Genomic DNA, 133,014 nt, shown 5'->3' with positions numbered 1-133,014 from the left:
CCGGTCTTCTGTGTCGCTCGCGCTGGGAGATGGAGACTGAAGCTGTTCCTATTCGGCCATCTTGCTCCGCCCCCCTTTTGATCTGATTTGAATCCGCAGATGCAGAACCCTACAGAGGGCTATGTAGTGAAATGCCACACCTCTCCCCTAACTTCGGCAATTACCAACCCATGGCCAATCTTGTCATCTGCACTCTCCATCCCCAAATATATTAATGTATGACTTTAAAGCAAAAGTTTGATATTATTTCATCCATAACTGCTTCAATGTGTATCTCTACAAGAAAGGGACTCTTTAAAAACGTAACTACGATACCATTATCACACATTTTAAAATTAGCAGTTCTGGAGGCAGAAGGTGTGTCTATAAATGGGGAGAATGAAGCAAAGAATATAAGTGGACATAGAACAGGAGAAACAAACAAACAAAAAAGACTGAGTCTCTGAAGTCCTGAAAGGGGTTCCAGTCCACAGGTCTCCCTTTGATGTTGAGAGTCACCTCATCTCTTTGTATCATTCTAATAAATCCCCTCTTTTTTGATTACACTGAGTTGAACTTCAGTAATTTTAATTTGGAAGCATCATGACTAATATTACTGCTATCTGGACAGCTTAGTGTTACTCTTCTCTCCATATTTGGTTATTTGTTTATCACACCATTCAATTTAGTTAATGCCAGTGGCTACTGTATACTGAACACCGATCATGTATTGGCACTCTACCAAGTGTAGAGATTAAACTACACTAATTTCACAGTAACCCAATAAAAAAGTATTTCCATATCTTGTAGATAAAGAAATGGAGGTCTACCTGGATTAGGTATTATTCCCAGGTTAAACAGTTAACAAGTGTGGAACCAAAATCTCACCCAGATCTTTCTGGCCCTCAGCCTGTTCCGACTATGCCATGCTGCATCTAACAAACGTGGTTTTTATTTTCTAAAAAAGCCAGTACAATTCTGTAGTACCTGCTGTTCATCATATTGTTTCCTCATCTTCCTAGGCACGCAACTACTCCTTCATGGCACTTAGGCTTGGTCACGTGATTGGGTTCTGGCCTATGGAGTGTGAGTAGAAGACATGGCATATTTCTTGGCTGGGCCCAATAAAACTTCCCATTGGCTGTCCTCTTTGCTCTCTCTGCTTTTGCTGTCTGGCTGATCATTCCCAAGGTAACCTTGGGAACCACTCATTGGTGATGGGAAAGACTGACATCCTGAGTCTCTGAGTGACTGTATGGGACAGAGCGCCCCTGCCACCAATCTGAAACCTCTTTGGATTGTTCACATGAGCAAGAGAAGAACTTCTATTGTGTTTAAGCCATTGTATATTTAGCATTCTATTTATTATTACAGCAGTTAGCCTTCCTTAACTTTTGTGTACTGTTTCAATTATCTTTTACTGGGTAACAAACTACCCCCAACATTTAGCGACTTAAAACCACAGTCTTAAATTAACTCATGATTCTGTGGGTCAGAAATTTGGGCTTTTGCCCCTGCTTGTTCATGTGGCTGCAGTGAGCAGGTGGGGAGCTGGGGGCTAGTTGGTCCAGCATTGCCTCACTCACATGTCTGGAAATAGGTGCCAGCTGGACCGTGAGTCTCCAGCAGACCTGCCTGAGATTTTTCACATGTTGGTGGAAGTGTTCCCAGCAGCAAGAGAGGGCAAACCCCAATCTGCCAGTACATCTCGAGCTCCTACTTGCATCGTGTTTGCTGACGTGCCATTATCCAGTGTGAGTCACCTGTGTAGAGGGGAGTATGATTTTGGGGGGACTATTTACTGCAGCAAACTGCCATATGTACAAGAGTTAGGCAAATCATTTACATATATATGACATCTTAGTCATATATTTAATACCAGAGTCCCACTCTGAGACTGTTTTCATAACCCCTGAATCAAGTTCTATTTAATAATATCTGATAATCATTTATTTTTTACTTTTCAGGTCTATCTATGAGAATAAAATATTTTACCAATACATCATACATTTAGGTTAGTAGAATTGGGATTTAAAGAAATGAACCCAGTTTCATCTTTGCCATTAACATTGAGCTCCCTTTGTTTTAAGTCAGATGCAGTAACCCTTCCTAGACTCCATATCCCCTCTGAGATACTGTCATATCCTGTCCCCTTCACATCATATTTCTTTCTTTCCTTTTTTTTTTTTTTTTTTTTTTTTTTTACAGGGTCTTGCTCTGTCACCCCGCAGGCTGGAGTGCAATGGCACGATCTTGGTCACTGCAACCTCTGCCTCCCAGGTTCAAGAGATTCTCCTTCCTCAGCCTCCTGAGTAGCTGGGATTACAGGCACCCACAACCATGCCCGGCCAATTTTTATATTTTTAGTAGAGATGGGATTTCACCATGTTGGTCTTGCTGGGGTTGAACTCCTGACCTCAGGTTATCCACCCACCTCAGCCCCCAAAGTGCCGGGATTACAGACATGAGCCACTACGCCCCAGCCCACATTGTATTTCTTAAAGGATATCCTCATCTTCCAGTTATTTCTCAATCCTTTTCAGTCTGGCTTCCTTGCATTAATTCATGAAAACAGCTCTTATGAGGGTGACCGATGACCTTCCTGTCACTAAATCCATAGGCACGAAACTTTCTTACTGGTGGTTGACTTCTTCTCAATACCACACCATCATCCCTCTGCTTTTCCTTCAACCTTTCTGGCCTTGTCTTAGTTTCCTTTGAAGAGTTATCCTCCTTTACCTTGTCTTTAAGTGACAGAACTCCTCAAGACTCCGGGCTTGGTCTTTTCTCACTCTGCTCTTGCCCTAGGTTGGCCTCATCTTTGACCATGTCTTCAATACCATCTATATCCTGTTGAGTCCCAAACTTGTTTCTCTACCTTGGGCCTCTCTGTTTAGCCTCAGCCCTGTGTATCTCCAGCTGTTTATCTCACGGGCACCTCAAACTCGATTTATGTCCACACCGACCCTGTGCTTCCTCCTCGCTCACCCTTCCCTCCAAACAAAATCCAGTTCTTTTCTAGTAGTTTCAGAATGACCCCACAATCCAAAAGCCTGTGGATCATCCTTGATTCCCTGTACCATCACTGCCCCCTGTGCCATCCTTCACCCATTCCCATTGGGCCCCTTTCTATTCTGGGAAAATCTCCCACCATGGTTCATCTGGGTGGCTGACAGTGCCCCAGCTCCCACTGTGAAAGACAAAGGGGCTAACGTCCTCCCTCTCTCTGTCTCCTAGCAGCTGAAGCATTGCCTGTGACCTGACCTTGGTTGATTGGCTGTGTCTGCCAAGAACTTTGCATAGTGAGAGTAAAACCAAGAAGGTACTATTAGAAGTCATTCATGAATGTGTCAGTGGAGTTCTGGCTGTGTTGATCCTGCTTCGTGTATTTCTTAGCCTTCCAGAACTATCTTGGTTCCTGCCCCACCACATTTTCCATGCTGGTGTGCTAGCCCCCAGTAGCTTTATCCTATAAATGCCCCCATTTGTTTAAGATACCCAGAGAAGGGTTTTATTATTTGCCACCAGAAAAGCTGTGACCCATACAGGCACTGATGTTCCAGGTGGATTCAGATGGCAAAATTTTCTCCACTAATCGAAGACTCAGCCACAGAATGCACAAAACAGCTCTCAAGATCACTGCATGCAATATCAGTGCCCATGAGTCCTTGTGGCTGTTTCTCAGACCTGCCCATAAGCCACCATCATCTCTGCCTCAACTTCTGCGAGAGCCTTCCACCTGGTTGTCTCATGAGGTCCTCAACCCATTCTTCATACTACAGCCAAAGCCATCTTTTCAGAATGTAAACCTGATGGTGCCTCTCCTCTCTGATGAAATCATTCAGGGGCTTCGCATTTCTGTGAAAGACCAAAATCCTTAAACTTTTCTGACCTTTACTCACAATAAGAAATACAGTTTATATTGAAACTCAATACACTTGATGTGTATTTTATAAAAGTGTCATAAGACAATACGCTTTATTTGATTAACAAATACTTGCATGGCAGTTACTGATTGGCAGACACTGTTCTTGGTATGCTACGAGTAGTAATTCGTCTCTAGTCCCCGTAAGAACCCATGCAATGCACATGTTCTTATGACTACTTTAAAGCTAAGGCCACTCGGGCACAGAGAAGTTCAGTTGCTTGTCTGAGGTTGTACAGTTAATGAGTGGCAGTCTGGGTCCAGACCTGTGCTTGTCACTGCTTCTTGGTGCTACTCTGTGGTGGACTCTGATATTCTATTCTGTTTCATTTTTTAAAAACAGAGATTGGGTGTATACCACATTGCTTTCACAACCTCCTAGCAGGTCACAGTATACAGTTTAAGAAACACTGGCCTCTCTTGGGGTGGGTCCCTACCTTGTATTTCCCAGCTCTACCTATCCCATGCTCCTCCTTGAGTTCTGTGCTCCAGTTTTCATGGCCAGGCTCCTCAGAGCCATGGGGCCTTGGCCCATGCTGTTCATTTACTGAATCTCACTGTCCTCCCTGCAGATCGTGTCCTTGATTCCAAGGGAGATCAGTACACCTATGATAGGCCCTGAAAGCCCTTGCACCTCTCCTCGGGCACTCATCATGGTTGCAGTTTGGCAATTATCCACTTGGTGGTTTGAATAAATATATCCATCTTCCCCGCCAGACTGTACATGCTGTGAGGGTAAGGTCTCTGCATGTTTTTAGTTCACTGTTGAGAGAGGTGATCTGCCCTGAGTCCTGAGCATCCAGCACATTCTTGCTGGGTATGCACACAAGGCGAGGTCCTGACCACTCTACTCAGGCTGCTTCTCAGCAGACATTATGTTTGCAGCAGACAACCTTGAGGATAAAGTAGTAGCTCCCTCCAGTTCAGAGAGCAGACTTGCTGCTGCTTGCTATAAAATGGCAGGTTCCTCAAGCTCAGTGTTTTTCAGCTGCCATGCAAAGCCACTGTATGCGTAGCATCCACCTGTGGCCCAGCACACTGTCTTCGTGGGCTACAGGGCACAGGGGCTGATGCAGACATGCTCATGCTCATGTTGTCTACCGTTCTGTGGATCATAAAGTCTTGCGCTTCTGACCCAGGAGGCTTGCGCCCTGTGCCAGCATCCACAAAACAGTAACAGTCTAACTAACTTGCAAGTAGGGTGAAAAGACATGACACTAACCATTTCCTGTCAGCCAGCACAGTACCTGACCTAAAGCAGATGTTCAGTATTTATTTGTGAAACAAATGGATGGTTGGATAGATAGAAAGTGGATGGTCTCTGAGCTCTGCTTAAGGTGTTACAGGGATCAAACCCTTTCAGAAATGCCAACCATACTCTGGAATGATTCTGGAACTCTGGGGAAGACAATTGAGGAGAACTGAAGATTATCTTGACCTGAAATTTCTCATCCTTTGTGTTTCTAAGTAAAGTTTTTGAATCAGCCAGCTCCTCTTCTGATATTAAGCTATCTGACATGGATAGTCCTGTGAAACAGTTGCATTTTATTCTGAATTACCTCAATGAGTCTGATGTCCCCAGCACCTAGTGAAGCTCAGCAATGAGGCATGGGGTGGGCTGATGTGGGAAGTAGGCAACCCGGAGTGGCAGAGGCCTGGGTGCTATTTTAAAAGGGAATTCTGGGTAGTCCTGGGTCTCTTAGAGGGGGAGTTCTGGAGGGGGAACTGGAAAGTGAGAAAGGGAAGTTGGCACAGCAGCAATGCCAAAGTTAGCCTCAAGTTCTCCCCAAAGGCCACCTGTGGCAGTAATTCGGGACATGTTGCAGAAATTCATCTCTGAAGCAGCTGGGACCAGAAAACTTCAGACAACAACTGTCCCCACTAGGAGGGCCTGTTCCCCTTTCACAAACAGCACTGCTTTTCCTAACATAAGCACTGTTCTTGCACATAGATAAAACTGTCTTTAGGATAGAGTGAAAAGAGAATAAGAATGTTAAATTCGTAACTATTAAGGTGTATTGAAACTTGAATAATGTGCAGAAAGCAAATCGCTCTTCACAGAAAAAGAGGGTGATAGAAAGGTTCTTGAAGACAGCAAGTGTGAGAAGACTTATCTAGGGTTTGATGAGATTTTCAGCAAGAGCTTTATCATCCCCACAGGAGCAAAATTGATTCTTGGGAGACAAAAAGGAACCTAGATATTCGATGGTTTGTGGCCTTCAGAGGGCTGCAATTGTACATAAACAGAAACACAGTATATCAGTGGTATTAAAATTTCAGGATGGGAGAGAGATTGGGGAAAATATATCTAAAATATCTCCTTACAGGGGTGATAATGAGAAGCAATGGACTAGAGGATTCAAGTGAAAGAATTTTGACCACCAGTGAGTCCTCCTGGGAAAGTGAATTGGAAACAAGCTGAGCGCATTTTCTCAGCAGAAGGAAGAAGATCTTACACATCACCTAATGAATATCCAGTTGGGAATCTGAAAGCAGCAGTGGGCAGCTGAGCTGTCCCCACAGCTGTTCGGCAGGCGATGAGCTTACTGGCTCCAGGAAACGTCAGTGTGCTCAGGATGCAGCTGATGGCCTCAGGCACCAGGCCAGTCCCCAGACACACCAGTAGGATAGTGGCAATAGAGGGTGGAAGCTAAGATTCCAGGAATTAGCCCACCCACTTCCTTCTTCTCTTTCTGTTCTGTTCTCATCTCCCTCCTTCCTACTCTTCTCTCCAGCTTGCTCATTCATTTTTACTACAGGCAGGGAAATCAGGAGCAATGTTCATCAGTGAATGAAAGGAGTGCTGGAAAGAGAACCACATTCTGACATCAAAGAAAGAACCTTCAATCATATGATTTTAGTGTGGAAAGCCAGATGATATACTCTAACATCTATGAAATCAAATCAAAATTCAAATCGGTTTATGACTTTCCCAATCTATGTTTCTGGATATGTGTTCACTGGGACATGTGGCTCCTTAACAGAATAAGACTGAAGACAATTTCAAATATAGACAATAGTTAGTTCCAGTCCCACAGGTATTCAGCCTTGGAAGTGACCTCTGGTCTCTGGGCTTAAAAGACCGGACTTTGCTATCAGTTTGAAAATGGCAGTGTCGTGGAGGGGCTCTTAAAGTTAGGAAGGATGGCCTGGCAGAGTCTCTTTTTTTTTCTTGCCCTATCCCTGATGCTCATTAAGGCAGTGCTGGAGGAAAAAGGTCTCATTAGGTAATAGGAATTGCTACCGAGTGCTGTTTAAAGTGCTTTATACCTATTAATTCATTTACTCACAACCAGACAATTCTGCAAGGAGAGCACTGTTTTATAAACTCTTATGGATGGGGAGCTCAGATACAGAAAAGCTAAGTCATTCGTCCAAGGTCACACGGCTTCTGGTATCACCAGGATGTGAACCCAGATCCTCAGTCTCCAGAGAACTTGCCACAATAGTGTTCTTTTAATGTGCCCTCAGCCGACTCTTGCACTTATTGATATCTTTGAACTCATGAATGAATGGGCTTAAAATTGTTTTTAACACAATGTACTTTGGTTTGAGTCTTATTTAAATAGAACAATGTGCCAGTCACCAGACCCCATGCACAGTTGAATCCTTTGGCCACTTACATAATGGATTAATTACTGGACACATGCTGCCCTCTTGTGATGAAAGTCACTCAATTGCAACCTTCTCTACTTCTCTGGAATGCACCCACTTACTTCCTTTGTTCCAGTCTCATGGTTGGGGGATGGAGGATCTGTAGCAGTGATGAAGCTGTTGGCTCTGTAGAGCTAAGATGTCACCTGCCATTCTGCAGGGTGCTCCCGGGCTGTGACTCCAGCCATGAGACATGACCCCAGAGTCCTGCAACTTTTAGCACCTGGATATAGGAGAAAAGATCAGGCTTCTTGAAGGAACATTAAAGAGACCTCATCTGTGTCCTTGGGGAAAGAGCTCCATCTTGCTTAACTTGCCCTAGCAGATTGGAACCAGTGATAGTGACAGGAGGCAGCCAAATGCCTAGGCAAATGGGGCAGGTCCCAGGTGAAACCCCACCTCAAAGCCAAAAAACAGCCTGAGGGGTGAAAGACTGGATTGCTGGTCCCTGATGAAACCCACAACCCAGAGTGAGAACTTCTGTTCCTGTTTGCCCACCCTTTCCTGATTGATTCTTTCTGAATAATGCCTTTTAACCAATCGCATGTTGCCTTTTCCAATATTACCTATGACCTGCCCCTTTCCCATTCTGAGTCTATAAAAGCCCCAGACTCAGTCACAGTGGGGGGGCTTTCCCACCTTCAGGTAGGGGGACCACCCCTGTATCCCCTCTCCACTGAAAGCTGTTTCATCACTCAAACTCTTTGCCTTGCTCACTCTCCGATTGTCAGCATATCCTCATTCTTCTTGGGCATGGGACAAGCACTCAGGAACCAGTGCACAAGCAAGACTTGTCCTGGGCAGGCCATCTCCTGCAGCAGGTACCATGACTGAAGAAGGCCCAGGTGGGGCATCTCCAGCTAGAGGTCCCTGGCTTGCAAAGTGGCCAAGAAAAAAATCCTGTGTCACCAGGTAATAGATTTGGCAGAAAGGTGGTCAGTTGCAGAGTGAACTGAAGGTCACAAACCCTATCAGAACAGAGGGAAAATAAAATCAGACAGAAGACCTGTGTTCTAGTTTTTGTTCTACCAGTAGTTAAAGTGACCTTGAGTGAGTATCTTTTGCTCTCTGACACCAATTTCCTCACTGGGAGAATGAGGAGATTGAAAACTTAGATATTGCCAGGCAAAACATTCTGCATTTGCCTAGATCCCTTCCCTGAAGAGTTGTTTTTTTTTTTTTTTTTTTTTGCTTTTTTTTTTTTTATATGAATCCTGATTAATAAGATACATATTCATATTATTAGTCCTCAGTTTCTTCATTCAGGAAATAATTCTACTTCACAGGGTCGTTGGGAGGAAGAAGTTTTTATTTGGCCTGATGTTCATGGGTTTAGCCAGGCTGGGTTTGTTTAGGCAAAGCAAGGACACATACATGGAAATTATAACATGAAGTTAAAGGTTCTTCAGAGGTCAAGTGAGCTGCCATCACATATTTATAAATAAAAAGGTTTTAAATCAAGGAAAACTGATTTTTAAGATTCTGACACTTGCCCACTAGTAAGTGGTTATCTTCAACAGTGCCACTTTAAAACAGATGTTGATGTGTTCATTTATTCTTCCCTGCAGTCAGTCATTGGCATAGCACATTTATGTGTGTGGGCAGTGCCTGAACACTGGTCTGGTATGAGTGTGAGGGTTAGGGCAGGGATTTTTATTCTATTCAAAGGAGACACTGCTGGCTTCACATTACATTGGTCTCTAATTTTCACTTGCTTCCAAACTTATTACACCCTTGATGTAGGTTAAAAAAATAATATTTCATAGCAAGGATCTGGGTTTTTTTGTTTCTGGTTTTATTTTTATTTTGAGATAGGGTCTCGGTCACCCAGGCTCACTTACAGACTTGACCTCCTGGGTTCAAGCGGTCCTCCCATCTCAGCCTCTGGAGTAGCTGGGACCACAGTTATACATCACCATACCTGGCTAATTAATAGCAGGAATCTTTGCCTTGATAATCTTATTCCAAAGAAATCACTATAAAGAATGTTTTAATTCCATAGAAATATTGTCTATAGTGACCACCACCACAGTCAGCCTGGAAACTTGAAGATCTAACCTGAATATCTGAAATGTTATTAAGCAAATTCTGAAACTGGTAGAATATATTAATAATTATAAAGACTAACAATGTGGGAAAATGACAAAAATAACTGCTAATGTACTCTGTGATTATAGCTATGTAAAAAGATGTCTCAAAGTAGGCAAAGCATGGAAGATTACATACAAAAATTAAAATAGCTGTGTTAGTGTTGTGTTATTATAAACATTAAATTTTTCCCTTTATGACATTATTGACAAGGCCAATCCCCCCTACAATGGAGTATTTTCCTATTTGGTGCCACAAAGCCAATACACAAAATCGAAAGCGTGCGTCTAGCAGTGCAGGCTTTATTTGATGCCCATAGAATTGAGATGTGGGAACCTGACTCACAAATCAACTTTTCAGCCCGTGAGGGATAGGGCATCCCCCTATGACAGCCAAGAAATCACAAATATAGGACATCCCTGATGTGAGCCAGGAAGTCACAGATATGGAGCATCTTTAATGAAGGGGTTGGGGAATTAAAAGCAAGGGGGAAAATATTCATGTCTTTTCTGGGAATTAGGTAGATAACTTTTTAGAACCAGAATTTTTGTCCCCCTTTTTTGTCCTTTTATGGTTTCTTCTGGCCATTGTCATGGTGATTGTCTGCTGTCTTGGCACTGGGGGGAGTGTCATTTAGCATGGAAATTAGATTATAATGAAGTTAGAGGTTCTTCAGAGGTCAAGTGAGCTGCCATCTTGGATCCCACCATTCTTAACTGGTTTGATCATGATGAGGACCTTTTAGCCGCAGACATCCTATTTCGTAAAGATAACCAGAGTTAAAGTGGGGAAGAAATTTACTTAGGTCACACAGGCATTACACTGGGTAACAACATTACTTTGACAACAAAAATAAATGCACTTTATAACAGAAAAAAGTTCAGGAAAAAATTGAGACACTTTAATATTTGTTATTGGCCTGAAAAAGCACCCGAGTAGTCATGGGAAAAATTAGAAACTTGTTTAACATCTTTGCACTTACTTTATAATATACTAAATATTTTTATTATAGGTCAGAGGGGCCTATAACCTTTTCAGTACTTAAATGTCTCTAAGAGTCTTAAGCTGGTCTTGGGTGCAGTTCATTCCATTTTAAGGTTGAGTGGGTAGTGCTGGGATGTCCCTTGGTAACATGAGTCTCAGCCTCCTCACAATGCCATTCTACTTTCATAAAATTCTTCACGGACTTGGGTTAATGGTTATGGCTTTGCCTTTCAGCTCTAGTGCAAGGGTTTTTTCTTGTAAGTAAGCAATTGGTTATTGGAAACAGACCTGTGGTCCACCTGGAAGTGAATCAAAATATGGATGAGCAGAAAGCTCCTTCCCACTTGGCAAAAGCTCATGGGCCTGGCTCCATGGGGTGGTGCCAGCTCCTGCTCTGCTCTTTTGTGCAGCAAAGACACAGGTGCCCCCTGTGTTCAGTGAGTTGACACTTAAATGGCAGTATGCTCTTTGGTAATAATAATGAAAACTAACAGTTACGCTTTTCACTGACAAAGGTAGGATATTGCAGGAAGCTTGATGTTGAATATTTTGGGGTTTTACTTTGAGAACTCCTAGTCCTGTATTTGACCTAACTGGAAAGTTCCCTGAGCCCACAAGTGAGAAGGGGATGGTGAGCAGAAATGAGACCCGCTGGCTTGATAGTAACTGCCAAACGTTGAAGAGGACCCTGTGCCAGGCTCTGTGCCAGCTACTTTCCATGACTCATTTAATCCTCTCAACAACCTTTTGAGTCAGATTCTGTCAGTTTTTTCAAGGAGGAAATCAAGATTCTGGCCATCTTAGACTGCTCCAAAGCCACACAGCTAGGGCACTCCGGAGAGCTAATACCACATGGCCACAGTGACTCCACATGGCTTTTTAAAGAAGTTCCATATCAGCATGGACCTGACACAAGTGCAGGTATGAAATATGGGAGCTGAAGCTTCTTTCCCAAAATCAACCAAGATGTCCTGTAGAAAGAAAGAGTCATAGCCCTCATTTACAGAATTTTTTTTTCAATTGTCTTTTTCTTGATTAGGAAGAGTCTCCATGTGTCTGCTCAGAAGCTCAGCTGTTTCTAATAAGAGAACCTTTCCATCGAATTAGGAGCCTGATCTCAGTTTTACAGGAGGAATAGAAAACCTACCACTTGCCGGTTGGGCGCAGTGGCTCACGCCTGTAATCCCAGCACTTTGGGAGGCCGAGGCGGGTGGATCACGAGGTCAGGAGATCAAGACCATCCTGGCTAACATGGTGAAACCCCATCTCTACTAAAAAATACAGAAATTAGCCTGGTGTGGTGGCGGGTGCCTGTAGTCCCAGCTACTCGGAGGCTGAGGCAGGAGAATGGCGTGAACCCAGGAGGCAGAGCTTGCAGTGAACCAAGATCGTGTCACTGCACTCCAGCCTGGGTGACAGAGCGAGACTTCGTCTCAAAAAACAAAAAAAGAAAATCTACCATTTGCCATCTGGACGATCAGAGTATTTCCAAATAGAATTTAAGTCAATACCACACAAATTCTAATTCCCTAGAGGCAGCAGTTTTAATTTTGATAGTCTCTAGAAGCAATAACATTTGGTAGTTTCTGAGTAAATTTTAGACCCTCAAGGGTTTAGTTTTAGCAGTTTAATAAAATGTGAATTTCGTCTGCTAAGAAGTGAACTTCGTGGTAAGACTTGGCGAGTCTGAGGTCTGTGGCATTCCCCCTTTGACCTTCAGTGGGCCATACTCATTCCCTCGTTCTTTCTGGGCATATTTGCTGCCCCGATTCTGCAGTAAGAAGAGAGTTGCTGCCTTGGGGTGATTATTAGGTGAATACTCAGATCTGGGGTTGGGAGGGACATGGTAGGAACCACCAAAATTGAGCCTTTAAGGGAACTGCCACCATGTAGTTGTTAACTGTACAGGATTTCCCCCCGCAACGGTCCCCTTCCTGAGAGGCTGCTCTACAAAGCCAGGCCGGGACTCTAAGAACTCAGAGGTGGACCACTGGAGGCCCTGCACGCCTTCCCCTGTCACGTGCTGCCCCTGGCAGCTTGGTGCTTCTTGCCACAGGCCTACCTGGGTCCTCCACTCAGCAGTGAACAGCCGAGGAAGGTAGTGGACGTCGAACCTGGCCTGCCGGCCCTACCATGGCATGGTGATGAAGGCATGAACTTTGGCTCACTTAGCCTGTCCTGGCACCAGCCACCCCCTACTCACAAGTTATTTCCTCTGAGAAGCCACCTGAAGAGATTTAGAGGCCAGATGGGGAGACTTCAGAGGCTGCCGCAGCCTCTTCCTGTCTCTTGGTAGGCAGAGAGGCCTGTGAAGGATCAAACTGGTAACGCCTCTGGCCTTTGTCAGGCTCTCCTCACAGCACATTGCCCCAGAGCCCCTTCCCCGCTGCGGAGTGAGTCAGCATGGTGTTCAGGAGTCAAAGAGTGCTTACCAGGCCTAGTCCCTTCAAAAACTCCAGACTCAACCGTAAGAGTGTTTTCAGTATTTTATTAACAGATGAGCTGGCAAGAGGACAAGTGATCTAGTAATATCACCCCACCCTCATGAGCAGCCACCACAAGCCCACCATGGTGGGGGGTGTCCAACATGCTCTGCTGGCCCCGTTCCCAGCTGATCCCCCAAGTCTTGGCGCCAGTTTAGTCACCCTTCAACTGCTCGGGAGGCAGGAAGAGACTTCCCCTCTTCACGAGGTAAGGGAGACAAAAGCAGCCATTTGGATGCCAGGGCCACAAAGGCAAGCCATGCCCTGTTTCTTTGCGGGGACAGAATCAATTCTTCCCGAGGCCGGACGCTGTAGCCCACGGTACTCAGCCTTCCAGAGGAGGGTAGCCTAGCAGAGAAGCCCTGAGTGGAAGCAGCAGTTTGAAGGCATCGTCATTCTTCTTACACCAGCTAAGAGCTAAGAGGGCATTCTCTGATCTTCGCCAGCAGACAGTGAGACTCCAGGATTAAAATTAAAAGCTTGTGGTGCGCCCTTTCCTTGACACTAACTTTCCACAAAATCTTGGAGGAGTCAAATCCCACACTGCATATACCCCAGTGTCTCCAGCTGTGAAATGGGACCAGTAATCAATACATGGGAAAGTGCTGAGAAGGAAGAAAATATTTCAGGTATAATACTTATCCATCAAACACCTTTTATTCAAGAAGCTTGGCACCAACTTTATGCCACATCCTCAACTCTTCAATGAAAACAGCAGTGACCGACTTGCTCCCGTTGGTCCCTATGGCAGGCATTGGAATGAGCTGAGGCTGGCCTCCTCTGTTCGGGTCACAGCTTTATTCCTCCAGCTTCAGATAAAAATAATTATAATAGGCAATAAAGTCTCTTCACAGTGTATTTACTGTAACTACAACAGCTCACAAGACACATTCTTTTTCTGCAGAATTGTAGCGGGTACTTAGGGAGTTTGCCAACCAGACCTTCTGCACAGGAAGCTGGCTTGCATCATGGAGGCAGTGGACTCCTGATAGTCTCACCTCCGCAGGCCCCTTTAAGACACTGACACAAGAGACTGCCCGGAGTCGCATTCGCTGCTGAGGTTCTGGGGCATAAACCCCATGCACAGGAAAGCATCCTCTCAGAAACAGATAATCCGCTTCTCATCTTCATAGACTTTGGCTTCCTCTGGTTTTATCAGGTTCCCATTTAGGCTGTTGAAAAGGAGGAAGACAAAAGTACACAGATAAAATGTTAAGGACTCTGGCACACTCCTTCCCAAGGATGCATAGCACACACTCGTGCATCACACAACCCTGAAATTAAGGAACATACCCTTTTCAGATAGTTCCTTCATATGGGCATGGATCCTCTCCAGCTGCCATCCCTTTGTTCACTGAGTCTCACTAAGGTCACCTGTAGCCTCCATAAGCCTGAAATTAATGACATTTTCCAGGTCTTGGCTTTCTTGGCCCTCACAGGATTTTGGCTGTCCTAACCTCTCCTCTCCCTCCTTCTTGAAGCACTCCCTCCCCTTGGCTTGGTTATATGCCCTGATTTTTCTCCTGCATCTGAGCACTCTACCTCCGTTTCCTTTCCTATATTCTCCTCCATGTGACCTCGAGATCTGAGATTTCCTCCAGGCTTGGGGCTAAGCCCTTTTCCCCAGCTGATCTCATCAACGCCACAGCCTTGTTCATCTGTCAGTGGAGGCAGTTACCTGCGTGGCATCCTCACTTGGATCTCTCCCCCGCACCTCAAAGTAGCCACACGTCCTAGGGTCTCCTGGCTTAGTGAATGGACCACTCTCATCCCACTGTGCAGGTTAGTAACCTGGGGGTCAACCTGGACACCTTCCTTCTCATCCCCATGTTCCTTATATCACAAAGTTCTGTCCTAATTCCTAAGCATCTAGAATGCCTCCCTGGAACCTCTCTGTATCTTCAGCCGACCGTCTTGGTCTGAGCACCCATCATCTCTTCCCTGGATCAGTACAATGTCCTACTGACAGGCCATTTCCACGTATTCTGGCCTTTTCCAGTCCAGTTTCCTAGAAGAGCCAAGAATTAGTCTTTTTGCAATGCAGATCTGATCACATTCCTCTCCTGCTTCAAACTGTTCACCAACTTTCCATCACTTTTAGGATAAAGACCAAAACGCGCATCATGACCCATAGATCTTTTATGGTCCAGTCCCTGTCTATCTCCTCAGCCTCCTGTAGTCCCCCTCCACACTGTCTGAACCCCAGGGCACAGCAGCTTCTGGCAGTTCTTCATACTCCCTCCTGCCCTAGACCCTTTGCACATGCTGTTCCCTACTCACCTCAGCTGTCTAGCTCCTATTCATCCTTCATGGCTTACTGTAAGTGCTGCTTCCTCAGAGAGGCCTTCCCTGCAACCTCATCTAAATCAGGTTCCCTCTTGGCCTTCCCTTTGTGATAGTACCCATCACAGTTGTAATTAAATGATTACGCAAATGATTTTCTTTTTCTTTAATGTGCATCTCGCTTTCTAGACAGTGAACCCATGAAGCCATGTTGTTCACCACTGGATTTTTGGTGCTAGCACAGTCCCTGATGCTCAAGTATTTCGTTATTCAAGAAATAAATGAAGACACGGTGCTAGTCCCTAGGACGGGAGCAATGACCTTGACTCAGGCCCCACCCTCCCAGAGCCACAGTCTGGAGGTAGCCTCACAGAAAGCTGTTATACTGGAGTGGGATACATTTCTACAATTTATAGTGTTCATTGTACACCTCTAATTTCTGTTCTTAAAGGCAGAACTCACCAAGGGACTTCAGACTTCCAAGTTATTTTCAGAAAGGAATGAGGTAGAAATAAGTGTCAGTACAGATAACAAGTCCAAGGAGAAGACTCACTCTGTAAGTGCTGGCTCCAGGCAGAGCTGCTCCCTGAACCTGGCTCCCCGGCCAGCTTGACCAAAGCCCTGTGGCCTGGCGTGGCAGTCCCTGGCAGGGCCAACAAAGCCACGGCCTTCTCAGAGCCCAGTTCCATGAAGTCACACACACAGGAGCACGCTCTGGAGGCTCCCAGAACAAGCCAGGGACCTAAGTGAAGACACTCCCAAGACCAGCATCCAGGCCACCTGCCCTGCCCTCTCTGAATTGATGGCCAGTTCCCCTTTCCACCCTGACACAAGTGTCGGCCTTGAAGCTGAAGGCTCCTGGCCCTACTCAAATGGTTCCTTGTGTAGGAATGGTGGCCCTCAAAGAGGGACGCAATGCAGATTTTGAAACTTGACAGAATTTAAAGCAACTGTAGGTCTTTACGACCCACCTGACCAGCTGCAGAGAAAAATGGAAGCCAACTGCTCTGCAAACTGTTCTGTAGTCCGGCAGTCTCCTTTCTCTCCCGCTCTGCCTGCTGTCCTCAAAACATAAGAATCAGCAAAAATGGAGTGACCTGAGGGCAAAGACCCATGCAAACAGTTCCAGTGCCCTCCAGTGCTTCCCAAGCTGCTGGGCAGGCTGGGCCTCGCAGGCACACAGGCCATGGTGTCTGGTTGGATCTGGGCTCTATTCTCTATGATGGTGTTTTTCTTTTTTTCTTTCTTGTTTTGTTTTTTTGAGACAAAAAACACCCAGGCTGGACTGCAGTGGTATGATCCCGGCTCACTGCAGCCTTGACCTCCCAAGCATCCATCCTCCCACACCAGCTTCCTCAGTAGCTGGAACTACAGGCGCAGAGCACCATGTCGGGCTAATTTTTGCAGTGACAGGGTTTTGCATGTTGCCCAGGCTGGTCTCAAACTCCTGTGCTCAAGAGATCTGCCCATTTTGGCCTCTCAAAGTGCTGGTATCACAGGCATGAGCCACCACGCCTAGCCAACAGTGTTTTTCAAAAAAAAAAAAAAGACAAAAAACCTTTTGTCTACAACCCCAAATAAGAATTACATTTTACATTGTGAACCAACGCTTATGCAAACACACACCCACTCACATGCAAGCATGAACTAAGATGAATGAAATACTTCCGCACCATGCACATTGCATCCTGATATTCTGTTCTCTTCTGCTTTCTTTTTAAATATTGTTGGTTGCAACTCACCAAACTGATCTGATTTTATGACAAGTTCCAAACAAGTTCTAAAGCAAAGTTTAAAAAACATTGTATGAGGAGCCTATGTTGGCCAAGGAGCCGTTTTTTGTTTTTAATTGGCTATGAAATTCTCCGCAGTCATGAAAGGAGGACTTAGTTAATGAGGAATGGGCACCTGAGCTGAGGGTTTGGGTCCATGGTGAGACTGCCCCTTGGAGCTTAGAGAAGCCACAGTGGGCTCAGGAGCTCCTGTGTTCTTACCAGAAACTGGCTCTGCCTTCTGCCAGTCTCCACGTGGGTTGAGGCTTCACATTGGGAAGGGCTGTCTCAGGCTCTGAGGTTCAAAACAAGTTTCCAGAGCATTTACGAGTCTGGATTGAGGTATCCTGGGCCCTCCATGCTCAGGTTGGGTCAGCCAGCACTTTGGTCACATTAATTGCCGCATCTCCAGCCCCTAACATAGTGCCTGGCATGAAGCAGGTGCACAAGCATGGAGACCGTTGTTTCTATTGGACACAGCATGCATGCGCTACAGGATTGACTTGGTTTGGCTGTGTCCCCAACCAAATCTCACCTTGAATTATAATAATCCCCACGTGTCAAGGACAGGCCAGGTGGAGATAACTGAATCATGGGGGCAGTTTCCCACATACTGTTCTCATGGTAGTGAATAAGTTTCATGAGATCTGATGGTTTTATAAAGTAGAGTTCCCCTGCACAAGCTCTCTTGCCCACTGCCATGTAAGATGTGACTTTGCTCTTCATTCGCTTTTTGCCATGGGATGGTAAGGCCTCTCCAGCTATGTAGAACTGTGAGTCAATTAATCCTCTCACTTTTATAAATGACCCAGTCTCGGGTATGTCTTTATTAGCAGCATGAGAACAGACTAATACAAGGCCCCTCTCCCAGCATCCACCCAGTCCCACCTCACCCAGGCAATTAAGTTGCTAAGGAAGCTGCTGAGTGGGAAGTGTCTGTGCCTTATGGGAGGCAAGAAAGAAGTGGCATGGCACTCAATGTCACACTAAAGCAAACTTTTTTTCTTCTTTTAGCATAAGGAAGTTCTCAAAGCAGAAAAAAGAAGTAGACAAAGAGCATGAGTTAGTTCAAGTCAGCCTGGAAATGTCTCACGGAGCTCAGAAAAGGGGAAGAACGAGCTCCAAACTCCTGGCCAACACATCCATCTCTCAATCGCTGAGTCCCAGGGGGATTTACTTCCACTAGGAAATCATTTCATTGGCCACTTCCCCCCTCCCACCCAATGAAGGTAGATGGGGGCAGGGGCCCAGGGCAGGAGAGCACAGACTATGGAATCAGGCATTCTGGGCTGAATTCTAGCTCTTGTGGTGACCTTGGGCAACTTTATTTCACTGGTCTGGGCCTCTGTCTACATCTGTAAAACAGAGGTAATACCACTACTGTGCAGGGTTGCTGGAGGAATAAACAGAAACCACGCTGCATCGTGCCTTGCACATAGTCAGTGGTGGTGAGTAAACAGTCACTGGTGTTATTACTGTGACAAACGCTGGGATCTTACCAAATCTCTGTTATGCCAGTGTTGTTCTGTAACGCATCTGCCAGCTGGGCAGTCCCCTTAGCTGTGATCTGATTCTGGATAAGCCTGAAAGAAGAACATACCTTGTATAAAATCCATAATACTGGATCAAATTTGACCCCTTCATGAGGGAGTTGTAAGGGTGTGTTGGGATAAGAGACAAGTTGGTCAGGGGAAGAACTGAGTCCATGTGACTTTGTAGCTGGCTAAAAGTGTCTAGATGAGATCCACTAGAGTAAAGGATAGCTTGACATTTTTTAAATTTTCTGTTTGTTTTTATAGTGAACATAATGTAATACATGAACAGATGTGTGTGTTTGCAGTTTTCATTGCAGAGGTGCATAATCAAAATATATGGGGCCGGGTGCGGTGGCTCACGCCTGTAATCCCAGCACTTTGGGTGGCCAACGTGGGTGGATGACAAGGTCAGGAGATCGATACCATCCTGGCCCACCTGTCTCTATTAAAAATACAAAAAAATTAGCTGGGCATGGTGGCACGTGCCTGTAGTCCCAGCTACTCGGGAGGCTGAGGCAGGAGAATTGCTTGAACCGGGAGGTGGAGGTTGCGGTGAGCCAAGATCGCGCCAATGCACTCCAGGTGACAGAGTGAGACTCCGTTTCAATATGTATATATATTTTGGAGACCACCAATCTGAACAACAAATTCTAAGAAACACATCATGGGAACAGGAAGTCTGACGTCTCCTTCCAGGTAGCAAGGGAAAGCAAGGCAGGTTTTAAAGTTAAGAGGCTACCAACATGCAAGAGGGAGCGGGGAGAAACAGTTATGCTGCCATGAAATAGTTCTCATGAACAGTTCTCATGGGGCTCAATGGGAAAGCTTTAATAATGGGGCCTCTGAGAATGCACCCCATTGTTCTGGGTAGCAGTGATTCAAATGAAACAAAGGTTTCAGCAATCGCTAGGAAGCTGGGCCTCTCCTGAAATGCTCCCCTGGGCAGCTATACTTCCAACCCAACCAGGAAATAAATGCATCAAGAGGCTGTGGTGTCTCCACTTCATCACAGAGTCATTCCCCGCTCCTGGCTGTTTGTAGAATAGGCTCCTGCTAAACCTGACCCCTAGAAATCCTGGCACTAACCCAAGAAGGAAGCCCTTACCAGGAAGACGAGGGCCCTATGCTATCGTGAGTGAAGAGGACTCCCTCGAGAGAGGCAGTATCGCAGAGCAGTTGCAGCTACTCTTACACCCTCCCTCCTCACTTTTCAGCTACAGAACCTTGAAAAAATAAACGTATCTGTCTGTGCCTCAGTTGTGTCATCTGCAAAATGAGAATAACTGTAAGAGTGCCCCCCATCTACTGGGTGTGTGAGATTTCAAGAGGAGGGTGTGTATTAGGCACAGTGTCCAGGGGAAGGGAGCTCTTGTCACTCTTACTGCCCAAGCACACGGGACCACTGGTGGCTGGGCTGTAGCCAGGACCTGGTGCTCCCAGCCATACCCCACAAGGGCTAGGACCCCTGGGTTCAGTGGCAGAGGTGATGACCTTCCCTTTCAAAAGGGACAAAAATAGAACCAGGAAGTGGGCACCGAGTTCTGTATTCAGTAACACTCTACTGTTTTCCACTCACCACTTAGGTTTTGTTGAAGGCAGGAAAAGCAGCCTCCAACCAAGACTTGGCAGGAGGCCAGGAAGGAGAGCACCTAATGCCCCTAAAAAGCCTGCAGTGTCCAGGCACATCCACCCACTCAGGCTGCCTTCACTAGGGCCAGTGCAGTTTGGGAATGCACAAAGCAGCCGAGACCATCTTTTTGGCCCTGTCATAGCTCTGCTCTCCCTAGAGAGGCTGGCCTGCACTTAGGGAATGGGATCAAATAATTTTGCAAGCTAAAAAGCAAAGAAAAACCAATATGTAGCAGAGTCTAGTCTTTTTGCACAAATTGACAAGGTGAGTCTGAATTCATAAGAAATGCAAAGAACCTGGAATGGTCTAAACAATCTTGAGAAAGAAGAACAAAGTAGAACTCATACCTCCTGATTTCAAAATGTACTAAAAAGCTACAGCAATGGTCCTGGCATAGGAGAGACATATAAATCAATGGACCAGAACAGAGAATTCAGAAATAAACCCATACATCTATGGTCAATTGATTTTTGACAAGGGTGTCAGGGCCATTCAATAGGAAAAGATAATCTGTTCAACACGTGGTGCTGCCGGGACAGCTGGATATCCACGTGCAAGAGAATGAGGCTAACCCTCACTTTACACTATACACAAAAATCAACTCAAAATGGATTGCAGACCTATATGTGAGGGGAAACAATTATAACACTGAACAGAAAACTTGTGTGGAGATCTTTGCGATCTTGGATTAGGTGATCACTTCTTAGATAAGACACTGAAAGCACAAGCAACCAAAGAAAAAAAATAGATAAATTGGACTTCATCAAAATTAAAAACTATTGGCAGGGTGCAGTGGCTTCTCGCCTATAATCCCAGCACTTTGGGAGGCTGAGGCAGGCGGATCACCTGAGGTCAGGAGTTCGAGACCAGCCTGGGCCTAAATGGTGAAACCCCATCTCTACTAAAAATACAAAATGAGACAGGCGTGGTGGCTCATGCCTCTAATCCCAACTACTCAGGAGGCTGAGGCAGAAGAATCGCTTGAACCCAGGAGATGGAGGTTGCAGAGAGCTGAGATTGTGCCACTGCACTCCAGCCTGGGTGACAAGAGCAAGACTCCATCTCAAAAAAAAAAAAAAACAAAAAACAAAAGTGAAAAACTTTTGTCCTTCAAAGGTCACTATCAAGAAAGAGGAAAAACTCCACAGAAAGAAAGAAAATACTTGCAAAACCTGTATCTAGTAAAGGTCTAGCACCCAGAATATATAGAGAAACCCTATAACTCAGCAATAAAAAGACAAACCCAATTTTAAAATAGGCAAAGGATATGCAGACATTTCTCCAAAGAAGCAATACAGATGCCCAGTAGGCACATAAAAAGACATTCAACATTGTTGTCATCAGGGAAATGCAAATCAAAACCACAATATTACTTCACACCCACGAGTGTAACTAGATTTTAAAAGATGGACAATAACAAGTGTTGGTGAGGATGTGGGGAAATTGGAACCCACATACATTGCTGGTGAGAATGTAAAATAGTATATCCACTTTAGAAAACAGTTTGATGGTTCCTCAAAAAGTTACGGAATTGCCATATGACCCAGAAATTCTGTTTCCAGGTATATTCCCAAAAGAGATGAAAACATATGTTCACCCAAAAGCATGAACAGGAGTGTTCACAGTAGCATTATGCATAATAGTCAAAAAGTAGAAACAACCCAAATGTCCCATCAACTGATTAATAAACTGCAAAATTTCCTTAGAGTGAATTATCATTTAGCCATAAAAAGGAATGAACCATGCTAGAACACAGAGACAAAAGGTCACATATTGCTTGATTCCATTTATGTGAAACCCCGAGTAGGCAAATCCATAGAGACAGAAAGCGGATTAGTGGTTGCCAGGGTCTGGGAAGGAGAAAGATAGGGAGTGACTGCTTAATGGATACAGGGGCTTTTTGGAGTGGGGAGGGGAAGTAAAAATGTTCTAGAATTAGGTGGTGATGGTTGCACTAAAAACCTCTGAATTGTATACTTTAAGAGAGTGAATTTTACAGTATGTAAATTTTATCTCAAAAAATACTTTTGAAAAGCAACACAGTCTGAAATTCTAAGGCTCTCTGAGTTACCATAAATGCTTTAACGTCTGGTTGACTTTCAACATTTCTGCCAAACTCTCTGCCACTTCATCGTCGAGTTCATTTTGGGTCAGCCTAGGGAAAAAAAAAAGGAAGTATTTACTCAAGAGAGCCTACTTGGCAGACATTGTTCTAGAGTTCACAGGAGCAGGAACCCAGCCCAAGGCTCTCCAGCTACACAGACGATCACCCTGAGAACCCAGAAAATAGCCAGGCTCCAAGCCCAGCCTGTCAGCTGCATGGAAGGTCAATGGGACTCATTTCTAATGCAAATCCTGTACCCAGGCTCCTATTTCTTAGCCCGGCTACCTGTAGAAGAGCCCACCTTCCCTCCCCACTTTTGCTGAGCCCTCAGATTTCATGGAAGATGGGGGCCCACAGAAAATAAAGATGGGGGCCCACTGCCTGCTTCTCAGGTCTCCTCTAGTCCCAAGGTCCCTTGAACACCACTGACAGTGTGTTATTCCAAGTCAGTTTGAAGACCTGAAACAGCCTACACATTAAAATGCGTTCAGTGCTTTGCTCTTAGTTAACTTGTGAGGGACCCAAGTTAAGTGACTAACAGTTCAGGAAGCCTCTCAATGGCCCTTAGAACCAGAAGTGGTCTGGATAAAGCACCAAAGCTCCTCAGTGTAAATAGGGTAGGACCCACTTGTGCCAGTGGACGAAAGAATCATTAGGAAGAATAGAACAGAAAGAACATTTTTAAAAAATAATTCCTTGAAGGGCAGTTTGGATGTGCCTGTGCAAATTTTAAATGTGTTTCATTTTAAGACAATTAGACTTCCAGAAATTTACCCTACAGTGTGCAAGGATATACACACAAAGCTTTACACATTGCAGCATGCATTGTAGTATTATCCTAATGTAAAATCTGAACAAATTTAAATCAGAAACAACTGATGAAATACATTGTGACATCTATTCAATGGATGATGTGCAGCTAGTAGGGAGAATGAGGTAGAATGAAGAGGGAGAAGAACACAGCATTGACACCTGCTCCGGACTCAGCCTGGGCAGGTTTGTATCACCCACGAGCAGGGTGACCTTGGGCAAGGGGCTTAAGTTCTTTGGGTCTGAGTTTTCTCCCTGGTGAATGTTAATAGTATAGATCATATAGAGTGACTGTGAGGCTGAGTTAACACAGGGAAAAAGTGTAGAATAACACATGGCATGTAGTCAGCACTTGAGGGCTTCTAGGTGTTGACATTACTGCTATCCATGTGATTTCGCTCTCTACGGGGCACCTGGCCGTGTCTGGAGGCATTTTTGATCCTCACCACTGGGAGGTACAGGGCAGAGACACTGCTAAACCTCCTACACAGGACAGCCCTACTGTAACAAAGAATCACTTGGACCAAAATGTCAACAGCATCAAGATTGAGAAACCCTAAAGGAGACATGTAAAATATGTGTAATCCATGATTATGATATTTTTAGAGCCACTGGTTGAATGCTATTCTATTTTGCATATCTTTGAACATACATACAACAAAAGGCTAGAAAGGAAAGGTTATTTTGGAAAACACGAAGGGAGGTACTTTCACTTCCTCCTTTTAGGAGGAACTTTAGGAGGTACTTTCACGTCCTCCTTTAGTGTCTTACATTTTTTCCAAAAACCATATATTACTTTTCAAAATGTTAAATGATTTTTTGAGGGGAAAGAATTTAAAATGCACTTACTGGCCAGCAGGCCTAGTGTCAAAACTCTCTCCTAAAGATGACATTGTCATTATTCTCAGTAATTTAGCAAGATCAGATGAGCACTGGGCTCTGAGTAGATGATAGGGAGGGGTGTAATACAGCTCCCCCACCTAACCTGTAAGGAATTTTTTGCTTTCCTTTTTTTTTTTTTTTTTTTGTAGATAGAGGGTCTTGCTATATTGCCCAGGCTGGTCTCGAACTCTTGGCCTCAAGCAATCCTCCCACCTCAGCCTCCCAAAGTGCTGAGATTATAGGCGTGAGTCACTGCACCCAGCCACCTGCATGGAATTTATGATACAGGGATGTAAATAAAATTCAAATAAAGCAAAATAAAACATTAAGTGACCATAAAAAAGGGAACACCAACAAAAACCACCCTCAGGAGGCCACATCCACTTAGTAAGTGCCCTGGAGTGCAGAGAGGGAGCGAGGACTGTGGGCTTCAGGTGACAGGTGAAAGCCTTCAGAGGACTGTGGGCTTCAGGTAAAGGTGAAAGCCTTCAGAGGATGGTGGGCTTCAGGTGACAGGTGAAAGCCTTCAGAGGACTGTGGGCTTCAGGTGAGCTAGATGGAGCACAAAGGCCAAACCCCAGTGTGAAGACCTGGGGAAGGAGGAGGCTGCCTGCGGGGAGGCAGGTGAAGAGGAAGAAGGGAGAAAATTTTGAGCCAAGTGCATGGAAGTTGGCCTCTGCCAAGCACATCTGAAGGTATCTGAGGTTACCTGGATAGCTTGCGTGGCCAGCCTTCTGGTTCTCCTGGGGCCTAGAAGGCCAAGGCCTCAGACCCAGGCTCCTGGAGCCCACTTCCCCCTCCTGTACCTGTTTATGCTTGTGGAAGTGGCTATTTTCTTCTCTAGGAGGAAATTAAGTTATCAACTTAACTGAAAGGCCTAGAGCCTTTCCAATTGGGAGACATCTTTTCTGTTAAGATTCCAGGCCATCTGCAGCCCCTGGGATAATTCCTAAGACCCAAACCCTCCAAAATGACTCTGTGCCAGGTGCAGTGGCTCACACCTGCAATTCCAGGGCTTTGAGAGGCCAGGGCGGGAGAACTGCTTGAGCCCAGGAGTTCAAGACCAGTCTGGGTTACAGGAAAATCCCATCTCTACAAAAAATTTTAAAATTAACTGGGCGTGGTGGTGCGTGCCTATAGTCTCAGCTACTCAGGAGGCCAAAGCGGGAGGTTTGAATGAGCCTGGGAGGTCGAGGCTGCAGTGAGCCGAGATTGCGCCACTGCACTCAAGCCTGGATGACAAAGTGAGACCCTATCTCAGAAAAACAAACAAACAAATGAAAGGACTTGAGGTATTACCACAGTATTTCTAGAGACGTGTTCTGCTGCAGGGCCCTCGCAAGGCTCTTTCCTCCTTCTGTGGAGACGCCATTGGATGCAAGACTAGGAAGGAACATGCTTGGGGTGAATTATTAGAGACACATCTACATTCAATCTTAGCTTCAACATCGGAACAGCTGGGAAGCCTCTGCCTGGCCGTGGCCCCAGCCCAGACTCACTCGGGGCAGGATGCAGAAGTACTCAGCTGAAGCAGCAGTGCCCAGGCGTTGCTGCCCCACAGCCCACACAGAGAGCACAAGGGGAGGCCGGACGAAAAACGGGCCATCAGCACAGCCTGCTCACACAACAGTGGGCTGGGATCGGTGCCTCAGGTTTCTGCACATGGGCAGGAGGCTGGAGAGGCCTGGCAAGCTGTGCTTCTAAAGGCTGGCCCCATCAGGGGACCCCATCTGCGAGACCTGGTGAAGTCTCTTCTGCTACTGACCCCACCTTCTTGGACTCTTTTTCAGTAGTAGGAAGGACAGCAGCAGAGCCTTGGACATACCAAGGCCTCAAGATTTGGCCAGCAGCCTAAGTGGGGGCTGGGTAGAAGCATCCCTGTTTATACAGAGGAAGAGTCCCTCTTTTCTAGCATCATCCTGAGGACAAGGAAGGGGCAGGAATCTGCTGGCCAGCATCTTATTAAGTTTTATCTGCACTTAGGAAACCCTCCCTCTACTAGCAAGGGGCATGCAGGGATGGCTGAGGGACTGGAAATGTCCTCTGTCTTGATGGGGGTGATGGTTGGCTGGTGTGGGACACATGCAGAATTCACTGAGCTGAATAAATACTTAAGGTGATTCCTAAAGGATCTAGAACCAGAAATACCATTTGACCCAGCAATCCCATTACTGGGTATATACCCAAAGGATTATACATCATTCTTCTCTAAAGACACATGCACACGTATGTTTATTGCAGCACTATTTACATAGGAAAGACTTGGAATCAACCCAAATGCCCTTCAATGATAGACTGGATAAAGAAAATGTGGCACATATACATCATGGAAGTATTCCATTGCAGTCATAAGAAAAAAAAAAGAATGAGATCATGTCCTTTGCTGGGACATGGATGAAGCTGGAAGCCATCATTCTCAGCAAACTAACACAGGAACAGAAAACCAAACACGCATGTTCTCACTCATAAGTGGGAGTTGAACAATGAGAACACATGGACACAGGGAGGGGAACAACACACACCCGGGCCTGTCGGGGGGTGGGAGGCTAGGGGAGGGGGAGCATTAGGACAAATACCTAATGCACACAGAGCTTAAAACCTAGATGACAGGTTGATAGGTGCAACAAATCACCATGGCACACGTTTGCCTATGTAACAAACCTGTACATCCTCTACCTGTATCCCGGAACTTAAAGTTACAAAAAAAAAAAGAATGTGCTTTACTAGATGGCCTCTTATGCGTCAAAAAAAGGTTTGACAAGAGTAAGGTTGTCAGATTTGCACACATGCAAATCCCTCTTCTATTAGGAGCGCCAATCACCCTCCCCCAGCAAACCTAGAGCAGCTAGGAGGGACCAGGTTGGCCCCTGGAGACAGCAGGGCTGCAGTTACCTCAGGGTGGTCAAGCTGGGGTGGTTCCGCAGAGCCTCTGCGAAGGCTTTTGCTCCTTCATCCCCAACTTGATTGCCCCACATCCTGAGGGAGAAGACAAGATAGTGAATGTTAGCTCCCCCCAAAACAGCCACACTCACCCCTCCTTTTATGCCAATGGCCACAGCTCAATTCCTCCTCAACAGACAGATGTTTGTGCCCAGTCCCTAGATCTGTGGCCTGGACACTAATTCCTCACGCTGGCCTCTGAGTGGGCTGCTCTGGATTTCAAATTCAAGGAGTGATGCAAGACTGAAGAGCAGGGGAAGCCTTGTGAACAGAGGCCATCGGCAAGTGGCACAGTTAGAGACCGAGCCTCACCACGAGCTTCGGAGAGCTGTCAGCCTGGGAGCCTGAACTCATGAGACGAAGCACCTGCATGTCTCCTGTGGAGCACAGAGGTCCGCAGAGTCCTGGAGGGAAGGCCGTGTGCAGGTGCTGGGTTCCCAGCAACTGCTCAACTCTGGGCAGGGTCAGAGACATTCCTGAAGACATGGTCTTCCAGGAGACAAAGAGCAGGAAGTACCTTCAGAAACCCTATCAGTAATGTTCCTGTCACATAAAGAGGACGTTACCCAACTAAGCTCTGTGGCTGTGGCCATCTTGGTGGAGAGCTGCGGCAATAAAGCTATATTCTCTCCCCTACAGCAGATCCGGAGAGGCCCTGGCTAAAACAGTCTGCATGGTAAGATGGTGGTCTCCTGATCTGGCTCTGCCATCTGCTACCTGTGCGAACTTCAGGAAATTATGTAGTTTCTTGGACCTCAGTCTCTCGTCTATAAAATGGAGATAATTAGAGCATTCCCTCGTGGAGTTGTTATGAGGATTCATTGAGTTAACAGATGCAAAGCACTTAGAACAGTGTGTGCTTCGCACAAAGTGTTGGTTGTTCCCAATAGGATCAGCATGCACTGTCGACACACAACAAAGCAAGTTCGTGTGGCCCACTCACAACACAATGGCGGCTGCCTCAACAACACGTTCGCACCAAGCAAACTACCTGCTTACACCATTCCAGGAATGGCTTGCTGGAACCCAGAATACACGTTTTCAGTGTTTTGCTTTAATATATGTATTTACTATACAACTGAATGGCATCACATTTTTAATAAAGTAGAAAGCTACTCAAGGCATGAGATGAAGTGAAAAAGGAAGGATAAAACTCTGTACATACAGTCTGACCCCTACTATATTTTTTTAAAGTGGTACAAAGAGAGACAGGAAGAAAGAGAAAGTGAGAGAGCTTAACTGAGCTTAAATGTTAACAAGAATTATTTTCTGAGAAGATCATTTGTATTATTTTTCATAGTTTCCAAATAAAATTACCTGTGTTCCTTTTATAATCCAATAAAAATTATAATGATACAAAAAGCTTTAAAAAGCCTCAAGAATCAAAACCACAATGAGACACTACCTCACACTCATTAGGATGGGTACTGTCAAAAAGAGAAAATAGCAAGTGTTGTCAAGGATGTGGAGAAACTGGGATGCACTGTTGGTGGGAACGTAAAATGGTGCTGCTGCTGTGGAAAACAGTATGATGATTCTTCAAAAAATTAAAAATTACCATGGGATCCAGCAATCCCACTGCTGGATATGTACCCAAAAGAATTGAAAGCAGTCCCTTGAAGAGATACTTGTATGCCTATGTGCACAGCAGCATTAGGCACAATAGCCAAAGCATAGAAGCAAGCCAGTGTCTGTTCTTGGATGAATGAGTAAACAAAATGTGGCATAGCCACGCAATGGAGTATTACTCAGCCTTAAAAAAGAAGGAAATCCTGGCCGGGCATGGTGGCTCACGCCTATAATCCCGACACTTCAGGAGACCGAGGTGGGTGGATCATTTGAGGTCAGGAGTTTGAGACCAGCCTGGCCAATGTGGTGAAACCCTGTCTCTACTAAAAATATAAAAATTAGCTGGGATCGGTGGTGGGTGCTTGTAATCCCAGCTACTCATGTGGCTGAGGCGGGAGAATTGCTTGAACCCAGAAGGTAGAGGTTGCAGTGAGCCGAGATCATGCCACTGCACTCCAGCCCGGGCAACAGAGTGAGTGAGACTCTATCAAAAAAAAAAAGGAAATCCCGTCCCATGCTTCAACGTGGATGAACCTTGAGGACATGATGCTAGTGAAATCAGCCATCCCCAAAAGGCAAATACTGTATGATTCCACTTACATGAGGAAAAGTAGTCAAAACCATAGAGAAAGTAAGTAGAAGGGTGGCTGCAAGGGGCAGGGGAGACGGGACCAGGGAGTTATTGCTTAATGGGCACGGTTTCAGTTTTGCAGCATGGTGAAAGCTCTCCACTGTCTCTCCCCGACAGCGAGCCCCAACGGTCCTTCTGGTATACTGATGTATGAAAAGAACAGCAGGGGCCCACACACACAGCAGGTTATACCACATACTTTCGCCCCCTTGTACTCACCCAACGTCAGAGATTGATTTGCTGTTCTTCACAGCCAGGGCGAGACACTTCCCTCCTTCACTCGTTATTTTGTTTTTTCCCAGTCTGCAGAGAGAGTCACGCACAGTCAGCCTCCAGCTATGCAGGGGCTCCAACGTGGGCCACTCTCCTCCCCAGCACAGAGCCCCTTCCAGCCCCATCTTGGGAACTGTCCACTTTCTTCTGGGATCCACAAGAGCCATGCCCTGGGCCTCCTGTCAGGGAGGGACCTGAAGCCCTGAGGACAGTCAGTTAGGGTTCCTCTCCAGGACACGGCCCACAGTCTCTGCAAAAGCTCAGGGACCTGAGCCCTCCCTGGGGTCCTCTTAAGTGACCTCAGCAGCATCACTGACTTCCATTGGGAGACCTGAGAGGTCCCACTTTGACTGCCAAGGGTTAAGGTATGTGGCCACTGTCAGGGCAGGACCAGAGGCTCCAAGCCTGGCACACTGTCACCCCCTGGGCAGGGCACATCTACAGCAGGGCAAGGGCCCAAGCTCTTGTCACCAGACAGGAAACTCCCTTGGGGCAGAAAGACCACCAGAAAGGGTGAGAGTTAGTCCTTTCTTCGGGCTAGTAGTTACTGAAATCAAAATGCCAACCTTTCCCCTACCAACGACAGGTGGCTCTTCCAGAATCCAAGCCTCACGGATCACACAGAGGTATCCTTATTTGACCAACATGGCCCTGGGACTAGTGGGAGGCTTTAGGATGAAAGCTCTTTATCATGACATGTAATCTTTGAACAACAGAAGGGGGTGACCAAGAGAAGATACTAAGGAACCTGGTCCCTACCCCACTTACTTAAGGTGTGTGAGGCCTTTGCATTCATCCAGGATTTTGGTGACGTACCTGGCTCCGACATCGGTGATCTGGTTGTTGTATAAACTTCAAGAGAAAGCACAGCCCATGAGACTTTCTGGCTCCTGATGTCATTTTAATAGCCCCTATTTTTTGAAGCACGTGCTGTCTACTGATTTCCAGTCTGGGTTGAAAGGGGAACACACAGGCACCAGAGTTCAGGGCTCTGAGGTCTCACAGCCCAGGTTCAATCCAGCTCCACTACTTTCCCCAGCTTTATGGCCTGAGACAAGTCACCTCACCTCTCTGTGCCTCAGTTTCTCCATCTGTAATACAGGGGTAATGACGATAGCCCCCTTGCAGGGTGGTTCTGAGGATCTTAGGACATAACGCAAAGCCCTAGTGCATGAGTGCTCAGTGACTGGCAGGTGGTGGGTATTTACAACTAAGATTACATTGAGCATCTTGAGAAGAAAAGATTCTGAATATTGAAACTTCTCGATGTCTACCTTTCAGCCATCTCACCACTCAATGCCAATTCAATAATAGAGCAGATGGAAGTTGAAAGGCAGCTAAGTTCAGGCTTCCAGGGTTCCACAGCCACACAGAGCCCTGGAGCCAAATGTGGCCTGGGGTCGTTTGCATCCATGTCCTCATTCACATTGAAGGCCACTGAGGCCCCAAGAAACTGAACAACTGCTCCAGCTTGCAGAGCCACCAGTGGTGTGGGGCTGGCCTACAATCCCTTGTCTCAGGCTCCAAAACCTCAAAGGCTCTGAACGCCCAGAGTTTCTCACAATTCTTTTGGCAACTGATGTGGAGCTATTTATAGTCTTTCTTACCACACTTGGTTTGACTGTCTCATCCGTTCTGCGAGAGAAATATGAGTGTTTGAAAATGGGGCACTGCCGTAGACCCCTGTGGCCACATCATGCCGTAGCATGCACTCAGAATCCTCTTTCGGATCTTGCCCCAAAGGCTCTGGATGAGGGATTCTGGACCCAAAATAGTCCAGACTAATATGTAAACAGGATCCTAACATTTATTAAACATATCCCCTTATATTCTCTTTGCATCCCCCAATAACCAGTTGTAAACCTTCTTGCCTATACTGGGATCCCAATTTTATAGGTTAGGAGGCTGAGGCTCAGCAAGACTTCATGACTGGCCAAGCCACAAAGAGAACCCAGGACTCTCAACTCCTGGGCCAGTGCTCTCCCCAGCCCTGGCCCATCCATGTGGATCATCCAGAGACCCATAGGAACGTGAATTCCCTGCAGCTCTGTATTATTACTAGGTAGTTGGCCCAGTGTTCTGGAGAAAGACATACCCCAAATATGTCACAATTTTGTATTTGGTCAGCTCTTCGCTTAGCACCTTTACCCCACCGTCAGTGATCTGGTTTACGCTGAGTCTGAAACAAAAGCAAAAAAATTATGAGTCAGGGCAGGCACTCGTTATGAAGGATCATTAATCTTACAAAGATCCAGAAACCTTCAGGCCCTGGAGTTTTCCCCAGTAGAGACGGCCCTGGAGAATGGCTGCAGCAATCAGCCAAATAGCCCCTTATAAAGCCTGGCCAATGTAGGGCCGCCAGACCCGTCCTGCACCAGCCCATGGGTGAGGCTGCAGTACAGCCCCTGTCTCCTCACATGACCATGAGGGACACAGGGAGGACACGTGAGGCCAGCCACCTCTGACATCCACCCTTTGTGTGTGGCCTATGTGTCAGCCAGACCCTGTACCTGGTTCTCGTATGGTGGAGGGCATGGGTTTGGAAACATCAGGGGCTGCTTTTAGTGGTTGTGACTGGAGGAGGGAGTGCCCTGTCATCTTGCGGGCAGGGCCAGTGATGTTAGGTGTCCTGCAAAATGCTGGACAGGTCTCACAAGAACTGTTGCATCCAAAATGCCAACAGCCTCCCCCCATCCAGAAACACATGGGCTAACCCTGACTTGTCACTGGAAAAGGCTATGGGTCCATTTGTCAAAAGAGACTGCTCATGTCATTCTGTAAAGTGTTGGACAGCAAATATTTTAGGCTCTGTGGGCCATGTGGTCTCTGTCGCAACTACTCAACTGTGTAGTGTGAAGCAGCCAGTAAGTAAATAGATGGGTATGGCTGTGTTCCAACAAACCTTTAATTACAAACACAAGCCATGGGCCCAGTTAGATCCACAAGCTGACCTTGATAACAAGTAAAATGCTGAACAATTAAAAGCTTGATTTTTAGGCCACATCAAAATGATCAAGTCAGACACTCTGGACCCTTCCCCTCAGAGTCCCCAGCTTGGGCTGGGAAATAGTGTGCGTGTACACGGCATGGCCAGCCCAAGACAGCACAGGCTACTGGACATTCCCAATATCTATACTTTCTTAGCAATAGATTCCCCCATCTTTTAGCTAGGCCCATCTGATTAAGTTCTGCCCATACTATTCAGTACTGAAATCGAAGCAGCAGTAAAATTAGTAATAGTCAAGAAGTGTTCTTAAAACTTGGAGGCATGCCCTCAATCTTTGCCCTTCCTTCTTACTGATAGCCAGAGTGTCGACTAGATGGCTGGAGTTTGAGCAGCCCTCTTGGGCCAAGATGTGAAAGCCAGGTAGTGAGGATGGCAGAGCAGCAAGGCAGAGGAGAGCCTGGGCTCCGGAGGGTCATGGAGATTCCATACCAGTCCTGAACTACCTACCTCTAGACTTTTACATGAGAGAAATAAGCTTGTAAGTCACCAAGATTTGGGGTTTTCTCTCTCAGCTAAAATTAATCCTAACTGATACAGCTAGAGAGCTGAGCGTGCTTCCCGTGGTTACCCATACCCTTTGCTTTCCTATAAGCTGCTTTTTCTTTCACTGGTGTGAAGGAAAGCTTCACCTGGGGATAGTAGGAAGGGCAGGGCCACCACACTGGTGTGGAGTTTCCCATTTAAAAGATGGACAGAGGGGCCGGGCGCGGCGGCTCATGCCTGTAACCATAGCACTTTGGGAGGCCGCGGCGGGCGGATCACCTGAGGTCAGGATTTCGAGACCAGTCTGGCCAACAAGATGAAACTCATCCTACTAAAAATACAAAAACCTTAGCCAGACATGGTGGCGTGTGCCTATAATCCCAGCTACTCGGGAGGCTGAGGCAAGAGAATCATTTGAACCCAGGAGGCGGAGGTTGCAGTGAGCTGAGATCGTACCACTGTACTCCAGCCTGGGCAACAGAGCAGGACTCCATCTGGGGCGGGGGAAAAAAAAAAGATGGACAGAGGGTAGCACTGAGTGTGAGACTGCCTAGGGCTACAGAGGGAGAGTCACTGGCTGAGAGTACAGAGAACAGACTGCAGGTTTTCTAATTCCCAGGCTAGGGCAGCCTTCGGCCCCCTGCACCACATGTCCCCATGCAATTTACACTCTGACACTGGTATGACAGGCACTGGGAGTCAGTTCTAAATCCCTACTGCTCTTCAGAAATGTATGAGTCAAGTAATGGCGAATTTAACCCCCTGTAGAAATTTACAAGGTTTATTTTACACAGGAAATGCTAATAGAAGAAAACAGACTGGCCTCTGTTTCCCCTAAACTATGGAACAGGAAAACAACCACGAGTTAGCATTTTAACTGAGATCTCTAGCAGTGCGAGGGGCTGCTGGCTTTGATCACAGAAAGTCACCAGTGCCAACTGGCACAAGGTCTGCTTTCGCTGCAGTAATAAAAGCTCCCATATTCCAGAAACTTTTTGAGGGCTATCTCGGAGCCTTACATTAATCTTAAAAGGAAGGTTCTTTATGCATTCTGGCACTCCCATGTCTGAGCTGTGTGACCTAAAGCAAGCTATTCACTTCTCTGTGCCTCCACTTCCTCATCTGGCAAAATAGAGACAATTACAGTACCTAAGTTACAGGGTTGTAAAGAGCATTCCATTAGGTGACATTTGTAATGCACTTCACCTATTCTCAATTAACGTTGCTCCTTGTGGCCATATCTGACAGGATTATGAGCATCTTCTTTTTCCAGATGAGGGCAGGGAGGCTCTGAGAGTTAAGCACTTTCTTCAAGGGCACCCAGCTGTGGCTGATCCAGGTCCACCTGCCCCGAAGCTTTGCACCTTGCCCTCCGCCCCGCGGACAGAGAAAAGGTCTGGACATTCTAAGGCCCATGGTCGTGAGTCCTACAGGATCCTGGTCCATGATGCCAATCCTGGTGCCCCCGAGCCTGGCCCACCCAGCCCACCTGCTGCTCCCCTTGCCTGGCGGCCTCACCTGATAACAGTGAGGCGGCTGAAGCAGGGCCGCAGCTCCCGCACGCCGTAGTCATTGAGATTGTTGTTGTCCAGGTCTAGGGCCAGCCGCTTGCGGAAGTGATGCAGGACGAAGGACAGGGCGCTGCAGTCGGCGGAGCAGGCGTTGCAGTAGGTCAGCTTGAGGTAGTTGGCGCAGATGCCCCTGGCCGCCAGCTGCCCCACCTTCTGGCTCTGTGTCTCATAGATGCAGCGCAGCATCCAGATGAACGTGGGCATGGCCTGCACCTGGTTGAAGCTTTCGACCTGAACTCGGGGCAGGCTCTTCAGGTAGCCCCGCAGGCTGGAAAACAGGTGTGCCCACAGGGCCTTGCGCTTCCTCCTCAGGGCCGCCGCGGGCACCAGGTGCCGCAAGAGCTTCTGTTTGGCTTTGGACAACAGCCCGCACAGGAAGAGGTTGGTGAACTGGAAGTGATCCTTGTTCTTGAAGAGGTCTTCCCGCGATAGACTGCTGCCCCGCAGGCACTGGAACGGGAGGAAGGGAGGATAGCAGGACGCGGCTGCTGTCCCCCCAGGGGGCATCCACTCCTGGAAGAACCTGAGCAGCTCCCGAGTGCCCACCCTGTCGTCCAGCACGAGGAAAAAGGCTGTAAAGAAGGCCTGGAGGGTGAGGTGGAAAAACTCATAGGACTGCTGGTCGCCCCCGGGGCCCAGCTGCGGCAAAGCCCGCAGGAAGCCCAGCTGCATGTCTCCCTCCTGCAGACCGGAGGCCTGCACCTCCTCCTGGGTGAAGACAAAGAGGCTCCTCTCCATGCCCCGGTGGGCCACCTGCCCCAGCAAGCACAGAGTGTCCCGGCCGGCGCGGAGGGTCTCCACCGGGCTGCGTGTGTTCCGCTGCACCAGGCTGCTGGGCTGCATCCTGTTCAGGTGGACCTCAGTGACCAGCAGGAAGACGTCCGTCAGGGTCATCATGCAGTTGGGCAGCTGTGGTGAGCCTTCGAAGGCGGCACGGAAGTGCTGGAAGCACCGGAAGATGATCCAGCAGAAGAGGGGCACAGAGCACAGGCTGCAGAGGTTGGGGTTGGCCTCCAGCTGGCTCAGCAGGTAGTCCTGCAGAGCCCGCTCGGGGAACATCTTCCTGGCATAGGCGCGCAGGTGGCTGGGGGAGAAGCCCCGGAGAAGCACCTTCTTCCGCAGGAACTGGCGCGGGACCTCGATGCCTGTGCGGGCTGTAAGCAGCTTGCTAGCCCCCTTGAGCAGCTTCCCGCTGAGCAGGTTGGCCAGCAGGACCAGGGGGTGGGCAGGCTCCCAGGGGCAGGAGCTGTCAGGCACGCGGCTCAGGTCCAAGTCCGAGTGCAGCTCGTCCAGGCCGTCAAAGGTGAAGAGGGCCACATGGGGGAAGCGCAGCAGAAAGGCGAACACCTCCTCGGGGTCCTGCTCCGGGTAGCAGTAGTGCTTGAAGAGCAAGTCCTGCAGACACAGCCTGTCACTTTCCCTGAAGCAGCTGAACATGCGGCAGCGAAAGTGAAAGAAGAATTTGACCCCTGCGTCTAGCCGGCCGGTGGCCCAGAGGCTCTGCAGCCGCTGCAGCAGCATGGACTTGCCCACCCCAGCATCGCCCAAGACGAAGATGGTCTCGCCCTGCTCATTGAGGATGCCGGTGGTGTGGTCCAGGAGGCAGGCCAGGCTGTCCAGGTTGCCCAGGTTCTCATTGCTGAAGCCGACCAGCTCCATGATGGTGTCCATGTAGATCTCCTCCAGCAGCAGCTCCTCCTTCTGGGCATAGCACAGCATGAACTTGGAGTCACGGCCCAGGTGGTGTCGCAGCTGCTGGGTGTACCTGCTCACTGGAGGGCACGGCAGCAGAGTGAGAAGGAGAGAGGCAGAAACAGCATCAAACAGGGAGATCTCAAAGAGGAGAGGTGAGTGCATAAACAAAATTCACAACCTGGACCCTGAGGCCAGCGCAGCCACTCCTTAGATGCAGACCTGGGGAGCGTCACAGAGCCAGCATTCCTGACCCTGAGGGCCCTGGGCTTCCACCTCTCTGCTTGACCTCAGATTTAGCCAGAGAGAAGGTGACAGACTTCAACTGGGATCAGTGTCTGAGACAGGCCACCCTTATTCCTCTGCATGGTGTCATCACTGAACTGCAGTTAAACGCTGAAGCCCCTCGCACTTGAGGGCCAGGTCAGATGGCCATTCTGGCCCTCCTCCACCAGCACCGCTTTTTTGTTGTTAGAGATAGGGTCCTGCTCTGTCACTCAGGCTAGGGGGCAGTGGCCCAATCATAGCTTACTGCAGTCTCAAACTCCCAGGCTCAAGCAATCCTCCCACCTCAGCCTCCCAAGTAGCCGGGACCACAGGCATATGCTACCATGCCCAACTAATTTTTGTGTTTTTTGTAGAGATGGGGTCTCACCATGTTGCCCAGCCTGGTCACAAACTCCTGGGCTCAAGCGATCTGCCCGCCTCGGCCTCCCAAAGTGTTAGGGAGTGTTATATATTCGTCAATAATTTTTAGTAAATTTACAAAGTTGTGCAAACCTCACCACAGTCCAGTTCTAGAACATCACCATTTTCCCAGATTTCTGGAGCCTATTTGCAGCCAATCCCTGGGCCATAGGCAACTACTGATATGCTTTGTCTATAGATTTACCTTTTCTGGGCCTTTCATATAAACAGAATCATACAATATGTAGTCTTTTGTGTGAGGCTGCTTGTAGAGTGAATTACGCTTTAAAAGCTAATAAAGTAGCTGGCTAATGGAACCAACAGAGACGTCTTTCAAAAGAATGATTCCTCATGGGAATATTTTCCTTTTTTTTTTTTCATGGGGGAAGGAAACAAGGGGAGGTAGGAAGGAGCAGACAGAGTCAGAAGCTGGCAGTGGCTGGCAGGCACCTGCAGGGACCGTGGAAGCCGGAGCCTAGCCCTGACACTCTGCTGGCTGGCCTTGTTTCCCCTAAGCACACACCTGTCTTGTGCTTCTGTTTCCAATGACATATTGGATTCTTTAAAAGGCAGGATTTGGGTCCTTGGTGCTGGTATGTTACCAACAGCTGTCTCAAAGTGGAGAGTTCAAAAGCAGAGAAAGAAGACTCCTGCCCCAGAGCAGATCCTGGCCCCAATGATATGTTCTCATGTGCCTTGGACTGCTGCTGTCCTGACTGCCATTTGCAAGGGCACATTTGTGAGATTGCTGACTGGTGGTCTCTTCCAGCAGACTTGAAGCTCCCTGAGGGCAGGAACCCTATCTGTGTTTGCTCACCACTGTCTCCCTGACATTCAGCACAGGGTAGGGTCTTGGCATGTGGTGGGTACAGCAAAAAATACTTATTGAATGAATCAATTAACTAATGGGGTCTCCCATGGTGCTTTGGAAATAAGGACTGGCACCCAAGGGTGACAGAATACCTTGCTTAGAATCAAAACTGGCAAGGCTTTTTAATTTTTTTCTTTCCTTTTTCAGAGACAGGGTCCCACTCTGTCACCCAGGCTGGAGTGTAGGGGCACAATCACAGCTCGCTGCAGCCTCAGACTCCTGGGCTCAAGCAGTCCTCTTGCCTCAGCCTCCCGAGTAGCTGGAACTACAGGTGTGTGCCACCATGTCCAGCTAAAGATTTTTTTTAAAGAAAAAAAAATACAACCTTGAATTTGTGCAACCATTAAAATGTCTACATATGTCAGGATAGGAAGAAAGCAAGCGGTTAGAACAGAGGCCATTCCCACACTTCCACAGGCCCTTCTATAAACCAGACCATCGAGGTGTGGGCCGTTCAATAGCAGCCACCTGGGCTGCACTTGGGTGACAGGGTTCAGCTGTTCCTTTCTAAAATCAAAATAGCACCTGGGCCTGCTTCCTGAGGTGGCACTCAGGGCTGGCCCAGCCATTACCAAACCCCAGGGCCCTGCTTGCACTGGTGCCTGCGGTCTTGCTGGGGCTGACTCCTACCTGGGTCAGTGTTGATCACGACTTTGCTCTGAATGAGCAGGGAAGGGGAGAAGCCGATCTCCAGCAGCCAAGGCTTGAGGTCCACATAAGCATCTGTGAGTTGCTGGAGCAAGTAGAGGAAGAACTCGGATACCTCTTCGCCCTTGCTCTGTACCAGGTCCAGAATTTTGCGGACCTGGAGGCGACACAAGCATGAGGGCATGAGCTGGCGTGAGAGGCATCCTCCTACCGTAAGGACCCTCAGGCAGGCTCAGGGCAGGGCTCTGAGTTCTTACTACAGCTGGTAGCTATGCCATCCCCCCCAGCTGCTGTGACAGTCAACATGTTGGAGCCCTAAAATCTGTAAAATGACCTCCTGAGCAAGAAATAAAACCACCCAGCTCTAAGGAACCAGGAGGCTTCCATGAGCCGAAAAATAAAAAGGACAGACAAGTAGCTATGGAATTCTCTCTCTTCCTCCTTTTCCCTCCTTTTTTTTTTTTTTTTTTTTTTTTTGTTTTTTTGAGACAGAGTCTCGCTCTGTCACCCAGGCTGGAGTGCAATGGCACAATCTTGGTTCACTGCAACCTCCACCTCCCAGGTTCAAGGGATTCTCCTGCCTCAGTCTCCCAAGTGGCTGGGATTTCAGGCACCTGCCACCATACCCGGCTAATTTTTGTATTTTTAGTAGAGACGGGGTTTCACCATGTTGGCCAGGCTGGTCTCAAACTCCTGACCTCAGGGGATCCATCTACCTTGGCCTCCCAAAGTGCTGGGATTACAGGCGTGAGCCATGGTGCCCAGCCTTCTTGTCCCTCTTAACCTGACACAACTGCCGTGCAGGAATGAGAGTGGAGAGGGGAGAGCTACCCCTTGGGCATAATGAGGTGGGCACCTGGGCCACACAGCAGGAGGGTGACAGGCCATACGTTAAAAACGGCTTTTTTTCTTGTTAAAAATGCAGGAAAACAAATCAAGAGAAGAGAACAAAGTACACGAGTGTGCTACTGCTTCCCCCAGAAACAGTCCTGGTCTCTTCTGAATCCCAGCGGGGTCATGTCATAAACGGGTTGTGTCATTCCTCTAACCAAGAAGGAATTTGTGGTCTCCATTTTATTTTTCAGGAGATAACGCAAAACTTCAGTGAAAGTAAGGGCTGTTAGGGCGCCCCACAGTGGAGCGGGGAAGATCCTTCGCTGTGGACCCACCGTGGGATGTCATCATTCCTGAACCTGAGGCAGTTCCCCTCCGAGTCTCACCCAGCAGCGAGCACCCTCCAGTCTTCAGAGGCACTGAATGAACATCGCTGCTGGGGATGCTTTTATGCTTATGTTCTTTTTCCCTCCTAATTTAAAGAGGATCCAAAAATGAAGTGTCTGGGAACCAATACACACAGCAATGAGAACTGAGATGTCAGGGTTTGCTCCAGACACAAACACAGGAGTGAAAGACCTGATTGTGCAACCTGCAAACCCAGGCATTTGTGTGCTATTAGTACCCGAAAGTGCAGCCCTGCCCCCTTGGACTAAACTCCCACGCTCTTCACTCAGATCAGCAGGGAGAGGCCTCTTCCAGCTCCCGGGTTCCATACAATGCCCATGCCCGTCCCTGTCCCCGGGGCACCTTGTCAGGCTGGGTGGGGCAGGCACACACAATCTCGGCGTCCTCGGTGGAGAAGTAGTCATTCTTCAGTAAGTTGTCCACCAGACACTGAGTGTTGCGGATGCGAGTGACCAGAAGTTCCCGGTTGCTTTTCAGTAATTGAATGTGGGGGTGAGACTCTGATGGGATTATTTCCATCTCACTGTGGCCCTGCTCTTCCATAGTTAAAGTAGCAAGTGGCTACTTTTCCCAAATTCATCTTCGGCTGCGTGTGTCCTCCCAGCAGTAGGGCAATCAGGATTCAGGCCCTACCCTCCAGGGCCCCTGCTACTCTGTGCATCCCCTGAAGAGACCAATGACATCATCAGCAAAGCAAAAGCTACAGAAAGAGCCCACCCCACCTCCCACTGGTCCTGGGTTTCTCTACCTAGAGCAGGAAGGAGCCATGCTTAAGACCTTTATCTGGCCAGGCAAGTGGGCTCATGACTGTAATCCCAGTGCTTTGGGAGGCTGAGATGGGCAGATAGCTTGAAGTAAGGCCAGTAGTTTGAGACCAGTCTATGCAACATAGTGAGACCCCCCATCTCTCAAAAAATAAAAAAAAATTAGCCAGGCATGGTGGCGCACACCTGTAGTCCTAGCTATTGGGGAGGCTAAGGCAGGAGGATCACATGAGCACAGGAGTTCAAGGCTGCAGTGAGCTATGATCATAGCACTGCACTCCAGCCTGGGTGACAGAGCAAGGTCCTGTCTGCAACAAAACTTTTATCTTAGATGCATTAAAGAAAAAAAAAATCATAATTTAATTGTTTGTGCTTGAGGGTTACATCACTAGAGTAGGTGAGCAGAGATAGCCAACCCTTTTTTATTTTTAAATCAAAACGTCTTCATTATTACTATAAAGCAAAAGCGTGCTTCGATCTTAGACTGAGATAGAGATGGAAAGGTGTATTATTTTACATAATAAGGTTAACAGGGCTTGCAGGTTTCTGCATTCCCCAGGCAGGGAACAGGCCCAGAACTGGGAAAGAAGGACCTGTGGGGTTTGCTGGGAGACAAGATCTCAGCACAAAATAGCCTAAGGAGAGAGAGAACAGCACGAAGTCTCCTGTGGTAGCCAGAGCCAAGGACCCTGGGGACAGTGATGTCTCAGTCACTGTTGCCCATTTTGGTTTGTGCTATAACCTCTTCCCCTGTGTCCCTGACTTTCAGCAAAGTCTGTTATACACAAGCACCCTGGGGAAGGAGGGAGAAGCAATGGCCCCATGTGGCATGAAGCAGGACAGAGGGAAGGCAGAGGTGCAGGAGGAAGAGGGAGAGCCGGCACGGAGTTCCCGGGATTAGATTCCCAAGAGAGGCATCTCTCTGGAAACCCTTGAAAACAAGTGCTGAGTTTCTTGTCTGGGTAGGAACAGGGACCCAAGCTATTTTATTTGGGCATTAAAAAACACTTGGGTTTATCTGAGTTATCCCAAAATTGAACTCACTACCTTCCTTGTAACAGTAACAGCAAATAATAATGATAATTTTTTTAAAAAATCCCACAGCAGACCCTTCAGCCTCTTCTTGTCCAGGCACACTTGCATGTGTAAAATGATCTTGGAAGCGGAAAGGCCTAGAATTGGCCACTTTGTCGTTTGTCTAGGCAGGAAAACCCATGCATTTCAGAGAGAGAGTTTAAAAAAAAAGTTTTTTTGTAGTTCAAAAAAAAGTTCATAGGTCTTTTAACACTATCCACATCATTAATATGTTTCACAAGCCACATCTGTTAACATTCAGGTCCAGTGCTTCTCAATTTTTTTTCCACCAAGGGCACATGAGTCTCCTGCTCTTTGACATGCTTCCATGTTTTCTTTTTTTAACCTATCAAATGCCAGACCCCACGCAATAGCTTTCTTTTTAGAACCCAAATGGTAGAGCAGGAAAGAGTACAATTTCAAATTATCAGCAACAGAAGGGCAAGAGATCCTCATCAAAAAAATTTAAAGGTATGAAAATATTGGTTATTGTTTCAATAAAAGTTATCAAATGCTAATCCAACCTTTTCTCCTTTTTCTTTTTTTTTTTGGCACAGTCCCACTGTGTGGCCCAGACTGGAGTGCAGTGGCACAATCTTGGCTCACTGCAACATCTGCCTCCTGAGCTCAAGCAATTACCCTGCATCAGCCACCCAAGCAGCTAGAACTACAGGCGTGTGTCACCACACCCAGCTAATTTTTGTATTTTTAGTAGAGATAGGGTTTCACCATGTTGGCCAAGCCGGTCTTGAACTCCCGACCTCAAGTGATCTGCCTGCCTCAGCCACCCAAATTGTTTGGATTTCAGGGATGAGCCACCACGCCCGGCTATTTTCCATGGCGGTCAATTCTATGACCCACTTTAGGATCCTTAGCTTTAAAAAATCGGCTCATTTAAAGCATACCAGTTGACAATGTTAAACTTAAATTAGCAGTTAATAATACCTTTTTAAGTTTCTGGCATCATTCTTTGAAGTTAGAATATTTTAAAACAACATTCTTTAAATCTTCAATTTCCAATTTCTTTCTGGAATCTGCAAAATCGAACAAAGACTTAAAAAAATCATTGTGGCACATGGTGAATGAATGAATAAAATTGGCAAGAGAATAATTTTAAAATCTAGTATTCCCAGATATCAGACTACTCTCTGTACCTTATTCTTTTAGGACAGTGTTTTCCAAACGTTCAACATCCCCACTATAGTCACTTTTTGGTACGTCTTGCCATAATTGAGACACACCTGTACTTTATTTGCTTAACTTTTTGTTTTCAATTGAGTTTTGAAAACGCTAATAATTTGAAAGGAATGTTATGTCACCACTAGAAACAGAAAAAAAAAATGCATAGAAAGTAACACAAAAATTAATTCACCAGAAATACAACAATATTACTGTATTCCAGCTAGTCCTGCTGCGGTTGGGGCCTGTTTTCTCTCGGAAGCATCTGAGAGATGTTAAAGACACAGTAGCACAGAATTGAGACTTTCTCTTTAAGATCATCACAAGGCTGAGAGAAAACTGGAAAGAAGTCGCTTCTCTCTTCGTGATTTAGCGTTTTTCAACGTCATGCTCCATTCTTTAGAAAGCTGGGAAGGGGTATTGCACAACTTCCTTCATCCCTCCTTTCCCGACCTTTGCCCGCCTCCCACGAGGAGCCCATTTTACTCACTGCTTCTGTCTCTTCCAAGCCTGCGATTCCCATAAAAACAGCGACTTGTCTTCCCAGATGTTTTCTGTAATCGCCGCCATAGACAGGTATCTCCACCTCTTGCCATCAAAGGCAGAAACTGAAGGAAAGTCTCCTGACTTACAATCACCTAAATAAAGCAATATATTATATGACAGCCATCTGGCAAGGAGGCTGCTTTATAATTTCTAGAGCCCTGGCTTAAGATTTAATCAAGTGTGCAGAGTTAGCTCAATTCAGCAAGAACTTAACAAGGTATGGATGTTGGAAAGGAAAGCAGAGAAACTGAACTCAAACCTGGTAAACAGAATCTAAGGGTAGACCAAAACCATACCATGGGAGACAGGTGATCAATTTAAAGTTCATGGGCACTTATTATCAGAAACACCAAAGAGCCAGAGATCTGCTGGCCCTGGCAGGCAATCCTTTCCTTTACTTGGTAAATGGTGGGTCCAGTTGATGAAGAGGGTCTGGTTCTTTCTTCCAGGCAAAGAGAAGACCAAGGTTGGACCAGGGCCAGGTATCTGGGAGCTGGGTCTGCTCTCCTCAGTGGGGCTTTCCCAGGCCAGTGGTGCAGACCAATGGGGACTGAAGTTGGAGATCCTGGTAAGGCAGCTCCAGGGAACACCCAAAGAAAAAAACCAAGCTAATGGAGGCAGCCAGAAAAAAAGGACGCACCGCAGAACAAAAGATGGATCACCAATTGGAAAAATGAAAGAGAGGAGATCAGAGGAGGGTGAGTCCGCCACCAAAAGCCATCTCCTGAGGCTAAGGCAGGTGGGAGTAGAGCCTGTGGGCAATGAGGGAGCCCTGAAGGGAGCTGGGGCTTGCACAGGCATCTCCTCCCAACTCCTCTTCTTTCTAGCTTTCTGCCCTCAGAGAGGGTTAGTTCCCAGGGTAAGGGAATCCCAGGGGCAATTCACCACTCCAGGCTCCTCACAGAAACCAGTGCCCAAGTCCCATCCTGCAATGTGATCTTCCAAACTAAATACAAGGTCTGCAGAGCCTCCAGGAGAAGATTCAGGGAAGGTGCTCTGGTGAAAAGGAAGCAGGGATTGCAGGATGGCGGATCTTCAAAGGGAAAAAGAAGACCACAGAGCAGTTCTGATGAATTGAAATACGACACAGCTTCCCAGTAATTTAAAACTTTCTAGTAGCCACATTAATAAAAGTAAAAATGGATGGGTGAAATTAATTTCAATGATATATTTTAATTCTAATACACTCAAAATATTTCAGTATGTCATCCATACAAAATTTATGTATTTATTATTATTATTTTTTTTTTGCATGAAGTCTCACTCACTCTGTTGCCCAGGCTGGAGTGCAGTGGCACAATCTCGGCTCACTGCAACCTCCACCTCCTGGGTTCAAGCAATTCTCCTGCCTCAGCCTTCCAAGTAGCTGGGATTACAGGTGCACACCCCCACATCTGGCTAATTTCTGTATTTTTAGTAGAGACAGGGTTTCATCATATTGCCCAGGCTGGTCTTGAACTCCTGGCCTCAAGTGATCCTCCCACCTCGGCCTCCCAAAGTGCTGGTATTACAGGTGAGAGCCACTGCACCCAGCCCCTCAACACAAAATTTATTAATGAGATAGTTTACATTCTTTTTCTTCATACCAAGGCTTGGAAACCTGACATGTGTTTTAACCTCACATCTCAATTTGGATCAACCACATTTCCAGTGCTCAAGAGCCACATGTGGCCAGGGTCTACTTAAGTGGACAGCGCCACTCCAGGGCAATCACTAAAAGCTAGGGTGGTGAGACGTCAGAGTTCCTGCCTGCTGTCCTTCCATTTAAAATACTGATGCCAGGAATGATCTTTGTTGTTGTTGTTGTTGTTGTTATTGTTGTTGTTACAGAGTCTCGCTCTGTCGCCCAGGCTGGGGTGTAGTGGCGCGATCTCGGCCCACTGCAAGCTCCGCCTCCCAGGTTCACGCCATTCTCTGGCCTCAGCCTCCCCAGTGGCTGGGACTACAGGTGCCTGCCACCACGCCCTGCTAATTTTTTGTATTTTTAGTAGAGACGGGGTTTCACCATGTTAGCCAGGATGATCTTGAGCTCCTGACCTCGTGATCCACCCACTTCGGCCTCCCAAAGTGCTGGGATTACAGGCGTGACCCACCGCGCCCGGCCAGGAATGATCTTAATTGGCTTTTCAGATCAGTTTCATCGGCAACTCAGTGAGACAGAGGTTAAAGACGTGAGGTCACTGAAAATTCTGCAAACTCAGGAAGAAAATACATACTGGACCTACTGGTTTATACTCAATGTAAAATTCCCTTCACTGCTGCATACAATTTGGCAGCTTTGCATTCTTGCAAAGATCAGAGAGTAAGATACAAAAATGCTGTTGATGTTTGGTGAGTCAGGACTCTCTTATACCACTGGTGGAAATGTAAATCTGTGGAAGTCTCTGGAAAGTCCTTTGACATAGTATGTGTCAACAGACTCTGAAAACTTTCTATTTAGTAACTTTCCCTTCTAGAAACCCGCCTTTTGAAAAGAATCAGGGGTTCTGACGGGTTTTTTTTTTTTTTAAACAAGGGACTTCCAGTCCTGGTTATAATAGAATAACTTGTGGCTCACACAGAGGACAACTGCCAGTAAATGGATTGACAAAGTATAGCATATTCATACAGTAGAACACAATTCAACAATAAATGCCAATGAAACAAGAATACATCATGAATGAGTGTCACAGATACTACACTGAGTAAGAGAAGCCAGGCTCAAAAGAGTACATAGGGCTGGGTGCAGTGGCTCACACTTATAATCCCAGCACTTTGGGAGGCAAGGCAGGTGGATCACTTGAGGCCAAGAGTTCGAGACCAGCCTGGCCAACATTGTGAAACCCTGTCTCCTTGAAAAATACAAAAATTAGCAGGGCATGGTGGCGCACACCTGTAATCCCAGTTACCAGGGAGGCTGAGGCAGGAGGAACTGGTTGAATCCGGGAGGTGGAGGTTGCGGTGAGCCAAGATTGTGCCATTGTACTCCAGCCTGGGTGACAGTGTGAGACTCCATCTCAGAAAAAAAGATTTCATGCATGTGATTCTGAAAATCTGATCTAGAAATCAGATCAATGGTTTCCTGAGGCAGGGGGCAGATGGGAGTGGGGGAGAAATTGACTGCAAACAGGAATAAGGGTCATTTCTGGGGAGATAGAAATGTTTTGTGTCTCCATTGCAGTGCTTGCTCTCTCCCTTTTATACAGTCACATATGTGTGTCTGTATGTATAAATATACATATAGATACATACAACTTGTCAAAAGTCAGCAACCCATACGCTTGAAATCTGTGAATGTTATTGTATGAAATTATACTTCCATGAAATTGATTTTCTTTTAAGCAAAGGCAAAATAAAGTTTTTCCAGGTAAAAACTGAGACTTTGTTGCTACTATATCTGCACTAAAATAAATACTAAATAGAGTTTTTCAGGTAGAAGAAAAATGATCCCAAGACAAAAACAAAAGTGATGAGCAATAGGAAGTGTTAATAAGCTGGGAAACAGAAATGGGTACTGACCAAACTATACTATATTAATATCTCGTGAGGCCACCAGGACCCATCAGGAAATGATTGACCTCGAAAGGAGTCTTACCTCCTGGAGAGCAACCAGGACTCTGTCCCTGAATCATCGGGTGGCCCCAGAGAAACCACAGATACACACACACTCAGTGTCACTTTCACCCCAGGCTTCTTTCTTTCCTTGCCCTGTCCCAGGGGACTCTGAGAGGCGATGTGCATTTCTTATAACTGAGATACTGAGATTAAAAAAAAAAAAAATTATAAAGATGTTCTCTACATGTACCTTTCTATGTTTTAATAACTTTTTCTGTAAGTATAATACAATACCTGCTCACTGTAGAAAACTTGGGAAATGCAAAAAAAAAAAATTTAGAGGAATAAATTAAGTTCCCTATTACCCATATGCAGTAACCACTATTCTCATTTTGCAGCACTTCCTCTCAGCTTTTCTCTGCATGCATTTGCGCATATGCATTTCCTTCTACAGAGATCCACTGAGCATTTCCTCATGTCTGGCCCTGTGCTGTGCAAGGGCTCCAGCAGGGCCTAGTCTGATAATAGCTAACACCAAGTGTTTTACTAGGGCGTCAGCATGGATATTAAGGCTTTATACACATGGTGAGAGGCAGGACAACATAAGGGTTACATCCGTGGTGTCTGGGATCTCTAGAGACAGCAATGTTCAAATTCGGACTCATGAACAAATTAGAGGACAGTTCCTGTTAAATGGACCATGTTTGCTGGTGATTTTAGGCTGTGGGGAACAGGGGCACTCTCAGGTTATGTCTGTTCATGGGACTTTATTATAAGATCACTCATTATAAGGATCATCACTTGTTAGCAAGTTAGCCATCCTTTCTGTGCCGTGATTGCCTCAAGGTAAGAGTTCCTACCTCAAAATGTTGCTGTAAGGATTAAGTGAGTTAATATGCACAAAATGCCTAGGCCAGGGCTGGCACTCAGTAATGAGCGAACCATTTACTAATTTCTATTGTCTTAATCCTTGCAACAACCCTAGATGGCAGGGGTCATTGTTACCACCAATTTACACATGAGGAAACCGAGGCACACAGAGGTCAAGTAGCTCCCTGCCCTCACAGAGTTTATAACCGGGCAGGACCGACAGACACAGAACAAGGAATCACAAGTACGGTAAATGTGTGGAAGAAGAAATGAGCAGAGAGACAGGGGGGTGCTGTGGCTCTCAAGAGCTTCCTTGGGCTCCAGCCAGGAGTCTGCTCCACTGCAGCCCTCTGTAATGGCAGGTGACAGGGAGACCCAGTTAGAGCTCCTCTCTCAGGGAGTTTAAATTTGAGCCATTTAGAGAAATGCTGAGTCCCAAAAACCCACAGTATATGTGGGTTTGACTGCCCACAGCTGAGGCCACCAGCCACGGCTTCCCTTATTTTGTGTATCTTTATAATAAACCCCCAAGAACATAGAGAGCCTAGTGCGCCCCTGTTCTCTGCAGCCTAAAAAACACTAGCACACAGCACACATGATCCATTTAGCAGGAGCTTCATGCTATGCAGAATCACCCAGCAGAGGTTTCCCTGCTCCAGTGTGACTATGAGTGCCTTCCTCCCAGGATGAGCAGACAAGACTGGACTCCATCCCAACTGATGGGGCTAGATTGAGAACAGAAACCTCAAGAAAGTCATTTCCCATCATCCACACTGGCCTCATGATTTCACTCTTTTTTTAGGTACCCAATTGTTGGGAATCATTATTTGCTCTTTTGTTTAATGTTTATATTTCAAAATAAATAACACAGCTTTCCACAAACTGGTGTTGCAACAGTAGCAGCTAAGATTCCTAACAGATCTAAGCCCTGTTGTAAAACATTCTGTAGCAATGTAGCAGATGCTCTCTTAGAGTTACAGCCCAGTGTTCTTCACCAGTGAGCTCTGTGTAGTCAGGCCATTCTGTAAGTTTTTCTACTGTGATACTTGCTATATAGGTTGGAAACAAATAAAAGCATAAGCAAAACCAAGGCCAGCTTTGCTGGCATCCAGGTCATATGGAACCTGGCCCAGTGCCATGCCATCCGCCTCTGCTCCTGTCCTGACCCTCCCTCCTCAAGCTCTGACCACTTCTTGAAGTGAGTTCCCAAATAGCTCTGCTCTCCGCCACCTTGGTGGCCACAGGTAAAGGCCAGTGATTTTATGTACACAGAAAGGATTGGCTTCTAGGATATAACTTTATGGGTCACAGGAGAGTTTTCACAGACTTTCCCACCCCTTCCTTGAAAACCAGCACAGTGGCAGAAGTACTCTGCTCATCAAACAGTTTAGGTTCTTCTCCTAGACACCTGGTAGGATTACACTTCCCTACCCCCTTGAAGTTACAGGCTTTAACTCACGAATCATAAGCAGAAGTGGAACGCGTTACTTTGGGTAGGAGGCTTTTAGGCATCACTGCATAATTTATCAATGTGCAATTTTTTTTTTTTTTTTTTTTTTTTTTTTTGCTTCTGGCACTATGATTAGCACAAGATGGGGGCAGCTCCATCAGCTCAGGCCCACAAATAACCACAATGAGTAGCTCTTGCCAACTCGCAATGGACATAAGATATGAGGAAGAAATCAGCCTTGATTGTTTGATAGCCAGGCATGGTGGCGCATGCCTATAGCCCTAACGACTCAGGAGGCCGAGGCAGGAGGATCACTTGAGCCCAGAAGTTCAGAGTTCAAGGCTACAGTGAGCTATGATCACACCACTGTACTCCAGCCTGGGTGACAAGTGAGACCCCTGTTTCTTAAAAAATAAACAAAACAAAAAACCTTGGTTGTTTGAGCCCACTACAGTAAAGGACCCCTCTTAGCACAGAAAAGTCACTACAACCTTTTTCAGATACTATAAATATTTATGGAATTAAAATTTAAGATAAAATATAACACCATTCTCTGTCTACCTCAGACTTAGCAGCCATCTATATAGGGAGATACTACTTCACTAGGAAAAAAATAGGCAGAACATGCACCTTCTTTGTTTGTCCTGAGGTTACATCATTCACCTTCTCCCAACTCGTGTTGGGTCCCTGGTCCTGACACCTCACTCCACCCCTCACTTGGCCCCACAGAACCACAGCCATCATTTCTGTTAGAATTATTGGGTGGGTACCCATAAAAGCCAAGCAGACCAGTGATGAAAAAGAACATGGTGGAGCTGTATGTACTGACATAGAAAGATCCTCAAGACATCCTGTCAATTGAAAAATGCAAGTTGCAGAAAGAAATATAGAATATAATAACATTTATATGGCTTGCCCACATCCCCTGCCCTCCAAATACACAAAGCACTCCACATTTTCCATAGGCATACATCCGTGAATGTAAACGCCAAGAAAACTACCTGTGAGAAGACACACGGTGTGAGAATAAAAATTACTTCTGGAAAGGTAGAGGACACCAGGAGTAGGGTAGTACTTTTATTCATAATGTTTTATTTTTTTATAAGAAGGCTATACACTTGCATGATTAAAATATTTTAGAGCTTTTTCCTCATGAGGGCATCTCAGGACATCTCGAGGCAGGCCAGCACAACATTCTCAGCGACTGCCTTCTTTTGAGGAACTGTGACTTTCAACTCAAAGGGCCCATCTGCCCTAGAGAAAAAATGTTTGGTCTCATTAAACTAAATGATGGTTCATTAAGACCAAACAAACTCAGATAAGATGTTAAGATTTTCTGTGCACCTGTACATAAATAAAAAGCTCTTCCTGTTTGGCAAAAGTATCACAGTAAATCTGATAGGATTGTGGGTAGGAACAGTTTTTTGTTGTTGTTGTTATTTTTGTTTGTTTGTTTTGAGACGGAGTTTCACTCTTGTCACCCAGGCTGGAGTGCAATGGCGCAATCTCGGCTCACTGCAACCTCTGCCTCATGGGTTCAAGTGATTCTTCTGCCTCAGCCTCCTGAGTAACTGGGATTACAGGCACCTGCCACCACACCCGGCTAATTTTTGTATTTTTAGTAGAGACGGGGTTTCACCATGCTGGCCAGGCTGGTTTTGAACTCCTGACCTCAGGTGATCCACTTGCCTCGACCTCCCAAAGTGCTAGGATTACAGGAGTGAGCCACCGCTCCCAGCCTGTATTTTGTTTTAAATTTAGTAGAAGGCCATCAACTTAGCATGTTACCATTAAGCCTAGTCAGAAATAAGGAATATAAAGTGAAAAATAATCAGTCCCCACAAAAATAGTACAGAGCAAAAGTCAACAATACTGGCTTTCCAGTGGATTTTTAAAATCCCAGAGCCACAAGAAATACCATATTGAAGAAATACTCAATGATTGCCAAACGTTTCATTTCCTTTGTCTTGTATTTTCTCTTTTTTTCATATAACACATACCTCTGAACACTTTAACACATTAGCAGCTCAACTGCCTTCTGGAACATTCTGACACCAAGTGATGTTTTAATTTTGATTTCTCAGCAGCAAATGGATGATGTCGAAGGGGCCTCACATTTTCCCACCCAGTATCAGCTCCCCAACCCAAATGGTTATTATTACCAAGAAAACTAGCTCAGATTCTGTTTCCCTTTCTGTTAAAAACACATCCTATCACTAAAGTTCAACCAGCAAATGCCATCTCTGGTAAAGTCACAACCTGTTATACACAATATGGGCTTCTAAGACATTCTGCCCACCACCATCCTGGACATTAGGAATAGATAACTGATATTCATTTATTGAATGAACCAAGTTAAAGCCATCATTCCTCACATAGGTGCCTGCCTACCTCAGAGGTGATATAACTCAGATTGTAAATGTCAATTAGAGTGGGCTCCACCAACCCCAAGCATAACTTGCACACATATATCCATGAATGTGGGGACCACATATATCCATGAATGTGGGGACCACATCTGAATTCTCCTTTGGGAAATGACTTCTCTTGAATATGATTCATTTTGGTGAATTTAATCCACAGGCTCCACAGTTTTACAAGTAAAGAAGATAATTATACTCTACTCGTTGACATGCACTGCTTGGATGTTCAGGGTTGTGGTGATGACGTGAACAATAGGCTTCATCATTCTGCAAGGTACCCAACAGCCAGCTGGGCAGATGAAGCCATGCCAACCACATCTGGCAGGAGCCAGCACCGAAGACATTTTACACAGCTTCGACAGAGCTGCATGGAGAACACACACGCTTGGTCAGCTCAAACAGGGTCCTACTTTTTCTGCTGCACAATCCACAACAATCTGTGTTTTGTTGTTGTCTGTTTGTTTTTCTTGCTTGGTTTACAATTTCTTAAGGAACTTAACCTGGAAAACAAGCGTGGTCATGTGTGCCTCTGCCATACCAGAATACTATAGACAGCCGACTCTGGAGAAAATCTAGCAGATGGATGAAGCTACAATTATTATTGGAAGTTTTTTAACTCCATTAACACTCATTGACTTTAAGTAATCTGAAAGCACTTAATCCCTCAGAATTTGAAAGCAGATGGAAGTCAGTCCCTCTCAGTATCTCCTTTCTCCCTCCCGGCTTCCTTCCCCTCCCTACTCCCTCTTCCCTCCCTCTAGCTCCCTCTGTCTCTCATACAAAGTACCTTATAGTGTGAGCTCCAGACACACAGACACTGCCACCCTGCCTACAATGAAAGGAATGCAGACACAGCCAACGTCAGCATTCGGGGGTGGGACCACAGTGGAATGCATACGTCCTTTCACAGCTGCCAGGGCCTTCTGGGAAGTCCAATGCCTGCCCCCACATCTCTCAGAGCCAAACATCTTCTGGTCAGGAAACTCTGTTTAGAGTGCACAGAGAGCCAGCTCCTCCCCTCTCTACTGAAATCCTGGGCTCCTGAGGTCAAACAGAATGTTGTCCAAGCCACCTGTTTTAGAGATGAGAAAACGGAGGCCCTGGGCAGGGCCCTGAACTTGTCTGGATCAATTGAAACTAGCATCCAAGTCTCCTGGCCCCGAGACAGTTGCTTCTTTTGTTTACTTCTGGCCAGAGTAGCCCCCTCAGTAGCCAAACATTTCCTCCATCCCCCCAAGCGGGGATGTCACCTGTTAGACTGGGAAAAGGATAGGGTTCCCACCTTACTCTGTTTCTCCCCTAAGCCCATCTCTCCCTGCTGGGAGGGCCCATGGTATTCTATCCCCACCTGCTTCAGAGGGCATGAAACTTTGTGTGCTAAGTTGATTATTTCCCTTTCACATTGGTTGGTAGTGGCAGTGAAGGGCACAGACTCTAAAGCCAGGTTATCTGGTTCCAATCACCAGCTATGTGACTTGGACAAATAATGCTCTCTTCTGTGCTTCTGTTTTCTTCTCTGTAAGTACAGATAATAACTGCACCTACCCCATGTAGGGATCTCTGTGAGCATGCAATGAGTTAATACACATATGTACGGTATTTAGAACAGCACTGGTCACATAGTAAGCACTGGCTGTGACCTACAAGAGGGCAGCCTAGGCCAGCATTTCCATCTGTCATCTTCAAGGCCAGCGCTGACGACAAGGGAGAGTGTCCATCTGGTGAGTCACCATATCTCCAGCACATAGAGGGTGCTAGATAGGAACCGTCGAATGAATGAGTCTGGCCCGGTACACTGCGAATAGCAGGTGCTTCATCATGTCCACTGATATGTGGATTTTCATAATTCACAGGCTCACTTAGGGAATGCCACTTACCAAGTTTATTGGTGAATAAATTCAATTTTCCATCACCAATATTTTCTATTGCTCTAAGGCATTTCCCTTTGCTGCTGTCTTTAAAAGGTTAACCAGAGCCCAGCTGTCAATCTCAAAAGCATCGCCTGTGTGACTTGGTACTTAATCACCTACTGCTTGACACTTTCTTGGTTTTATGCAGGCTATGAAAAACAAAGTTCCAAAAACACTGCACTTGATATTCATCTCTGAGGGGCCAGTGAATAAAAATATCTTAATGAAGAAAGCCAACAGAAAACAACGGAGCCTTGAAGTGGAAACCGGTTTCCTGGAACTCCACTCCGTGAGAGGGCTGAAGTGTTTATGCAGAGGAAAGTGCCACAGAAGTGGCCGATCTGGAAGCTGGAGGACATCTGGATATGGCATTTAGGACTGACACAGAAAATGTCTGGGGCTCATCAAATGAAAAGCACTCCACAAGAACAAAATATATTAGTCACCACCGAAGTGGGAGTTGAAACTGGGCCCGCAGCAAATAAACACTCTGCTGATCGCTGGCCAAAATGCTTAGTTGAAGACTTTTATTAACCCCACTGAACATGTATACACAGTCAGCAAGCATCTAGGACACAAACCTGTCACAGAGCTAAGTGGGAGAGTACCCAGGGATTTATGTGTGGTGACCCTGAGTGGCATTGAGAGGTTGAGAAGATGACAGAGCCATAACCCTTAAAGTATCTGCCCCAGACACGGCACTCCCTGGGCCAAGACTGCTCTCTTCCCTCACTAAGTGAGGTCCCATGTTAAGCAGAAGGCCCGCCCAACCAGCCAAGATACACCTGGCCTGCAACACATCTGGCTCTGCAACCTCATGACCGCTTCACAGCAAGGAGGGAGAAACAGGGGCAGTGCAGATGCCTGGAAGCAGCCAGCATGCGGTGCTAAGGATGTGGGCCCCACACAGTGGAGGCTTTTCCTGTGACCTGAAAGCTCCCAATAAAGAATTTCTTTTTTCCAAACCCTGGGCCTCCCAAGTGCACGCAAATGATGAATTCAGATTTTCAAAGGTGAACAGAGCCTGGAAGGCACCCCCTTTGGGACTTCTGGGCAATAGCTAGGAGGAGCAGAACAGACTAGCATGAAAAACTGACAGCCCTTCCCATAGTCAGGGGGCCCTGACATTTGGTGCCTGCAGATTCTGAACCCCTGACCCACACATGCCCAACCTCCCTCCACTCTTCGGGGTCTTTTGTTCCTGTTTCCAAAGAGCCAGGAAGGACTGGACTCCACCCTAGTCCATCCACTGAAGTTCTGGATGAAGGATGCTGGGTGCCTAGGAGGCCCACACCCATTTACACTCATCTGTCCCAGAAAACTGCGGAACAGGTGTTGTGGGCTGGGCAGACCTGGCTCCAAATCCTGCTTCTGCCTTCTTTCACTTTGTTTTGAGCCTCAGTTCCCTCATCTGGAGATTGAAAACCATACTTTCCAGAATTGTTTTACACACTAAGACAAGGTTTATATAGCTTAAGAAGTAGAGATTGTTCATTATCTGAATAAACAGAGGTGGTTAATGATCTTTTTCTTGTATATTATGAATGACAGGGAAAAGTCAGGAGGGGAAATTCCTCCAAAGTTTCCCTCTGCACTTTAGAATAAAACCCCAAATCCTTACCCAGCCCAGGAGGCCCTGCTTGGCCTAAGTATGTCTCATTATTTAGCTCTGTACCCTCCTGGGCTTGGGCCTTACCACACCAGCCACTCAACACACCCACATCCTTCCCATTCACCTCTGGGTCTTTGAACCCGCTGTTCCCTGCATCCAGCATGATTTCACTCTTTTTTCCATCCCAAGTCCTAGTTGAAAAGGCTCATTCCTTGAGAGGTATCCCCAGACTCTCCTAATTCTACTTCTGCTCTGATCTCCTGTCTCATGACATGCTGTTGTTTTCACTTAAAGCACTTTCCACAAGTTATAATTATGTATTTACTTGTGTGCTTACTGCCCCAACCTCCCAATTATGGACTGTTGTTTATGTCCCTCCAAAGTTCACATGGTGAGGGAGAACCCCCAGTTTGATGGTGTTTACAGATAGGGCTGTTGGGAGGTGAATAGGTTTAAATGAGGTCAGGGAGGTGGAGCCCCAATGATGGGATTAGTGCCCTTATAGCAAGAGCCATGAGAGACCTCTTTCACAAACCAGGAAGAGGGTCCTCACCAAACTCCCATTCTGGCAACCAGGTCTCACACTTCCAGCCTGCAGAAGTGTGAGAGATAAATGTTTGTTGCTTAAGCCCTCCAGTCTATGATAGTTTTAGCAACCCAAGCTGACTAGGACATCCTCTCCACCCCCAGCCTACAAATTCCATATGGTCAGAGGCTGGGTCTGTTTCATTCATTGCTGTAATCCAAGTACTTAGTAGACTCCTGGCACCAGCAAGATTTTCTGATAATATTTGTTGAATTAACATGTTGCAGAATTGAAGCCCCAAAATGCCAGAAGGAACCAAGAGCTACAAATAGCTTTCTAACAGCCTTCCACACCAGGGTGGGGGGCCAGCAGAGCACTTCACAACCACAGAAAGTCAGAAAAACAATTACTACCTCATTATCAGGAATGCTAAAGCAGCCACACCTCACTCAACAGAGAATTTGCCTTTCTGGGCCCCCAAATTACACTTACCCAGACCTCAGGGAAGATTGCCAGAACTCAAGAAGAGGCCAAAGCCACTGGGGTAAAGGAGAGGGAGGATGAGTAAGGAATGTCAAAAAAGGTGGTGTACTTAGAATAGACCACTGCACCTTCGATGTAATATTGTTTTCAATATTGTTGCTGTCTACCTGAGTCTCAACCTGGGATTTCCTAGGCCTGGTTTCTGTCTTCCAAATACCCCCCACATCTGTCTGGGTGAAGGCATGTTTTATGATACAAAGACTAACAATCTCAGTGCATCAAGATGACATTTATCTCAAAACTAACATTGTAACCCACTCTAATAATGTTAGTCAATACCAGTGTCAGATTTTTTTTTTTTTCAGTTGATATTAGATTAACCAGCCTAAGCAATGGATGAGGTTTAACGTTATCTGGAAGTGGGAGGAGGTGACAGGAGGAGTGAGCCTCCACTTTCACTTCCTAAGTAAGCTGCTCTTTGGAAGCAGGGGCTCTGTTTTCCAGAAATACAGCCCTACACAGAGCATAAGCACATCTGACTATTAATGGTAGGTGATGGGCTTCAGGAGGTAGGTAGAATAAGCAGGGACTGGGGTACTCACTGAGCAGCTGGGGCAGTGGTTAAGAACAGGGACTCTGCTTCAAGTCCTGGGATAGACTTTGGGCTAGTTATTTAATCTTGTTGAGCCTCAGTTGTCTCCTCTATAAAACAGGGCAAATGACAACCACTGCGCAGGGTCACTGGGAAGATAAAATGTGCTAAAAAACAAACAACAAAAACCCTAAACTCTTAGACCAGTGTGGGACACAGGAAGTCTATGTAAATGCTAGTCTTATTTAGGGTCTACCAGATCAGGCCTGTCATCATTTCATGTAATCAAATCAAGCCTCAAAGCAATCTTTCCAGATAGGTAGAGTTAGACCATTTTACAGATTCAAAAGCCAAGGCTCAAGAGGATTAAAAACCTTATCTGAAGTCACACAACTAGGAGAAGGAAAGACCAGCCCTGGAACCAAAGTAATCATCATAATCTTTATCATCATAATCATGACTTACTAGAAGGTGGGTGATGTGTTAAGCACTTTTCATAGATTAGCTCATCAAATACTGAAAACTACCCAACAAGAAAGGCATTATTGTAACTATTTTACAAAGGAGGACACAGAGCTGGAGTGGTTAAGTATGTTGGCGAATGTCACACAGTTAGTTAAGGCAGTGATCCCCAACCTTTTTGGCACGAGGAACTGGTTTTGTGGAAGACAATTTTTCCACAGACGGTGGGCTAATGGGGGTATGCAGAAGATGGTTTCAGGATGAAACTGTTCCACCTCAGATCATCAGGCATTAGATTCCGATAAGGAATGGACAGCCTAGACCCCTCCCATGTGCAGTTCACAATACTATTCCCCTCGTATGAGAATCTGATGCCGCCGCTGATCTGACAGGAGGCAGAGCTCTGGCAGTAATGCTAGCTCACTGCTGCTCACCTCCTGCTGTGTGGCCCAGTTCCTAACAGGCCACTGACTGGTACTGGTCCATGGCCTAGGGATTGGGGACCCCTGAATTAAGGAATAAAATAGGAACTTGATCCCAGTTCTGACTCCAAAACCCATTGTTTCTTCCATTTCAGCCCTACATGTCTGGTATACGTTATAGATCCAACATCTCTATTTGAAATCATCAACATGCCTGTTTTCATATTAAGTATGAAACACTAGGCTGGGCACGGTGGCTCATGCCTGTAATCCCAGCACTCTGGGAGGCTCAGGCGGGCAGATCATGAGGTCAGGAGATCAAGCCCATCCTGGCTAACGTGGTGAAACCCCGTCTCTACCAAAAATACAAAAAAGATTAGCCTGGCTTGGTGGCGGGCACCTGTAGTCCCAGCTTCTTGGGAGGCTGAGGCAGGAGAATGGCGTGAATGTGGGAGGCAGAGCTTGCAGTGAGCCAAGATGGCGCCACTGCACTCCAGCCTGGGTGACAGAGTGAGACTCTGTCTCACAAAAAAAAAAAAAAAAAAAAAAAGAATAAACACTAGCTTTGTTAAATGGAGTCCAGGAATGACCCACTCACTGAAGGGGCCTGTCTTGTAAGGAGTTAGGATATCCCCTACCAAAAAAGCCTAGCTTTCCCCCAATTCCTTCCAAGAAGGTTTGGTTTTGAGGTCATAGGCAGCAACCTGGGCATGTGTTACAAGAAGCAGGGGAAGTTCTTACTCATTAGACCTTTAATCTTTTGGGAATTAGAACAAGAATACTCTCCGAAGTAAATCATCATCTGCTCTTGGCTCTGCTACCATGTAAGGAGTTTACTTAGCAATATGTGACTGCCAGGCCCAGTTGCAGGTGGCTCTGAAAATATCTACCAAGTGACTACATTCTCCCAATTCTGACCCTAACCTGTATGGTGGCAATGACAGAACAGAAGGCCAAGGGATATCAACTTTCTGAAACAAACATAATCATGGTAGATGTTCGTGCTTTATTAAAATCTTAATCTGCCAAAACCTGGCACTAATCTGATATTCACTTTGCAATTATCTGGGCCCTTACTACAGTGTTCTATAATCTGGAGGAAAAGGACACTTCAGTAAAACAAATTCTAAAGTGGCAGTTTACTAGAGAGTAACTATTAATTTCCATACAGTATAATGCAAAATTGCCTTGTTGGTTCTAAGGACATGCCTCATCAGGGAACTCTGCCGCATTAGAGGACCAAGGTAAGATCTCTTCAGAGTGGCATCATCCCCAGTTGGCTCAATGGCTCCAGAGACAGGGAGGATGGCAAAGGGAAGAGGTGGTGGCATGCCTGCCTTGGCCAACTCTGCACAGGAATCTTTGCCCACAGTTTGGTCTGTGGCAGTTCCAGATAAAACACATGTTTAAATAAGAGTTCAAGCCAGGAAGTCTTGCTTGGATGAACTTTCTAGTGTGGGTAAAAAATGTCAACTAACGGACATGCCAGTGACTACTCACCTCTTACCACAAGAGTCAAGTTTAGAAACAACACTTGCCCTCAGCGAGTATTTGATGCACTAAAGAGTTTTTCTAGAAACCAGTTCAGACCTTTTGGGTAAATCAAAGAAGGCCCTTTGTGTGACATGCAACTGACTGTCCCCAGAAGATAAAAGAAAACAGGACTTCTGAAAACTTGCAAGATACCTAGAGCCTCTGCATGACAAAAATTCAGCATAAGTACACATTTTAGCTTTTCTAATTTCTTCTCGCCTAAAACAAATCCCCCCAATAATAAGAATGATAGAAGAAACTAGTAACATAAACCTTAAATCCTACGTTCATATCTTAGATTTTGGGCAAATATTGAATCCTTTTCTTTGAATGAGAGATAAGACTTTGCTAGTCTTGTGTAAGCAAATATCAGGGATCACACATACACTAGAAAAACACTTGATCTTTATGCCTATATTACTAACTGTTTCTATTTCTGATGTCTAATCCAAACAGCGCTGCTGTTAGGATCAAAGTGACCGTCCATGATGCACAGAGCATGTATCAGGGTAAAGTTCCAGCTGGGACGCAGGCACCAGCAATTGTAGAATTTGGGTTCTCCCTTCCTCAGATCCCTGACTGTCCTTGGTCATTGAAGAAAGATTCACAGTCCCTAGGCCGAGAGTCAGGAGCAAAACAGGAACATCAAGGGTGTGGTGTGAGGATGTTGCCAGCATGCGTGTGTGTGCACATACACTAATCTGAGACCCTGTCCACAGCCCAGCTTTCTTGGAAAGCCATTTAAAAGATATATATGTGGCAACAGAAGGGAGGAAGTCTCAAAATTAAGAACAGTTTTTCTGTGTGTGTGTCAAAACATTCATTTCTATCACATGCAGTAAAACTGTATTCCAGAGCCATTAATATGCCCTGGGGGAGTGAGAGGATTTGCAGCCTAAGATTCCAGACTTAAAGCCTGCTAAGGCCCTGAGCTGGGCAGCAGGGTGGGAGAAGGAACGGAGCATTGAAGGGGACATTTTATACAAACATTCTCCCTCATAGTGGCTGTACTAAGTAAACAATTGACAGGCACAAACTGCCACTCCAGTGTCTAATAACTACCCCTGCCTGAGCACCTGCCAGCGCCACCACTTCCCAGGTGTGTGATGCACATCATCTCGCTGAACTATGCTAGCCTCAGGAGAGAGTTGCTCTTCATTTTACAGGTGGGAAAACAAGGGCTTGGAGCAGTCAAGGAACTTGCCCAAAGTCACAGCATAGAAGTGATAGAATCCAAGTTTGGATCCAGATTTGATGGGTTCCAAAGTGTGAACTTATTTCTCCACTCCACAAAAATAAAACCTACTCTTCTTACAATCTTTGAAAGACCCCTCTTCTAGCACACTGCTGTTTGTTTTAAACATAGCTTGCTTATCTGTCTGGCATATTCGGTAGAAGTCTGTACTTTGTCAATGCCTGGCTTGCCTGGGTTTCAGCTACCTGGCCCCTGGCATCTACGCCCGGGTGAGAACAGGGTATCCACTCCTCTCTAAGATGCCTCGTGGAGTTAATCTTTTACTCTTCCCTGAAAGTGATAGTTCAATCTTCAATACTGGCAAGCACGGCATCTGGCTTCACTTTTTGTTGTTGTTGTTGTTTGTTTGTTTTTGACGGAGTTTCGCTCTTGTTGCCCAGGCTGGAGTGCAAGGGAGCGATCTCCGCTCACTGCAACCTCTGCCTCCCGGGTTCAAGCAATTCTCCTGCCTCAGCCTCCCGAGTAGCTGTGATTACAGGCACGTGCCACCACGCCCAGTTAATTATTTTTATTTTTATTTTTTTAAGTTGAGACAGACTTTCACCATGTTGGTCCAGGCTGGTCTTGAACTCCCGACCTCAGGTGATCCACCCGCCTTGGCCTCCCAAAGTGCTGAGATTACAGGCGTGAGCCACCGCGCCCAGCCCTGGCTTCACCCTTAAAGCAGAAAGGCCAGAAGTCATCAAGGCCATGGGTTTACTAGCTTCCCCAGACTTAATTTCAAACACCAACAACCGAAACGTCTCCTAGAATGCAGAGCCAATGGGACATCATCATCTGTCATTTCCTATGTTTTTCACAATGTGCCAAAACCACTGCGCACATTGGAGGCTTTTTTGAATGTGATATTCAGGCGACCTTGCCAAGCATTGTCTCATTTCCTTACTTTGTGGAGCTTGAAACCAAAGGGAAGTTCTCACCCTGTCTCCAGGACCAAGCAGGACACTGGGAGCAGCTGTCCCGTCTGCAGGCGGGACTCCATGAAGACTCCATGAAGGCCCCTGTCTGCCCTTCCAGCCTTTGGTCACAAACCCTCCAACGCTGGCTGTACGCTGGAATCACTTGGGGAACTTTTAAAAGATACGGAGTCCTGGGTCTGACTCCGTGAAATTCTGACGGAATTGATCTACGGTGCAGCCTGGACCTCTGGATTTTAAAAGCTCCCCAGGTGGTTCTAAGATGCTAGCACGATTGAGAACCCCTGCCTTCGACCACAACGGGATAAACGATTCCGCTGACGGTGCAGTTCATCCCTCTCAACTTTCGTTACATTCTTCAAATTCGCGGGTGTCTCCGGTTGGTTCCACCCAGAGCTCCTCCAGAGCGGCGCTGCGTTCCGCCCGCACGCAGATCCCGCCTCCCTGCGCCTCCTCGCTCGCAGCGCCCAGGATCCCCGAAAGCGTCTGCCCCGCGCGAATCCCCAGTCGCTGGGACTTACTTGGCCACCAGGTTTACAGACTTCGCAGCCGCTGAGAGCTAGAGAAGAGCCCAGAGAGCGCCGTGGTCCGAGGGCGCCGGGGCCTGGGAGCGCCGTGGCCCGGGAGGGCGCTGGGCGGCAGTTGCGCGAGGGAGGGGCAGGACCGGGGCGGCCGCCTCGCGGGCCCGGAACGGGAACTGGCCGCGACAACAGCCTCAGCCGCGCCCCTCTGTCGGCGCGCCCAAGAGCCTGCCGGCTGCTGGGAGAGGCCGCGGTCGGGCGGGGGCGGTCAAGGCAGGGTCCCACCGTGTTGCTGTTGCAGCTAGTCCGGATCGGGCGGGGCGGGGGGGGGGGGGGGGGGGGCGAAAGAAGCTGCACGCAGAGGGGCGCCTGGTGCGAGAGGGTGAGCAGCCGATGCCACCGCGCAAGGCCGAGTGGACAGGCCCAAGTTCGCCCAGAAGGTGACACACTTGGGAATTCGTGGTGCCAGGCCCGTCCCCCTAAAAGTGCCTACCCAGCACCTGCAACCAGAGCCAAGGCCTGGACATGATAGGGAAACTTGTTAATACGCGACACGTGGTCCTGAGGAAATCGAGCTTAGTGTAATCAAATTTTAATAACACTGCATACGTTTCAATTTATACTTTTTTAAAAATCTAAGCTTTTCTTCCTATCCTTAAATTTGTTCTTGGCAGTGCACATTTTATGTTCTATGCATATGCTGTAATAAGTTGTAAAGGAGTTTTTAACGTGCTAGTAAACGTCCCCAATAAAATAGTTTAAAACGTTTTGAGTGGAGAACGTGTCCATAAAGGATATTGATGCTACAGTAAGTTGTCACTTATTCACACTGAAGAAGTACATTCAATCATATAGCCACTAATGCTTGTGAGTATTAAAATTCCCATCAGAGGCTGCTTTCTGAGAAAGAGAAAGTATGTTCTTAAATCAAATGTGAAACTGCAAACGTAAAGTTGATAGGATCAAATGTGCCAACTTGTAAGGTCAGGCCTCTGAGCCCAAGCCTGCACTTACACATCCAGATGGCCTGAAGCAACTGAAGAATCACAAAGGAAGTGAAAATGGCGGGTTCCTGCCTTAACTGATGACATTACCTTGTGAAATTACTTCTCCTGGCTCAGAAGCTCCCCCACCGGGCACCCTGTGACCCCCACCCTTGCCTGCCAGAGAACAACCCCCTTTGACAGTAATTTTCCGCTACCCACCCAAATCCTATAAAACTGCCCCACCCTGGCAGGGTGCGATGGCTCACGCCTGTGATCCCAGCACTTTTGGAGGCCAAGGCTGGCAGATCATGAGGTAAGGAGACGGAGACCATCCTGGCTAACACGGTGAAACCCCATCTCTACTAAAAAATACAAAAACTTAGCCCGGTGAGGTGGCGGGCACCTGTAGTCCCAGCTGCTCTGGAGGCTGAGGCAGGAGAATGGCTGGCACCCGGGAGGCGGAGCTTGCAGTGAACCAAGATCACGCCACTGCACTCCAGCCTGGGTGACAGAGCGAGATTCATCTCAAAAAAAAAAAAAAAGGCCTCACCCCCTAACTCCCTTTACTTAAAAAACTTTATTGCTCCCACAAAGCCTGTTTGGTGATCTCTTCACATGGACGTGCATGACAGTAAGAACTGGAATGATGACTAGGATATGTGAACCCCAAATATCTGAGGCGGTCTCAGTTAACTTAGAAAGTTTATTTTGCCAAGGTTGAGGATGCTCACCCCTGATGCAGCATCAGGAGGTCCTGACATGTGCCCCAGGTGGTCAGAGCACAGTTTGGTTTTATACATTTTAGGGACACATGAGACATCAAGCAATATATGTAACATGAACATTGGTTCAGTCTGGAAAGGTGGGACAACTCAAGCAGGGAGGTCTTCCAGGTCACAGGTAGGTGAGAGACAAACGGTGTATCCTTTTGGGTTTCTGATTAGCCTTTTCGAAGGAAAAGGAGCCAATCAGATACGCATTTATCTCAGTGACCAGAGGGATGACTTTGAATGGAATGGGGAGGCAGGTTTGCCCTAAGCAGACCCCAACTTGACTTTTCCCTTTAGCTTGGTGATTTGGGGGTTCCAAGATTTATTTTCCTTCACAGATACTAATTCCTCCAGTCTATCCTTATACGAGCCTATGGTAGAAAAATTAGACACTTGTTTTTCATTTTCCTCTAGGATTCTGAACTTAACCTTCCATGTAGTAACTTCTCATTCTATTTTCCTTATCCTGTTTCTCTGGCTGCATTCTGAGTCACTTCAGTTCTGTCTTTTGACTCAGTAATTATTTCGTAGATGTTTGAATCTGTTTTTTAACCTGTCTATGGCAGGCAGAGTAATCTCCCCTCAGTGATGTCCACATCCTACCCCTGGAACCTGTGAATATGGCAAAGGGGCACTAAAGTTGCAGGTGGAATTAAGATTGCTAATCAGCTGACCTAGATGGAGGGATTATCCTGGGTTATTGAGGTGGGCCCAACGTAATCACAATGTAATCACAAAAAAAAGTGGAAGAAGGAGGCAGAAGAGGGAGAACCAGGGAGATGGCAGCCTGAGAAGGACTCGGCCAACATTGCTGGCTTTGAAGATGGAGGAATGAGACTGAGCCAAAGAATGCAGGTGGCCTCTAGTGCTGCAAAAGACAAGGAAATGGATACTCCCACAGACCCTCCAGAAGGAATGCAGTCCTGCCAACACTATGATTTTAGCCCAGTGAGACCCATTTTGGAATGCTGGCCTCCAGAACCCTAAGATAATAAATTTGTATTGTTTAAGACACTAAATTTATAGTAACTTGTTATAGCAGTAGTAGGAAGTTTTTAATTTAACTAAATTTTATTTAATTTAGTTAACTAAATTAACTAAATTAACTAAATTTTAATTTAATTTAGTTTAAAGTTCTATTTAAGTTTTTAATTTTAACAATAATATCTTTATTTTCTAGGATTTTTAGGGGTTTTTTTTGGTCTATTTCTAGCTTTCTTGGTCATTTTTAATAGTCTCCTTTTCTTTGTTGATTTTAAAATTTAAAAACTATTTCATAGTTGTTTTTGCTTTTAAAAAAGTTTATTATTGAGACATAATGTTTGTATTTTTATGGGGTACATGTGATATTTTGTTACAAGTATAGATTGTAATAATCAAGTCAGGGTATTTGGAGTGTCCACCACCTTAAGTATTTATCATTTCTTTCTTTCTTTCCTTTTTTTTTTTTTTTTTTTTTTTTTTGAGACATAGTTTCACTCTTGTCGCCCAGGCTGGAGTGCAGTGGCACGATCTCGGCTCACTGCAACCTTTGTCTCACAGGTTGCTAATAATGATGTTGAACATCTTTTCATGCACTTATTTGCTGTGTCTTCTCTCGGGTGAAATGTATCTTCGTGGCTTTTCTTCATTTTTTTTTGTTTTGTTTTTTAGTTTTTGACACTGGGTCTCACTCTGTCACCCAGGTTGGAGTGCCGTGGTATGATCATGGCTTACTGCAGCCTCCACCTCCTAGGTTCAAGTGCTCCTCCTGCCTTGGCCTCCTAAAATGCTGGACTACAGGCATGAACCACCATGCCCAGCCTCTTTGCTTCCTTTTCTGATTGGATTGTTTACTTTTTTACTGTTGAGTTTTGAGAGTTCTATATTTAGTGCGTAAATGTTTTCTCCCACTCCTAGCTTGTCTTTTTGTTCTCTTAGGGTCTTTCACAGAGCAAAGGTTTTTTTGTTTGTTTGGTTTTGGTTTTGGTTTGGTTTTTAATGAAGTCTAATTTATCCATTTCTCCCTTTATGGATCATGTTTTTGGTGTCAAATCTAAGAACTCTTTCCCAAGCCCTAGATTGCAAAGATTTTTGACTATGTTTATTTATTTATTATTTTTTTACTAGGAGTTTTATAGTTTTATGTCAGACATTTAAACCCAAGATCCACTCTGAGGTAATTTTTGTATAAGGCGTGAGACATAAGTCAAGGTTATTTTCTTCTTTTTCTTTCGACTATGGATGTCTAATTGCTGCTCTGACACCGTTTGTTGAAAAGACTGTCCCTCCTCCATTAAATTCCCTTTGAACCTTTCCAAAAAACCAGGTGAGTATATTTGTGTTGGTCTATTTCTATATTCTCTGTTCTGTTCCATCGATCTATGTGTTTATCTCCATGCTAATAACGTAAAATCTTGAAATTGGGTAGAGTGATCCCTCTCAATTTATTCTTCTTTTTCAAAATGGTTTTAGTTCCCTTTACTTTCCATATACATTTTAGAAAAATAATTATGCTGGTATTTTGAGAGTAATTTTGTTAACCTGCATATTAGTCTGGGGGAGAATTGACATCTCTGCTATGTTGAGTCTTCCAATCCATGAACATGACATGCCTTTCCATTTATTTAGGTCTTCTTTGAGTTCTTTCATCAGTGTTTTATAGTTTTTAGCATACAAGTCCTGCACATGTTTTGTGAGAGTTACACTTACGTATTTCTTTTTTTTTTTTATTTTTTATTTTTTTATTTTTTATTTTTTATTTATTTTTATTTTTTATTTTTTGAGACGGAGTCTCGCTCTGTCACCCAGGCTGGAGTGCTGTGGCCGGATCTCAGCTCACTGCAAGCTCCGCCTCCCGGGTTCACCCATTCTCCTGCCTCAGCCTCCCGGGTAGCTGGGACTACAGGCGCCGCCACCTCGCCCGGCTAGTTTTTTTGTAGTTTTTAGTAGAGACGGGGTTTCACCGTGTTAGCCAGGATGGTCTCGATCTCCTGACCTCGTGATCCGCCCGTCTCGGCCTCCCAAAGTGCTGGGATTACAGGCTTGAGCCACCGCGCCCGGCCTCTTTTTTTTTTTTATTAAAGCAATTGTATATATTGCTGGTAGGAATGTAAAATGGTTCAGCCAATGTGGGAAACATTTTGGGATTTCCTCAGTTAAACATAGAATTACCATATAGCCCAGCAATCTACTCCTTGGTATGAATCTATAATTGAAAAAAGGTACTCAAACAAACATATGTACATAAATGTTTAGAGCAGCACTATTCACAATGATCAAGGGCGAAAATAACCTAAATGTCCATCAATAGATGAATGGATAAGCAATTTATGATATACCCATAAAGCAGAATATTATTCAACCATAAAAAGGAATGAAGTACTGATACATGATACAATGTGAATGGAGCTTGAAGATATTATGCTAAGTCAGAGACACCATATACAAGGTCACATATTGTATGGTTCCATTTATGTTAAATACCCAGGATACCCAAATCCATAGAGACAAAAAACAGATTAGTAGTTTCTAGGGTCTGGGGAAAGGAGAAATGGGCAGTAACTGCTTAATGGGTATGTGGTTTCCTTTAGGGGTGATGAAAATATTTTTGGAGTAGGTAGAGGTCGTGGTTGCACAATATTGTGAATTTATTAAATGCTAATGTATTGTTTACTTTAAAATTAATTTTGTTATGTGATGTGAATTTCATCTTATAAGTAAATATACAATCAAAATGCAATTGTAAATGGTAATGCATTTTAAAATTTGGTGTCCATGTATTCATTTCTAATATATAGGAGTACAATTGATTTTTTGTGTTTATATTGTATCCCATGATGCTGCTGAACTTACTTACTGGTTCTAAGGGATATGTTTTGTAGATTCTTTGGGATTTTCTACATAGATAGTAATGTCATCTGAAAATAGGGATGGTTTCATTTATTCCTTTCTGATTTGTGTGCTTTTTATTTCCCTTTCTTACCTTATTGCACTGGCTAGAACTTCCAGCACTCTGTTGAATAAAATGGGTAACAGCAGGCTGGGTGCAGTGCCTCAAGCCTGTAATCCCACTCCTTTGGGAGGCTGAGGCAGGAGGACTGCTTGAGACCAGAAGATTGAGACCAATGTAGGCAACATAGTGAGACCCATCTCTACAAAAATTTTAAAAAATTACCCAGGTGTGGTGGTGTGCACCTGTAGTCCCAGCTACTCAGGAGGCTGATGCAAGAGGATTGCTTAAGTCCAGGAGTTTATGGCTACAGTGAGCTATGATTGTGCCACTGCACTCCAGACTGGGCAACAGAGTGTCTCAAAAAAAAAAAAAGACCGGTGAGAGCAAACATCCTCGTCTTGTTCTCAATTTTAGGTAGAAAGCATTCAGTCTTTTATTATTACGTATTAATATAATGTTAGCTCTAGGTAATTTATAGATGATGTTAATCAAGTTATTGAAATTCCCCTCTATTCCTATTTTTCTGAGAATTTTTATCATGCATGGGTGTTGAATTATGCCAAATGCTTTTTCTGCACCAATTGATATGATCATATAACTTTATCCTTTAGCCTGTTAAAAAAAAAAGTGGCTTATTTTGATTGATTTTCAAGTATTGAACCAGCATTGTATCTCTGGAATAAACCCCACCTGGTTATGATGCATAATTGTTTTTGTTCACTCCTGAATTCTAGTTTCTTATATACTGATAAGGATTTTTGCATCTATAGAGATATTGATCCATTGGCTTATTTTTGTTTACTTGTGTTTGTTTTGTCTCTGATTTTGCTATCAGGATAATGCAAGTTTCATTAAATGAATTGGTAGGGGTTACCATATATCCTTCCCTGTCGCTGGTAATTTTCTTTGCTCTAAAATTTACTTTATCTGATATTAGTATAGCCACTTGTTTTTTCCTTTGGTTAATGTTTGCATTGTATATTTTTTTCCATCATTTTTACTTCCAAATTGCTTATATTGTTATAGTTGAAGTAAGTTTCCTGTGGACAGCATAAATCTGGGTCATGATTTTTAGTCCACTCTGCCAATGTCTGTCTTTTACCTTGTGTATTTAAACAATTTACATTTAATGTAATCATTAATATGTTAGGGTTTAAGCCTGCCATTTCATGTTTTATGTTCTGTTTGTTCTGTTTTTAATTTCTCTCTTTTCTTATCCCTGCCTTCCTGTGGGTTACTTGAACATTGTTTTGGAATTCCATTTTGATTTATTTGTTGTGTTTTTGAGTATATCTATTTATATACTTTTTTAGTGGTTGTTCTAGGTAGTATATATACATAATTTTTCAGTCTACTGGTATCATCGTTTTACCAGTTCAAATAAAATGCAGAAAACTTATTTCCCTTAGCTCTCCCCTTTTATAATCATTTAAAATATTACCTCTACATATATTTAGAACCAGTAGTGTTATAATCTCTCCTTCAACAATCAAACATATTTAAAGAAACTCAAGAGAAGTAAAGTCTATTGTATTTACCCATATTTTTGCTCACAATGATAATTTTTTCCTTTCTGATGTTCCAATGTTCCTGCATTTATTATTTTCTCTCTGCTTAGAGAACAGCCTTCAGCCATTCTTTTAGGGAAAGTTTCTGGCAACAAATTTTATTAGTTTTCCCTCATCTGAGAATGTCTTGATTTCTCCTTCATTCTCAAAGGCTATTTTTACTGGATTCTTAGTTGATGGTTCTTTTCTTTCAGCACTTGAAAAATGTGCCACTTCCTTGGGGCTACCACAGTTTGTGATGAGAAATTTGGTGTCATTCGAATAGTTTTTTTTTCCTATAGGTAAGGTGTCATTTCTTGCTGTTCTTAAGAATTTTTCTGTCTTTAGTTTTCAGAAGTTTAACTATGATGTGACTTGGTGTGAATTTCTTTATGTTAGGGGTTCACTCCATTTCTTGAATCTGTAGGTTTATGTCTTTTGCCAAACTTGAGAGACATTTTAGTCATTATTGATTTGGGTACTTTCTCAGCCTGCCCTTTCTCTTCTGGGGAGGCTCCCATAACACAAGCATTAGATCTTCTGCTGTAGTCCCACAGGTCCCTGAGGCTCTCATAGTTTTATTTTCCCTCAAGTATATTTTATATCTATTGTTCAAATTGGATAATTTCTGTTGCTCTATCTTCCCAGTTCCCTGATTCTTCCCTCTGCCCCCTCCATTCTGTTGTTGAGCCCATCCGTTGAGTCTATAGTTTCAGTTATTATATTTTTTCAGTTCTAAAATTTCCATTTGGTTCTTCTTTATGTCTTCTATTTCTTTGCCAAGACTTTCTATATTTTCATTTGTTTCAAGCATGTTCCTCATTGCTCACTGAAATATTTTTATGATGGCTGCTTTAAAATCTTTGTCAGATAATTCTAATGTTGTCTCAGTTTTGGCATCTACTGATTGTCTTTTTTCATTTAATTTGAGATCTTTCTGGTTGTTGAAATGAGTGATTTTTCAATCGAAACCTGTGCATTTTGGAGATTGTTATGAGATTCTACATCTTATTTAAATTTACTATTTTAGCTGGCTTACTCTGAAACCACTTCAGCAGGAGAAAGTGAGGGGGCACTGCTTCAGTACTGCCAGGTGTGGGTAGAAATTCAGGTTTCCCACTCAGTTTCTGTTGTCACCAAAGTGGGCGGGGTGGGTGGAATGCACCTTGCTACTTAGGAGTAACAGTAGGGGTGGGAGGGGTAGAACTTTCAATTGCCCACTAGTTCTCTAATGATATCTTCTTGGCTGGGAGTAGGAATGCTTTGTTACTGCTTCCCATGTGACCTCCACCAACACCACAAAAAGAGTGGCTTAGTTACCACTGAGAGGTAGTGAAAGTCCTGACTGTTTACTTGAACTTTGATCCCAACCCAGTAGGAAGGGCCAGGGGTACTATTACTGCCAGATGGCGGTATAAGCCCAGGCTCCCCACATGGTTTCCACCAACACCTTGAGGGAGAGAGTCTTGTTATTGCCAGAAGGCTCCCTACTTAGCTTTTTCTGACCCTACCTGGTGGTGGTGAGGTTAGGGTTCTTCATTATAGCCTGGCAAGTGTGGAAGTCTAGGCTCTCCTCTTGACCTTTGCTGGCATGAGTGGAAACTGGCATCCACAATTTTTTCTGTGGTATAACTGGAATAGACTGATTATTCTCTAAAATCTTTGTCATACTAGGTTGTCCTGGTTCTTTGACGAGAGCAGGCTTTTCTTTTGGGGTGTGTGTGTGTCTGTGCTCATTGGTGCTTTCAAGTTGCTGATTTCTTAAGTTGCAAGTACGAGATATATGAAGCAAAAGAAAACTGAGAATTCAGCATTATGTTGTGCCTTGGGTCCTGAGATCCCTGAATAGCCTGTCCTCTCTCCACCTTTCAGAGTATTCTTCTGTTTGTTTTATATGTAATGTTCAAGGATTTTAGTTGCTCTTAACTAGAGGAATAGGGAAAATCATACCTATTCCATCTTCACAGAAGCCAGTCTCCATACATACTTACTTCATATTGTTTTAAATAGTTTCAGTATCTTTTTTTTTTTTTTCCTGAGATGGAGGCTCGCTCTGTTGCCCAGGCTGGAGTGCTGTGGCACGGACTCGGCTCACTGCAAGCTCCACCTCCTGGGTTCACACCATTCTCCTGCCTCAGCCTCCCTAGTAGCTGGGACTACAGGCACCCACCACCATACCCGGCTAATTTTTTCTTTTTTTTTTTTTTTGTATTTTTTTAGTAGAGATGGGGTTTCACTGTGTTAGCCAGGATGGTCTCGATCTCCTGACCTCATGATCCGCCCCCCTCGGCCTCCCAAAGTGGTGGGATTACAGGCGTGTGCCACCGTGCCCAGCCGATCATTTCAGTATCTTAAAACCTTGGGGATCTAAATGTGTTTTTTCTTAACAAATCAGTTTTTTTCTGCTCTCATTCATGATGTATCATTTTCCTTATCTTTTACATTTTTAAGGGTAGTCCTGAGAACCTAAATTTAAGCTTTCTCCAGAGAGGATTTGCTTCTGTTTCTGCCAGGAGCCGCTGGGGCTACCAACTGGGGACCGTTTTAGTTCTCTTTAAGGATCCTGGCTTCATACAGAGTCTTTAGGTTCAGTTTTCCTGTCCTGCAGCAAGGGTGCTCCAGTGTTAGTAGTTCAAATCCAGAGCTATTATTGGCATTTGTGCCCAAGAACATCAGGATCATTTGTTTACCAGTACTTTGTCCTTTCAGCTCACAGTTCATCTTTCTTCTTTTTGTGGAGGAGGAATTGGTACACCCTGAAGATTTTCCTTATTTCCTTGCAAGTCCAGATGTGGTTTTCAAAAACTATTTGTTATAGTTTATACAGGATCTGTCAGTATTGTGTTTAGAGGGCCAAAATCACTGGTAGAAAGGGAAACCTCCTACATATAACATTTGCATTTTAAATGTTACCTTGAAAACAATTTAAAAAAACAGTATTTCTCATGATTATTAGGCTTTTCTTTCTTCATCTTTTTTTTTAGACAGGGTCTTGCTCTGTTGCCCAGGCTGGAATCCAGTGGCACAATCATAGCTTGCTGCAGCCTCGAACTCCTAGGCTCAAGTGATCTTCCCAACTTAGTCTCCTGAGTAGCTGGGACTACAAGTATGTGCCACCATACCTAATTTTTTAACTTTTTTGTAGAGACGAGTTTTTGCTGTGTTGCCCAGGCTGGTCTTGAGCTCCTGTCCTCAAGTGATCCTCCCACATCTGTCTCCCAGAGTGCTGGATTATAGGTGTAAGCCACCGTGCCCAGCCCCAGATTTTTCTTAAAAGGCAAACATGAAGGTTTTTATTGTTAGCATTTTGAATTCTTTAACCAAAGTTGTCATTTTATGTGAGAGATTATTAGAATAATATTCAATTCTTAGTATCTACAGCAAAACTGAGCCTTGTTCACTATACTACTATAAGCCTTGTAAGTGGGTTCTTGCTCACTGACAAACTTGGTTTTCTTGGGAGGAATTAAGAACAAGGAGAAAACTAGAATATGGGGGAGGATATATGGGAAATAGTGAACTGTGATAGCTGTGAAATATGGTCTAACCTGTAGTCTATGACAGCCTCACTACAGAACTGCAGCTGTAGCCTGAAAATTCCTTTTACATTTTTCATAAGAGAACACATTTTTATTTTATACTCCTGCAACTAGTTCAGCCTCATTCCAGCTCAGAAGGCACAGCTCACTGCATTCCACAGAGACATAGAGAATTTTTGATAACTAATATGCATGACTCTTCTTTTCTTCATTTATTCAGTACATAAATTTAAGGTTGCTATTTCTTGAAAAGCCAAGAATCCAAGTGCCTCTGCCGCCCCAAATTTTTTTCATCATAGTACTGACTCTCCTACTTTAAAATCCTGTTCCAAAGATGGCCCTGGACAAATTTAATTCTTCAATAAAATAAGAATTGCTAATACTTACCATATGCCACTTTCTATCCTAAGATTTCATATATATATATACTCATTTAATCCTCAAAATAATCCTAAGATGTAGACGTTTTGGTTATCCTCACTTTATATGTGAAGAAACTGAGACACAGAGAATAAATGGTGGCACAGACAATTGATCCTTGGCTATTTGGCTCCAGAGTCTGTACAATACTACTGCAGATGCTGCATAGCCAAGACCAGACCCAGCATGTGTGATGATTTAACAACATAATGAAATGAAGTACTTTAGTAGAGACAACAGGTTAAACCACAAATACATTTATTCCTCTAAAAACAGTATACCATCTTTCCAATTTTCAAAATGTTATTATCAATTCTCTGCAGATTACTCTCATTAAGCTGATTTTTAAAAATCTCAGACAGAGCAGAGCAATTCACCAGCACCATCATCAAGCGAGCTACAAATCTATCTTTTACCAGAGCAAGGAGAGACTTAAGATCAATTCAACAGAATAGCTTTCAGTGTTTACAGAAGGGGTACTCACATTCACTTGTCACACATTGCAGACCCTCATACGCCCCTTTTAAATTGTCTAACTCCTATCCCAGTTTCTTTTTATAGTCTGAAAACAAGGAATCACCCAAGTAAGGTACTCCTTCAGAGCACTGCCGCAGATGGATCAAACATGGAGATCCCCCAGATCCCTGTTCTCAAGTGTTAAAAATATTTTATATTAGCACGTAGAATACCCTTAGATATATTCTGTTACGTTCTAAAGAGTTTGTGTTTCCCCCTTTTTGATGATGTCCTCTATTTCTTCTGAGACCTTTCCTGTATAGTCATTTGGTTCTATTGCTTTTAACTTCTCTTGATACTCCAGCGGCAAACCATTTTCTTTTGCACCCATGCAAATAATCTGGAAATGGTTAAAACAAACAAACAAACAAAAAAACCCTTTAGTTAGGAATATAATATAATGTACCATACCACAGCTTTATTTGCCTTCTCAAGGTATGAAATATTAGCTTTCAGATAACTCTAGAATAAACAGGTATATAACAAATAGAATACCATCATCCTCTCACACTGAGCATGAATGCATATGGAGTTTTCAAAGCCAAATGAAACATCCTCATGGAATATCAACTTTCTCAATATGTGATTTTAAATATTTTAATATTAAGACAAAAATATCTATATAGAATTTGTATGGCCTTTTAAGAAAAAAAAATACCATTCTTCAAAAAAATATTAAAGTTTACAGAGAGCAGTTTTGGTTACAATGCCAGAGTTTACCCTTGCTCTGAATTAGACATGGGAGAATAAATGGCAACTGTGTTCAGTGATACTTTCAAGATCTATACCAGGTTAACTTCTCTAGGTTCCATACTAGAAAATTCCAGACGAGGCCTAGGAACCAGATTACCTATTACAGGTGCCATGACCTGATTGGGCCTGCCAACAGACAGCTAAGCTTGGGTTCTGAACAGGAATGTTGGGGTCTCTATCCCACATTCTTGTCTTGTGCTTGCAAGGGTGATTTCCCTGATTCTGAAAGGCAGTGTGATGTTTCTTTCTCCACCTAGGGATGAAAAACATTTCAGCAGTAGAAAGTATGTTTTTTCCCCTATAAAAATGAATCTTGGTATTCATAAAATACTGTGTTATGGGGAGAAAAACATTACAAAAGCATATATATGCACACACACACACACATATATACACACGTATATATATATATATATATATATATATATATATATGGAGAGAGAGAGAGCACGAGAGAGATACTAAATCTGTTAAAATACACTCATATTCTTTTCTACTTCAATACATGCCTACATCATAAAAATGAAGCAAAAATTTATTGCCAGGCAAAAGAAAGAAAGAGACAGAGAGAGAGAGAAAGAAAGGAAGAAAATACATGTCTAGAATTCTGACTCACATACATTTCTAAAAATTTTTTTTAATAAATAGTTTTAAAAACATAATTCAATCATTACACATAATAATATTTTTGAATCTGTACATTAGGTAAATAACTATCATTTTTATATTTAAAGACATTTTTATTAAAATAAATATTTATGCAGAATTTAAAACATACAAAGCCTTTTATTTCTTTTTTAAAAATTTTTTTGACAGCGTCTGACTATCACCTGATCTCAGCTCACTGCAACCTCCACCTCCGTGGTTCAAGCTATTCTTATGCCTCAGCCTCCCAAGTAGCTGGGATTACAGGTGCCTGCCACCACAGCCTGCTAGTTTTTGTATTTTTAGTAGAGATGAGGTTTCACCATGTTGGCTAGGCTGGTCTCAAACTCCTGACCTCAGGTGATCTGCCCGCCCCAGATCAAAGTGGTGGCATTACAGGTGTGAGCCACCACGTCAGGCCTAAAGTCTTTTAAAAACAATATATTCTTTAGTTTCTCTCAGTGAAATTTAAAAAGTAATCACCACCAGTCTGTAAATAGCTTACCTTTTTATACTGTGGGGATGGCGGAGCACTTTCGTAATTTGTCATCAGGTAACTTCGACAGGTTATTTCTCTTCCTTCTTGAGTTGCAACTTTAACTTCTATTACTACATACATTCCACTTTTAACCCCTTCTTGCCTGAAACCAGAACAGCCAAATTTTAACCATATTTGACCTAGCCAATTTAGCTCACTGGGTAAGGTCTTTTTATAATAGTCAAGACGGGGTATGGGATTAAACATTTAACTACATATGAACATACTTGCTCCCTATGTATTTGGGATAAAAAATATATAAATTTACCACATTGAAAGTAAGCCTAGCATTTAGGCTGGGTGTGGTGGCTCACACCTGTAATCCCAGCACTTTGGGAGCCAGAGGCAGCTGGATCACTTGAGGTCAGGGGTTCAAGACCAGCCTGGCCAACATGGTGAAATGCCATCTCCACTAAAATATGAAAATTAGCCAGGCGTGGTGGTGGGCACCTGTAATCCCAGCTACTCAATAGGCTGAGGCTGGAGAATCACTTGAACCCGGGAGGTGGAGGTTGCAGTGAGCTGAGATTATACTGGGGCAATCCAGGCTGGGAGACAGCAAGACTCCATCTCAAAAAAAAAGACTAGGTGCAGTGGCTCACACCTGTAATCTCAGCACTTTGGGAGGCCAGGGTGGGCGATCACCTGAGGTCAGGAGTTCGAGGCCAGTCTGACCAACATGGAGAAACCCCGTCTCTACTAAAAAAAACACACACACACACACACAAAATTAGCCCGGCATGGTGGCACACGCCTGTAATCCCAGCTACTCGGGAGGCTGAGGTGGGAGAATCGCTTGAACCTGGGAGGCAGAGGTTGGGGTGAGCACGAGATCGTGCCATTGCACTCTAGCCTGGGCAGCAACAGCGAAACTCCATCTCAAAAAAAACAAAAACAAAAACAAAAACAAAAAGTAAGCTTAGCTTAGCATTTCAATTAGAAGGCCTGAGACATAATATTACTTGTTATAGTCCTAACATAACTCTCCATATTTATCTTGTCTTAAAAGAGGCTTCAATGTAGTTTTTTTTTTTTTCATCTTTATACCCCTGAAACATTGTTCTTTGGGCTACAAAAAATGGATGGTGTTCTGACAGCAAGAGAATATCCACCTAGAAAAAAGGTATAGAGGATGGCTCATTCTCCTTCACAAGTGAGGTAAAGTACCCAGCATGTCAGATAACCCTCTCTTCTCAAGGCCTCTTCTGCAACTTTTCTTTGTATGAAATGCTCTGCCACACAACTCTGAGAGCTCTAGTTATAAAAAGTATCAAAGCATTTCTAACATGTTGTCAAATGCTTCTACAAAGTATTACTTATTTACTGATTCACCTGCCATCTTAAATAATCGTTCTTTAAAAACTGATTTCAAGTAACTTTCAAAATCAACAAAAATATGTAACAGTTACAGAAATCTTCATGCCTTTTCACAGTATGAAACTACAAAGAAAAATTATAAAAGACAATAGAATGAAAACTAAGGGCTTCCATCTTTTACATAAGAGATTACAAACATCCCCCTAAATCTTTATCAGAAAGTGTAGCCCTTCTAGACTTTTTAGCAAACTCACATTATCATGCCTTTTATGTTGACTCTAAAAATATAATGAATATGTCTGTAGTATGTGGTTTTGAAAAACTAACACACAGATACACATCCTCACATATAATCTGCTTTCTGAATTAGTTATTGTTTAACTTATAATTAGAAGCCACCTACTCATCCAGAGAATTTAAATTGCTTTTGTTCATTTTCCATACTACTCCCCACACTTCATCGCCAGGACTTTGAAAAATGGTGGCTATCCCTCCATGCCAAGTTTGACTTGTTTTGCCTTGGGAATTGCCAAAGTCAAGCTTAAAATCCTACAAAGGAAATCAAAGTGATATGATCAATATCCACTTGAACCCAAATTTCCCTCCTCAAAATAAAAAGGATTTACCTTGAACTCCATACAATTAAAACATTCAATAAACAGAGTTCCTTCTATGTCTAAGAAGCTGTGGAAAATATAAAGTTAAACAGACAAGGACCCAGATCTCAAGGACTATTTTTTTTATATATTTTTCTTTAAAAATGAAACATATACTGAATATGTACAGACATCTTAACAAAAACAAAAAGTTTAAAGGAAAAAAAGAAATCCCATAATCCCAATGCCTTAACACAACTGTTTTCATTTTTGCAAATTACTTCCCAGTCTTCTTACATACACATAATTTTTTACTTAGAGACAAGCTGGGTGATGGCTACATGTGGGTTATAATATTCTCTCTTCTTTTATGTCTGTAGAGTATCCTACCAACATATATCACCAACTTTGCCCTGAGAGACCTGGCATTTGAGGATGAATGATTTGTGTATTTATGAACACTAATACTCATGAATTATACTAATTTACCTACAATAATCATAAGAGCAGCTAACACTAACTGTGAATGGGAAGGACATTTAAGCAGGGGATGAGCATGCCCAAAGGCGTGGATAAAAAGAGTGTGTTTTGGGGGCCAGGTGCAGTCGCTTACGTCTGTAATCCCAACATTCTGGGAGGCCGTGGTGGGTGCATCCTTTTATACTCAGTGCTATTGGCATTATACGGACCATTCCCTTTTATTTTGCTAACAACTTTCTTATACCCATTTTACAGCAATAAACACTGTGGGTTAGAAAGATTAAACAACCTGCCCAAGATCTTGGAACTAGTAAGTAATGAAACTAGGTTTCTAGTTTAACTTCTTTCCTCACAGAGGTGGGCAATCAGGGGCTAGAGTCCTGGGGAAGATTAAAAATCCTTATGTGAAAAAACAAAATAAAAAATAAACAAAAACAAAACAAATACAAAACAGAATCCTTATGTGGCTTATTTGGCCTAAGAAGATTTCTTTCTTTCTTTCCAGAGCTTAGTTTCCTTTTAGACAAATTTAAAAGGTTAAACTAAGTGATAATTCTAGGATCCTTTTCAGGTTTATATTTTACCCCTGTCACTTGTATTTTCTCGAAAAACGTGTCAGACATCTCAGGCATAGGGTTGGCTGGAGCGACCAGTACCTTTATTCAGCATAAGAGATGTTCTTCTAGGACAATGTGTCTCTGGCAGGACACCAGGAGATCTGATAAAAGTTACAATTCACACTAACTGGTTGTGTATTGCTAAATCCAATAAACAATTTTCATTCCTCATCTTGTTCCACTTCTCAGTAGAACGTAGGTAACCGTCTTCTCCTGATCTGCCTCTTTCCTGATTTTCAGGCTGTTCCTTGATCTCAATCCCCTTTGCCAGCTCCTCCTCCATTACCTGATTTTTAAATGTTGGATTTGCTCAAGGCTTAGTCTAGGCCACGGGTGTCCAACCCTTTGAATGCAAGAATTTTTTTGCTTACCTGTGGTGGCGGACATCATGAAAATTAGGCATGGCCTTTTGTGTGTGTGTGTTTGTTTGTTTAAGCTCATCAGCTATCGTTAGTTTTAGTGTATATTACGTGTGGCCCAAGACAATTTTTCTTCCTCCAATGTGGCCCAGAGAAGCCAAAAGGTTGGACATCCATGATCTAGGCCATTTTCTCTATTCATTTGGCAATTTGCCCAAGACATTCTCATCCCCTACAATGGCTTCAAATATTCTGATCATCTTTAAATCCAGACTAGATCACTCTTCTGAGCTTCAGAAGAAGTGCTTAGAACAGGGCCTAGCACACAGTAAGCACTTGATAAATGTTCGCTAATATTATTCTGTTCACTTGACTGTTTAGCAAGCATTTCAAATTCAAAATGTTCAAACTGAACTTACAATTTTCTCCTCCCCAACTGGATTTTCCTCTTCTCTGTGCAAACATCACCTGCGTCTATCTGCTGCCAAAAACCTGAGTCATCTTTTATATTCTCTTCACACTCAATCACTATGCTTTAACAATGTTATCTCCAAATTAGTTCTCAAATCCATCGACCCTGCCCTGCCACCACCCTAGTTCAAGATGCCATTCATTATCTTTGGCATAAATTGCTGTAAAAACTTCCTGAACTCTCCATATCCAGTCTTCCCTCCTTCAAATCTATTTTTCATGTGACCAGAATGTGCTTTGGGAGATAGAAATCTCATCTTTCATGTGCTTTAGTTCTGCAGTGTGTCTTATTTGGCTTCTGAGGTCTTGGAAGATGTGGCACTTCCACATCTCTCCAGTCTTCATGCCACATTCCCCTTATTAAACTCCAGCCACACTGACTGAAAGATCCAGCTCCTCTTTCTTCAGGCCCTTTGCAGAAGATGCTGTCCCCTGTTTTGTGTGCTTCCCACCTCTGCAATCATTCAGGTCTCAGCTTAAAAGTCACATTTTCAGGCAGGGCTTTCCTGAGCATCCTGGTTAGGTCAGGTACCCTGGTCATACACCCCATTTCACTTTGCATGCCTCCTGTTAAAGATGGACCATATACCTGTAACTGAATAATCCCTTGTTTGATATCTCTTCCCCCTGCCCCGACTATAAGCATTTGGACTCCCTTCCTACAGTTGGGAAATTCCCTACTTTATGAGTTTGGGAATAGGGAGTACCAGAGCCTGACTCCCATTTTTGAGGCTTCAAAGGCCAGAAGTTGGTTCTCTCAGTTTTGCTTAAAGTCATAGCATGGGTATGTGGCCAAAACTTAGCCAATCAAGACATTCTGGGGCTTTCAATTAGAAGCTAGTGCCCAAGACAGCAGGGACTCCAGAGTGGCCGACACATTCGGATTTCAGGAACTGCAGGGATGTACAGAGCAGGCAGTGTCCAGGGCAGGTGGTGGTGGTGGTAGACAATACAGCATCCATGCTTACCAAGTTCAGCAGTGGCGCAGAAGAGGCTCCCTGGGCTGGTTCTGTTGTGTGATGCCCACTGTATTACAGTTGCTGCGCCTCCCTTTATGCCTGTCCGTTTTGTCAGCTTTGTACTCCTGCCTTCCTGGTCATTCTGTGAGCTCTCCAATAGCCTTTCAACACATTCTTTTTTTTTTTTTTTTTTTTTTTTTCTGCTTAAATCAGCCAGTTTCTGTTGCTTGCAACTAAGAACTCTGACGAGGTTAGCAGAGATCATGTTTGTCTCGTTGGACGCTATCAAAAAGTTTTGTACATACTCTATTGCACCTCTCTCCTACAGGCTGAGAGTTCCTCAAAACAGTCACTTTACTCAATCATGTTTATACCCCTAGTGTTAAGTGCTGGAAGAATATGTGCTAAGTGAATGAATGGACTGGGCTGAAGAGCAATGATTTACCAACACTGGTAATAGTTCATCCAGGCCCTTGACCTAACTGAGCATAGCATTATTACGAATAAGACATGGTCCCAGCTTTCAGGACCTCTCAGAGGAGGAGCGAAAGGCAGGTAAATGGATTTTCACAATGCGAGGTGAGAAGTGCTGTAACAAAGGTATGTACAGAGCAGAAAGCAACCAATTCCCAGACCCGGGTCAAAGAAGGCTCCTCAGAAGTACCCACTGAATGCACTCTGTTAAGTTAGTGGACGAGAGGCCAAATCGGTGCAGACCGAGCAGCCAGTGCAAAGGCCAGGAGGGGGAAAGCTCCGGGCAGCCTGAGAGGGCACCGTGGCCGGGGCAGCGCCGGGCAGTGGGCCCAGCGGAGGAGGTGGACCAGCCCAGGAGGCGGATGCCTCGTCCTATTACCCTCATCAGGAAGAACTGCATGCCTGACCCGATCGGCCACATGTGCCCCTGCGGAAGCGCCTTCTGGGCATCCCGGCCCCAGAGTGGGTAGCGCGGGCGGGGGCACTCACCTGCAGGCGGGCCACACAGAAGAACGCCGCCGAGGGGTTTCGGAGGTGGATCCTCTCGGTCAGCAGGTTGCTGCCGTAGGCAAAGTACAGAAAACTCTCCTCATCCGGACCCGGGACGTCCTTGCAGCCCGAGTTCTCCATGTCCTACTACACGTCTGCACGGGAGCCTGGAGCAGAGCTGTAAGGAGCGGCCAGAGAGCGCAGCACTGCGGCCCACTACTCCCGCGCAGTGACAGCCGCGCCGCAGCCTCAGGGTTAGGGGACTGGCGGGAAGCGTGGGCCGGTCAGGAGCGAGCGCTCTCCTGATTGGCTGCCGATCCCCACCTACCTGAGTCGCCCCCTTTGATTGGCCATCCGCACGGCCTTCTCTCCGCCTTCCGCTGAGACTCAGAAATACTCTGTCCCGAAGCGACCCGGCGCTGGCTCCTCATTAAACACGATCCAGTGATGTCCCACCCCTCCTTGCTCAAGGCTTCCTCTGGTTCTCTGATTGAGGGGTGGGCAAGCACTCCTCACAGGCGGGTCGGGTTGGATGGGCACCCGCTGAAGGTCTCGGCGCGTGACTGGTTTCTCCGCTCAAGGCTGCGCGCGTGTGGTTTTTTGGTACTTTCTGCGCCTTAGGGAGTTCTGGTCAGATCTGAGGCGAAACAGCGGCCCTGGCCACTCCATCAACGGCTGCCTCACCCGGCAGCTCGCCCTGTCCTGCCTTCCTGGCCTAGAGGAGTCAGGCAGACGGTCCGTTAACCCTTTCTGCTAGTTCCCTCATGCCGAGCCCTGGTCATCAACCTGACCCCTTTCCACAGACCCGTCCCTTGCTGGAGCCCTGGACTCCCTTCCCTGATGGAAGTAACATGCCTGGGCTTAAATTCCGATGCTGCCAGTTACTAGCCAAGTAACCTTGGGAACCTCTGGTCTCCGTTTCCTCTTTTTAAAAATTGGGATCATAATATAAGTTAGGGTCACAGTAGAAACCCCTATATTGTGTTTGGTTTCCCCCTCCTCCACACACACATCCTGAGTGTATTTTTTTAAAAACCTATATTGTTAATTTTTGAATGAAAATATGAATATGAAGGATGTAGGAGCATTGTCTATCCTTGACATCCAGCTATTAATCTCTAAATGCCACCCCCCACTAAAAGGTACCAAGCACTCCTTCGAGAAATGACTGATGCCAGGTCAGAAGCTGGGAGTGAATGAGGACAACTTGTGTCAGCAAGTCAGGTCGACTCTCAAGACGAACAAGGTCCTTCTAAAAGGACATGGGAGCCAGCCTGAAGTCACCAACTGGCCAAAATTAGAACAATTTGAGAATCAAAAATAACAATGACTGCAAATTGAAAAATGATTGGAAACTTTAAACATAAAAAAGTCACTGACTCAAAGAGTAATCCAAATTTTAAAAAATTAACTTCATTTGCCACACTATTGGTGACGACTATTACACTAACTCTTTACTCTGCAAAATGATAATTTAAGAAAACAAACAGGTATTCGCCTTTCTAGTAGCAGCTGAATTTCGGACTAACCGAAATACAGCTGATAGATGAGCACCAGCTGATGAGGGAACAGTTCTCTTTACAAAAGTATGCCAACTAAGTAATCATAAATGAATAATGGAATTTCATAATTGATTCATACCAAGATCATCAATGATATCATTTGATGAAAAGGTGATAAGGAACAGGATATTCAGTTGATGCCAAATTTTTCCCCCAGGGATTACTGCTGGTTACAATTTTTTTTTTTTTTTTTTTTTTTTTTGAGACAGAGTCTCACTCTGTCACACAGGCTGAAGTTCAGTGGCTTGATCTGGGCTCACTGCAAGCTCCACCTCCCGCACTCACGCCATTCTCCTGCCTCAGCCTCCCGAGTAGTTGGGACTATAGGAACCCTTGTATTTTTAGTAGAGAAAGGGTTTCACCATGTTGGCCAGGATGGTCTCGATCTGCTGACCTCATGATCTGCCTGCCTCGGCCTCCCAAAGTGTTGGGATTACAGGCGTGAACCACAGCGTCCGTGTCTGTGAACCACTGCTGGTTACATTTTTACAACACAGGAAAATCTTGCCTCTCCTACCTTAACCCAGATCAATCTTATCACCATAAAAGTGACCCAGCCTGACATTAAATGTCTCCCAATTTGATGCAGTATGAAGCTCCAGCATCATCTTTGAAGTATTGTTTCCAAAAAATTTTAACCTCAACATCATTAAGCCTTGAAATCTATCTTCCTGTCTCAGGAACTGCAAGGATAGAAGAATAAAATGACATCAAGAGGAAACAACCAGAAAAACCTAGAATAAATGGTGGAACACCCTACTGAACACGTGGCCCAGTCTCTTCAATAAGTCAGTGTCATTAAAAAAAAAAAAAAAAAAAAAAAAGCTGGACTGAGGGATGGCTGCTCTAGATTAAAAGAAATTTTAAAAACATGGCCAGGCATGATGGTTCATGCCTGTAATCCCAGCACTTTGGGAGGCGGAGGCAGGCAGATCACAATGTCAAGAAATGGAGACCTTCCTGGCCAACAAGGCGAAACCCTGTCTCTACTAAAAATACAAAAATTAGCTGGGCCTGGTGGTGCATGCCTGCCGTGCCAGCTACTCGGGAGGCTGAGGCAGAAGAATCACTTGAACCTGGGAGGCGGAAGTTGCAGTGAGCCAAGATCGCGCCATTGCACTCCAGCCTGGCAACAGAACGAGACTCCATCTTAAAAAAAAAATAAACAAACAAACAAACATAATAACCAAATGCATGGCTTGTCCTCTGTTGATTCTGGTTTAATAAGCCAGATACAAAAGGTATTTCGGGGACAACTGAAGAAATCTGAGTTTTCACTGGGGTATTAGATGATATTAGGCAATTGTTATTAGGTGTGATGATGGTATTGTGCTTCAGTAGAAAAATGTCTCTATTTTTAGACATGCATACTGGCATATATAGGGTTGAAATATTTGATATCTATATTTTAAGATAATTCAGAACAAAAAAATATAGAAAGTGTTAAATGTTAAACAGAGTTATGAACACAGATGTTCATTATATTATGTTTGAATATTTTCATGTTAAAAAAAGAACAAGGAAAAAAGTGATATATGGAAAGCCCTTGCCATATAGTGAGCACTAAATAAGCAATAGCATTATTATTATTATATAATCTGCGAATAGGAGATAATACCTCCTCCCACCCCTCAAACATCTAGGCAGAGCTTGAAACACATACTTGGTCATTTCAGGCTGCAAGTTGCTTTTCTTGACGAATCATGTTCTATTTCACTATAAATTCTCAAGGGTCCTATTTCAGAGCACTGCAATTTCAAATGTCTTGCTTTTCAACTGCTCTTAAGAATCTAAATGTGCTTATTATTTAATTATTGTTACATATATTTAATTTATCTTCCTATACTTCTTGCTAATTACTTAATTTCATGACAATTGATTTTTCTCAAGACTATTTTCAAAAATATTCATAAGCTTAGCATTGGTATTACCCTCAACACTGAAAATCTTTCCTTACTCCAAGCACTTGTTTAGCTTCTCCACATAGACTGCAGTGTACTAACCCAGGTTGGCCAGCAAGGGGCAGTAGGTAACAAAGTTAGTTGTGTTTTTGTGTTTGTTTTTTTCAAATTTAACCAAAGCCTGGTTAATATTAGTTAACATTCATTGAGCACTTCTTAAATGCCAGGCACTGGCCTAAATTCTTAAATGTATTAGCTCATTTAATCCTGAAAATAGTCCTATATGGAAAGTACTGATATTATTCTCCTTTTACGGTGAGGGAACAGGCATAGTAGGTCAACTAACTTGCCCCAGGTTGTAGTTAGCAATGACTGAAGCAGAGATTCAGCCATGCAGTCTGACTCTAAGTCAAATTTTTAACAGTTGTAAAACCTTGGTGCTCTAGATATATCTAGTTATGCAGTCTGACTCTAAGTCAAATTTTTAACAGTTGTAAAACCTTGGTGCTCTAGATATATCTAGTTATTAACAGCCCGCTTTCAAGTACAATCGTTATCTACAAGATTATGAAATAATGATTATAGCCTTCAATCACTTGATAAGAAAGACAATGAGATCAGATTTCTTCTTAATGTCATCTTTTATTCTTATTTTTTGAAACAAAGCCTTGCTCTGTCTCCCAGGCTGGAGTGCAGTGGTGTAATCATGGTTCACTGCAGTGTCGACCTTGCAGGCTCAAGTGATCTTCTCACTACAGTTTCTTGAGCAACTGGGACTACAGGTGCAACACGCCTGGCTAATTTTTGTATTTTTTGTAGAGATGGGATTTTGCCATGTTGCCCATGACTGGTCTTGATCTCCTGGGCTCAAGCGATGCCCTCACCTCAGCCTCCCAAAGTGCTGAGGTTACAGACTTGAGCCATCGTGCTGGCCCCAAATGCCATCTTTTAATCCAGTGGGCTTTAAAGTTTTTTGATTGTGCCATTAAAAATTTTCGAACACACACAATTATATGTTAATATTAATATGTGATTATAGTAGTATATAATTATGTGTATGTTAATATATAAAATATACTCTATAATACCCATAAAATAGAAATTTTAAAATAAAAAAAGCTATTTTATCTGTCATTAATTGTGGTAGTTTCAATCAATCATTGGCCAATCTCAAGGGAAATACACATATAGGTCAAAGTTAATTACAAGTTATAGCAGATGGAAATTTGTATTGCTAATAGCCCTCCTAGGTGGAGGACTAAATTCTTATATGTATCATTTTGGCTGACCTTGTCAGATGTTACTAGATCACCATTATTTTTACACCACAGTGAATATGATGAGGAGCTTGTACCAGAAGTATGAGAAATGTCGACTCTGTCCCTTTCTTTTTTTCTTTTCTTCTGCTTGCAATTTTAACAGGAGTGCCTGTCCAATTCTTTGTAGAAATCTTTTATGTTCCCGTTTTGTGAGAGTTAATTCTTTATAAATCTGTTTAGCTAAGCACAGATAAATGACAGTAAATACTGAGACAAGGAAAGTGACTGACTGAGAGCCAGAGCCACCATCAGCCTCTTCCCCAGGGAGGGCACTCCCATTCCTCATCAGGATACCTTTTATGTGACAGATGATGACTGCCTGGTTAACTGAGGGTTCTACTGTAATAGTAAAGCAAAATTCTTATATTAGTGTTTATTTACTAAATATAGCAAAGTATAGGAAAGCAAAATTATTTCTAATATTTTAGATTAAAAATTAAAATAGAATTTGTTTTCACATCTCAGCAGATCAACTTGCTCATCCACTTTCAATAGCACTGTAATAAGTTTTAGCATTTACCATTTTCAGAAGAGCATTTCAAGGAAAGACATTTGTACATCATAGCAAGTCTGAAGAGTTGTATGGTACAAAGGCTGTGTGTCTGCTGAGGAGGGCCAGCTACCTGTGCAGGCAATGCCATTCAGGGGCAGTAGAACTCTAGTGGTATAGACAGAGACTGGGTCTCAAGAGTCTGTGTCTTACCTCTGTGGGCTGAGAAACACAATCTTGTCGGTACTGCCAGAGGGGGCAGATTCACACTAAGCCGACTCATAAGAGATGGATGTACACATCAGAAAGTCAGTTTGTTGATGTGCAATGAGAACTGTAACAGATAAACCATGTGTTTGTGTTCACAGATCAATGCATTTTCTTCCACTAGGAAAATAAATCCACATGAGGCATGAGTTTATTAGCATGATTGAGGTCAAGAGGTCAAGCGATTAGAGTGGAAGGAACAAAAGCAGGAGCGGTGGGAGAGGAGGTAAAGAGATAGGCAGGGGCCTGGTCATGTGGGCCCTTGAGGCCATGTTAAGGAATCTGGATTCTAAGAGATCACAAACTATTGGGGGTGGTTTAGGTAGGAATATGATCTGAATTTCAAAGGAATAATTCTGCATGCTGAGTGGAGAATCAGTTCTAAGGGGATAAAAATGAGGGTTAAGAAATAAGCAAAGACGGGGCCGGGCGCAGTGGCTCACGCCTGTAATCCCAGCACTTTGGGAGACTGAGGTAGGCGGATCACGAGGTCAGGAGATGGAGACAATCCCGGCTAACATGGTGAAACCTCGTTCTACTAAAAATACAAAAAATTAGCCAGGCGAGGTGGCAGGCGCCTGTACTCCCAGCTACTCGGGAGGCTGAGTCAGGAGGATGGCGTGAGCCCAGATGGCGCCACGGCATTCCAGCCTGGGTGACAGAGCCAGACTGTCAGGAAGAAAGAAAGAAAGGGAAGGGAAGGGAAAGGAAGGGAAGGGAAGGGAGGTGAAGGGGGGGGAGGGGGGGGGGGGGGGGGAAGGGAAGGGAAGGGAAGGGGAGGGAGAAAGAAGCAAAGACAGTGTGCTGCAGAGGTTTTCACAAGAGTGGATGGTGGCTTTGGACTAGGGAGTGAAGCTGGGAAAAGGATGGATTTCCGTTGCTTTTTGTTTTATGGTAGAGCAGTTGAGACTTGCTGAGAGATTAAATAGGTGACTCCATGCTTACCAAACAACCTTCCAGCTGTAATTTTTCTTCTTGGTAGGTTTTCCTTCTAGAGAAGGCAGCACTGGTCAGGGAACATAGGGATCTGATATTTCTGCTGGTTCCAGTTTTCTTCCCTGAGAATGTGTACCTGAGTCTAAGAGGGTTGGGGCCCTCTCTCTCTGAGCACCTATACATTTGAAACACTCAGACCTGGTCCCAGTCATCTTAGACGTGTGGGCTGAGAAGTGGAGGAAGATGATCTGAGCTACAGAGAAGGAGAAAGCAAACCATGGCTCAAGCAGAGAAGGGAGTGAGAGAAACAGTCCTGGGCACATTTGAGTGCCCACTCCAGCTGTCAAGACCCAGTGGAATTTCTCACTGTGGGTTTCACAGACACTTTCCTAAGTCTTACACTCCAAATCACACTGGGAATGGAATAAAGATTCTTACTCAATGTATCTATTAATGGTTTATGTGGAAAGCACTGTATCTAATTCCACAATAATATTTTAGAGTGTATCTTAAAGACATCTGGCTCCCAAAGTAAAGTATTTGGTTATGCCTGCATTAAGGTACACACACACACACACACACACACGTATATATTCGTGATCTAGAATACAGAGAAATCATCATTAATTATATATGGTCCCAGGTTTACGGGCAGTATGAAATAAGTATCAACCTCTAATAGCCACAAGGATGTGGGATGAGCAGTTATTGAGAAAGACTTGTATTTGTTGCCTAAAACCGAAAATGAGTTACCTTTGACTTGCCTCTGTCCTTCACAGCCTATCTGCCATCAGTCAGTGAGGTCTGTGGCTACTTCCTGTGTGCCACCCTCCTCCTCATCCCCACACGCTCACCCTCTCCCTCCTATCCTCATCTCACTCCTGGATTACTGCAACCGTTTCTGAGGCGGTTTTTCTGACTGTTTTTCTATGGAGATGGGGTTGCAGGTGAGGACAAGAAGAGGGTGGGAATCACATAAGGACATCACAGAGGTGGCTTTGGGAAATGGCTTCAATTTCAACAGAGCAAGGAGTTAATATTAGGAAATGGGAGACAGTCTGGAAGGAGATTAACATCGTTTCTGGGAGGGTCTTGAGTTTCGCACCGAAAAGTTCGGACTATTTGGTGACCAAAGAAGAGTGATTTTTGGCTTTTGAACAGAGATATTCCCTTGTGTACCACTGGAAAATCAAACATGTGGCTGTGTTCAGGATGGCTTGGGAGGAAGTAGTGGGAGAGATGGCAGAGTGCTGAATACAAGGTCACTGCAAATAGGCAAAGTCATGGAAGCCTGAGCCAGGGTGGCACTCCTGGAATGGAAATGAAAGGGTGTGAAGACACATTGTTTAAATTTGATTTTATCATCTCACTCGTATCTATAAAAACCTGTAGAGGCTGTCTTTTGTTCATTACTTTATCAAATTCAGGCTCTCATGCAAGGCTTCATTACCTGAGTCTCTCCTGTCTGACTAGTGGGATTTCTCAGTAGACGGTAAGCCCTTTGGAGGCAAAGACCACACCTTCTATTTATGCATAACCACAGCACAGATGAACGATACATATTTGCTAATCAGCTGAACCAGAGTCAAAAACCTCCCCTGCTTCATACAGGCTCCCATATCCTTTTTCTCTATGATCTTTTCCCCCAGCTTTCCTTGATTTACTGAGAGAAACTTGTTATTTAGCTCTGACTTAAGATGTAGACATTTATACTAATGCTTTAGCATATACTGAACAAATTTCGTTAGACACAGTGTTATTTATATTTATATCTCTTTCAGCTTATGGTTTGCCACATGGCAGGAAACATGCCAGAATATATGAAATCAGAAATGTTCTGGAGGAAAAAAAAAGAATGTATTAAAATTCCAGTATGTTTAACAGACAAACTGTATTCTTGTTTTGAGAGTAACTTTGAAAAGTAGACCCAACATAGTTTATTGTTGAGTGCTTGGCCCATGCTTGTCTTTGATATCTCTGTATCTACATTTCCATTCAGATCTATAACTATACACTTTGGAAAGACAAATACCAAAATGTTAGCCATGATCACCTATAGGAAAAGAAATGGAATTGAGGAAGTGGGAAGAAGAGCAGCAAGTCGAACAAAAAGCTTTTATTTTAAAAATTCTGTATTCTTTTGTATTTTTGGCACTTTTGAGCATATATTCTTAGGTTTCTTTTTTGTCTTTTTTTTCTTTTTGTTGTGTTTTATTTTAAAATATACTATTAATTAAAATACATATATTATTAAAATTCAGAACAAAAATTTCTATCTTACGGAATTTGGGCCAATATCTAGAAATCTAATGTCAAGAGGATAAAAAGATTGATGGCCAAATAAATTGCCCAGAGAGAAATCAGGCACAGTGAATACATTCCCAAGTAGTCCTGCCTCTCAGCACATCAATCAGAGAATTAGGCCAGATCAAATCAACCTCGCTGTATGGAAAAATACAGTCTCATCCTGAGAGGCCTGCAACTGCAGAGTCTCACGGTGCCTCCCTCTTTGCCCTTTGAGATGTCAGTGAATAGAAGAACCAGAATTTTCCCAGTCTCGTTTAGGAGAAGGCCACAAATCTTCCAGGACAATACCTTGCTAGATCCCATGGCCAACCTTAATAGTCACTTTTGAAAAGTCCTGGAAATACAACAATTCAGCGATCTCTATGTCATTTACCATAGCTATACTGAATTGAGATGTACCGATCCCAAGATTCACTACTGTTAAAACCTGACAAACTGCATCAGAGTTAATACATTCATTCCCTTAGTTTGTATATTCATGGTATTTATAACACTTTAAATGCATTTGAAATTCAAATGTAAAAGGAAAATTTTGCTTCATGTGTCTATTGCCGACAAGAGCACTAGTAACATTTTAAACGAGAATACAGATTTACTTAAATGAAAATTCCAATGTTTCTCTTGGGTGTAGACTTCATTCTTTCCTTCATAGAAAGAACTGTAAACTCAGTAAATTCTTAATATCTTGTATAATAATTAGATGACAGCCAAGCATTTTCTTAAAGATCCTCTAAAAAGAATGGCTTTGGAATGACACCTAGAAAACATTTATGGAGTGTGAGAGCTATGCTTGCATTATTTGCTTAATGAATGTGCTTGGATGTTGTGTTTTCAGTCTATTCAACAATATTCAATCAATTATTAAATTGTCTTAGAGACATACACTTAAATGAAGCACTGTAACTGACTCTTTTAAAAAAACTCCAGGCAGCATGTAGTGGCTCATGCCTATAATCCTGGCACTTTAGGAGGCCGAGGCAGAAGGATTACTTGAGGAGTTTGACACCAGCCTAGGCAAATGGCAAGACCCCTGCCGTGCCCTGGCCTCCCACTCACTGATGGCATCTCTCCCTCCAGTACTGGATGAATTGAAGTTCCTGTTTCTCCACCAGCTCACTCAAGTCTGCCTTCTCCTCCAGGAGTTCCATAAAGCCACTCTGGAGTCAACATAATGGGGTTGCATCTCGGCAGCAACCTGCCCCACCCCTGCGCTTCTTGGCCCATGCCAGGACTCACTCACCTCCAGCTTCTCCATGACTTCCTGCAGGGCCCGGTGGGTCTCCCCACTCACAGACTTGCCCCCAGTCCCTGGGGCTGGGACCGCTGCCTCTGGCTCCTTCTGGGCCGAGGCCACCAGGTGAACCAGGTGCTGGCAGCCCACTGTTTGCTCTTTCACCTGCTCTCGTAACTGTGCCTGCTTCTCCTAGGCACTGGCTCCAGTGGACTTAAAAATTGCCACCTGAGGGCAAGATGTAAGCATTCTTGTGGGGCATATACAGAACAAATGGGGCAGAGATGTGGAGTGCAGCCCCTTCCCTTGGGGCCTCAGAGAGTGCACCTGTTGCTCACAGGTTAAAAGTGTCTGACCACTGGCTCCTGGAAGGGGTGAGGGTCCAGAGAAATCAGAAGGCAGGGAAACTAAGAGCATAAAGGGGTCTTGGAGGAACCACAGAGGAAGGTGACAAAATGGGTACGGGGGAGTCAGGCTCACCATGGCCTCCCAGCTCTCCAGGTCCTCCGGGACGCTCAGCATGGGACGAGGTGCCTCCTCCTCCTCACTGTCTAGATGCCCTCTTCCACCTCCTGGTGGCGGGTGACCAGAGGGGTCCCCAGACAACCCAATAAGGGAGGTACTGTGGGCCCACTTCTGCCTCCACCCTCACTATGTAACCCTGAGCCAGCCCCTCCCCAGTGAGGAATGAGCTGCTGTTCTTTATTTTTACTTTTAAGAACCAAAATGTTACTATACCACCCAGACACAGTCCCACCACCTCAGAGGGCACTGCTGGAAGCTCCGGGGGTAGGGGTTCAGCTGAGAAAGGAAGCCGACAATAAGGGCCTCTGGTTCTCAAAACAAAACAAAACAAAACAAAAACAAAAAAAGCCCTCCTCTTGATGCACAGCTCCCCTCAGGCTCCCCAACTTTGGCCTCACTGCTAATGATTCCTCACACCCAGATGGTAGCCAATCTTCCAAGCCACTTTCAGATAGAGAGCCCTGTGGGTGGCTGACAATGGGCCCTCTTTGCTGATGGGGACACTGAGGCTCATGTAGATGACAAGACTTGCCGTCTTCTGGCACAGACCTCTTTCCCTCTGCCTCAAAGCCCTTCCATCCACTCACCTCCCTGGGGCATTCTAAGCCACCCCCAGGACCCTCTGATGCCAGTCCTGCTCCCAGGTCACACTAGCCCCATCTTACCCATCTGGTTTTTGAGTTTGGACAAGCTCCTCTCCAGCCTCTCTAGCTGATGCATATCATGCTGCTTCTCCTTCTTCAATGTGTGAACCTGCCCAAAGCACAGGGGGAAAGGGGCCTGGAGAGAGGGGCTGGTGGCTGGACAGGCTACCATCTCCCTTTCTGCCGCCACCTCCACAAAGCCTAGACTCATGATCACTGGCTGTACTATTCCCATTTTACAGATGCCCAGAACGATCCAGTGACCTAAGTGGGGGCGGGGCGGGGGGGGGGGTCGTGCTGAAGGGTCAGATCTCACCTCCTGTGACATTTTCCTCATTCTCTGCTGCCACCAGGCCCTCTCTCCTTTTATATGTTGAGCATATTGATCTCTCTCCAGCTGGACTTGTTTAAGCAACTCCTTCAACTGCAAGAATGGGCACAGAAGTTAGGAAGGGCTGTCACTGGTCCTCACCTGCTCCTGGCCACCTGGGGTCATCTTCCTTCCACATACCGCCCTCTGCAAAACCTCACCCGTGTTAGGTGTGCTTTCAGCCATGCCTTCTCCTGTATGGACTGCTCCTAACTGCCACTCAATAAGTGCTTTACTGCGGCTCGAAAACTGGATGGTGAAGAGTGAGAAGTTTCGATCTGGGGAGCCTGGGCCATTCCACAGGGTGCCCCTTAAAAGGGCTAGGGCTAGGCTCAATATACAACTCGGTCAGTAAAGGTCAAAGCATTTCCAAGCCCATGGTCTGGTTTTTAAAAGAACTCAGTTAAGTTGGAAGGGACAGGGAAAGAGATCAAATTTCCAGCTGGCTAACAGAGGCCCAGAGAGATAAGATACTATTGCTATTGTTGTTACTGTTATTATTACCACTGTTTGAACCTTTATGGAGTGCTTCACCAGGTACCATGCTAGCAATCCCATTTAATCCTTGCAACCACCATAGGAGACAGTTACTATGATTCCCTCTATTGTGTAGATGAAAAAACATGGAGTATTTGAGGTTAAGTGCTTGTCTAGATCACTTAGGCTGAGCTGGGATTTGAACACCCAGGTCTATCCAATTCACTAAGCCCATTTTTCTTGCTGGGGATGGGGGTACAGACAGGAAGGGGAAAAATTATCTTTTGTCCACTTTTTGAAAGGATGATACATTCACATAGTCCAAAACTCAGGAGGTACAGAAGGGAAGTATCTCCCAGTCACCCTGTTGCTCTCTCCTGAATTTTTTATGAACCCTTGCAGACATGTTTTACGTATATTATCATAGTATGTACACACACACACACACACACACACTTTTCCTCTCTCTACAGAAATGGTAACATACTAAAGGTACTCTTCTGTATCTTCACAGTGCAAATACCCAATACCCCACCTAGGACTTGGCCAAGACCACGGTCAGGTAAGGACAGGGCAGGCACTTGACCTACAAGCTCTGCGTCCAGTGTTCTCTCCCCACAGTGCCCCCCAACTCACCCACAGCAGCTGACTCAGCCCCAGGCTGCCTCTAACAACCATACACAAAAGCAGCGAGAAATAGCCATACTGCCTTCTGGGCAGGACACTCCATCCTGCAGAAGGGACCTTTAGGCTCACTCCTCCATCTGCGAAGTGGGCTCCCAGGGGATGGGGCAAGTGGTTGAACTCACACTGATCTCCTTCTTCTCCTGTGTAGCGGTGACAGCAGAGAGAGCCCTCTGTAACTTTCCTATACACTGCAATGTATATTGCAGGGGGCTGGCCAGATCCTTGGACTCATCTGTAATGAGAGAGTTGAGATGGGGCCTAAAGGACTCTCCCTAAAGACCTGCCAAAGTGCCAGATTGAAGGATGACAGGGTGCCCAGATTCCCACCTGCAAAGTATCTGAGAGAACGTTTCATGTGATACAGGTCTGTGTTTAGTTTCTCTTTCTGTATATTCAATCTCTGGATTTGAATCTTTGGGAGAAAAACCAAGCAAGTGCTGAAAGAGAAGGAAAGAAACATTCTCCAGAGGACAGGAGAAAACTTCACACCCTCCACTCACCTCTAGCTCCCTTTCAGCTTTGTTTCTCATTGTTTGCCTTCTTTTCCTATAGGAAGAAGAAGGCAGAGCTCTTACCAGGGGGAGGCAGAGATGGTACAGCAAGAGACATGCCCCTGGAATGCCACCAGTGCCCCAGGACAGGCCCACCCATGGGACCAGGTTATCAGAGACTCTATGGGGATGGGGATGGGGTGGAATCTGAGGGGTGAGCCTTCTTCCCCAGGCTGGGAGTGGGTGAGACAAGACTAGGGTCTCTACATCTGAGTGCCCCCCAAACCCAGCAGTCATGTCGCGAGGAAACAAATAAATCACGTTACTTCTTCCAGCTGATGTTCCACTTGTTTCTTCTGTTGTTTCTGTGGGAGAGTCAAATTAAAGTGACAGAGGGTAACCCCCTCAACTCTATTCCCCAGACCAGGAAGCGGTAGGCAGGGGCCAGGAATGGATTTTAAAGGCAAAGTTCTCAGACATAATGGGAACATGAACTGGTAAAGTCTCCTCAGGCTCCCAAGGACAGAGGATTTGGGTCTTTGTTAGTTTTTGCCCACAGCCACAGAACTCAGTCTGAATCTGGAATCTCTTGAGAGGACAGTAACATAAACCTCTAGAGATGGAGTTTGAGAAAGGCCCCCCCTTCTGCCAGCTTTGATTTAGAAAAGTGCCTTCATTCAATAAATATTTACTGAGAATGTATGGGCCAGGTATGGTTCTTCACAGCAGATATAGGACAGAAAAGGACAGACAGGTGCCCTTGTCCCTGAGGTTTCCATTCTAGGGGGCCTTTAAATCTTGGACTCTCAGAGCTAACAGAGACCTTTGATACTCACTACCTCCTCTGGAACCACGAACCCAAAAAGGAGAGGTGGCTTGTCCAGAATCAAAGAGCAAATTAGGGACTGAGTCATGGCAGAAATATGGGGCCCCTGACAACCAGTCAGGCTAGCACTTCCCCGAGAGGCAACAACCCCAGGGTGTGTGTAGCAAGGACTCGAGCAGGGGTGTCTGGAGAGGAGAGAGTCAGCAAAGAGGGCAGCAAAAGAAAAGTCATGCTGCATGCTCTGGGATCCCTCCAGGTGAGGCCTGGGCACCCCAGCTCCCTATTTGTCCTTGGCACCAGGGGCCCCCAGCCCCTTTCTTCAGGGTCCCAAGGGGAAACTGGAGCCCAGGATTGGCAGCCTGGAATCAGGGGGCTCCACTGGACTCGTACCAAAAATGTTACAGTGTTATTCAGTTAACTGATTTTTACGGACCTTGAGTCCAGGACTACTGGTAGTTCTTGGCACAGGCTCTGAGGCTCATGCAGAGAGGAGGAAGTGGAGGAGGAGTAGGGGGAGAGGTAGAGAGAACAATCATTAAGGCTGAGGTGTGTGTGGGCTTTCTCAGCTGGCAGAGGGGCACCCATTCCCCGCTGTGGGAGGAGGTTGGAGGGTTGGCCAGCAGGGTCACTGCCCCTCCACCCAGAGCCTCTTACCTCCAGATCCTTCAGGGTAGCAGGTGATGTAGGGTCCTCCCATGGATACCTGTTGCTGACAACAGGAGATGAGAGTGCACATGGAGACGTTCTGTCCCCCTCAGTGTCTAAGCCCTCTGACTTCCTTACTTCCCCATCGACTGGCAACATTTTCTTTTCTGCCTATCTTGGACGCTTTGTCCCATAACTCCTTTGTGCCAACTTCTCTCATGGTTCTTATCTCCCCACCATCCCACTCTCGGGCCCTTTCAGTGACTCCTGATGGCAAGTGGCTCTTCTCATTGTTCTGGCTTCCTCTTGTGACTGGGGATGAGGAAAATCAAACATCAATGACCATATCTGGGTATCCTGGGTGTTTACAGCAGGCCATGTACTAGGGATTAACATAAAAACAACAATGACAAATCTCATTTAAACTTCACAAATGGAAGTCAAACAATACCACCTCTACTATACAGATGTAAAAAGAGAGGCCCAAAGAGCTCAAGCAACTTGCCCTAAATCATATCCCTAGCAGACAGAAAGGCAGGATTCAAACCCAGGATTCCTTTTTTTTTTTTTTTTTTTTTTTTTTTTTAGATGGAGTCTCACTCTGTCTCCCAGGCTGGAGTGTAGTGGTGCAATTTCGGCTCACTGCAAGCTCCACCTCCCAGGTTCATGCCTCAGCCTCAGCCTCCCCAGTAGCTGGGACTACAGGTGCCCGCCACCATGCCCGGCTAATTTTTTTGTATTTTTAGTGGAGACAGTGTTGCACCATGTTAGTCAGGATGGTCTCAATCTCCTGACCTCATGATCCACCTGCCTCAGTCTCCCAAAGTGCTGGGATTACAGGTGTGAGCCACCATGCCCTGCCAAACCCAGAATTCTTAACCAGTACCCAACAGTCCATCCACAATTTTAACAATTACCCTCTACTGCCCCTTGGGCCCCCTGTCTCCAGGAGCCTGGCCAACCAAGACTCACATCCTCAGGTGAGTGGCAACCACCAGAAGTGGCTGTCTCAGGGCTACTGCCATTTGTTTTCCTGTTCCTCTTTGCTCCTGCTGGAACACCAGGGCTGTTTCTCTGCCAATATTCTTTTAACTGTGGGAAAGAAGAGCAGTAATACTCATGAGAACTATCAACTCCTACAGCCACATCCTCCTTTACAGTTTTTACAAAATACTCTTATACACCATCTGACTTAATGATACCAACAACTGTACAAGGTGTTGTCACAATCATTTAGTGACTGAGAGGGATTGATATCATGGCTAGAAAAAAGAAAAAAGAAAAAGAAAAAGAAAAAGGCGATACTGGAACTTTGGAACCCAGTCTTCTGACTCCAAGCTCTGCAGTTTTGCCAAGAATCAGCAGCTGCCAGGGACCAAAACCAGAGACAGAGGTAGAAAACTAAACATTAAGTAGGCAGGAACTGTATGCCATGTGATTTAGAGTCATACATCCTCACACGTCTGTTAGTGTGAAGAAGTGCACCAGTACCTCTCAAACTTTTATATCAATGTGTCCTCATGGCAGAAGGCAGCCTTTCTGATAAATCTAGGTATTTATCAGAAAGAGGACAACCCAAGCCTCATTTCAGAGAGAAGTCTGGTATACTCTTAGAAACCTATGTGACTGTTATCCTTAAGTACATTAATGTTTTTCTCTTGATCTCAAGAGAATCAAGGGAAACCGAAGCTTCAGAAAGATGTCCCACATTTATCCTGTGGCACTCAAAGTACCCCAGGTTGAGATAGTATGAGGAAGATTCAAGCTATCAAGTTCAGTTTCCCAAGGTCTATTCCACAGAAGATGAGCAAATCTCACTTCAGAGACCACTGACTGAAGGGCAGTCTCGTCCCAGAACCATGGAGAATTAGAATATGAGGTGGAGAACTCAGAAGAAAATGTTAAGATTTCCCTGGAAAGTAGAAGCCTGGGAGAAAACCAAACCAACCCATTCTCCCATTGCCACCCAGAGATACTGTCAATGTTTTGAGCTCTTGGGGGAAGTGTAGGCTTTTCCCACTGTCAATGTCTATGTTAAGGGAGTAAGGCAGCCTGAAACTTCTTCTTCCTAGGTCCCATAGTCCCCATTCCCCTTCCAGCTGGAAATTTGTGCTGTGACCAGAGGAACCAGAAATGGGGTGACAACACTTAGGGGACTGGGTCATAAGATCAAAGGCCGTCTTGCAGTAATGACAGTTCCTAGGCAGATTGTGACATCACTACATTCCACTCCTCCTGGTTGCGGGGAGGGACCACATCAGTGCGTTGTCCAAGTCGCCGCTCCATGATGGGGGAGGGAAACACAGGGTTGGGACCTAGGTCCTTGGAGATGCCAGCACAAAGAGCCCAGGGAGGTCGACCATGATGTAGTAGGAGGGGAGGGCAGAGTCTGCAGCAGGGAGCCCCAGGAGTCACCAGCCCAAAGTCATGCAGGGACAACTGGCGAGGACAGGGCTTGGGGCTGGGGTACCCAGGTCCTTGGAGACAAAAGCCCAAAGAGCCCAGGGTGGTCGAGTTTGGGGCGGCAGCAGGTGAGGGCACAGTAATGGAGCAGGAAGCCCCAGGAGTCACTTACCCAAAGTCACTCTGAGGTGATTGGTGAGGGCAGGGACTGGGCTGCTTGCTGAAGGGACGGGGCTGACTGACAGGACTTTGGTGAGGGGAGCCCAGAGGCACCAGGGTTGGGGGCCCAGTCTGGTGTGCCTCAGGAGTTGTGTGGACTCTGGCAGCGGTCTTGTCATTGGAGGGGATCTGTGGCTGGGTTGTGGTGCGTTTTTACCTTTTTCTTGGCTATGGCCAATTTGCTCTGTTGAGTTTCTTCTGCCATCATGGGGTGGGGAGAGAGGCAGGGTTGGGGCAATGTCAGCAAAATCCCAGCCAGCACTGATCAATGCCTCCAGTCACCTACCAGGCAGCTGTGTGACTGAGCCAGAGGAGGTGTAACCAGGGCCCCAGTAGAATGCAGAATAGGGGCGTGGCCTTAATGCTCCAAGCCCATTGGTCAATGAGAAAGATGAAAGGGAAAGGGGGCATGGCCAGGCAGCAGTGTGTCCAGGGGGACCTGTGGCTCACAAGGAAAGCTGCCCATGAAACTGCTGTCCCCACCCACTCTGGGAGAGGGAAGGGACCAGCTTTTGCTTTAAAAGCTTTAAAACTTTAAAAAAAATATGTGTGATATATATATATCCGTGTGTGTCTGTGTATGTGTATCTATGTGTTCTTCCAGAGCTTTCTTCATTACCCAGCTTCTATGCAAGGTCTATGATTTTGGCCTGTATTTTTCATCTTCAAATACAGTGCAAAAATTACCCATATTATCTTAACTGAAATACAGATCCTATAAAAATGGAAAATCTATAGCATGCTTGATGATTAATGAAGTAGACTATATTATCCAACATTCCAATAAGATGAAATAATCACACTGATTTCTTTTTTTTGGAAAAACATTTCTCTTATTTTCCTACATTATTGTTAAGATATTTTTTCTTAAACAAGAAACATGTTTAGTATCTGTAAAAAATACAAAACTTTTGGGCCAGGTGCAGTGGCTCACACCTGTAATCCCAGCACTTTGGGACCCCAAGGTGGTGGATCACCTGAGGTCAGCCTGCCCAACATGGTGAAACCCAGTCTCTACTGAAAATACAAAAACTAGCCAGGTTTGGTGGTGGGTGGCTGTAATCCCAGCTATTCGGGAGGCTGAGGCAGGAGAATCACTTGAACCTGGGAGACAGAGGTTGCAGTGAGCCAAGCTCATGCCATTGCACTCCAGCCTGGGTGACAGAGTGAGACTCCATCTCAAAATAAATAAAATACAAAATAAATCTAAAAAGCTTTCCTTTTAATAAGCACTCAAAGCTCTTTAACAATTTAAAACAAATAGAAGGTCTATTTTTCCAGAATCACCTGGCTTCTTTAAGCCTTGCAAATGAAACTGAATTTCTCACTTGATACTTGGCTATGACTTGCAATGACGAAAACCAAGAATTGTGTTATGTCACTGTGTACTGCTTGTTACCTGAATTTCACACAAGGCTGGGAGTTTTTGTAACCTCAATGACAAATAAAAGGTTTGTTTCCTTAGCCTATAAAGAAATCTTTTAAATTACTCAGAAAAAAACCAAATGATTTTCAACAGAAAATGGGATATGGAGAAACAGGCATTTCTCACAAAATGGCCAATAGGTATATAAAAAAGATTCAAAAGCACTAGATATCAAGGAAATGTCATGAAAACAATGATATTTTCTGTATAAAGCCAGCAAAGATGACAAATGGAAGGGGGAAGCTGGAGCTCTGTCCCTCGTGGTGGGAGTATTAACTGAGCCACTTTTCCTGGAGGATAAAATTTGAAAATTTCTATTAAAGACCCTAAAAATTATTACCCTCTAGAAATTCTACTTCTATGAATTCAGTCCAAAAATGCTTGCTTGAGTCCATTAAAATGTATATATAAGAAAAATCACCTCTGTGGTGGCAATGATTAACTTAATATACATCCAGCTATTAAAAATGATGATGCCAGGATATATTTACTGCCACAGAAATATGCCCAAAATTTAGTAAGTGACAAAAGACTATCTATTATGATACTACTTTTTTAAATGTTTACATGCATAAAAAAGTATAAAAAGCAACAAACCAGAATGTTTTGAGTGGCAAATTAAAGATTTTTCTTAATATTTGTCATCCAAATTATTACAAAAAGAATGTGATTTCCTTTATAATCAGGGAGAAGTGTTATTTTCATTTATTTATATTTAAAATTCTTTTCTTTTTCTTATATTTTCTCCCATAGGTATCCCATGTAGGCCCCATCCCTGCCTCTTGAGGGAAACAAGCCCATTTTTGGGAAGTGCACTACATAAAGCTGCCCCATCTTCCTTTTATTTTAAGAGCTCTGAAGACATTTTTATTTCAAATTGTTTTATTGTTCTCACAGTATTTTTTTAATACATGAAATTGAGGAAAAGACAAAGGAAAGACTGACTCCTTACCCTACTGGGGCTACTCTTCCAATTTTTGCTGCTATTGTTATGTATTAATATTCACTGGACACTAAAAAGATGGGCAGCTCCTTAGATCCTTTTTCTTATCTCTTTCTCATAATCCTACTTCATTCCTTCATTCACTTATTTTTAAAAGGGTCATGTGTATAAATACATAGTCCAGAAAATTTTAAAATCTAACTATAAAAGTATGTGGCAAAATCCCATTCACAGTCTTATTCTCCTTCCACAGCCAAACGCTTTTAATTGGTTTCTTATATATCTTTTCAGAATTTATCTTTGCAAATACACATGTATATTCTTACTCTACTCTTCTCTTTCAACACAAAAAGTAGCATACCATCCATACAATACCATTTCCTCTTCTTTTTAAAACACACACACAATATATCCGAGTTCTTCTACATGAGTACAGAGGTCTTTCTCATTCTTTTTTCAACTGCACAGTATGCATCATTTGGATGTACCACAGTTTACTTAACCACTTCCCTGTTGGCAGACACTGATACCATCCCTATCTTACTAAAATCATCCCTATCATACTATTACAAACAGAAATGCCAAGCATAACCACCTACACACACCAAGTTCATTTCTGAATCTGCCTTTGATGAAGCCTCTGTTTGAATCACCACAAGGTCATGAGGCTGAAAAGTTAGCCCCTTTTTTAGTTTTCATCATGTACAGCAGTATGTAGCAAAAGAATCCCTCGGGCAAAGCAAACATACTCTTTGGGGTACATTCATAACAATAAATGGATAAATGGAACACAAAGGAGAACCATTTCTATTTAACCATGAATACATATGTATACAATACATGCATATGCATAGAAAGTACAAAATAAATAAATCCATCAAAGCATTAAGCATTGTCTCAGTATGGTAGATCTATGGAGTACTTTGCAGACCGCCCTCCTTGCCTATCAATTCTTTCTAATTTCACAACAGTAAATACATACTACTTCTGCAATATAAAATTTCAAAAAATGTTAAATTAAGCTGCATATATTCCTTCAGTCTGTCCTATATTTGTATGGTACTCCAGAGTGCTCAAATAACACTTTACTAAAAAATATTTATTTATTTTTCAAATATAGAAATGGCAGGGTCTTGCTCTGTTGACCAGGCTGGTCTTGAACTCCTAGATCCTCCTGGATCCTCCCACTTCACCTTCCAAAGTGCTGGTATTATAAGTGTGAGCCATCAAGCCTGGCCGGCTTCATTTCTGAAATCTTTCCTCAGCACTCCATATATTATGAATAATTCCTTTCTTCTTCTTTAGATAGCATTTTAGTCATATCTCTATTACCTCACTTGTCATATGATAATCAGTTGCTCACCCATCTATCTCCCTTGATTGCTCATGAGCTACTTGAGAAGAGTCTGATTTTCAGCACCTTGAACAATGTGTGACACATACATGCTTTATATGCAGACAAGGAAATGATTTCACTACAGTGTAATTATTCCCAGAATTCAATACCTGTATTTCTAAATTGTTCTAGATACTCTGCCAACAACCTGAGAATGTTATGTCTTTTCCCTAAAACTTCCATCCATTACTGAGTGTCTACGGTCATAGTTAACGCAATTGCGACGTGATTTCTTGCCGAGCCCATTCATAGTTTTTTTTATGGGATTTTTAATTTTAAGTTTTGATTTTGATTGTTTCCTTTTTGTTTTCTTCATCTAGCAGTGTTTGGTAAACTTCAACATCTCCATATCCGTGTGTCTTTGCACCTGCTGGTCTCTGCTTGGAATATTGTCTCAAGGTTTTATTCACCTGGAAAAAATTTCTACTCACTCTTAAAGAATCAGCTTAAATAGGCCGGGCATGCTAGCTCATGCCTGTAATCCCAGCACTTTGGGAGGCCAAGGAAGGTGGATCACCTGAGATCAGTAGTTCAAGACTAGCCTTCCCAACATGGTGAAACCCCATTTCTGCTAAAAATACAAAAAGTAGCTTGGCCTGGTGGCAGATGCCTGTAATCTCAGCTACTTGAGAGGCTGAGGCAGGAGAATTGCTTGAACCTGGGAGGCGGAGGTTGCAGTGAGCTGAGATCGTGCCATTGCACTCCATCTTCGGTGACAGAGTGAGACTTCATCTCCAACAAAAACCAAAACAAACAAACAAAAAAACAACAAAAAACTTAAATAATACCATCTCTGAGAGGCCTTTATATCTTCCTATTCTTTCAGGAAGAGTTGAAAATTCCTCAACTTTTGAAACATTTGTGCCTTTATTACTATGTATCAGGCACTGAACTGAATGCCTAGGATAGAAAGATGAAACTGTAGACCCTGCCCTCATGGAGCCCATGATTTAGTATGGAAAACAGCCATATGAACAAATAACCACACTATAGGTCTTCAGAACTCAAATCCAATCCTAAATACTGCTAAATTAATGTTCTGTGAGGTTTTGAAAGTACTAGGGTCAGAGACAATATGGCTGCTTGGATGACTTTCCACCCAAGTTCACATTCGGCCCTCACCACCAAAGGTGGTATGTGTGTGCCTCTTCCTTGCAACACACCAGGGCCTAACACATCGTATCACCACTTCTGAAATTAGAAAACAGGCTCAGAAGTACAAAAGCTTGACCAAAGTAACTCAGCTGGTAGGTAGCAGAACCAGGTCAGTATGATTCTTCTTCAATATCCTGCCAGTAACATGGGCAAGTGGCCTCAAAATCAACAAAAGACAAGTAGAGGTTGACATGCATCAATGGAGAGAGGCTCAAAAGAGTTTATACACAAGAATAGAACAGAAATGTTCTGGAAGTATGTCTGGGGATGTGAAGTAGGAGGTGGCACACCAGGTTTCACCTTGGTCAAGTGAATCTATAATTCCAAACTGGGCCTCACCCCCTGAGCTCCAGACTTAGCTAACTGTCTTTCTTACTCTAATATAAAATCCACATGGCAGGACCCTAAACTCTAATTTGTTCATCACAGATTAAAGCAGAGGCCAGCTTATAGTAAGTATTTAATAAAGACATGAATGAATAAATAAACTATCAAAGAAGCTAAAGAAACATTCCACACTCTTGAGGGAAGGGATTACCATGAAACAGGTCCTAGCAGTCACTTACAAATACAGTTGACCCTCATTATTTGTGAATCCCATATTTGCAAATTTGCTTACTTGCTAGTAATCCCCAAATTAATACTTGTGGAGCTTTCAAAGTGGCTCCTGGATAGATACACAATATTGAAAACTCTGTCACTCCTTGCACACGTCCCAAGCTAAGGTCAAATAAGGTGACCTCGGTCTTGTTTCAGCTCTCATACAAAGACGACTTGAGGACAGAGACAGTAGAGGACCTGAGGACAGAGACAGTAGATGACAGTGCAGGGTAGTGCAAGAAGCTGTGGCTCTGGGGTTTGGTAAAGCCTCCCCTTTCTTCCGTTAGGAAGCTTTCCCACTCCTCTGCCTGCTTTTGCATCTCTTCCAAAATACAAGCGATGGCGTGTGACTCCCTTGTTAGAGCAGGCTCTCAATAAATAGGCTTTGCTTGATTTCATTTGGTTCATCTTCATTTATTTCCACAATAGAAAAAGTACCTTTAAACTGGATGCCAGATATGGTTCCCCGAATCAAAGGAGGAAAAACGTCAAATACTTGGTGAAGATTCTCTGATGGGCATAACTAAGTTTAGCCTTGCTTTGGGTTTTTCGAATTTGGCTCTCTTCGATTCCATGGGCCATGTGAGGGAAGCATACAGCCCTCCCTGACAGGCAGGCCTTCTCCTGGCCTCCGTCCCTATACCGTGAACAGCCCGTAGTGGAGCCCAGCAACGTGCAGGAATCCTTTTCCCAGAGCGGGACTTTAGTTTAGAATGTCACCGAGGAGCTCCAACAGAGTTCCAGGGTGGGCACAGACACCTCAGGGTGGGGCCCTTCTAGCTCTCTCACACAGGGCAAAGCGAAGTCACAGCCCTTCCTTTTGCAGACAGTCTCCCAGTCCCACGAGGATAATCCTTGTGCAGAAGCCCACACATAGAGCTCACATGCACAAACAATGCTCTGGGATGGTGCAGCGGGAACCTGTGTCAAGGAAGAGGAACATTTTCCTAAAGCAGCATAATTGGAAATAAGGTTCCTTTGCCATAAAATACTCACTTTTCCCACATGATTGGAAGAATCACCCTCTTCCCTGTACCTCATCATGCAGAATTTTACTTACACTTTCCTCCACTTCCTGACCCTGTCTGGGGTCTTCCTGTTTGCCATTTTGGAGTCTTCGTCAGCACCCTCCAAACCACCTAATCCTCACCCTGTGCCTTGCTGACCACACAGAGAATGAGAAGGAGCTTGGAAAGCTGGTTTTCATTTGCAGTTCATATTCTTAAACACAGCTGTGTTTTCTCACAAGTCCAGATTAAGAAGAAAGTGACACTGTGAAGATTTGCTTTCCCCTTATTCAGAGCAAACCCTAAGGGGTAGAGGTGAAGACAGTGGGGGTGGGGAGAGCTTTTCTACTCAAACTTGTGTAGGAAATATGATTTGAATATTGCTTGAATATTTACATATTTAAATATTGCTGCTTTAAAATTTTGACCTGTCTTTTCCTTTTGTTTTGTTTTGTTTTGTTTTCTTTTCTTTTCTTTTCTTTTCTTTTCTTTTCTTTTCTTTTCTTTTCTTTTCTTTCTTGTCACCCAGGCTGGAGTGCATTGGTGGGATCTCAGGCTCATTGCAACCTCCACCTCCCGGGTTCAAGCAATTCTCCTGCCTCAGCCTCCTGAGTAGCTAGGATTACAGGCATGTGCCACCACGCGAGGCTAATTTTTGTATTTTTATTAGAAACGGGGTTTCACCATGTTGGCCAGGCCAGTCTCGAACTCCTGACCTCAGGTGATCCACCCACCTCAGTCTCCCAAAGTGCTGGGATTACAGGCATGAGCCACCGCTCCTAGCCCCCTTTTTTCTTTAGATAGGGTCTTGCTCTGTCACCCAGGCTAGAGGGCAGTGATGCAATCATGGCTTGCTTCAGCCTTAACTTCCCAGTCTCAAATGATTCTTCTGCCTCAGCCCCCTGAATAGCTGGGACTACAAGTGAGTACCATCACACCTGGCTAATTTTTTTTTTTTTTTTTTTTTTTTTTGTGATAGAGATGGGATCTCACTATGTTGCCCAGGTTAGTCTCATACTCCTGGGCTCAAGTGATCCACCTGTTTTGGCCTCCCAAAGTGCTGTGATTACAGATGTGAGCCACCACGCTTGGCTACAATTTAGTTTAATTGGGATAAAATACACATAAAATTTACCATTGTAACCATTCTTTTTTTAAAATTTTTTTTTGAGATGGAGTCTCGCTCTGTCACCCAAACTGGAGTGCAGTGGCCGGCTCTCAGCTCACTGCAAGCTCTGCCTTTTGGGTTCACACCATTCTCCTGCCTCAGCCTCCCGAGTAGCTGGGACTATAGGCACCCGCCACCTCGCCCGGCTAGTTTTTTGTATTTTTTGGTAGAGACGGGGTTTCACCGGGTTAGCCAGGATGGTCTCGATCTCCTGACCTTGTGATCCGCCCATCTTGGCCTCCCAAAGTGCTGAGATTACAGGCTTGAGCCACCATGCCCAGCCGTAACCATTCTTAAGTGTACAAGTCAGTAGTGTTCAGCACATTCACTTTGCTGTACAATGTGGCGACCGCCATCCCTCTCCAGGACTCTTTCATCTTAACAAATCTGAAGCTCCTATCCATTAAACAACAACTCTCCCTGCCTCTCTCCCCATAGCCCTTGGCAATCACCATTATGCTTCCTGTCTCTATGAATTTGATTACTATAGACATCTCATATAAGAGAAATCATATAGTATTTGTCTTTTTGTGACTGGCTTATTTCACTTAGCATCATGTCAACGTTCCTTCATGATATAGCATGTAGTATGTGTCACAGTTCTTCTTCTTCTTCTTCTTCTTCTTCTTCTTCTTCTTCTTCTTCTTCTTCCTCTTCCTCTTCCTCTTCCTCTTCCTCTTCCTCTTTTTTTTTGAGACAGAGTCTCACTCTGTCGTCCAGGCTGGAGTGCAGTGGCATGATCTCTGCTCACTGCAACCTCCGCCACCCGGGTTCAAGCCATTCTCCTGCCTCAGCCTCCCAAGTAGACTATAGGCGCACATCACCACACCCAACTAATTTTTGTATTTTTATTAGAGATGGGGTTTCATCATGTTGGCCAGTCTGGTCTCGAGCTCCTGATCCACCTGCCTTGGCCTCCCAAACTGCTGAGATTACAGACGTGAGCCACTTCACCCAGCCCAGAGTTTTCTTCTTTTTTAAGGCTGAATAACATGCTGCTGTATGTACATGACACGTTTTGCTTATCCATTCATCCATGGTGGACACTGGGTTTCTTCCACCTCTTGGCTGTTGTGAACAATGCTGCTATCAAATAGAGGTGTTCTTTTCTTTTATTTCCTTGTTCTTGACCCTCCTCTGGATGGAGCTTTTGACAGTACCTCAGGTAGTGTTGCTAGGGTAAAAATAATCAATTTTCAGCTTTTAAATGTAATTATATTATTTTACTTCTGAAATACACCTTGAAAACTAAAAGGAAGGTTTGAGGAGAATAGAGCCCGAGTTTTTGCTAAGACAATTATTAGGAAAAAGCTGAGTGTTGGGAGAAACTGAGGCAGGGCTTGCATGTCTGACATGTCCTCTAGAATGTATCTAGGCTTGCTGGCTCTTTGCTTCTAGCCTTCCTAGGCTCCTACTCCTATTATCTCAAGTAGCAGAACATGTTCCATATAAATGCTAAAACATCACAGCTGTAAATCATGTGCTTAATGCAACGTGTCCTTTCCACCTCCACATTCTCACCACCTGTTTCTTTGTTGGATTACCGATAAATAGCTTGGGGTCCCAGAACTCAGGGCCTTTGCAGCCTCCACGATGGTGATGGCCTCTGGTGTCCCACCTTTCTCTCTCAAACTGTCTATTTCTTAATCCTTTGACTCTGCTGGACTTTGTCACCCCCACGACCTGGTGTTGGGTCTGATCACCCCAACATTTCTGGCTGCTGAGTGTGGGGCGACAAACATCCCGATGAAGGAATGCTAGAGCATGTGAAAATGGAGGACACATCGTCAAAGGATACCCAAGGACATCTAAAAGAATTTCAGTGGGAAAACTGGGTGCCTGGAAGAACCAGGGTAACAATGGGACAAAGTGAAAGTAGCCATTATGCTTATTTAAATGTCTTAAGACACTTATTACAAAAAGGGGAAGTGAAAGTTAGTACTCAGAATTTGTTATCACTCACTGTTTAGTGCAGTAAAGCAGTTTTGCCATGGTTCCCAGAACAAGGGACTATGGAGTTGGAGGAATGGGAAAGAATTGGCAGAGATTTTAAAGAAGTGTATAAAGATGGACTAAAAATTCCAGTCTCCATTTGGTCAATGTGGACGCTAATAAAAGCAACTCTTGAGCCATTTCAAATAGATGATGAGGTAGATTCAGATGAGGAAGAGGAGGACGAGTGTAAAGAACTAAATTCAGATTGTGAATGGGAGGAACAGGAAATGGAGGAAATTAAAGAAAAGAAAGGGAAAATGAAAAAAATATGTTTTACTAGCCCATCGGCTCCACCTGCTGAATTAAGTGAATGGCCACCTCCTCTCTCTTCCCTTAATGGGCAAGAAAATGAATTAGCTCCAAAACTTTCCACTCCTATAGTTGTAACATTGAAACCTGGAGCAATTGGTAGCACTAAGACCCAGTGGAATCTGAGGCTTGTTTATTCAGAGAGCGCCTCAATAAACCAAAGCATATCTGGCACAGCCAGTGCCTTTACAAATGGCAACAATTGTCTGCCGCCATGGTGAGCAGTGCTGCTGTGGACCTTTGCAGCACAGTTTCCATTTCCCTGCTTCCTGGGGAGCTGCCAGAGGGGTCCTCATGGGAGTTGGGGGACCCTTGCCCTCAGGAACAGTCAGTCTATTACTTGAAAGATCTAGAGAGGTTCCAAGATGACTGAATAGGAACAGCTCCAGTCTCTAGCTCCCAGCGTGAGTGATGCAGAAGACGGGTGATTTCTGCATTTCCAACTGAGGTACTGGGTTCATCTCACTGGGGCTTGTCGGACAGTGGGTGCAGCCCATGGAGCAGAGTGGGGCATCGCCTCACCTGAGAAGCACAAGGGGTTGGGGAATTCCCTTTCCTAGCCAAGGGAAGCCATAACAGACGGTACCTGGAAAATCAGGACACTCCCTAATACTGCACTTTTCCAATGGTCTTAGCAAATGACACACCAGAAGATTGTATCTCACACCTGGCTAGGAGGGTCCCATGCCCACAGAGACTCACTCACTGCTAGAGCAGCAGTCTGTGATCCAACTGCAAGGCAGCAGCGAGGTGGGGGAAGGGGCGTCCACCATTGCTGAGGCTTGAGTAGGTAAACGAAGTGGCTGGGAAGCTCGAACTGGGTGAAGCCCACTGCAGCTCAAGGAGGCCTGCCTGCCTCTGTAGACTCCAGCTCTGGGGGAGGGCATAGCTGAACAAAAGGCAGCAGAAACTTCTGAAGACTTAAACATCCCTGTCTGACAGCTTTGAAGTGAGTAGTGGTTCTCCCAACACAGAGTTTGAGATCTGAGAATAGACAGACTGACTCCTCAAGTGGGTCTCTGACCCCCAAGGGGACACCTCCCAGTAGGGGCCGACTGACACCTCATATAGCTGGGTGCCCCTCTGAGATGAAGCTTCCAGAGGAAAGATCAGGCAGCAACATTTTCTGTTCTGCAATATTTGCTGTTCTGCAGCCTCCGCTGGTGATACTCAGGCAAACAGGGTCTGGAGTGGACTTGAGCAAACTCCAACAGACCTGCAGCTGAGGGTCCTGACTGTTAGAAGGAAAACTAACAAACAGAAAGGACACTGACACCAAAACCCCATCTGTACGTCACCATCACCAAAGATCAAAAGGAGATAAAACCACAAAAATAGGGAGAAACCAGAGCAGAAAAGCTGAAAATTCTAAAAATCAGAGTGCCTCTTCTCCTCCAAAGGAACGCAGCTCCTCATCAGCAATGGAACAAACCTGGATGGAGAATGACTTTGATGAGTTGAGAGAAGGCGGCTTCAGATGATCAGTAATAACAAACTTCTCTGAGCTATAGGAGGATGTTCAAACCCATCGCAAGAAGCTAAAAACCTTGAAAAAAGATTAGACGAATGGCTAACTAGAATAAACAGTTTGGAGAAGACCTTAAATGACCTGATGGAGCTGAAAACCACGGCACAAGAACTACGTCATGCATGCACAAGCTTCAGTAGCTGATTCAATCAAGTGGAAGAAAGGGTATCAGTGATTGAAGATCAAATGAATAAAATGAAGCAAGAAAAGAAGTTTAGAGAAAAAAGAATAAAAAGAAATGAACAAAGCCTCCAAGAAATATGAGACTATGTGAAAAGACCAAATCTACTTCTGATTGTTGTACCTGAAAGTAACGGGGAGAATGGAACCGAGTTGGAAAACACTGTTCAGGATATTATCCAGGAGAACTTCCCCAACCTAGCAAGGCAGGCCAATGTTCAAATTCAGGAAATACAGAGAACACCACAAAGATACTCCTTGAGAAGAGCAACTCTAAGACGCATAATTGTCAGACTCACCAAAGTTGAAATGAAGGAAAAAAGTTAAGGGCAGCCAGAGAGAAAGCTCGTGTTACCCACAAAGGGAAGCCCATCAGACTAACAGCAGATCTCTCAGCAGAAACTCTCCAAGCCAGAAGAGAGTGGGGACCAATATTCAACATTCTTAAAGGAAAGAATTTTTAACCAGAATTTCATATCCAGTCAAACTAAGCTTCATAAGTGAAGGATAAATAAAATCCTTTACAGACAAACAAATGCTGAGAGATTTTGTCACCACCAGGCCTGCTTTACAAGAGCTCCTGAAAGAAGCACTAAACATGGAAAGGAAAAACTGGTACCAGCCACTGCAAAAACATGCCAAATTGTAAAGACCATCGATGCTAGGAAGAAACTGCATCAACTAATGAGCAAAATAACCAGCTAACCTCATAATCACAGGATCAAATTCACACATAACAATATTAACCTTGGCCGGGCGCGGTGGCTCAAGCCTGTAATCCCAGCACTTTGGGAGGCCGAGACGGGCGGACCACGAGGTCAGGAGATCGAGACCATCCTGGCTAACACGGTGAAACCCCGTCTCTACTAAAAAATACAAAAAACTAGCTGGGCGAGGTGGCGGGCGCCTGTAGTCCCAGCTACCCGGGAGGCTGAGGCAGGAGAATGGCGTAAACCCGGGAGACGGAGCCTGCAGTGAGCTGAGATCCGGCCACTGCACTCCACCCTGGGCGACAGAGCATGACTCTGTCTCAAAAAAAAAAAAAAAAACAATATTAACCTTAAATGTAAATGGACTAAATGCTCCAATTAAAAGACACAGACTGGCAAACTGGATAAAGAGTCAAGACCCATCAGTGCGCTGTATTTGGGAAACCCCATCTCATGTGCAGAGACACACATAGACTCAAAATAAAGGGCAGGAGAAAGATCTACCAAGCAAATGGAAAACCAAAAAAGCAGGGGTTGCAATCCTAGTCTCTGAAAAAACAGACTTTAAACCAACAAAGATCAAAAGAGACAAAGAAGGCCATTACATAATGGTAAAGGGATTACAAAATGGTAAATTCAACCAGAAGAACTAACTATCCTAAATATATATGCACCCAATACAGGGGCACCCAGATTCATAAAGCAAGCCCTTAGAAACCTACAAAGAGACTTAGACTCCCACACAATAATAACGGGAGACATTAACACCCCACTGTCAATATTAGATCAACGAGACAGAAAGTTAACAAGGATACCCAGGAATTGAACTCAGCTCTTCACCAAGCAGACCTAATAGACATCTACAGAACTCTCCAACTAAAATTGACAGAATGTACCTTCTTCTCAGCACCACATCGCACTTACTCCAAAATTGACCAAATAGTTGGAAGTAAAGCACTCCTTAGCAAATGCAAAAGAACAGAAATTCTAACTGTCTTTCAGACCAGTGCAATCAAACTAGAACTCAGGATTAAGAAACTCACTCAAAACCGCTCAACTACATGGAAATTGAACAAACTGCTCCTGAATGACTACTGGGTACGTAACAAAATGAAGGCAGAAATAAAGATGTCCTTTGAAACCAATGAGAACAAAGATACAACATACCAGAATCTCTGGGACACATTTAAAGCAGTGTGTAGAGGGAAATTCATAGTATTAAATGCCCACAAGAGAAAGCAGGAAACTGACATCCTAACATCACAATTAAAAGAACCAGAGAAGCAAGAGCAAACACATTCAAAAGCTAGCAGAAGGCAACAAATAGTTAACTAAGATCAGAGCAGAACTGAAGGAGACAGAGACACAAAAAACCCTTCAAAGAAATCAATGAATCCAGGAGCTGGTTTTTTGAAAAGATCAACAAAATTGATAGACTGCTAGCAAGACTAATAAACAAGAAGAGAGAAGAATCAAATAGATGCATTAAAAATAATAAAGGGGATATCACCACTGATCCCACAGAAATACAAACTACCATCAGAGAATACTATAAACACCTCTACGCAAATAAACTAGAAAATCTAGAAGAAATGGATAAATTCCTGGACACACACACCCTGCCAAAACTAAACCAGGAAGTTGAATCCCTGAATAGACCAATAACAGGCTCTGAAATTGAGGCAATAATTAATAGCCTACCAAAAAAAAAAAAAAAAAAAAAACAGTCCAGGACCAGATGGATTCACAGCCAAATTCTACCAGAGGTACAAGGAGGAGCTGGTATCATTCCTTCTGAAACTGTTCTAACCAATAGATAAAGTGGGAATCCTCCCTAACTCATTTTATGAGGCCAGCATCATCCTGACACCAAAATCTGGCAGAGAGACAACATCAAAAAAAAAGAGAATTTTAGACCAATATCCCTGATGAACATCAATGCAAAAATCCTCAATAAAATACTGGAAAACTGAATCCAGCAGCACATCTCAAAGCTTATCCACCATGATCAGGTTGACTTCATCCCTGGGATGCAAGGCTGGTTCAACATATGCAAATCAATAAACGTAATCCATCATATAAACAGAACCAAAGACAAAAACCACATGATTATCTCAATAGATGCAGAAAAGGCCTTTGACAAAATTCAACAGCCCTTCATGCTAAAAACTCTCAATAAACTAGGTATTGATGGGACATATCTCAAAATAATAAGAGTTATTTATTACAAACCCATAGCCAATATTATACTGAATGGGCAAAAACTGGAAGCATTCCCTTTGAAAACTGGCACAAGACAGGGATGCCCTCTCTCACCACTCCTATTCAACACAGTGTTGGAAGTTCTGGCTAGGACAATCAGGCAGGAGAAAGAAATAAAGAGTATTCAATTAGGAAAAGAGGAAGTCAAATTGTCTCTGTTTGCAGATGACATTATTGTATACTTAGAAAACCCCATCATCTCAGCCGAAAATCTCCTTAACCTGATAAGCAACTTCAGCAAGGTCTCAGGATGCAAAATCAATGTGCAAAAATAATAAGGATTCCTATACACCAATAACAGACAGAGAGCCAAATCATGAGTGAACTCCCATTCACAATTGCTTCAAAGAGAATAAAATACCTAGGAATCCAACTTACAAGGGATGTGAAGGACCTCTTCAAGGAGAACTACGAACCACTGCTCAATGAAATAAAAGAGGACACAAACAAATGGAAGAACATTCCATGCTCATGGATAGAAAGAATCAATATAATGCAAATAGCCATACTGCCCAAGGTAATTTATAGATTCCATGCCATCCTCATCAAGCTACCAATGAGTTTCTTCACAGAATTGGAAAAAACTACTTTAAAGTTCATATGGAACCAAAAAAGAGCCCACATTGCCAAGACAATCCTAAGCCAAAAGAACAAAGCTGGAGGCATCATGCTACCTGACTTCAAACTATACTACAAGGCTACAGTAATCAAAACAGTATGGTACTGGTACCAAAACAGAGATAAAGACCAATGGAACAGAACAGAGCCCTCAGAAATAATACCACACATCTACAATCACCTGATCTTTGACAAACCTGACAAAAACAAGAAATGGGGAAAGGATTCCCTATTTAACAAATGGTGCTGGGAAAACTGGCTAGCCGTATGTAGAAAGCTGAAATTGGATTCCTTCCTTATACATTATACAAAAATTAATTCAAGATGGATTAAAGACTTAAATGTTAGACCTAAAACCATACAAACCCTAGAAGAAAATCTAGGCAATACCATTCAGGACATAAGCATGGGCAAGGACTTCATGCTAAAACACCAAAAGCAATTGACAAATGGGATCTAATTAAACTAAAGAGCTTCAGCACAGCAAAAGAAACTACCGTCAGAGTGAACAGCAACCTACAGAATGGGAGAAAATTTTTACAATCCTTCCATCTGACAAAGGGCTAATCCCCAGAATCTACAAAGAACTTAAACAAATTTACAAGAAAAAATCAAACAACCCCATCAAAATGTGGGCAAAGGATATGAACAGACACTTCTCCAAAGAAGACATTTATGCAGCCAATAGACACATGAAAAAATGCTCATCATCACTGGCCATCAGAGAAATGCAAATCAAAACCACAATGAGATACCATCTCACACCAGTTAGAATGGCTATCATTAAAAAGTCAGGAAACAACAGATGCTGGAGAGGATGTGGAGAAATAGGAACACTTTTACACTGTTGGTGGGATTGTAAACTAGTTCAACCATTGCGGAAGATAGTGTGGCAATTCCTCAAGGATCTAGTACTAGAAATACCATTTGACCCAGCCATCCCATTACTGGGTATATACCCAAAGGATTATAAATCATGCTGCTATAAAGACACATACACATGTATGTTTATTGTGGCACTATTCACAATAGCAAAGACTTGGAACCAACCCAAATGTCCATCAATGATAGACTGGATTTAAAAAAATGTGGCACATATACACCATGGAATACTATGCAGCCATAAAAAAGGATGAGTTCATGTCCTTTGTAGGGACATGGATGAAGCTGGAAACCATCATTCTGAGCAAACTGTCACAAGGACAGAAATCCAAACACTGCATGTTCTCACTCACAGGTGGGAATTGAACAATGAGAACACTTGGACACAGGGTGGGGAACATCACACACCGGGGCCTGTCGTAGGGTGGGGGGAGGAGGAGGGACAGCATTAGGAGATATACCTAATGTAAATGATGAGTTAAGGGGTGCAGCACACCAACATGGCACATGTATACCTATGTAACAAACCTGCACGTTGTGCACATGTACCCTAGAACTTAAAGTATAATAATAATAATAAAAAAAAAGATCTAGAGGTGTCACTGTGCATGCGAGAATGATTGGTTCTGATTATGCTGGAGAAATTCAATTAGTTATTAGTTCCTCAACTCCATGGTCTGCTTCCCTAGGAGAAAGAATTGCTCAGTTGTTGACATAAAGCTGGGAAGCAGCACAGTGAAAGGAACAGGAGGCTTTGGTAGTACTAATCCAACAGGAAAGGCTGTATATTGGGTTAATCTAGTGTCTGACAAAAGACCTATTTGTACAGTAGACCTGATGTTGGATGCTTACAGGTTGACACACGGGCCTGGTTGTCAGTAGTCCCCAGAAAAAATAAATCATGGGCTGCTTTGCATAGGGCAAGTAAAGTCATCTTGAAGCTTCAGTTTCATGGTTAACCTGCCTCTGCTACAGAAAAACAGATTTAATGAGCACTCAAGGAATGTGTTCATTGTGGTGTTTGTGGCCTTTATCATGGGAACGTCCAACCTCTACTCCTACTACATTGGTGCAAAACAAAATGGAGCCTTCACAACAGAGTTTTAAGACACTATTCTGGGCTATATTTGGAGTTTCTGAAGTGGAATCAGAGGACATCAACTATAACTGCAAATTCATTGGTATAATGTTCCAGGAAATTGAGGATGATGCTGATGTGGAGTGGAAATTTACAAGGGCCAAACTCTTGTTTTCCTGCTTTGGGGAGGGCAGAGCACTTCCTGTTCCCTTCAATCTGGTGCAGGGTTCAGGGTCTCTGTTTTGTCTCTTGCTGAAGCTTAAAGGGTGGATTTTTGAGCTCTACTCGGGGTCATAAAAATGTTTTCCAGGAAAGATGTAGAGATAAGTAAGTAAATACAGCTAAGTAAGTCTAAGTAGAGCTAAGGGAGATAAATATAGAGATAAATAGAGATAGAGATAGATAGAGATAGAGAGATAAATAGAGACAGAGATAGAGATAGAGATAAATAGAGATAGAGATAGAGACAAATAGAGATAGAGATAAATAGAGACAGAGACTTGCAGGAACTCACAGGAACTAAGAGGTACCACAGAGACAGATAGGGATAGATGAAGCCTAGCAATATAAAATCAGTGCCCTAAAGAGGTACAAAAGCAAAGACTAGCAATATAAGGTCAGTGCCCTAAAGAGGTGCAAAAGTAGAGACTAACAAAGACTAACAGAGATTTGCAGGGACAGACAAGAATGTTCTGAATTATGGAAATTAGCTATGGCTCAAAGGGCAAATATAAAAGGAATAGAGGGGAGGAAGGTAAGGATAAAAGTGCTCTTTCTTAAAAAAAAAAAAAAAGAAAATGAAAGCATTTTAATACTGTAACAAGAATTGATTAGAATTTCTTTTGCCACACTTACAAATTCTACTCCTGGTTTCTCTAGCCAGCAGTTTTATGTTTCTCTGACATGAAAGGAGTTTAGTAAAAAAATAAATAAATAAATGCTGAAAAAAAAAAAAGTGCTCTTTCTTTTTTCTCCAACAGGACTCTTTGGTCCTTTAAACTTAAAGGGCGAATGCATTGGTGTCTGTGTTCTTTGCTGATGCACACGCATTCCATTCTTTAATATGGGGAACAGGATTTGTTTGTGTCTCTCTAGGTGATGATCAGATGCCTGCGTGGGTTCTCATCAAACATCTGAAGATCTATCATGAGCCACAGCGTCTAGTGGACCCACCTGTACAGTGCAAATTGAAGGTTTAAGGACTGCTTTTAAGCCTCGATTTGCTTTCCTTGTGCCTTCTGTTGGAAGGGGCCTGTTTCTCAATATCAGTGGCTTCCCAGCTACAGCCACAAAAGTTTTTGCTTCTGTTTCAGTAGATTTACTAATGTTGGGGTGAGGGTATGCTTGTGTTTTTGCAGGAGATGAACGAACCATGTGGATGCCCTCAAGATGTGTACGACCATGGAATGGGAGACTGGAGGGAACCTAAGGATCCTAACCATGGACTGGATTCCCCAGTACGAGCCATGAGCCAGTTGAATCTGAATGAGAAGATGGAACGAGGACCAACTGGAGTCACAATGCTTAATGGACCCATGCTTTCTGACTTGAGCTCCTCTCTACCCTGAATACAAGAGACCCTAATAGTCAGGCAGCAGTATCATCGCTGCTATTCAGCATGAAGAAGTTACAGAAAGTGGACCTTCATCCTTCTGCGCCCCTAGGATTAAGGGTCCTCTTGTGAAAGGGAAAGGGGAGATATGTGGGAAGCATTCAAACCAGAGTGACTCCAGTTTGAATAAGGACTAAGAAAAATGAAGCTGGATCACCAACCGGCAATTAAGGGCTGCACAGCCTGCAATCACCTTGCTAATGATAGCTAGTAATAATGATACTTTCTCTTTTACAAAAAAGAGAAGGGGTGCATGTTGGGAAAAAGCTGAGTGTTGGGAGAAACTGAGGCAGGGCTTGCATGTCTGACATAATGTCCTCTGGATTGTGTCTAGAATTACTGGCTCCTTGCTTCTAGCCTTCCTAGGTTCCTATTTCCATTATCTCAAGTAGCAGAACATGTTCCATATGAATGCTAAACCATCACAGTTGTAAATCATGTGCTTAATGCAATGTGTCCTTTCCACCTCCACATTCTCACCACCTGTTTCTTTGTTGGATTACCGATAAATAGCATGGGCTCCCAGCGCTCAGGGCCCCTGTAGCCTCCACAATGGCCCCCTGGTGTCCCACTTTTCTCTCTCAAACTGTCTTTTTCTCAATCCTTTGACTCTGCTGGACTTTGTCACCCCCACAACTTGGTGTTGGGTCTGATCACCCCAAAAGACAATAGATTTGAAAAGAAAACAGAGCTTCTTGGCTCTGGCTGCATTGGGGAAATTTGAAAAAGTATCAGTGCCCAGCCTCTCCACCCCAGAGAGTGTCAGCGAATTGGTCTGGGCATGTTGGAATCAACTGAGAGCTTTTACACAACACCACTGCCCAGGCCCCACCAGAACCCCACGAAATTAGACATGCTGGGGGCGGGGCCCAGGCACTAATATATTTTGAAGCTTCCCCAGTTGAGTTGATTCTAGCTGGAACTGAGAACCACCCCTATCTCCACCCATAGAAGGGCCAAGGAAGGCCATCTGCGGTGGAATGGAGTTGGGAGAAGGCAGAGGCATGGTCTCATAGAAAGGGGGTTATACTCAGTTATACTGAGTGGGGTCATTCCCCAAACCTGTCACATCTGTATAAATCCTATCATTAAACTCTCCTCAACATGTAAATTCTACTTTAGCTAATTTAATAAATGAAGGTGTTCTCAACATCTTCCTCCAAAAGCAAAAAACAAAAGCAGCTATCGTCAGTTACCTTGTGTGAGTGTCACCTGCTTCCCGCCAGATCCTGACTGATGTGCTGTGTTAGGCGCCTGGTTGCAAAAAAATCAGGTGGTCTGGTTGCCACGAGCATGTGGTATAAGGCAACACCTGGACAAGAGCTGGACTTGAAAGCTGTTCACGAGCCTAAGTTTAGAAAACGCTTCTGCTGCCAACCCTCCTTTCCCATGCCTCTCTCAGACCAGAATGGTCATGTCTTCCTGTGCTGCTTTTGACTCTGTTCTCTCCATGCCCTTTACCTGCCCCAAATCTGCAGCCCAAATGCCAGTAGAGCACCAGTGTCTGGCCACCCTCCACCTCAGGTCCTGGTGGGTATGTGGCAGTGGACACCACACCCACCTCCACCCAGAACAGTGCCTTGTGGCATCCCTGGGTAGAAGACTTCAGACAGGGCAGTGTCAGCAAAAAGGGAACAGCAAACTATGCTTGACGTTTCCAGGACAAAGAACGATGACTACTCATTAGCTTGATGGATTTTATGCATTGTTATTTTTGCTTTTTTGGTTGATTAATTACACAAAGTGCGTAAAACTTCAAGTATGCAGGTGGATATATTTTTATATATGTGTGCACCTGTGAAACTGCCACTCTGAAAAAGATAAAGAAACTTCCAACATTTCAGGAGACTCCCTGCACACCCCCTGCTCGCATTGGTAATTATCCATATGGGTCTACAGCAACTTCAATTCTTGCCTCCTCCGAAGAAAGAATTTGACTGAGGGGCATAAGGCAGAAGGAGAGACCAAGGCAAGTTTTAAAGCAGAAATGAAAGTTTACTTAGAAGCTTTAGAGCAGGAAGGAAAGGAAGGAAAGTACACTTGGAAGAGAAGCAAGTGGGCGACTCGAAATACAAGCGCATGGTTTGACCTTTTGACTTGGGGTTTTTATACGCTGGCATGCTTTTGGGGTCTTGTGTTGCTTCTCCCAACTCCTGAGATCTTATCAGGAAACTGATAATCACCAGTATCAGGTGTTTCCTATCTATTAGGACCATGTTGTTCCCTGGTGCCAGCTGTGATCAATTATTACTTAGCCAGTTCACAACTGCCTGACTGTGACCTGCTGGTTGCCTGACTTTTCTGGTGTGTGTATGGGGGGAGCCCTCTCCTGCCCTGTTCATACCTGAGTAGCTACCCACGGTAACACTCCCAGTCAACTCTCCCTGCTCCCCACCCCGTGCTAAGGGCTACCGTTATTTTTCATTCTATCACCATAGATTAGGTTATACTTATTCTTGAACTCCATGTAAATGGAATCACCTATTATGTACTCTTTTATGTCTGGCTTCTTCCATTCAACATAGTATCTGTGAGAATTATCTGTGTTATTACATGCAGCAGTAGTTTGTATTTTTCTTGCTATGTGGAATTTCCTTTATACATATATCACAAATTATCCATTCTTCTGTTTTTGTTTGTTTGCTTGAGACAGAGTCTTATTCTGTCTCCCAGGCTGAAGTGCAGGGGCACAATCTCGGCTCACTGCAACCTCTGCCTCCCAGATTCAAGAGAGTTTCCTGCCTCAGCCTCCTGAGTAGCTGAGACTATAGGTACCTGACTGATTTCTGTATTCTTAGTAGAAATGGGGTTTCACCATGTTGACCAGGCTGGTCTTGAACCCCTGACCTCAAGTGATCCATCTGCCTTGGCCTCCCAAAGTGTTGGGATTACAGGCATGAGCCACCGTGCTTGGCCCCATTCTACTGTGAATAGACATTTGTGTTTTTAACAGTTTGGGGCTATTATGTATACAGCTGCTATGAACATTCTCAAACACATCTTGAACACAGGCAGTAATTTCTCTTGGGAATAGACCTAGGAGTGGAATTGCTGGATCATAGGATAGACACATGTTTTACCTTTAGAAGACACTGCCAAGTTTCCAAAATGATTGCACCAATTTATATACCCACCAGCAATATATGAGATTCTCATGAATACTTGTTAGTATCAGTTTTTCTCATTTTGCCAATTCTGAGAAGGGTATGGTGGTATATCATGAGGTTTTAATTTGCATATTTCATATATTATTAAAGAAACAAATGAATTTATAAACCAAAAAAATCAAGGAGTTCCTTATGTAAATTGCCAACTTATTCCCAATAATCTTTTCTGAACTTTTCCCCAATATTATGAAAAATTTAAAATACAGCAAAGATGAAAGAATTTTACAGTGACATGTATCCCACCATTTTTGTTCGTGTCTAATCACAGATCTACCCATCTCTCCATTCTTGCATCCATCCACTTTACTTTTTTTTTTTTTTTTTTTTTTTTTTTTTTTTTTGAGATGGAATCTCCCTCTATTGCCCAGGCTGGAATGCAGTGGCACAATCTCAGCTCACTGCAACCTCCGCCTTCTGGGTTCAAGTGATTCTCCTGCCTCAACCTCCTGAATAGCCGGAATTACAGGCACCTGACACCATGCCCGGCTAATTTTTGCATTTTTAGAAGAGATGGGGGTGTCACCATGTCTTGCTGGTCTTGAACTCCTGACCTCAGGTGATCCGCCTGCCTCAGCCTCCCAAAGTCCTGGGATTACAGGTGTGAGTCACCATGCTCGGCCCATCCACTTTACTTCTCTGAAGCATTTAAAATTAAATAGACATCATTACACCCCCTTCTTAAATACTTCACCATGCATATTATTACTAGAGTTTGATATTTCCTCATTTTTTCTTTCTAATCTTAGTAAAATCATATAAAACTTACTATTCGAACCATTTTTAAGTATATAGTTCAGTAGTGTTAAGTACATTCATATTGTTGTGGAACCAATCTCCAGAACTTTCTCATCTTACAAAACGACAACTCCATACCTGTTAAAAAACAATGTCCCATTCCCCCTTTCCACAACTCCATACCTGTTAAAAAAATAACGTCCCCTTCCCCCTTTCCCCCAAGCCCCTGGCAACCAACATTCTACTTTCTGTCTCTATGAATTTGACCACTCTGGGTACCTCGTATACATAGAATCACACGGGGTTTGTGACAGGTTTATTTTACTAAGCATAATGTCCTCAAGTTTCTTCCCTGAAGTAGTATGTAATAGAATTTCCTTTCTTTTTAAGGCTGAATACTATTTTATTGTATGTACTCAAATTTTTTCTTTTGATATGAAATTTAAATTCAATTAAATGAAGAAGAAACCCCTTAAGTGCACATCCACTAAGTTTCAACAATGTGTAATCCCAGATCACCCCCAAATGTTCCAGCACATCTCCTCTCAATTCATCTTTGTCCTCACCATTCCTCCTTGAGGCAACTGCTCTTCTGAGTTAAAATAAATAAATAAATAAATAAAAATAAAAATAAAAATAAAAATAAAATGTTTACTTTAGGTTTGGAGGTACATGTGAAGGTTTGTTACATAGGCAAACTTGTGTCAAGGGGGTTTGTTGTACAGATTATTTCATCACCCAGGTATTAAGCTCAGTACCCAATAATTATCTTTTCTGCTCCTCTCCCTTCTCACACCCTCCACCCTCATAAGTCCCCGTGTCTGTTGTCCCCTTCTTTCTTTCTTTTTTTTTTTTTTTGAGATGGAGTCTCACTTTGTCACCCAGGCTGGAGTGCAGTGGCATGATCTTGGCTCACTGCAACCTCCGCCTGCTGGGTTCCAGTGATTCTCCTGCCTCAGCCTCCCGAGTAGCTGGGATTACAGGCATGCACCACCACGCCTGGCTAATTTTTGTATTTTTAGTAGAGATGAGGTTTCACCATGTTAGCCAGGCTGGTCTTGAACTCCTGACCTCAGGTGATCTGCCCGCCTTGGCCTCCCAAAGTGTTGGGATTACAGTCACGCGCCACCGCCCCTAGCCTGTTGTCCCCTTCTTTCTGTTCATGAGTTCTCATCATTTAGCTCCCACTTATAAGTGAGAACATCTGGTATTGGGTTTTCTGCTCCTGTGTTAGTTTGCTAAGGATAATAGCCTTCAGCTCCCTGATTTTTCCACTATGGATTATTTTTGCTTTTTCTGGATCTTCGTATAAATCCAGTAATCTTTAAGTGTTTTCTTTCATTAGGTATATAACAGACTAGGGAAGCAAAAAACAAACAAAAAACCAAGATACTGAATGAGAAGCTTCTGCTAATTGATTTTCAATCAGAAAGAGATGACACAGGGACTCCTAATTTAAATTTAGTTTAAATAAATAGGAAGTCTTATTAAGACATCCAAACTCAAACACAACATTTTGGCAAAATCTTCCTTTAAGAATGCTAGTTACCTTTTCACTTATCAATTCAATGACTTACATGAATGATATGGTTTGGCTGTGTCCCCACCCAAATCTCATCTTGAATTCCCACATGTCGTGGGTGAGACCTGGTGGGAGGTAATTGAATCATGGGGCAAGTCTTTCCCATGCTGTTCTGGTGATAGTGAATAAGTCTCATGAGATCTGATGGTTTTAAAAAGAGGAATTCACCTGCGCAAGCTCTCTCTCTTTGCCTGCTGCCATGTAAGACATGATTTGCTTTTCCTTGCCTTCCACCATGATTGTGAGGCTTCCCCAGCCACATGGAACTGTAAGTCCAATTAAACCTCTTTCTTTTGTAAATTGCCCAGTCTTGGGTATGTTTTTTATCAGCAGCATGAAAACGGACTAATACAGTAAATTGGTACCAGTAGAGTGGGGCATTACTGAAAAGATACCCCAAAATGTGGAAGTAACTTTAGAACTGGGTAACAGGTACAGGTTGGAACAGTTTGGAGGGCTCAGAAGAAGACAAAAAGTGTAGGAAAGTTTGGAACTTCCTAGAGACTTGTTGCATGGATTTGACAAAAATGCTGATAACTATATGATCAATAAAGTCCAGGCTGAGGTGGTCTCAGATGGAGATGAGTAACTTCTTGGGAACTGGAGCAAAAGTGACTCTTGTTATGTTTTAGCAAAGAGACTGGCAACATTTCGCCCTTGCCCTAGAGATTGTGGAGCTTTTAACTTGAAAGAGATGATATACGGCATGATATCTGCCAGATGATATCTGGCAGAAGAAATTTCTAAGCAGCAAAGCATTCAAGAGGCGACTTGCGTGCTGTTAAAAGCATTCAGTTTTATAAGGGAAGCAGAGCATAAAAGTTCAGAAAATTTCTAGCCTAACAATGCAATAGAAAAGAAAATTCCATATTCTGAGGGGAAATTCACACCAACTTCAGAAATTTGCATAAGTAATGAGGAGCCAAATGTTAATCCCCAAGACAATGGGGGAAATGTCGCCAGGGCATGTCAGAGGTCTTCATGGCAGCCCCTCCCATCACAGGTCCAGAGGCCTAGGAGGAAAAAGTGGGTTAGTGGGCCAGGCCCAGGGTCCCTGTGCTGTGTGCAGCCTAGGAACTTTGTGCCCTGCATCTCAGTTGCTTCAGTCATGGCTGAAAGGGGTCAACATAGAGCTTGGGCCATGGCTTCAGAGGGTGCAGGCCTCAAGCATTGGCAGTTTCCACATAGTGTTGAGCCTGCAAGTGCACAGAAGTCAAGAATTGAGGTTTGGGGACTTCTGCCTAGATTTCAGAAGATGTATGAAAATGCCTGGATTTTCATCCGGCATACATACATACAGGCAGAAGTTTCCTGAGGTTTCTCCAGCCACATGGAATTATATGTCTGATTAAACCTCTTTCTCTCTCACTGCATGGAGAACCTCTACTAGGGCAGTTTGGAAGGGAAACATGGGGTTGGAACCCACACACAGAGTCCCTACTGGGGCACCACCTAGTGGAGCTGTGAGAAGAGGGCCACTGTCCTCCAGACCCCAAAATGGTAGATCCACTGGTAACTTGTACTGTGCACCTGGAAAAACTGCAGACACTCAACGCCAGCCTGTGAAAGCAGCCAGAAAGTACCCTGCAAAGCCAGAAGGGTAGACCTGGATATCAGACATGGAGTCAAAGGAGATCATTTTGGAGCTTTGACTGCCCCACTGGATTTTGGACTTGCTTGGTACCCGTTGCCCTTTGTTTTGGCCAATTTCTCCCATTTGGAATGGCAGTATTTACCCAATGCCTGTACCTGCACTGTATCTAGGAAGTAACTAACCTGCTTTTGATTTTACAGGCTCATAGGTGGAAGGGACTTGCCTTGTCTCAAATGAGACTTTGGACTGTGAACTTTTGAGTTAATGCTGAAATGATTTAAGGCTTTGGGGGACTGTTTGGAAGGTATGATTGGTTTTGAAATGTGAAGATGTGAGATTTGGGAGGGGCCAGGAGTAGAATGATATGGTTTGGCTGTGTCCCCACCCAAATCTCATCTTGAATTCCCATGTGCTGTGGGAGGTACCCTGCAGAAGATAATTGAATCATGGGGGCAAGTCTTTCCCATGCTGTTCTTGTGACAGTGAATAAGTCTCATGATATCTGATGGTTTTAAAAAGAGGAATTCCCCTGCATGAGCTCTCTCTCTTTGCCTGCTGCCATTTATGTAAGACGTGACTTGCTCTTCCTTGCCTTCCACCATGATTGTGAGGCTACCCCAGCCACGTGGAACTGTAAGTCCAAGTAAACTTCTTTCTTTTGTAAATTGCCCAGTCTTGGGTATGTCTTTATCAGCAGCATGAAAACAAACTAATACAATGAATGTACCAGGACGCTAGATTCCAAGCTGTGCTCCTTGAAACCCCTAGGACTTTACATTTAAATCAAATCCATGAAGTGGCCCAAGGGGATCTTCAGAAACTTAGGAGGGAGCTTAAAGCTTAAAAATTGTAAAAGCCATTCTCCTAAATCAGTGAGATTAAATGATTCAAAGGAACTTAAAAATTATATCATCAAACATTTTTACTTTCAGGTAAAGAAACCATGGACAAGTCTTGTTTCCTAGGACCTTCTGACAGAGCCTCTACTGATCTTGAGTGCAGTCCACAGGTCTAAAGGAGGAAGGATGGACTGGCTGTTGGCCTGCCAACTGCAGGGGTTCATGTGGCTTGGTCTGCCTTACCAGTGTCCAGGTTGAACCCCTCATCACTAGTGTAATTCCTCAGTCAAGCCTATGTAAATCCAAGTGCTTATTTAAAAATGAGTTACTTCAAATCAGCTTGCAACATGATGATGATGATGATGATTACTATTATCATTCTTGAGACAGGGTCCCACTCTGTTGCCCAGGCTGGAGTGCCAGGGGCATGATCTCAACTCACTGCAGCCTCCACCTTCTGGGCTCAGGAGATACTCCCACCTCAGCCTCCTGAGTAGCTGGGACTATAGACGTGTGCCACCACACCCAGCTAATTTTTATGTTTTTTTTTTTTTTTTTTTTTTTGTAGAGATGGGGTTTCACCATGTTGGCCAGGTTGGTCTGGAATTCCTGGACTCAACCAATCCACCTGCCTCAGCTTTCCAAAGTACTGGGATTATAGGCATGAGCCACCATGCTTGACCCAATTACTTTTAATAATAATAGTGCATATGGTGTTGATTAACATTAGAGAACCTCATGATTAAAAGGACCCTCTGAAAGTCCCCAGGCAATGATTTTGAACCTTCTCTTTGGGCGTGTACTATTTTCAGAAGCTGATGAAAACTCTGGACCTTCCTCCCAGAAAAAAATGAGCACACTTCCAGACACATTCCTTCCGGCCCAAAATTTCAGGGGGTGTATAGACTCCTTGAAGCCGCTACTTGAACTCCAGATTAAGTATCTGTGTTCTTCAGCATACACCCTGGGCAGAATTTTTCATCTGTCTTTGACAGAAGATCCAGATGGCAAAAACTTCATGGTTCATCTTTCCATCTGCCTGGTACACATCTTTTTATTTTAAACTTACTTATCTCATTAACACAGATATAAAACAACAATCACAATCCTTTGAGCTATGCTAGAAAAGGAAATAAGGAGAATTGAGTTGAGTAGCCAATACCCATGGATAGGAGGGCACTTTTCCTGTCATTAATACCAAGATGATTGAGGTCCTCTCATCCCAGGCAAAGGGCAAAATGCACAAACCTAACAGCACTTTTTGCTCAGTTGCTCTGTGACATATTCCTGATTTTAGATGCAGGTAAACTAACTCCTGAAATGGATATTTAGTATTCATATATATACTAAATATTTAAGGTATGTGACCATCAGAGGTAATTTCATTACAACAAAGCATAAAGGAAAACATTTTTCAATAGTACAGGAAAATATACATAATGTGAGTTTCTCCAAGCCTTAAGAGGATGTGGGGAGCCTTAGGGGGTCACAGTAGCAGTTATAATTCTTGTTCCTACCGGCTACTGCAAGACTTCCAACTTCTTGCAAATTTCTCTCCAAACATTTCTCTTCCCAGGAAGTGTCTCTCAGCGCTGGTGGTGCTGGACATGATGTCCTACACCATGATTTCCACCAGGTGGCAGCGCTATGTCAACAGGCATTGCCTTCAATTTCCGTAGGGAACCCTCCTCCCAGTGAGACAAAGAAAGTCTTTCTCCCTCTGCATTACTATCAGAGAGTCCCTAAAGAGACTAAAGTTTTGTTTTGCTTTGTTTTGTTTTAAGGATACAGCTTGTTAAGCCCTTGTCTCTCCGTAGGTGTCAGACAGGCCCGTGAAAATCAAATCGGAGACATGGCCATTGGGCTGTCTTCAGAACTGCCTTTGAAAATCAAATCGGAGACATGGCCATTGGGCTGTCTTCAGAACTGCCTTGCCCTTCTAATGACAAAGGCTTTTCTCCCTGGTTTGAGGTTAGAAAAAAAATTACAAAGATGACAGGCTTTGCTGCTGGCTCTTCTCACCACTCGGTTGGTTGAGAGCTTGGGAATAAGACAGAGCTTGAGTGAGTCCAATCTCTGCCACTCACTAGCTATGAGACTTTGGGCAGAGTAACCCCCCCAGCCTCTGTTTTCTCATCTGTAAAATGAGGAGAATGATGGTCCCTACCTCATACGGCTGATGTGCAGATTAAATGAGAGTCTAGCATAATCTCTGGTACATGAGATGCATGTAATCAAAGATAGAGCTGATTATGATAACCATGTAGACCTACAGAAGTGATATAATTGCTAATAGTGGTTATTTCTGGTGGCAGGATCAGAGACAATTTTTAATTTCTTGTTTTTCCAAATTCTCTTCAGCAGGCATGCATTGCTTTTATAATCATGAAAAGAGGCAATTAAAATATAATAGATTGCTGATCCCCTGTTCTTGATGATTCCTCTGAAACATTGAAACTTTCTCTATGGCTCAATGAGCTCCCCAAGGCTGGGCCTATGTCTTACCTACTTTGGAGTCTTTAACATGAAACACATAATTTGACACACAGTAGACAGTCAATACTCATTTCCTGAAAAAAATCTCAAAGGCAATTGCTTCAGGTTTTAATTTCTCAGCGTAACTAAACATCTTTTCTTCCTCCAAGAATTCTCTTTTCTCACTTAGATCCAACTGCTAATCCTTTTGCCAAATTAATTAAATCCTCTCCAGATTCTAGTTTCTCCAGACACAGAGCTAGTGTCTGTCCTCCAAATTCCTTCGACTACTGAGTTGGTTTTAGGCAGTGATATAGTTTGTCTGTGTCCCCACCCAAATCTCATTGTGAATTGTAGCTCCTATAAACCCCACATGTCGTGGGAGGTAATTGAATCATGGGGGTGGGTCTTTCCCATGCTGATCTCGTGATAGTGAATGAGTGTCACAAGATCTGATGGTTTTTTAAAGGGGTGTTCCCCTACACAAACTCTCTCTTCCCTGCTGCCATGTAAGATGTGACTTTGCTTCTCATTTGCCTTCCACCATGATTGTGAGACCTCCCAAGCCATGTGGAACTATAAAGGAAACCTCTTTCCTTTATAAATTACTCAGTTTCAGGTATGTGTTTATTAGCAGTATGATAACAGACTAATACAGGCAGGTTTCCAGAAAGCGTTTTACTGAGTTCCCAGAATTCATGCTGGGGGGTGTATGGGGAGGGAGGTGGGCAGGGGTGGTTAGATCATTGAGTTGAGATCAAATCTTTTCAGTAGCTAAATGAAGACCTAAGAGTCAGAATAACATAGATTGTATAAAGAGATTATAAAAGGAAATAGACATTCCTAAAAATGTATTATATTTTAAATTGAAACCCATAATGAAGAGGATGATTGTTCTTTACCCATGGACAGAACACAGGGTTACTGATGATTACACTTGGCTATTGCTGTCATTTGGTTCTTTTGATCTTCACTTTGAGTCAATGGAACTGTTCAGGCATTCTCTAAGGAGGACAGAGACAAGCATGACACTGCATCAGCATTTCTTCTACAAAAGAAAAATCAGAATAAATGACATTCGCCCATAGCAGCTGATATATTTTAATTCTTTCCTCATACTATTAACAAACATGAGACTTTCTCTTTCCAGGGAAGTTGGATCTGTATGGGAATCCAAATTACAGCAGAGTTATACTGAGGGACAGCCCCTGAGAAGCATAGAAATCTCCAAAGTGGCCTCTTTTACACAGAATCTGGATATTCAGTTCTTCCTTTGATCCCATGTTATAAACTAGATTATTCTTTGCTTTAGATGTCCAACCATTCAGACTCCTAGCTGGGTCTTACAAGTTTCTAGGTCAGGAGGGAGTCGTTGGGTGGCAGGGGGTGGCTCTGTGGTTGTTGGTTATGTGGGGAACATGTGGGAAGTGCAAGGAGAAAGGAAAGCTCCAGGCTTGCACACGTCAGTCGGGGCTGGTTTCTGTTCCTGTAACCTAAGATTTCAGTTGACATGGTGCCAATTCCCTGGCAGGCATGCAGAGAAGCCTCTGTTCTCTCTGCCGCGCTGTGGCCTCTCACCTGGACACTTGGCCCCTGACGCAGAGATATTTCTGCTGTCACCACAGCTCCTCTCTCCAGACTGTTCAGATCTGGTCCTTGTTGGATGGAAGTGCACACACTGTCTCTGCCTGTCCCCAGGGAGCAAGACGTAAACTTCCTCCTTCATCATTCAGGCAAAAACTGAATAAATAGATGAACACCAAATTATGCAAATCTCCGTCACGCAGGCCAGGTTGCCAAACATGCCCAGACCTGCTTAAGCGGAGAAGTAAAGGCTGATCAAGCTCACATCTAAAATCCTGGGTTATAAGGAAAATTCCAGCTGACTTGGAACACAGCCCCAACTCCTCCCACATGATACCAGCAAAGAGCTGGTCCAGGAAAAACTCCACTTGTTCAAAGATGAGTCATCAAAAAGGAAGACATACAGGATCTCTGCAAATGTAGGAAATGGATAGGAAAAACCAGTGGCAGATGTGGAATACTCACCAAGAAGAGGCTGTCATGGAGCAGACACCAGTCGTAACCAAGCAATTGCCAGGCACTTAAAAACTTAATGAAATGGTTGCCTCTAAGAAGGAAAAGGATAAAGTGAGCTCAGGGAAAGGATGGTAAGATATCAGGAGGGGGAACATGGGCTCAGAAGAAAAGTGAAAAAGAAAAGAAAGGCAACTAGGGCTAGTCAGGGTTCTCCAAAAAAAAAAAAAAAAAAAAAAAAAAAACAGAACCAATATGATATCTATTATTTTGTATGTGCATATAAAATATATATAATATGTGTGTGTGTGTATATCTTACCTAACCAAACCAATGCAATGATGATTCAAATCAAGTTTAACAACAAATCCTAAACTAGAGTGACCTACTCCCCTTCGGATCGTCTCTTTGTAAGGGAGAATGGCCATGAATGTCCTTCCATCAGGGATGAGGGTCTTTGCTCCCTGCATTGCCTCCTGTAGTCACTGGCATTGATATCAGTGAATCTAAACTCCCATGAGTGGGTCATAATGAATCCTAGAGTGATAATGAGATTTTATCCCAGCTATCTGAAATAAGAATGACTGCTCTCCCTTGCCCCCAGAACTTCTAAACAGTCGGCTGAGCCCAGGACCCTGGGGACATGGGTGAGATCAATATGGCAGACTTGCCTCACTGCATGACTTGAAGTCCTGTCAATAGCAGCCTTAATTTTAAATATGATAGGAATCAAATTAAATGGATTTGCTCCCTCTGTTGGTCAGACTAATCAGAGCAGCTGATGAGGTAGCATACTCATGGGAAAATGTGAATTTGGCCAAGGATCCGTCAGGCCTTGTGGTGGATTTTTGTGACAGGCAATTTGCCACGGGCTCTGACTGCCTCTGCATGCTCTTGCTGGGGATGACAAGAATGGAAGGTCCTGACTGTTCCTTGCTTGAGACATTTCTCAGGGTTGTGTTTGCAGTAGACAGCCTTGACAAAGCAATATCCGCCTGCCCAAGACAAAGAGGCAGGCTTGCTCATTACTTACTGTTAAATTGGATGTTCCCAAGCTCAGTGTTCCTTAGTTGCAGTACAAACACACTGCGTGTACAGTAACCACCTGGGCCCCTCCACATCACCCCTGTGGAACTTGGGGACATGGAAAACCAATGCTAACTAACACAAACCTCTTGCAACTTGTTCTGTCATGAGTAGTGTAGTCCTTTGTCTCTGATCCAGTCTCATGTCATCTGCCAGCATCCATGAAACTGTAACAGGCTTACTAGCTTGTAAGATGGGCAAAATTCCAGACTTTCACAGATTCCAACACACATGACCCAAGTAGGGCCAATCAGGGATTCTTCCCAAAGATATTTCCTCAAGAGCACTTCCCCAGAGTTCTTTCCCGCTGATAGATGGGTGATGGGAAAATGCCATCCATTTTCTCTCTCTCTCTCCTTCTTCATTAGTTTATATACAAGTTGTTGGAGGTTAATTTTACAATTTGGTCTTTTGGTAACAGAATATTTAGAGGGACTGCGATCAAATTTGAGTAATGAATATAGCCAGAGATAGATACAATTGTTGTTGGCACTGAGTATCTTTTCATTTGGGAGAAAGGGTAGGAATATCTTTACTGGTAAGAAGGATAGCTATATTTTGTTCATTGTTGTATAGAAGTTCAGATATGTGTAGGAGGGTGCATATGGAAACTCAGTAGCCAAAGGGGTGGGTTGTGACAGTTACCACTTTAGTGCCTCTGAATTCCAAATCCACTCTTCGTTATCCTCCTTTGTGATACTGGAGCTGAATCCTGTAAACATTTCTTTGCCTGCTAGCTCTATACTAAGCGCTGTCAATGGAGAGCTCTGGAGGGGCACTGCGGGAAGAAGAGGCTCCCTTCCTTTCCTCTTGCTCCCGCTCTTGACTGGTGCATGGGGCACCCAGGGATGCTCATCCCTGGTGAGTTTCCTAAGGAGTTCTGCTAGCACCTCAGTCAGCTCTCCAGCAAATTTAGCAGCAACCCCACAGGCAGGTTTTCACCAAACACTGCTGAAGCCCCAGATGGTGGCCCAGTGTGTCTCATAAACGCTCCAGCAGTTGGCTCCCCTGAGTTTCAGTAACATACCACGGGTGAAGTCCTAGTGAGTGCCTATGCCTCAGACAGCAGCTTCTCAGTGAGTGTTGTCAGCCCCCACCCCGCTGCCCCCACCGGTGCACGGGTTTCTTGCATGCCAGCCCGGCCTGAAGCACTACATCAGATTTCTTTGCCATCCTGCGGGCTCTAGCGACACCATCTCCAACGGTGTCTGGGTCTCATCCCTGGGGAGACCCTTTTCCAAGTTGGTTCCTTCCTTGGGTTCTCTGCTTCAGCCCTAGAGCTAGTGCCTGCCACCTATATCCATGATTCCTGGTTTTTGTTTATTGTTTTTGAGACGGAATCTCACTCTATCGCCCAGGCTGGAATGCAGTGGCGCGATCTCGGCTCACTGCAACCTCCACCTCTCGGGTTCAAGTGATTCTCCTGCCTCAGCCTGCAGAGTAGCTGGGATCACAGGCGTGCGCCACCACACCCGGCTCAGTTTTGTATTTTTAGTAGAGACAGGGTTTCGCCATGTTGGCCAGGCTGGCTTGTATTTTTTTTATTGTGGTAAAACATACATAACATTTATCATTTTAACCATTTTTAAGTGTACAATTCATGGACGTTAGATACAGTCACAATGTTTTGCAGCCATTACCACTATCTATTTCCAAAACTTTTCTATCATTCCAAGGTGAAACTGTATACCCATTGTAATAGTCTGTTCTCACACTGCTACAAAGATACTACCTGAGACTGGGTAACTGATGAAGAAAAGAGGTTTGATTGATTCACAGTTCTGCATGCCTGAGGAGGCCTCGGGAAACACGTTCATGGTGGAAGGCGAAGGGGAAGCAAGGCAGATCTTCTCTTCACAAAGTGGCAGGAGAGACAGAAAAAGAGAGAAGAGAGCCACACACTTTTAAACCATCAAATCTCATGAGAACTCACTCACTATCATGAGAATCACCTCTATGATCCAATCATCTCCCATCAGGTCCCTCCCTTGACATGGGATTACAATTTGAGATGAGATTTGGGTGGGGACCCAGAGCCAAACCTTATCACCCATTAAACAATAACTTCCCATTCTCCCCTTCCTCCAGCTCCTGAAAACCTCCA

At 44.3% G+C, this 133,014-nt stretch overlaps 2 protein-coding genes, 1 long non-coding RNA gene and 1 pseudogene across 8 annotated transcripts in view; all 4 read right to left on the bottom strand.

Moving 5' to 3' along the window:
• Window positions 1-13,098: 13,098 nt before the first annotated feature.
• NOD1 (nucleotide binding oligomerization domain containing 1) lies at window positions 13,099-62,120 on the bottom strand. Of its 5 annotated transcripts, XR_002725565.2 has the most exons (15): window positions 61,817-62,117; window positions 43,251-43,398; window positions 42,527-42,615; window positions 40,086-40,407; window positions 38,484-38,658; window positions 34,551-36,375; window positions 31,638-31,721; window positions 30,311-30,394; window positions 29,489-29,572; window positions 27,022-27,105; window positions 25,429-25,512; window positions 22,405-22,488; window positions 18,668-18,751; window positions 14,407-14,504; window positions 13,099-14,285 (listed from the first exon to the last, which is right to left on the bottom strand). XR_002725565.2 is itself a non-coding variant. In XM_023188390.2 (14 exons), exons 4-14 carry the CDS (start codon window positions 40,284-40,286, stop codon window positions 14,213-14,215), a joined length of 2,814 nt encoding a protein of 937 aa, XP_023044158.1. In that variant the 5' UTR covers window positions 40,287-40,407; window positions 42,527-42,615; window positions 43,251-43,398; window positions 61,817-62,116; the 3' UTR covers window positions 13,099-14,212. The 5 variants fall into 5 exon arrangements, 2 of the variants coding, with proteins under 2 accessions (XP_023044158.1, XP_023044157.1); XM_023188390.2 differs by lacking the exon at window positions 14,407-14,504 and having other exon boundaries at window positions 30,359-30,394; window positions 61,817-62,116; XM_023188389.2 differs by lacking the exon at window positions 14,407-14,504 and having other exon boundaries at window positions 61,817-62,115.
• An 11,133-nt stretch (window positions 62,121-73,253) lies between these two features.
• GGCT (gamma-glutamylcyclotransferase) lies at window positions 73,254-81,512 on the bottom strand. 2 transcript variants are annotated; one of them, XM_023188397.2, is made up of 4 exons: window positions 81,227-81,512; window positions 77,185-77,330; window positions 75,432-75,567; window positions 73,254-73,868 (listed from the first exon to the last, which is right to left on the bottom strand). In XM_023188397.2, exons 1-4 carry the CDS (start codon window positions 81,365-81,367, stop codon window positions 73,725-73,727), a joined length of 567 nt encoding a protein of 188 aa, XP_023044165.1. In that variant the 5' UTR covers window positions 81,368-81,512; the 3' UTR covers window positions 73,254-73,724. The 2 variants fall into 2 exon arrangements, with proteins under 2 accessions (XP_023044165.1, XP_023044166.1); XM_023188398.2 differs by lacking the exon at window positions 75,432-75,567 and adding an exon at window positions 74,379-74,534.
• A 9,548-nt stretch (window positions 81,513-91,060) lies between these two features.
• Window positions 91,061-98,737, bottom strand: LOC111523611 (annotated as a pseudogene).
• A 28,791-nt stretch (window positions 98,738-127,528) lies between these two features.
• LOC113219913 overlaps window positions 127,529-133,014 on the bottom strand; it is a 12,677-nt gene continuing 7,191 nt past the window's right edge. Inside the window, exon 2 of the long non-coding RNA XR_003306899.1 lies at window positions 127,529-128,835. This is a non-coding gene — a long non-coding RNA (uncharacterized LOC113219913). The remainder of the gene's footprint in view (window positions 128,836-133,014) is intronic.

This window comes from Piliocolobus tephrosceles, chromosome 8 (genome assembly GCF_002776525.5).
Source record: "Piliocolobus tephrosceles isolate RC106 chromosome 8, ASM277652v3, whole genome shotgun sequence".
Taxonomy (NCBI): Eukaryota; Metazoa; Chordata; class Mammalia; order Primates; family Cercopithecidae; genus Piliocolobus; species Piliocolobus tephrosceles.
The sequence above is the reverse complement of the archived record's forward strand: the minus strand, read 5'-3'. Positions and strand labels throughout refer to the sequence as shown.

Coding starts and splice junctions, on each gene's coding strand:
- NOD1 (XM_023188389.2), bottom strand. CDS start 40,286: ATGGAAGAGCAGGGCCACAGTGAGATGGAAATAATCCCATCAGAGTCT. Junction 31,722..34,550: donor AGCCGCCTCACTGTTATCAG/GTGAGGCCGCCA, acceptor CTTTTGTTTCAG/ACTCAGCGTAAACCAGATCA. Junction 29,573..30,310: donor AAAGGCCTCACACACCTTAA/GTAAGTGGGGTA, acceptor CTCTCTCTGCAG/ACTGGGAAAAAACAAAATAA.
- GGCT (XM_023188397.2), bottom strand. CDS start 81,367: ATGGAGAACTCGGGCTGCAAGGACGTCCCGGGTCCGGATGAGGAGAGT. Junction 77,331..81,226: donor TCTGTGTGGCCCGCCTGCAG/GTGAGTGCCCCC, acceptor TTTCCTTTGTAG/GATTTTAAGCTTGACTTTGG. Junction 75,568..77,184: donor AATTTAAATTCTCTGGATGA/GTAGGTGGCTTC, acceptor TTCTGGTTTCAG/GCAAGAAGGGGTTAAAAGTG.